The sequence below is a fragment of the Indicator indicator genome, chromosome 8 (assembly GCF_027791375.1).
Source record: "Indicator indicator isolate 239-I01 chromosome 8, UM_Iind_1.1, whole genome shotgun sequence".
NCBI lineage: Eukaryota > Metazoa > Chordata > Aves > Piciformes > Indicatoridae > Indicator > Indicator indicator.
This window is the reverse complement of record NC_072017.1, coordinates 31,187,896-31,306,556: the sequence shown is the minus strand read 5'-3', so window position 1 is coordinate 31,306,556 and position 118,661 is coordinate 31,187,896. Positions and strand designations below refer to the sequence as shown.

General features: G+C 48.0%; 1 protein-coding gene across 1 annotated transcript; it reads right to left on the bottom strand.

Moving 5' to 3' along the window:
- Nucleotides 1-5,180: 5,180 nt before the first annotated feature.
- On the bottom strand, nucleotides 5,181-66,782 carry SMARCAD1 (SWI/SNF-related, matrix-associated actin-dependent regulator of chromatin, subfamily a, containing DEAD/H box 1). Its single transcript, XM_054382784.1, has 21 exons — nucleotides 66,749-66,782; nucleotides 64,869-64,932; nucleotides 57,110-57,198; nucleotides 52,880-52,969; nucleotides 51,632-51,716; nucleotides 49,324-49,712; nucleotides 39,280-39,482; nucleotides 38,348-38,438; nucleotides 36,062-36,161; nucleotides 33,355-33,414; nucleotides 32,939-33,014; nucleotides 31,110-31,245; nucleotides 30,078-30,215; nucleotides 21,367-21,462; nucleotides 19,451-19,562; nucleotides 18,513-18,655; nucleotides 16,109-16,297; nucleotides 12,897-13,015; nucleotides 8,708-8,890; nucleotides 7,363-7,472; nucleotides 5,181-5,394 (listed from the first exon to the last, which is right to left on the bottom strand). Exons 2-21 carry the CDS (start codon nucleotides 64,909-64,911, stop codon nucleotides 5,333-5,335), a joined length of 2,514 nt encoding a protein of 837 aa, XP_054238759.1. The 5' UTR covers nucleotides 64,912-64,932; nucleotides 66,749-66,782; the 3' UTR covers nucleotides 5,181-5,332.
- Nucleotides 66,783-118,661: the final 51,879 nt, after the last annotated feature.

The following is a 118,661-nucleotide window of genomic DNA, read 5'->3' as shown; positions in this document are numbered from 1 at the left end:
CTGGGCTGCAGCAAGAGAAGTGTGGCCAGCAGGGCCAGGGAGGGGATTCTCCCCCTCTGCTCCACTCTGCTGAGACCACACCTGGAGCTCTGTGTCCAGTTCTGGAGCCTCTGTTACAAGAGGGATATGGAGGTGCTGGAAGGTGTCCAGAGAAGGGCCACGAGGATGAGCAGAGGGCTGGAGCTGCTCTGCTCTGGAGACAGACAGAGAGAGTTGGGGCTGTTCAGTCTGGAGAAGAGAAGGCTCTGAGGAGACCTTCTTGTGGCCTTCCAGGATCTGAAGGGGGCTGCAAGAAAGCTGGGGAGGGACTTTTGAGGGTGTCAGGGAGTGATAGGACTGGGGGGAATGGAGCAAAACTAGAAATGGGGAGATTGAGATTGGATGTTAGGAAGAAATTCTTCCCCATGAGAGTGGTGAGACACTGGCACAGGTTGCTCAGGGAGGTGGTGGAAGCCTCATCCCTGGAGGGTTTTGCAGCCAGGCTGGATGTGGCTGTGAGCAACCTGCTGTAGTGTGAGGTGTCCCTGCCCATGGCAGGGGGGGTTGGAACTGGCTGATCCTTGGGGTCCCTTCCAGCCCTGACAATTCTATGATTCTATGACTCTATGAAACCTTCCTGGAGATATGAATTCCCAGCAATGCCTTGTTGATTGTAGCCTCTCAACCTGGAGGAAAGCAAACTTGTTCACCGAGGGGATAAAGGTCTGAGAGGTTGAAAGACAGCAAGCAAAAAGCTAAAGGGGAAAAGAAAAGCAACCCAAACCACACTTAGGCAACAAGCTTCGAGCTTCCAAAGGACTTTCTTTAGCCTCTAAGTTTATGCTGTGCCACTGAACAAAACAAGCACACAACCACAGAAAGCCTCCAGTTGGAAGAGACCTCCAAGCTCACCCAGTGCAACCTTCCACCCAGCACTGCAGGGTCAGCACTAAACCATGTCCCTAAGCACCAGCTCCACACACTGCTGAAACACCTCCAGGGATGGGGACTCCAGCACTGCCCTGGGCAGACCATTCCAATGGCTGAGATCCCTCTCTGGGAACAAATATTTCCTAGCAGCCAGCCTCAACCTCCCCTGGCACAGCTTGGAACCATTTCCTCTGCTCCTGTCCCTTGTCCCCAAGGAGCAGAGGCTGTCCCCTCCTCACTCCAACCTCCCTTCAGGGAGCTGGAGAGAGCAAGGAGGTCTCCCTCAGCCTCCTCTTCTCCACACTGAACCACCACATACTCACAACCAACCCACCCCATACACACAGCCAAGCAAAACAAAACAAGCACCCCACCCCCCCCCAGCCCCCAAAACTCACAAACAAACCCAAACCAGTTCACACCAAAACAAGCAGCAGCTGCCCAGCCAGACTGGTGACCAACACAAGCTTTAGTCCTCCATAAGCTGCCCACCTACAAAACCCTTCAGCTGCTCAGTAGCTTTCTTAGTGAGTAGAAGACACAATTTGCAGAATGGGGAGATCAGGGGTGGCACTCAAAGGCTCACAGGATGTTAGGGATTGGAAGGGACCTCTGGAGATCATTGAGTCCAACCCCTCCCTGCCAGAGCAGGACCAGAGAATCCAGCACAGGGCACACAGGAACACATCCAGACAGGGCTGGAAAGTCTCCAGAGAAGGAGACTTCACAACCTCTCTGGGCAGCCTGTTCCAGTGCTCTGGGACCCTCACAGTGAAGAAGTTCCTCCTCATGGTGAGGTGGAACCTCCTGTGCTGGAGTTTATATCCATTGCCCTTTGTCCTATCCCAAGGTGCAACTGAGCAGAGCCTGATTAAACCCCCTCTCAGTATTCTCCAGAATAAAAATCCAGTGCTCTCAGCCTCTCCTCTCTCTTCAGTGTTTAAGAACAAATCTTTAACGTTTAAGAACAAAGGACCAAAGAAAGGAGGGAAACAGGAAAGTGGAAATTCTAGCAAGGAGGAGAGTTGTAGAGGTAAACAGTTGGCACAACCTCCAGGGAAGACAAAGGCTTGCAGGAGGACTCCACCCTGTGGTGTAAACTGATAAACCACAACAAACCTGAGGCTGAAAACTCTGAGCTGAAAGCCACTTGGGAAAATATTTCCCTTCACGCTTGATTTCCCCTCCCAAGGTAAGTATTATTCCTTTCAATCCTATGAGTGACAACAAGCAAAGCCTAAGGGTTCAGAGAGAAACTGACAGAACTGAAAGCAAGCTCCAACCTTTTTGCTCATTCCAAGAGGGTATCTCCACCTGCCTTGCAATTCCTTGCATGATTTGTTCCTAGTACTTCACAGATTTCTTTTTTTCCTTCTTCAGTTCCCACTCTATTCTATTCTTGACTCCCCTGGGTGATGCTGCTATGGCAGGGGGGTTGGACTGGATGATCTCTGGAGGTCCCTTCCAACCTCTAATGTTCTGTGATTCTTCAGCAATAGATCTTAACTAGTTGCTGGTTGGTTGAATTGGTTTTAGTTTTTCCCCCCTCCCTGTACATCTTTCCCAACGGGACAGAGGATCACAGAATGGTTTAGGCTAAAGGGGACTCTGGAGGTCACAGAGAATCACAGAATGTTACAGGTTGGAAGGGACCTCCAGAGATCATCCAGTCCAACGCCCCTGCCAGAGCAGCATCACCCAGGGGAGTCCACACAGGAATGCATCCAGGTGGGGTTGGAAAGTCTCCAGAGAAGGAGACTCCACAACCTCTCTGGGCAGCCTGCTCCAGGGCTCTGTCACCCTCACTGCAAAGAAGTTTCGCCTCAAACCTTCTGTGTTCAAATTTGTCTCCATTGTCCCTTGGCTTATTGCTGTGCACCACCCAAAAGAGCCTGGCCCCCTCCCCTTGACCCCCACCCCTCAGCTATTGAGAGACATTGATCAGATCCCCTCTCAGTCTTCTCTTCTCCAGACTAAACAGCCCCAGGGCTCTCAGGCTCTCTTCCCAGTGGAGATGCTCAAGTCCCCTAAGCATCCTCATGGCCATATAAAATGTATTTTCTATATTTAACCATTTCAATTCCTTCAAAAGATGCAACAACTGTCTTCTGACTGTGATAACCATAGAGAAAAGTGGCAACTGCCCAACCCACAGAGTGGATTTTAGGACACAGTTCTGTGAGAGATTCAGCCTGGTAGGGATTTGAGGTCTGCACAGTGCCCAGTTCCCAGCAGCTGGAGGCTTTAACAGCAGACAGATGCAAAAAGGACTCCTCCCAGCTTCTACAAAAGCAGTGCTCTGCATTTTAACTACTTCTGAGTTCAAAAGACAACATCCTTTTTTTATCTCTGCCCAGGAAAATTGACATGTTCAAATCTCCTCCTTCTTCACATCACATCTTTACCAGTAAATAAGGTTCAGGTGGAGGCACAGCTCAGTGCTGATACCACTGACCTCTTCATTTGACTAGGACAAATTCAGAATTCACTGAAACGTGAAGAGAAGAGCAAGACATGAGCTTTGTGTTTAAGACACCTCATTGACAGAGATCAGATGCAGTATCTACACCAAGAAGAAAAAAAAAAGCAAACAAAAAAGAAACAAAAAAATCAACTTGTAATCTGGGTGGAAAGTTCCATTTGTCAGGACATCTGTTCTTAGAATCAGTATCCTAACACAACTGTGATTAGAGCATAATGAAACATTAATAATTAAGAAATGTTGGATAAAGTCAGCTGAAATCACAGGCTCACAGAGAACATCCAGTTGGAAGAGACCTCCAAGCTCACCCAGTGCAACCTTCCACCCAGCACTGCAGGGTCAGCACTAAACCATGTCCCTAAGCACCAGCTCCACACACTGCTGAAACACCTCCAGGGATGGGGACTCCAGCACTGCCCTGGGCAGACCATTCCAATGGCTGAGATCCCTCTCTGGGAACAAATATTTCCTAGCAGCCAGCCTCAACCTCCCCTGCTGCAGCTTGGAACCATTTCCTCTGCTCCTGTCCCTTGCCCCCAAGGAGCAGAGGCTGTCCCCTCCTCACTCCAACCTCCCTTCAGGGAGCTGCAGAGAGCAAGGAGGTCTCCCTCAGCCTCCTCTTCTCCACACTCAACACTCCCAGCTCCCTCAGCCCCTCCTCACAGCCCAGGGGCTCCAGGCCCTTCTCCAGCCTCATTGCCCTTCTCTGGACACTCTCCAGCCCCTCACTGTCCCTCTGGTAGTGAGGGGCCCAGAACTGAAGCCAGCACTCGAGGTGTGGCCTCAGCAGTGCTGGGCACAGGGGGATGATCACCTCCTGTCCCTGCTGCCCACCCTGGCTCTGATCCCAGCCAGGATGCCATTGGCTTTCTTGGCCACCTGGGCACTGCTGCCTCATACTTAATCCACTGCCAACCAGAACCCCTCAGGTCCCTCTCTGAGTCTCAGCTTTCCAACCACACATCCCCAAGCCTGTAGCTCACCGTGGGGTTGTTGTGACCCAGGCTCAGGACCTGGCACTTGGCCTTGTTAAACTTCATACAATTAGCCTTGGCCCTTGGGTCTAACCTGTCCAGGTCCTGCTGCAAAGCCTCCCTACCCTCTAGCAGATGGACAAAGCCACCCAGCTTGGTGCCATCTGCAGATTTACTGAGGATGCACTCAATGCCCTCATCCAGATCATTGATAAAGACATTCAAGAGGACAGGCCCCAGTGCTGAACCCTGGGGGACACCACTGGTGACTGGGCACCAGCAAATGGATCATTTCAGCTAGTTTGAAAGCTGCCCATTTGATTTAGAACATGCCTGCTCCCCCCAATAACCACACACTGAATAAAATCAATTAAAAAAAAAAAAAGAGGTAATTTATGGAATTTTATTTGACTAAATTGATACAAAACCAGTACAGTACATCAAATGAACCAAACCAAGCAGAAACAGACTTGAGCATTGTCAAATAAGGCACACAGAAAACAAAACAAAACAAAACTCTCCTGGTTCTAATCCAGTGAAACAGACAGGTTTTTGCCATTTTTTTTAATATATATATATATATATATTTGGAGGTAGAAATAATTACAAAAATACTAACAAATCTTAAGCAGTAGCAGGTTTATTAAAACAATTTTACTACTCGGGTCCCTGTTTTGAGAAGTCAAACTGTAAAAGTAAAGGCTAAAAATTCAGCATTTCCTCCCCCCACCCCCCTTTCCTCCCCATTGTGGACACCTTTGGGCTGTTGGGGTTTTTGTTTTATTGAAGCATCAAAAGAATGCTACCTGGCCTTAGAAATATTTTTTTCCAATTCCATGAGGAATAAAAGAAAGGAATTAGAAAAAGGTTTTTAAAAAAACTGTTCATGAAACCCCCAGGGTGTCAGAGTCCTTGGGGTCCAACATCACAGCTCTTCCTCCAGTTCCACAGCCTACTTATTTACATTTTAGAGGCCTAAGGATGCTTTTAATAGCGTGGCTATATCTGCTGGAATATTTCCTCCTTCTCCTGAGGAATGAAAGCAAATGTTAGCACAGCTCAAATGTATTTCACATCAACAGGCAAACCAAATAAAACAAGCCTAGATTACCACACACACCCCCTCCCCAAACTCTACCTCATGCCTCTATTTGTAGGAGCCTGACATTGCTTTGGTTGGAAAAGATCACAGAATCATAGAAATCAGTCAGGGTTGAAAGGGACCTCAAGGATCAGCCAGGTCCAACCCCCCTGCCATGGGCAGGGACACCTCACACTACAGCAGGTTGCTCTCTCTCCAGCCTTCCTGTAGCCCCCTCAGGTCCTGGCAGGCTGCTCTTAGGTCTTCCTGCAGCCTCCTCTTCTCCAGGCTGATCACCCCCAGCTCCCTCAGCCTGTCCTCAGAGCAGAGCTGCTCCAAGCCGCTGATCATTTTCGTGTCCCTCCTCTGGACCTGCTCCATCAGCTCCATGTCCTTCCTATCAGTAGTTTTGCTTACACTTTCCCTTGGTGGAAGGCAGTTTATTAGGGTACTTTGTATACGTGATAAGAGAGAGCCTTTCATGTACATGGACAAGTTCCTCTTTCAAAACTAAGCTAAATCAATATCATAGTAGATGAATATTTACTCTGAGTTCTGGTTTTGTGTAGGTTGTCTGTTATAAACTGACTTCAGTGCTCTTATGTTAGTAAATGTAAATTGGTGCCTTAAATTGAGAAAAAAAGACTGAAAACCTCTACCTCATGGCTTGAGAGTTGCCAGGCTGGAGCCAAGCAGCCTGTCCTCTGGCACAGAGGGTACTCAGGTGGCAGGAGTACTTAACACAAGAAGCAAGCAGCTGCTAGTTGTGGATTCTGTAGGTGTGTGCTTTATGATGGATTGCATGAAGAAAGAGACACGCTGAGGAAGTGCACTTTGGAACAGGTATCATAGAAGCAGAGAATTGTCAGGGTTGGAAGGGACCTCAAGGATCAGCCACTTCCATCCCCCCTGCCATGGGCAGGGACACCTCACACTACAGCAGGTTGCTCACAGCCACATCCAGCCTGGCTGCAAAAACCTCCAGGGATGAGGCTTCCACCACCTCCCTGGGCAACCTGTGCCAGTGTCTCACCACCCTCATGGGGAAGAACTTCTTCCTCATCTCCAGTCTGAATCTCCCCACTTCCAGCTTTGCTCCATTCCCCCTAGTCCTGTCACTACCTGATATCCTAAAAAGTCCCTCGCCAGCTTTCTTTAAGACACTGGAAGGCCACAAGAGGAATTAAGATCATCAAGTCCAAGTGCCTGAAATAGTGGTGTCCAATCTCTGGCTCTTCACCTGGACTAACTGAAACATTTTGGTAATAATTACAGCTTGAATATTTGTGTTTGACCAACACTCCCCCTTAAAGAGAATCTTCCTTTTAAGGGGTTGGAGCAGCTCTGCTCTGAGGACAGGCTGAGGGAGCTGGGGGTGTTCAGCCTGCAGAAGAGAAGGCTCCAGGGAGACCTAAGAGCAGCCTGCCAGGACCTGAAGGGGGCTCCAGGAAGGCTGCAGAGAGACTGTTTGCAAAGGGCTGCAGTCATAGGATGAAGGGCAGTGGTTTGAAAGGAGAAGAGATTTAGGTTAGATGTTAGGAGGAAGTTCTTTACCATGAGGGTAGTGGAACACTGGAACAGGTTGCTCAGGGTTGAAGCTCCATTCTTAGACAGAGTAAAGATCAGGCTTGAGAGGGCTCTGGGCAACCTGCTCTGGTGGGGGATGTCTCTGCTGACTGCAGGGGGGTTGGACTGGATGACCTTTGGAGGTCCCTTCCAACCCAAACCATTCTATGACTCTAAAACGTTTGAGTCAGGCTCACAGGCTGATTACTGTCAAACTGCACAATAATCACCAAAAACACCTAAAAAAAATGCTTGCCTGCATCAAGAACTTTTTCTTTTCCCCCCCACAATCATATATTGCAGCAATTTTAACTCCCACAAGTGGACACAGCTCTGTGCAAGAGACTTACCTGAATCTGCAGCAGTCATGTCTTGTTCTAACTTCAGTTTCTGCTGGCTGATTTTGAGCATGGATTCTTCAATAGTGCCCTTACTGATTAGCTTTATGACTTTCACTTCTCTGAAGACCACAAAAGAGGAGAAATCAATATTTTATTTTATTTTTTGTAATATTTTCTTTGGATTAGTGCAAAAAAGGAAGCTGCTCAGCTGGTGGGGGGGGTTAACAGAAGGGGGAGGAAATGAACAACAACAGCAAAAAAAAGGCAATACAAAGAGCTTCTAAACTGCACTCCCAAGCCACTGCAAAGTCTGGACAGCTGCAAAAGCCTCTGTTAATAGAAACAACTCCACTTGCCCCTCACCCCATGCTACAGGTGAAAGACCAGTTATGAATCAGATTCTACTGCTCACATCAGCTTCTTCTGACAGGCCTCTAGAACAGCCCATGGTCTCACTCCTCATGACAGACTGACACTTTACAGTCTCCTGATTGTGGCAGTTTTAAGCTGATGCCCAGGAAGACTTTCCACAGATTGAGTAGAAAGTGGTAGAATGCAAATAAATTACCATGGGATGTAAAGGGAGAATAATGAGAAGGTCTAAACAATGCCATGGGTCTGGTAATTAACAGAGAGTTGGTTGTATCAACTATTTTCTCTCTCTTTCTCAGCCCTTGGCTCTAGCTGATACCAGCTGGTGGCTTTTGCTTGGCTTTTGACCTTAGTTGTGGTCTTTGCTGTGGCTAAGTACTAAGAAGCTATTCTCTGCTCTTCTCTTTTCCCTTGTGAAGGGGGTAGAGAAGGGGAAGCTGTTGGTAACCCCCTAGTTTTGTCCGGGGGGGGTCCTTGTGTTGTTCATAAATGGTAAATATATGTAAATGTTTTATGTTTTCTTCATACCCATGGCATTTCCTATTTCTAGATTGTAGCTTTGCTTGTAAATAGAGCTTCACTTGCTTCCAAGGCAATGGTCTGGCAATTTTATTTTGGGGTGGTGGGGGTAGTTTCTCCACATTTGTTGAGGGATAATTTCAACCCACCACACCTGAAGAGGACAAACAGTCCCAAAGACTTCAGATCTGCCCTGAAGGAGTTTCTAGCCCCAGAGAATTACAGAGAATTTGAGAGTTACAGAGAAGTGGAAGGAGGAGGAGGATGTAAAACAAGGTTTGTTCTAGCAGCAACATGTGCTAAGGCATTTAACAGTTTAACCTTGCTGCCAACACAACCCAGAGCTGGTCTGCTCAAGCCTCTGCTTCAAATGCAATTTTCACTCACACACCACCACCCTGCCAGCCTTCTTTGAGAGCTTGCCACCATGAAAACCCAAACATCACAATTCAAACCACCTTACCTTTTCTGACCTACTCTGTGGCATCGGTCTTCTGCTTGCTTGTCATTGTAGGGGTTGCAATCGATGTCATGAAGAATGACAACATTGGCTGAAGTCAGATTAATTCCCAAGCCACCAGCTTTGGTTGAAAGGAGGAAAACAAATATATCCATATCTGTGTTGAACTCATCTATTAGATGTATCCTGCAGAACAAAAGGAAACATGAAATCAGGCCTTGGAGAAACCATCAGGCTGGCTCCAGAGGTAGGATGATCGTCTTTTGAAAGGGAGGACAAGGGCGTTGTAAAAGCAGCTCCAAAAGACAGACATGAGAGACAAAAGGTTATCAGCCCTCAGCAGTAACCAGAGAAGCACACTCTGAGTGACAGGTTGGTAGCAAAGAATGAAAAAAGCCTTGGAAAGATTCTTCAAGACCTGGACAGACTGAGAGCTGGGCAGAGAGGAATCTAATGAGGTTCAACAAGGATGAGTGCAGAGTCCTGCACCTGGGAAGGAAGAATAAACTGCAGCAGGACAGGCTGGGAGGGGATCTGCTGGAGAGCAGCCCTGGGGAGAAGGACCTGGGAGTGCTGGGGGACAACAAATTCTGCATGGGACAGCAATGTGCCCTGGTGGCCAAGAAGGCCAATGGGGTCCTGGGGTGCATTCAGAGGAGTGTGTCCAGCAGATCCAGGGAGGTTCTCCTCCCCCTCTGCCCTGGTGAGGCCAAAAGCGGACTATTGCATCCAGTTCTGGGCTGCCCAGTTCAAGAGGGACAGGGATCTGCTGGAGAGAGTCCAAGGGAGAGCTACCAGGATGCTGAAGGGACTGGAGCAGTGCCTGGAGAGGAAAGGCTGAGAACCCTGGGGCTGGTTAGTGTGGAGAAGAGAAGACTGAGAGAGGATCTAATCAATGTCTATCAATATCTGAGGGCTGGGGGTCAGGAGGGAGGGGACAGGCTCTGCTCAGCTGCACCCTGTGGTAGGACAAGGGGCAATACATAGAAACTCCAGCACTGGAGGTTCCACCTCACCATGAGGAGGAACTTCTTCACTGTGAGGGTCCCAGAGCACTGGAACAGGCTGCCCAGAGAGGTTGTGGAGTCTCCTTCTCTGGAGACTTTCCAAGCCCCATCTGGATGTGTTCCTGTGTGACCTGTGCTGGATTCTCTGGTCCTGCTCTGGCAGGGGGGGTGGACTCAATGATCTCCAGAGGTCCCTTCCAACCCCTAACAGTCTGTGAAGCCTTGATGATCATAGAATTAAAAAAAGCAAGACAGAGGACAAGGAAAGACTGAGGTACATAAAGCAAAGGGAGGAAATTCAGTTGCCTGACTTGTTCTCAATATGAGCTGCTCAAGCAAGAGAAGTAACAGATTTTAGCTGTGAGGTAGGAAGTAATAGTTACAGTAAAAGTGGCAGTTTTTTGAAACAAAGAGCATCTAAAACGCCCAAATTTAGAAAATGCTGAAATAAGAAACAGCAGAAAATCAACACAGCACAAACACAAGAAAAGCACTGCAATACTTTCAGTTGGGAAGGGCACTGGAAAACTGTTTGTGTCCTAGAAAAATGAAAGCTGGAGCCAGGCTCTGCTGGGTGATGCCCAATGACAGCACAAGGGGCAGTGGGGGAAGTTGAGGCATAGGAAGTTCCATGGAAACAGGAGACAAATTTCTTCCCTGTGAGGGTGACAGAACATTGGAACAGGCTGCCCAGGGGGATTGTGGAGTCTCTTTCTCTGAAGATATTTAAAACCTGCCTGGCTGTGTTCCTGTGTGATCTGCTCTAGGTGCTCCTGCTCTGGCAGGGAGGGTGGACTGGATGAGCTCTTGAGATCCCTTCCACCCCCTAATATTCTGTGATTCCATACAGTAGAAAACAAAGGCAAGAGGTTCAATTCACCTCCACAGCTCCACACACACATCCATTCCTCAATTCACCTCCACAGCTCCACACACACATCCATTCCTCAATTCACCTCCACAGCTCCACACACACATCCATTCCTCAATTCACCTCCACAGCTCCACACACACATCCATTCCTCAATTCACCTCCACAGCTCCACACACACATCCATTCCTCAATTCACCTCCACAGCTCCACACACACATCCATTCCTCAATTCACCTCCACAGCTCCACACACACATCCATTCCTCAATTCACTTCCACAGCTCCACACACACATCCATTCCTCAATTCACTTCCACAGCTCCACACACACATCCATTCCTCAATTCACCTCCACAGCTCCACACACACATCCATTCCTCAACTCACCTCCACAGCTCCACACACACATCCATTCCTCAATTCACCTCCACAGCTCCACACACACATCCATTCCTCAATTCACTTCCACAGCTCCACACACACATCCATTCCTCAATTCACCTCCATAGCTCCACACACACATCCATTCCTCAATTCACCTCCACAGCTCCACACACACATCCATTCCTCAATTCACTTCCACAGCTCCACACACACATCCATTCCTCAACTCACCTCCACAGCTCCACACACACATCCATTCCTCAACTCACCTCCACAGCTCCACACACACATCCATTCCTCAACTCACCTCCACAGCTCCACACACACATCCATTCCTCAATTCACCTCCACAGCTCCACACACACATCCATTCCTCAACTCACCTCCACAGCTCCACACACACATCCATTCCTCAATTCACCTCCACAGCTCCACACACACATCCATTCCTCAATTCACCTCCACAGCTCCACACACACATCCATTCCTCAATTCACCTCCACAGCTCCACACACACATCCATTCCTCAACTCACCTCCACAGCTCCACACACACATCCATTCCTCAATTCACCTCCACAGCTCCACACACACATCCATTCCTCAACTCACCTCCACAGCTCCACACACACATCCATTCCTCAACTCACCTCCACAGCTCCACACACACATCCATTCCTCAACTCACCTCCACAGCTCCACACACACATCCATTCCTCAATTCACCTCCACAGCTCCACACACACATCCATTCCTCAATTCACCTCCACAGCTCCACACACACATCCATTCCTCAATTCACCTCCACAGCTCCACACACACATCCATTCCTCAATTCACCTCCACAGCTCCACACACACATCCATTCCTCAATTCACCTCCACAGCTCCACACACACATCCATTCCTCAATTCACCTCCACAGCTCCACACACACATCCATTCCTCAATTCACCTCCACAGCTCCACACACACATCCATTCCTCAATTCACCTCCACAGCTCCACACACACATCCATTCCTCAATTCACCTCCACAGCTCCACACACACATCCATTCCTCAACTCACCTCCACAGCTCCACACACACATCCATTCCTCAATTCACCTCCACAGCTCCACACACACATCCATTCCTCAACTCACCTCCACAGCTCCACACACACATCCATTCCTCAATTCACCTCCACAGCTCCACACACACATCCATTCCTCAATTCACCTCCACAGCTCCACACACACATCCATTCCTCAATTCACCTCCACAGCTCCACACACACATCCATTCCTCAATTCACCTCCACAGCTCCACACACACATCCATTCCTCAATTCACCTCCACAGCTCCACACACACATCCATTCCTCAATTCACCTCCACAGCTCCACACACACATCCATTCCTCAATTCACCTCCACAGCTCCACACACACATCCATTCCTCAATTCACCTCCACAGCTCCACACACACATCCATTCCTCAATTCACCTCCACAGCTCCACACACACATCCATTCCTCAATTCACCTCCACAGCTCCACACACACATCCATTCCTCAATTCACCTCCACAGCTCCACACACACATCCATTCCTCAATTCACCTCCACAGCTCCACACACACATCCATTCCTCAATTCACCTCCACAGCTCCACACACACATCCATTCCTCAACTCACCTCCACAGCTCCACACACACATCCATTCCTCAAACTCACCTCCACAGCTCCACACACACATCCATTCCTCAATTCACCTCCACAGCTCCACACACACATCCATTCCTCAATTCACCTCCACAGCTCCACACACACATCCATTCCTCAACTCACCTCCACAGCTCCACACACACATCCATTCCTCAACTCACCTCCACAGCTCCACACACACATCCATTTTTCCCCTCTCCCCTCTTCAGCTGAAGTCACATACCTATCAGAAATCTGTGTTTTTCCATCCAGCCTAAGGTATCTGTGCTGCCAGTGTTTTAGGAATACTTCCAAGACATCCAGCATCATAGTAAACTGACTAAACAAGACCACTCTGTCCCCCTGGAAATGACAAAGCAAAATAGGTTTGAACAATTCCATAAAACAAGCTGCACAAACACTTTGTCAGTGTGAATGTGTGAACTCACTTTGAGCAAATCTCTGTGTTCTCAACCAGAAGCTCTGTTTTTCTCACCTGAATTTCCCCAAGTCAGGATCAACTTTTAATGCAGCTACTGTATGCAGTATTTCTGAAGCATTATTAACCCAGTAGAGTGAATTTTTAGCTGCTTTGCACTGAGGTGGCTCAAGCAATCTACAAGTCACACAGCAAACTGCAGATCTACATCATCTATAAGTAGTAAGAATATCTTTTCATTAAAAGCTGAAATTTAAGCTATATTCCACCTAAGACAGAGCAATAGCTCCCCTTTGTGTGAAATGATCAAAGGGATGTACAGCACACTTGTGCAAACTCAAGACATTCCCAAGATCTCATGAGGTTCAACAAGACCAAGTGCAAGGTCCTGCAGCTGGGTCAGGGCAATCCCAAGCACAAATCCAGGCTGGGCAGGGACTGGCTGGAGAGCAGCCCTGAAGAAAAGGCCTTGGGGGTGCTGGGGGATGAGAAGCTCAACAGAAGCCAGCAGTGAGCACTTGCAGCCCAGAGAGCCAAGCAGAGGCTGGGCTGCAGCAAGAGAAGTGTGGCCAGCAGGGCCAGGGAGGGGATTCTCCCCCTCTGTTCCACTCTGCTGAGACCACACCTGGAGCTCTGTGTCCAGTTCTGGAGCCTCTGTTCCAAGAAGGATCTGGAGGTGCTGGAAGGTGTCCAGAGAAGGGCCATGAGGATGAGCAGAGGGCTGGAGCTGCTCTGCTCTGGAGACAGACTGAGAGAGTTGGGGCTGTTCAGTCTGGAGAAGAGAAGGCTCTGAGGAGACCTTCTTGTGGCCTTCCAGGATCTGAAGGGGGCTACAAGAAAGCTGGGGAGGGACTTTTGAGGGTGTCAGGGAGTGATAGGACTGGGGGGAATGGAGCAAAACTAGAAATGGGGAGATTCAGATTGGATGTTAGGAAGAAGTTCTTCCCCAGGAGGGTGGTGAGACACTGGCACAGGTTGCCCAGGGAGGTGGTGGAAGCCTCCTCCCTGGAGGTTTTTGCAGCCAGGCTGGATGTGGCTGTGAGCAACCTGCTGGAGTGTGAGGTGTCCCTGCCCATGGCAGGGGGGTTGGAACTGACTGAGCCTTGAGGTCCCTTCCAACCCTGATAATTCTATGATTACAGTACCTGCTTACTTGTACAATAAGCCAGTTTGAATCTATGACTTAAGGCTGTTGACTTCTTCTTACCTTAAAACTGGCTCATCACATACATGGTTATTCTAAAGCAATACAGTTCTTATTCAGTTGCCAAAAGAAGGTGAAAGTTCATGAGCTGTGAAAATGCTGCTAGTCCTCTACAGACTGAGAAAGCAGTGTTAGTTCAGGATGACTATTTTGAAACATGGAAAAATAGGAAAGTTTATTTCAGCTGCCCCTGAAGCCACCTCCACAGGCAGGACTGAACACTGAGCAGCTGCAAGGGTTGCTCACTACTACTGCACATGCACTGAACTGCATTGAAAAACTCCACAGCAAAGCAACTGTGCTGCACCTACAGCTAGCAGATATCAATTTAACCCAGTTATGTAGAGCATCCTTTAGATGGACAGCAAGGGAAATTCCAGCCATCCTGAAAAGCTGCTGGCAGAAAGGGACCTGGGGGTGCTGATGGCCAAGCAGCTGAAGAGGAGCCAGCAGTGTGCCCAGGTGGCCAAGAAAGCCAAAGGCATCCTGGCTGGGATCAGCAATGCTGTGTCCAGCAGGAGCAGGGAGGGGATTGTCCCCTGGGACTCAGCTCTGGGGAGGCCACACCTGGAGTGTTGTGTCCAGTTTTGGGCACCCGAATCCAAGAGAGATGTGGAGGTGCTGGAGCCAGGGCAGAGGAGGGCAAGGAAGCTGTGAAGGGCCTGGAGAATGAATCTGATGAAGAGAGACTGAAGGAGCTGGGGATGGTTAGTTTGGAAAAGAGGAGGCTGAGGGAGACCTCATTGCTCTCTACAACTCCCTGAAAGGAGCTTGTGGAGAGGTTGGTGCTGGTCTCTTCTCACAGGTAATTAGTGATAGAACAAGAGGGAAGGGCCTTAAGCTGCACCAGGACAGGTTTAGACTGGACAGTAGGAAGAATTTTTTCCCATCAAGAGTGGTCAGGCATTGGAATGTGCTATTTGATCAGTTTATTCTCTCAGCTCTAAAACTTTCAGGAGTTGGACAGAAGGGAGGATGCTTAGGGGAGTTGAGCATCTCCCCTGGGAAGAGAGACTGAGAGCCCTGGGGCTGTTTAGTGTGGAGAAGAGAAGGCTGAGAGGGGATCTGATCAATGTCTCTCAATAGCTGAGGGGTGGGGGTCAAGGGGAGGGGGCCAGGCTCTTTTGGGTGGTGCACAGCAATAAGCCAAGGAACAATGGAGACAAACTTGACCAGAGAAGGTTTCAGCTCAACATGAGGAGAAACTTCTTCACAGTGAGGGTGACAGAGCCCTGGAGCAGGCTGCCCAGGGGGGTTGTGGAGTCTCCTTCTCTGGAGACTTTCCAACCCCACCTGGATGCATTCCTGTGTGGACTCCCCTGGGTGATGCTGCTCTGGCAGGGGGTTTGGACTGGATGGTTCTGGATGTCCCTTCCAACCTGTAACATTCTGTGATTCTCTGTAACCTCCAGAGTCCCCTTTAGCCTAAACCATTCTGTGATCCTCTGTCTAGTTGGGAAAGATGTACAGGGAAGGAAAAGAAAACCAACCAAATACAAGCAGCCAGCAACTCTTTAACATCTGCTGCTGAAGAATCACAGAACATTAGGGCCTTAAGCTGTGCCAGGATAGGTTTAGAGTGGACATTAGGAAGAATTTTTCCCCATCAAGAGTATTCAGGCATTGGAAGTGCTGCCCAGGGAGGTGGTGGAGTCCCCAAGCCTGGCTGTGTTTGAAGGTGGTTTGGATGTGGTGCTTGGGGCTATGGTTTAGGGGTGAGCCTTGTAGAGTAGGGTTCTGGGTTGGACTTGGTGATGCTGAGGGTCTGTTCCAACCTGAATGTTTCTGTGATTCTGTGATCCCCAGTACCAACCTTGTCTTTGAGGTCAGAGAGGATGCGTTCCAGTGCTCTGAACTTCCCAGAATCCAAGATCTGGTCCACTTCTAACTTGAAGTCAGCGATGTGAGAATACTGCTTACAGAGTAAGTGCAGCTCAAAATCTGTCATGACTGACATGTCCTCAAAGATAAGGTCAGGGTTAGCATCAGTGTGTGTGGGCTCCTGGGAGAGGAAACAGAACGCAGTAATGGAACACATGAGCCTGCCAGGCAGACCAGAGGAAACAGAAGCTGCATGCAGTGAACACCCAACCTTGCTGGGAGAATAAAGCAGCAACACTCAGACAAGTCCTAGAGTGGGGCTCATGCAAGCTACAAAAGATGAACTCTGCAACCCTGTGTTTGTGGTCTGGGATCATTACTTTGCAATTTTACAAGTTACATGGCAAAGTACAAGCTTCTACTACCAGAAATTCAACCTCCAGAGAAATTACCCAGCTCCCATCAAGCCCTACGACCTTTTACCCCTGGATCTGACCTCTTCCCCTGAAGACATATCCCCCTACAAGGAAGATCCAATCCTTGGATAGATGGTAGAAGGCATGGGAAGATGTAGGGTGGATAGAGGGATGTTGTGGTAGTTTTAGGCTGATGCCTAGGAAAATTTTACACAGATTTGAGTAGAAAAGTGGTAAAATGTAAACAAATCACCATTGGATGTAAAAGGGAAAATAATGATAAGGTCTAAATAATCCCTTTGGTCTGATAACTGACATAAAGTTAGTTGTGTAAACTAACTCTTGCTCCTTCTGGGCTCTTTGCTCTAGCAGATACTAGATGGTAGCTTTTGCTTGGCTGTTGCTGACCTGGGCTGTGTTCTTGTTATGGCTAAGTACTAACAAGCTACCACCTGCTCTGCTGAGACCCCACCTGGAGCTCTGGGTCCAGTTCTGGAGCCCCTACTACAAGAAGGATCTGGAGGTACTGGAAGGTGTCCAGAGAAGGGCCATGAGGATGAGCAGAGGGCTGGAGCTGCTCTGCTATGAGGATAGACTGAAAGAGTTGGGGTTGTTCAGTGTGGAGAAGAGAAGGCTCTAAGGAGACCTTCTTGTGGCCTTCCAGGATCTGAAGGGGGCTCCAAGAAAGCTGGGGAGGGACTTTTGAGGGTGTCAGGGAGTGATAGGACTGGGGGGATGGAGCAAAACTAGAAATGGGGAGATTCAGATTGGATGTTAGGAAGAAGTTCTTCATTATGAGGGTGGTGAGACACTGGCACAGGTTGCCCAGGGAGGTGGTGGAAGCCTCATCCCTGGAGGTTTTGCAGCCAGGCTGGATGTGGCTGTGAGCAACCTGCTGTAGTGTGAGGTGTCCCTGCCCATGGCAGGGGGGTTGGAAGTGGCTGAGCCTTGAGGTCCCTTCCAACCCTGACAATTCTGTGATTCTCTTTCTCTTTTCCCATGTGCAGGAGGGAGGGAAGGGGGGAAGAGGAGGAAGCTGTTGGTAACCCCCTGGTTTTGTCTAGAGGGGTTCTTGGGGTGTTCATAAATTGTAAATCCATGTAAATATTGTCTATTTTGTACATATTCATTGCATTTACTATTTCTAGATTGCAGTTTTTCTTGTAAATAGAGCTTCATTCGCTTTCCAACTGAGCTGGTCTGGCAATTTTATTCTGGGGTAATTTCAACCCCCCACAGCTATCATGCCTGGAAGAAAGAGGAAAAGAAAAGCCCCATCTGGAGAGCATGATGGTAGGAGCAGGGGAAAAAAAGAGATCAAAATCCTTCATGAACCAATGGGTCACTTCTTCCCTTCCACCCAGCCTCAAGTGGCTTTGTTTCAAAGCAAAGCTGAAGAGATTCAAAGCCAGCTGCAACTTTCTTAGGGCACCTGCTACATACTGTTTTGTTTTGGTTGGTTTTTTAATGTGCTTCAGAAAGGAGCAGCAATTTTCCCCTAACTCCACAGGCATTAGCCCCAGTCAAATTGAAAAAAGAGCTAAAAAATAAAACCCCTCACCAGTTCAATCCTTAGGCCTTCCCCTGTTTTAAGTTCTTCCCTCTTTAGTTCAGTACAGCCCAGATTTCTTGCTACTCACAAAACACTCAAGTGCCAAGCCAAGATTCTTTTCACAAACACTTTAAATGTTGGAGTGGAGTGAAGAGAGGTTAAGGGGGAGCTAACGAAAAGGGGATGCCTGCAGTCCCACAACTCTTCTCTCCCTTCCAGTATCTGACACAAAAATCAGTGTTAAATATATACAGAGCTTGATTAAAGCACTGGACAGATGCAGAGAAATAAAAAGCAGCAACAGGGAATTAAGTTTTACAAAGCAGACCTCTGATCAACAAACCAAGAAGACAAAACCCCCCATCTTCTTCAGCTGCATTAGTAACTCAGAGAAATTAAGGACTGCTGCTGGATCTCATCACCCTTACCTTGAGCATCAGCTTGGACATTGTCCTAAGCTTCTCATCTGTGTAATACTGGCGATGCAAGAGAGGGTGATTGGCCATTTTCCTCAGCTGCATCATTACATTGCCCATGTCAGAATTTTTCTCTGCAAACAAAGCAACAAGATCTGTTCAGAAGCACTATGGAGAAGTGTGAAGTGTGGCCAGCAGGGCTAGGGAGGTTCTGCTCCCCCTCTGCTCTGCCCTGCTGAGACCACAGCTGCAATCCTGTGTCCAGTTTGGGGCTCCCCAGGTCAAGAGAGACAGAGACCTGCTGCAGAGAGTCCAAGGGAGAGGCAGGAGGATGCTTAGGGGACTTGAGCATCTCCCCTGGGAAGAGAGACTGAGAGCCCTGGGGCTGTTTAGTGTGGAGAAGAGAAGGCTGAGAGGGATCTGATCAATGTCTCTCAATAGCTGAGGGGTGGGGGTCAAGGGGAGGGGGCCAGGCTCTTTTGGGTGGTGCACAGCAATAAGCCAAGGAACAACAGGTTCAAACTTGACCATAGAAGGTTTCAGCTCAACATGAGGAGAAACTTCTTTACAGTGAGGATGACAGAGCCCTGGAGCAGGCTGCCCAGGGGGGTTGTGGAGTCTCCTTCTCTGGAGACTTTCCAACCCACCCTGGATGCATTCCTGTGTGGACTGCACTGGGTGATGCTGCTTTGGCAGGGGAGTTGGACTGGATGATTTCTGGTGGTCCCTTCCAACCTGTAATGTTCTGTGATTCTGTGAGATGCTGTTTAGTTCTCTGGGTAACTTTGTGAGAAGAGCATTTGACATCCACCTATTGAACTTGAGAAAATTCCTAGAAAGGATATAGCAAGTTTGTGACTATTAGACACAAAGTAAGGGCTCTGCAGTCATATTTTTCTGGGCATGAAAAGAGTCCAGCCAAAGGGGATGAGCTCCTCACGTACCATTACCATCAATAGTCTTCTTGAGCTTGTTTAAGAGGTCACAGTAGAGGTGCTCCTGTTTCTCTGACATGTCACAGACCTCAATGAGATCTTTTTTGGCAGGTAGCTGTTTAAGGACCTGACAAAATAAAACCATACCAGGTAAAAATTGTACTGTAGCCAATGGTAATTCTGCACTCTCTTACAACCACAACTTGATTTGGATCATACACCACTCCCTGCCCTCCCCTACAGACAGAGGCTAAAGACCCCAAACAATCATTCATCCAATACCTGCAACCTCCTGCCCTGCTAATCACAGAAAACTTCTTCAAACCCCTGACTCCTCAAGCATGCAAGTACACAGACACTATTCAGGCCACTGTTCATTTTCATTTTCTTCTATACATGCAATTCCAAACAGCAGAATTCAAATAGGTTTTGGATTTTAGAAGGAAAAAGAAACACTTTGATAGCAGCAAATTTTCTCATCACAGATACAGAGAAATTCCCACATCCATACACCCTGCCTTCATGAATTCATCTGAAATAAAACATCATTTCTATACAGTCACAAGGATTTTTGTAGTTAATGTGAAGAATTTCTCAAGCCTCCTTCCTTAGTGGTGCTGAGAATCATCTTTCAGTGCCCTCCATGCTGGATAAAAATCTGACTGATGGCTGTGCCCAAAGGGTGCTGGTGGATGGGGTTAGGTCTGGTTGGTGCCCAGTCACCAGTGGTGTCCTCCAGGGTTCAGCACTGGGGCCTGTCCTCTTGAATGTCTTTATCAATGATCTGGATGAGGGCATTGAGTGCATCCTCAGTAAATCTGCAGATGGCACCAAGCTGGGTGGCTTTGTCCATCTGCTAGAGGGTAGGGAGGCTTTGCAGCAGGACCTGGACAGGTTAGACCCAAGGGCCAAGGCTAATTGTATGAAGTTTAACAAGGCCAAGTGCCAGGTCCTGAGCCTGGGTCACAACAACCCCATGGTGAGCTACAGGCTTGGGGATGTGTGGTTGGAAAGCTGAGACTCAGAGAGGGACCTGAGGGGTTCTGATTGGCAGTGGATTAAATATGAGGCAGCAGTGCCCAGGTGGCCAAGAAAGCCAATGGCATCCTGGCTGGGATCAGAGCCAGGGTGGGCAGCAGGGACAGGAGGTGATCATCCCCCTGTGCCCAGCACTGCTGAGGCCACACCTCGAGTGCTGGCTTCAGTTCTGGGCCCCTCACTACCAGAGGGACAGTGAGGGGCTGGAGAGTGTCCAGAGAAGGGCAATGAGGCTGGAGAAGGGCCTGGAGCCCCTGGGCTGTGAGGAGGGGCTGAGGGAGCTGGGGGTGTTGAGTGTGGAGAAGAGGAGGCTGAGGGAGACCTCCTTGCTCTCTCCAGCTCCCTGAAGGGAGGTTGGAGTGAGGAGGGGACAGCCTCTGCTCCTTGGGGGCAAGGGACAGGAGCAGAGGAAATGGTTCCAAGCTGCCCCAGGGGAGGTTGAGGCTGGCTGCTAGGAAATATTTGTTCCCAGAGAGGGATCTCAGCCATTGGAATGGTCTGCCCAGGGCAGTGCTGGAGTCCCCATCCCTGGAGGTGTTTCAGCAGTGTGTGGAGCTGGTGCTTAGGGACATGGTTTAGTGCTGACCCTGCAGTGCTGGGTGGAAGGTTGCACTGGGTGAGCTTGGAGGTCTCTTCCAACTGAAAGCTGTGATTTCCTAAGTAAAATTCCCAACTGTAAACACCCAGACAGTAACAAACATCAAAGCCAAAAGCTGCAGCAAGTCCCATTTTCACTTGCAAAACTCCTGAAAGATGAAAGTTAGCTCAAGTTTTTTGCTCCTCTTTGTTACACTGGCACTGACAAAATTTGACCTTGAATTCTGTTAGCCTGAAAAAGATGATCAACCTTTGGGTTAACATGAAAACATTCATTTTAGAGAGAAAAGCATTACCTCATCCTTCACTCTTCTTAAGATGAATGGCTTGATTATCTGCTTTGCATGTGCAATCCTCTGCTTTTCATATATGCTCTGTTCTTCAGCGCTCTTCTAAGGAAATATTGCAAGGATTTGATCAGAGTGCAAAGTTTTCAGCTGCAACAACAACACCTTAGCTATTGCAACTCGATGAAAAACCCAGCCACGAGAGACAGACCTAACAGGACCATCAATATGCCCTCTCAACTCTGACTTTGCATGGTTTTGTACAAGGCTTTGATGCTGTCCCACATGATATAGAATCATAGAATCAGTCAGGGTTGGAAGGGACCACAAGGATCAGCCAGTTCCAACCCCCCTGCCATGGGCAGGGACACCTCACACTAGATCAGGCTGCCAGAGCCTCATCCAGCCTGGCTGCAAAAACCTCCAGGGATGGGGCCTCAACCACCTCCCTGGGCAACCCATTCCAGGCTCTCACCACTCTCATGGGGAAGAACTTCTTCCTCATGTCCAGCCTGAATCTCCTCACTTCCAGCTTTGTTCCATTCCCCCCAGTCCTGTCACTACCTGATAGCCTAAAAAGTCCCTCCCCAGCTTTCTTGCAGCCCCCTTCAGATACTGCAAGGCCACAAGAAGGTCTCCACAGAGCCTTCTCTTCTCCAGACTGCACAACCCCAACTCTCTCAGGCTGTCTCCAGAGCAGAGCAGCTCCAGCCCTCTGCTCATCCTCATGGCCCTTCTCTGGACACCTTCCAGCACCTCCAGATCCCTCTTGTAATAGAGGCTCCAGAACTGGACCCAGAGCTCCAGGTGTGGTCTCAGCAGAGTGGAGCAGAGGGGGAGAATCCCCTCCCTGGCCCTGCTGGCCACACTTCTCTTGCTGCAGCCCAGGCTCTGCTTGGCTCTCTGGGCTGCAAGTGCTCCCTGCTGGCTCCTGTTGAGCTTCTCATCCCCCAGCACCCCTTGTCTCTAAGAAGCAGAGGGTGGATGCATGGACCAGGTGGACAAGGAGCTGGCTAGAAGGTCCCACTGAAAGAGTTGTGGTTAAAGGTTCAATGTCCATATGGAGACCAGTGACAAGTGGAGCTCCTCAGGAGTCTGGTTCTGGGTCCAGCATTGTTCAAAGTCTTTGTCAGCAACATGGACAGTGGCATCAAGCACTTCCTCAGCAGGTTTGCCAACACCACCAAGCTGTGTGATGTGCTGGACTCACCTGAGGGCAGGGATCCACCCAAAGGAACCGTGATAGGATTGAGAGATGGGCCAGTGCCAACTGCATGAGGGCCAACAAGTCACAGTGCAAGGTCCTACACCTGGGTCAGGCCAATCCCAGGCATAAATATAAACAGGGTACAGAGTGGTTTGAGAGTAGCCCTGAAGAAAAGGACGCAGGGATGTTGGTAAACAAGAAGCTCTCCATGTGCTAGCAGTGCCCCTCATCCAGCCCAGAAAACAAAACATATCCTGGGATGCATCAGGAGTATGACCAGGAGGGCAGGGGAGGTGATTTTTCCCCCTTTACTCTGCTCTGCTGAGACCCCACCTCCAATCCTGCATCCAGTTTGCTGTCCCCACTGTAAGGGGGACACAGATCTGTTGGAACAAGTCCAGAGGAGGCCACAAAGATAATCCAGGGGCTGGAACACCTCTGCTATGAGGATAGGCTGAAGGAGCTGGGGTTGTTCAGCTTGGGAAAGAGAAGACTCTGGGGTGACCTTCTAACTGCCTTACAATACTCTGAAGGGAACCTACAGGAAGGCTGCAGAGGGATTTTTTACAAGAGTCTCCACTGACAAGACAAGGGGAAATGGATTAAATTGAAGGAGAAAACATTTAGACTGGATCTGAGGATGAAATTTTTCACTAGGAGGGTGGCAAGGCTCTGGAATGGATTCTCCAGAGAAGTTGTAGATGCCTCCTCCCTGGAGATGTTCATGGTCAGTGTGTCGGTGTGAGCTGAAATTCCCCCCCCACCGACAATAACCAGGCTAGCCCAGATTGGAAGCAAATGAAAAGCTGTATTTACAAGCAGAGTCTAAAATCTACAATGAAACGCAATGAATATATACAAATATACAAAATTCACAACATTCACAAATATATACAATCAACAGAAAAGCACAACCGATCTCCCTTTGCTTCCCCCCAAGGGGACCCTCCCAAAGGGGCCTCTCTCTCCCAGGAGCTTCCCCCCCAGACCTCCCTGGACAGAGAAGCAGAGTTAGTTAAGCAGAAAGTTGTTAACTTAGCTGCCAAGGTCAGTGTGTTATCTTCAGCCAGAAGAGAAGAAGAAACAGCAGCCAGACAGCCCAGCAACTGCCCCCACTGCAGAACGCAGAATGTGCAGAGTGCCTACTTTGTTTTGGGTAATAGTTCTTAAACATTTCTATCTATCCAATGGAAGTGTTTAGAACAATCGTTATTTTGCTTTCTTACACCCAATAGTGACTTATTTACATTCTTTCACTTTCTCTGTTCTGAACTTTGCAAGGAAAAATTAAAAAGACAGTTTCAAACCATCACAGTCCACCCCTTCTAAACAATTCCATTGGCTGCTACTATCATTTATCTAACCTAAAATAATATCTACAACAATAGGTGAATAAAGACCATAGTCCATTCCGGCTATCTCAGATGTAGATGATTCAAAAGAGTCAAATCACAGGAAAAACAGCAAACAGCTTGTTTCCTCGCAGATGGAGTGAAGGAAGGAACAGGGACTCTCAGGTGACTCAGGGCTCTCAGGGTTCGTGCACCGTAGATCTCATGAACTCTCCTCTTGGGCGCGATGCTGTGTCTGTGCAACACTCTGAATTTAACCTCTCTCAGCCAAAGTTAGATTTCTTTGTGGAATACACTGAATTTCACCATTTTCTTGCATCACCCAATAGGTGTGACCAGGACCTTCAGCAGAAACCACCCCTCGGACAGGTTTGGCCTCTCCTGAAGGAGAAAACACCCAAACAGTTTTGCCTAACAGATTCTTTTCTCTGATAACAGGAACTCTATCACCTTCCTCCTTTCACAACAAATCTGATTGGGCAGGTCCAGCTCGATTCACTGAACCTCTACTATTCACCAACCAGGTTGCTTGTGCTAAATGTTTCTCCCAGTTTTTCAAAGATCCACCCCCCATGGCTTTGAGAGTGGTTTTCAGCAAACCGTTGTAGCGTTCGATCTTCCCTGCAGCTGGTGCATAGTAGGGAATGTGGAATATCCACTCGATGCCGTGCTCTTTGGCCCAGTTTTTTACAAGATTGTTCTTGAAATGAGTTCCGTTGTCTGACTCAATCCTCTCTGGAGTTCCATGTCTCCACAGGATTTGTCTCTCCAGGCCAAAAATGGTGTTACGTGCAGTTGCATGAGGAACTGGATAAGTTTCCAGCCATCCAGTGCTTGCCTCTACCATAGTCAGCACATACTGCTTACCAGATGGAGAACGAGGTAGAGTGATGTAGTCAATCTGCCAGGCTTCACCATACTTGTACTTGGACCATCGGTCACCATACCATAAGGGCTTGATCCGCTTTGCCTGCTTAATAGCAGCACAAATGTCACAGTCATGGATGACTTGTGTGATAGCATCCATGGAAATGTCAATGGATCTGTCACGAGCCCATCGGTAGGTTGCATCTCTGCCTTGATGTCCTGACGAGTCATGGGCCCACCGAGCTAAGAACAGCTCACCTCGGTGTTTCCAGTCAAGATCAGGATCAGGATCAGAGTTTGTGTCCACCTGGGAAACTCTTGCAGCTAGATCTGCCTGATGGTTGTGTTGTTGTTCCTCAGTAGCTTTGCTCTTAGGAATGTGAGCATCGATGTGTCTCACTTTCACTGGGATTCTCTCAATGCGAGCAGCAATGTCTTGCCACAGATCTGCAGCCCAGATAGGCTTTCCTTTCCTCTGCCAGCCATTCTTCTTCCAGTCTTTCAGCCAACCCCACAAGGCATTGGCTACCATCCACGAGTCGGTGTAGAGATAAAGCTTTGGCCATCTCTCACGTTCAGCTATGTTAAGAGCTAGCTGGACAGCTTTTACCTCTGCAAATTGACTGGATTCTCCTTCTCCATCTCTCGCTTCTGCAACTCTGCGCGTTGGACTCCACACTGCAGATTTCCATCTCCGCTTGTTCCCAACAAGACGACAGGAACCGTCTGTGAACAAAGCATATCTCTTTTCATCATCAGACAGATCACTGTAAGGAGGAGCTTCCTCTGCACGAGTTACTCTCTCCTCTGGAGGTTTAGCACAGCTTGTGCCTTCTGGCCAGTTTGTGATCACCTCCACCAAACCAGGCCTTTCGAGATTTCCCATTCGAGCTCTCTGTGTTATCAGAGCCATCCACTTAGACCAGGTAGCATCTGTTGCATGATGTGGTGAAGAACCTTTGCCTTTGAACATCCAATTCAGAACTGGCAATCTAGGAGCTAGAAGAAGTTGTGACTCAGTTCCAATCACTTCAGAAGCAGCTTTCACTCCTTCATAAGCAGCTAAAATCTCTTTCTCTGTTGGAGTGTAGTTTGCCTCTGAGCCTCTGTAGCCACGACCCCAGAAACCAAGAGGACGTCCTCGTGTCTCCCCTGGAGCTCTTTGCCATGAGCACCAGGTTGGACCATTGTCACTCGCGGCCGTGTACAGAATGTTCTTAATGTCTGGACCAGTTCGGACAGGTCCCAGACCCATGGCTTGGACTACCTCTCGCTTGATCTGGTCAAAGGCTGCTTGTTGCTCAGGACCCCATTGGAAACTGTTTCTCTTTCGAGTCACATCATAGAGAGGTTTCACAATCTGACTGTATCCAGGAATGTGCAGTCTCCAAAATCCCACTATGCCTAAGAAACGCAGAGTTTCTTTCTTGTTGATGGGATTTGCCATGGTGGAGACTCTGTTTATCACATCCATTGGGATGTGACGGCGACCGTCTTGCCACCGCACTCCCAGAAACTGGATTTCTCTGGCAGGTCCTTTCACCTTGTCTCGCTTGATAGCCAAACCAGCTTGCAAGAGAATGTCAATGATTTTGTTACCTTTCTCGAAGACTTCTTCAGCAGTCTCACCCCAGACAATGATGTCATCGATGAACTGAATGTGTTCTGGAGCTCCACCTTTCTCCAAAGCATCATGGATCACTGCATGGCAGATGGTTGAACTGTGAATCCACCCCTGGGGCAAACGATTGAATGTGTACTGCATGCCTCTCCAGGTGAAAGCAAACTGAGGCCTGCATTCCTCTGCTATGGGAATAGAGAAGAAAGCATTAGCAATGTCTATGGTAGCATACCATTTGGCCTGCTTGGATTCCAGCTCATATTGGAGTTCCATCATGTCTGGTACAGCTGCACTCATGGGTGGAGTTACTTCATTCAAGGCATGGAAATCAACTGTCAGACGCCACTCTCCATTCTGCTTTCGCACAGGCCAGATTGGACTGTTGAAAGGTGAATGAGTTTTGCTGATGACCTTCTGACTCTCCAACTGACGAATCAAGTTTTGAATGGGCACCAAAGAGTCACGGTTGGTTCTGTATTGTCTGTGATGCACAGTTTGAGAAGCAACCGGCAGCTTTACATCCTCTATCTCATGTTGTCCCACAACTGCAGATTCATCTGAAAGCTCAGGTCTAATGGACAACTTCAATTTTCCTCCATCAATTTCTACAGTTGCTATTCCAAAAGCCCATTTGTAACCCTTAGGGTCTTTAAAACGCCCTTCTCTCAGAAAGTCAATTCCCAAAATACAAGGTGCATTAGGACCTGTTACAATAGTATGTTTCTTCCACTGCTTCCCAGTTAAACTTATATCAACCTCTATCTTAAACAACTCTTGAGATCCACCAGTGACTCCCTGAATAGTTATAGATTCTCCCCCTTGATAATTTGATGGTATTATGGTGCACTGAGCTCCTGTGTCAACCAAGGCCCTGTACTTCTGAAATTTTGAAGTGCCAGGCCACTGGATGTACACATCCCAATAGATTCTGTTATCTCCATTATCCCTTACCTCCCCCTGGCGGAAGGCAGGGCACCCCTAATGGTGGGGATTACCTCCACATGTACAGCTGGCACAACGTCCAGCACCAGAATTAGGATCACTGTTGGAGCTATCAGAGTTGTTCTGGGAAACTGAGGAAGCGACAGCTACCCTCCTGGTATTGCTACCTCGGGATCTGCCCCTCTGCAGCTCCCGTAACCTCTTGAAAAGATCAGAAGTTGGTTGACCATCCCATCTGTTCATGTTCTCACCAAACTGATCACGCAGAGTTATCCAGATACTGCCACGTGATTGCCTCTGCTGTCTGTTTTGGTTTGACCTATTCTGGAATGGCCTTCTTGGAGCACGTCTGTTCCTAACAGCTGAAACTTGTATCCATCTGGAGGAAGAGGAATCAGAATCATCCCCCTTCATCAAGTTGGATATGGAGGTTTTAAGTTCCTCCTTCAGCTCTTTCATGCAATTCTCCATCTTTCCAGACAGAGTTTCAATGGCTGAAACCAAAGAAGTACGTGCAAGACTATCCTCCAACTGCCTCATTTGGTCAGTGAAATGGCCAACAGTAGGAGGTGCTCCACCATAATTTCTTGCCACAATCCTGCTTGCCAGAATAGTAGCATAATTAGGAGGAGCAAGCTTAATGAGCGTTTTGGCAAGGCCTGTTCCAACAGGAATTTCATCAGGATTCAGAGTCTTATGATCTCCATACATTACTTCTCTCACAGCAAACTCTCTCAGACGCTTGATTCCCTCAGCTATTGTGGTCCAAGGCTTAGGGTTCCATGGTAAATCATCTCTGCTGGGGTACCTCAGCGAGACTGCCAGTAGGAGGCGTGCCCACAGAGAAACTTTACCAATGCACTTGCCTAGATGCCTGTCTATGCCTGTATCCTTTGAGAGCATCCCCAACTGAGAGGCCGACTTGTCGCCTACCACCAATGCTGGGGCTCCCATATCAAAACACCTGGCTAGCCAAGACAGGACTGGCTCATTATCTCCTCTGATGTAATCCTTCCTCACATGTCTAATTTCCTGTCTGGGTGCATTAGCTGACTGTATGTCATCCTCATCATCATCATCATCATCATCCTGAGGTCGCTGTCCCCATAATCCTATTTTAATCCTCCGTTGAATTTCTTTGAGTTCAGAGGCACTACCAGCAGTTGCTAATCTACTAGGGTCTACATCCTGACCTACATCTCCATCATCCATGTGGGGTCTCAAGAGGTCTACCAGAGTTTTAAGGCTAACCCTCTCTTCCTCATCAGAAGGATCTTTCTTAAGAGAGGGACCCTGAGTAGAAGGACCCTCATCTCCATCTGCACCATCTCCTGCAGCATCTGCATCTCCTCCTCTTACGCTTTCTGGTTACAGTGGCCACCAAATTTACTGGCTTGGTTTTCACATTCACAGCAGAGTTGGAAGAGCAAGTAGCCTTATGTCTTTCTTGACACAGTGCTATCAGTAGCCATATGATTATTCCAAGAAGCAACAAAATTAAGGCAAGCACAAGATATCTAGGGTACCACTGGTTCCAAAGACCCTCTGTAGTTGTAAGAGGAGTAACAAACTCATATGTGTGCTGCTAGCAGATCCATAGTTGAGTTACCATAGCTTCTTAGCCCAATAAGACCACAACAGAATTCACCAACATTCAGTAACTTGTTCTTAACCCAAAGAAATGACTTATATGCCACATATCTCACAATCTTGTCTATCATGCAAGAAAAGGCCCATCTGTAGACAATTGCACCGATAATAGATGAAATAGAATGACTCAGAATCCAAACCAGCTTCATTTTGCTTCCTAATCTGAGCAGAAATAAATCACAAGCAATCGAGCCCCACATTGGGCGCCAAAAATAAAAAGTGTGTCGGTGTGAGCTGAAATTCCCCCCCCCCACCGACAATAACCAGGCTAGCCCAGATTGGAAGCAAATGAAAAGCTGTATTTACAAGCAGAGTCTAAAATCTACAATGAAATGCAATGAATATGTACAAATATACAAAATTCACGACATTCACAAATATATACAATCAACAGAAAAGCACAATCGATCTCCCTTTGCTTCCCCCCAAGGGGACCCTCCCAAAGGGGCCTCTCTCTCTCCCAGGAGCTTCCCCCCAGACCTCCCTGGACAGAGAAGCAGAGTTAGTTAAGCAGAAAGTTGTTAACTTAGCTGCCAAGGTCAGTGTGTTATCTTCAGCCAGAAGAGAAGAAGAAACAGCAGCCAGACAGCCCAGCAACTGCCCCCACTGCCGAACGCAGAATGTGCAGAGTGCCTACTTTGTTTTGGGTAATAGTTCTTAAACATTTCTATCTATCCAATGGAAGTGTTTAGAACAATCGTTATTTTGCTTTCTTACACCCAATAGTGACTTATTTACATTCCTTCACTTTCTCTGTTCTGAACTTTGCAAGGAAAAATTAAAAAGACAGTTTCAAACCATCACAGTCAGGTTAGATGGATCCTGGAGTAAGCTGCTAGTGGCCATGGCAGGGAGGTCAGATCAGATTAGATGATCTCTAAGGTCTCTTCTAGCCTAGGCTGTTCTCTGATTCTGTGCTGATTTCCTTATTTCATTGTCTAGATTGCCATAATCCCACGACCCACTTCCACAAGACATCAGTAACAGAAGTTACGCAGCAACAACAGCGTTCAAGGCAAGAAAAAAACCCCAAAGAACACAAATGTCAGAAGCACTTCAGAAGAGAGTGTCTAATACTCACTGTCTTTGAGGAGAACATCCTTCGGATTTCACTGGTGCTGCTGCTGAACATGTGTGGCATGACAAAATTCAAGAGGGACATCAACTCCAGCAGGTTGTTCTGCACTGGAGTCCCCGTCAGCAGCAAGCGGTTCTTGGCCTGTGGGTCCAAAGGGGCAGAGAGCAGGGGGAAAAGGTGAGCTGAGCAGGTTGAAAAGTGACTGTTAACAGAAACAGCACAGCTAGAGAGAACTGAAAACAAAATTCATGGGGTTTAAGTTCCAGCTGTTTAAACTTCCTGTCGGTTTAGATCTCATGGAATAAGCTCCTGGCTAACGAAACAGATTTCAGCTCTTTGTGGAACTGAGCACAAACCAATGAAAGAGAGCCAATGGGATCCTGGGATGTACCAAGAAAAGTGTGGCCAGCAGGGCTGGGGAGGTTCTGCTCCCTCTCTGCTCTGCCCTGCTGAGACCACAGCTGCAATCCTGTGTCCAGTTTGGGGCTCCCCAGTTCAAGAGAGACAGAGACCTGCTGGAGAGAGTCCAAGGGAGAGGCAGGAGGATGCTTAGGGGACTTGAGCATCTCCCCTGGGAAGAGAGCCTGAGAGCCCTGGGGCTGTTTAGTCTGGGGAAGAGAAGGCTGAGAGGGGATCTGATCAATGTCTATCAAGAGCTGAGGGGTGGGGGTCAAGTGGAGGGGGCCAGGCTCTTTTTGGTGGTGCACAGTGATAAGCCAAGGAACAATGGAGACAAACTTGACCAGGGAAGGTTTCAGCTCAACATGAGGAGAAACTTCTTTCCAGTGAGGGTGACAGAGCCCTGGAGCAGGCTGCCCAGAGAGGTTGTGGAGTCTCCTTCTCTGAAGACTTTCCCAACCCCACCTGGATGCATTCCTGTGCAGACTCCCCTGGGTGATCCTGCTCTGGCAGGGGGTTGGACTGGATGATCTCTGGAGGTCCCTTCCCACCTCTGATATACTGTGATACTTTCTCCCAGCCCATAACCACGAAGCAGATAAAAGCAGGCAACCCAAGAGCACAGAAGGCTCTTACATTAATTGTCATGAGGTGCTGGTAGCGTACAGAGCTCATGTTCTTCAGCATGTGACCCTCATCAAAAATTGCATAGTCAAGCTTCAGCCTGCGAAACAGCCCCCGGTCCTCTGAGCTGCTAATGGCACTGTTGTACCTGTCAGGAAAAAAACAGGGAGCACACAAGGACACACTCAGTGTAAATTTAACATGAACACACTCTTACCACCAGCAGATTGAACCCTCTGAAGTGTGGAGGCTCATGGAGGGAACACAGGCAGGCAGCAAAACTGCCTTAGAAGTAGCCAACAATGTACTAGATGCTTTAGATATCCTCTGCTAATTACATAACATGTGCTAAGAGATGCACATTACTTTGGGATGTTGTAGTCCAGCTTACTACTGGCAAATAGCTTTCCTTGACAAGCCACTGCTCTCTGTAGTGGTCTGCAAAAGCTGTGCAGATCTCATCACAAAGAAATATGCAACTATTAGCATGTACTACAGAACTGATTGAGAATACGGATGTGATCTGTCTAGACCTCTGCAAGGCCTTTGACATGCTCCCCTACAACATCCTGCTCACCAAGTTGGAGAGACATGGATTTGCTGGGTGGACTTTTCAGTGGGTAAGGAAGGGGCTGGGTGGTTGCATCCAGAGGGTGGTGCTCAAAGGCTTGAAGATGGAGAACAGCGACAGTGGTGCCCCTCAGGGGTCCATATTGGGACCTGTGCTGGTTAATATTTTTATCAGTACTATAGACAGAAGGATTGAGGGAACCATCAGCAAGTGTGAGATGATACCAAGCTGAGTGGTGCTGTTGATACACCAGAGGGACAGGATGGCATCCAGAGGGACCTGGACAGGATGCAGAGGTGGTGCCCAGGTGAACCTCATGAGGTTCAACAAGAGCAAGTGCAGGGTTCTGCACCTGGGCCAGAGCAATCCTCACTGTCAATACAGGCTGGGAGAGGAGGGGAGAGAAAGCAGCCCTGAGGAAAAGGACGTGGGGGTGCTGCTGGATGAGAAGCTGGCCAGGAGCAGGCAGTGTGAGCTTGCAGCACAGAAGGCAAATCCCAGCCTGGGCTGCATCCAAAGCAGCATTGCCAGCAGAGCCAGAGAGGTGATTCTGCCACTTTGCTCTGCTCTGCTGAGACCTCACCTGCAGTGCTGTGTGCAGCTCTGGAGCCCTCAATACAGGAAGGACATGGACCTGATGGAGAGGGACCAGAGGAGGGCCAAGAGAATGCTCAGGGGGTTGGAGCAGCTCTGCTCTGAGGACAGGCTGAGGGAGCTGGGGGTGTTCAGCCTGCAGAAGAGAAGGCTCCAGGGAGACCTAAGGGCAGCCTGCCAGGACCTGAAGGGGGCTCCAGGAAGGCTGCAGAGAGACTGTTTGCAAAGGGCTGCAGGGACAGGATGAGGAACAATGGCTTCAAACTAGAGCAGAGCAGATTGAGATTGGATGTGAGGAACAAGTTCTGCACCATGAGGGTGGTGGAACACTGGCACAGGTTTCCCAGGGAGGCAGACAATATCCTTCCCTGGAGATATTCAAGGTGAGGCTGGACAGGGCTCTGGGCAACCTGATCTGGTTGGGGATGTCCCTGCTGACTGCGGCGAGGTTGGACTGGGTGAGCTTTGAAGGTCCCTTCTGGCCCAGACCATTCTATGATTCTATGAATATCTAAAGCATCTATTCCATCGTGTCTGTCACACAGCCTACAGAACTGTTCCCTGAAAACAAAAATCAGTCCCCTCCCCATCTCAGCCGACTCCCGGTAGTGGCTTTGTTCTACCACTAGAGGGCGGTAGGAGCTAATCAATCTCACGGCTCAATCACTGCACTTACGTCGTGATGATCACATTGAAATCAACAACCTTATTACTAATGTCCACTCGGAGATGTTTTCTCTCTTCTTGGGATCCTACAAAAGGGCAAAACATCAAGTGAGTACAATTATATGCAACTATCAGCTTCCTCACCATAGTAGAAAAGGGCATTCAGCACACAAAGACATTCAACAGGACAGCTCTCTTCAAGCTTCTCTAAGGAATCTCTCTTTTCCTAGGCTGACCATGCAAGTGACTGTGCTCTTGGATGCATTTCTACATCAGCTTCCTCACCATAGTAGAAAAGGGCATTCAGCACACAAAGACATTCCACAGGACAGCTCCCTTCAAGCTTCTCTAAGGAATCTCTCTTTTCCTAGGCTGACCATGCAAGTGACTATGTTCTTGGATGCATTTCTACATTAGCTTCCTCACCATAGTAAAAAAGGACATTCAGGTCAGGACACCACAAGTGAACTTCTCTTATCCAGTTATCTGTAAGACATCATTAAAAAAAAAAAAAATCAAACAAATTAGTAATTTAGACTTTATTACGTCTCAGCTAACTTGAGAGTTAAGCCAAACAGCTGATTTTAAAGCAAATCCCTTTAAACTCTACTGAAGGTTAATGAAACTTCTGTGTCTAAATGCTGGAAACCTGACAACATTTAGGGAAATTAAACAACCTACAACAGGGCTTTAAGTAACTCTTGCTTAACCAGCCTGCACTTTTTCAACTGCTACAGCAACAGATCTGTGTGTCCTGTAGCACCATGTGCAGTAGGAGCATGCTTAACTCTTCAGCTCGATTGCCTCCCTGGACAGTTAATTCCCCAGAGAGCAAATCACTTCATTTGGCAGAACTCACCTCCAGAAGTGCTTCATCAGGAGAGAAAGTGCTTCTGGGAGCAGGCAAAGCAGCCTGACAACTTGATCCAGCTCCAGGTGTGCAACCAGCAGAGAAGCCACTGGTGAGGTTGCCATGCCTAATGGGGAGCTGCTTGACAGGCAACACAAATGCTGACTTCCAAACCACAGGAGGAGGAGGAGGTCTCTGGTAAAAGCCACTTGACCCAGGCAAGGGCTGAGGAGATGCATGAAGGAGGTCCTGTCCAACTTCTAATGTACTGTGATGCAGCACTACAGGCTGGGGTCAGAGTGGCTGAGAGCAGCCAGGCAGAGAGGGACCTGGGGGTACTGCTTGACAGCAGGGTGAACATGAGCCAGCAGTGTGCCCAGGTGGCCAAGAAGGCCAATGGCATCCTGGCCTGCATCAGGCATAGTGTGGCCAGCAGGAGCAGGGAAGTCATCCTGCCCTGTGCTCAGCACTGCTTAGACCACACCTTGAGTGCTGTGTCCAGTTCTGGGCTCCTCAATTTAAGAAGGACATTGAGAGACTTGAATGTGTCCAGAGAAGGGCAAGAAGGCTGGGGAGGGGTCTGGAGCACAGCCCTGTGAGGAGAGGCTGAGGGAGCTGGGGGTGTTTAGCCTGGAGAAGAGGAGGCTCAGGGGAGACCTCATTGCTCTCTACAACTCCCTGAAGGGAGGCTGGAGCCAGGTGGGGGTTGGGCTCTTCTCCCAGGCAAGCAGTGACAGAAGGAGAAGCCAGTCTCAAGCTGTGCCAGGGGAGGTTAGGAAGAAATTCTTCCCAGAAAGAGTAATTTGCCTTTGGAACGTGCTGCCCAGGAGGTGGTGGAGTCACCGTCCTTGGAGGTGTTCAAAAAAAGCTTGGATGTGACACTTGGAGCCATGGGTTAGTTGTCAGGAGGTGTTAGGTATTAGGTTGGACTTGATGATCTCTGAGGTCTTTTCCAACCTGGTTCCTTCTGTGACACCGTGAAAAAAACTGCCAGGGAAAGCTGCAGGCTGCACAGGCATCCCAGTGCTGGATGATCTGAGCCCACCTGCTACTACCAATTCACAAGGGTCTGAGCTTCTCTTCACACAGGACCTTCTCCTGCACAGCTTTGTGTGCAGCTCAGCTTTTCAGTCACATCACATTTTGAAGAGTTGGGTTTGTATTTGATGGGTTCTGGTGCATTTTAAACACACACCTGAAAACGGCACTTTGAAACTGACTGTCAACAACGAGAAGCTTCCTGGATTAAAAGAAATTTTCCATACCCAAGTAAGAATTCTGCATCCAAAGCAGCAATTTTCTTTCTAAATTCAACTTCCTGCTTTTTCCTCCCTATAATCATGGAATAAATCCAAATGGAACTCCATGGAGAACCAAGTTTTGCTCAAACTCATCACCTTTGCTGCCATACTTCACCCCATCGTGTTCCTCCTGATTTTGATAGAGATCATTACACAATCAGAACACACAGCTAAAAGACACTCCCAGCCTCATCATCTTAGGATCTTGCTCTGCTTTCACAGATTCTAAGAAGCAAATTGGAAAAAAGACAGGAAATGCAACAAAACCACTCTGGTGAGACCCCACCTGGAGCACTGTGTCCAGTTTTGGAGCCCCTACTACAAGAAGGATCTGGAGGTGCTGGAAGGTGTCCAGAGAAGGGCCATGAGGATGAGCAGAGGGCTGGAGCTGCTCTGCTCTGGAGACAGACTGAGAGAGTTGGGGTTGTTCAGTCTGGAGAAGAGAAGGCTCCCAGGAGACCTTCTGGTGGCCTTGCAGGATCTGAAGGGTGCTCCAAGAAAGCTGGGGAGGGACTTTTGAGGGTGTCAGGGAGTGATAGGAGTGGGGGGAATGGAGCAAAACTAAAAGTGGGAAGATTCAGATTGGATATTAGGAAGAAGTTGTTCCCCATGAGGGTGGTGAGACACTGGCACAGGTTCCCAGGGAGGTGGTGGAAGCCTCATCCCTGGAGGTTTTTGCAGCCAGGCTGGATGTGGCTGTGAGCAACCTGCTGTAGTGTGAGGTGTCCCTGCCCATGGCAGGGGGGTTGGAACTGGCTGAGCCTTGAGGTCCCTTCCAACCCTGACAATTCTGTGATTCTGTGAAACAACACCAAAAGCAGCCTTGATTTTAGCCAACATTCAGTAAGTAAAATACTATTTGCTAAACAAGTTTGAACTGTAACTAGCAGCTTTATCTTTTGTAATGCATACAGAGCATATTAAAAAAAATAATAAAAATAAATCCATTCTAAACAAACATATTTTGAAGCTTGTCACTTACCTAATGTTGAAGCTGGCACAACTACCAAATGGGGACCTTTATTTCCCTCTTGGTAGAGATAAGATAAAAATGCAATAGCTTGAATTGTTTTTCCTAAGCCCTAAGGGAAAAATAGATCAATTCAAACAAAATGTACAACCTGCAAAACATAACAGTGTTCTGTACTCGTAATTAAGGATTACAAATCTGCACAGAAAAAAAAATAATCTTCTGTTGAACTGCATTGCTTTAGAGAAGAAAATTCTTTCTTAACTACACCTGCAATCAAATTCTATTGTCTTTTCAGCTAAACATTTGGGCATCCGAGATTCATCTCAGCCAGATTTAGCCAGGCTAGAGAGTTGGGCAGGGAGAAATTGAATGAAATTCAACAATGGCAATGGGAGAGTCTTGCACCTGGGAAAGAACAACCTCATGGAGCAGGAGAGGTTGGGGACTGACCTGCTGGAGAGCAGTGAAGGGGAAAAGGACCTGGGGCTCCTGGTGGATGGGAGGTTGACCATGAGCCAGCAATGTGCTCTGGTGGCCAAGAAGGCCAATGGCATCCTGGGGTGGATTAGAAGGGCTGTGGTGAGTAGGTGGAGAAGGTTCTCCTCCCCCTCTACTATGCCCTGGGAGGCTGCATCTGGAATATTGTGTCCAGTTCTGGGCCCCTCAGTTCAGGAAGGACCTCAGGGAACTGCTTGAAAGAGTCCAGCACAGAGCCAGAAAAATGCTGAAGGGAGTGGAACATCTTCCTTATGAGGAGAGCCTGAGGGAGCTGAGGGCTCTGGAGCTTGGAGAGGAGGAGCCTGAGAGGTGACCTCATTGCTGTTGCTAAAGATGTGCAGGGGGAGTGCCCAGAGGCTGGAGCCAGGCTCTGCTGGGTGATGCCCAATGCCAGCACAAGGGGCAGTGGTGGAAGCTGAGGCAGAGGAAGTTCCATGGAAACAGGAGGAGAATTTTTTTCCCTGTGAGGGTGACAGAAGACTGGAGGAGGCTGCCCAGGGGGGTTGTGGAGTCTCCCTTTCTGGAGATATTCAAAACCCCCCTGGATGTTTTCCTGTGTGATCTGCTCTAGGTGCTCCTGCTCTGGCAGGGGGGTTGGACTGGATGAGCTTTTGGGGTTGCTTCCAGCCTCTAACATTCTGTGATTATGTGATCTTTTCCACTCAAAAAGGTTTTCATTTTATTTCACCCAGCCCTCAGATATTTATAGACATTTATTAAATCCCCTCTCAGTCTTCTCCACACTACACAGCCCCAGGGCTCTCAGCCTCTCCTCACCAGGCAGTGCTCCAGTCCCTCCAGCATCCTTGTAGCCCTCCCTTGGACTCTCTCCAGCAGATCCCTGTCCCTCCTGAACTGGGCAGCCCAGAACTGGATGCAATATTCCAGGTGGGGCCTCAAGTAGGGCAGAGCAGAGGGGGAGAACCTCCCTGGCTCTGCTGGACACACTCCTCTGAATGCACCCCAGGACCCCACTGGCCACTCCACCAATGTGCATCTTCCACTGTCAGTACCAAACAAATCTCAAACCAACAAGCTCTTCTCTCTGATTTCAAGACTTACAGAAAGCAAGAGACTGTTGAAATGCCAGTGAAGCAGAAAAGTTTTCTACCCACTTCAGTTTCTTCTGTATTGTTAACTACCTGTTTAGAAACTGAGGGAGAAATGTCGAAGGTAGGGGCTTACTACATGCTGGGCATGTAAAAAATTCTATGTATAGGCAAGGGACTTTTGAGGGTGTCAGGGAAGGACAGGACTGGGGGGAATGGAACAAAACTAGAAATGGGTAAATTCAGGTTGGATGTCAGGAAGAAATTCTTCCCCATGAGGGTGGTGAGAGACTGGCACAGGTTGCCCAGGGAGGTGGTGGAAGCCTCATCCCTGGAGGTTTTTGCAGCCAGGCTGGATGTGGCTGTGAGCAACCTGCTGTAGTGTGAGGTGTCCCTGTCCATGGCAGGGGATTGGAACTGGCTGATCCTTGAGGTCCCTTCCAAGCCTGACAATTCTGTGATTCTATTAAAATGAATTGTTTACAGCCAACCTGCTTCCATTGCTTCAAGAGACACCGTGTGGCTTTTCATTTTCAGTGTCCATGAAGGCTTAGGCTACCTTTGACTTTCAAATTTGAAAGTAAGAGCTCAGCAGGTATTAAACATTTGGAGAACTCATTTCCACTTTCCATCAGCTAAAAAACAATTACTTACAATCTTCTTGAGGTTTCTAGGAAATGAAAGAATTTAACCAAGTTAGTGCTGGCAAAACTTTCAGCGATTCTTACCTAATGGGTTTCACACTTACCATTTCATCAGCCAATATGCCATTCAATCCATGTTTATGGAGGAGTGCCAACCAGTTCAAACCTATCTTCTGATATGGCTTGAGTTCCAAACTGTGAAGAAACCAAGAGCAACAGGCTACCATCTTTTCCTTCTTTCTCTGTGAAACACAACTGTATGCTTATGCCAACCACAGATGTTTAATGTTGCCCACATTTAAGTGCACTCTCAATCTGCCCCGTAGTGAAAAACACAGGGCAAAGGATCCAGGGCAAAGGACCCAGGGCAAAGGCCCCAGGGCAAAACCCTTCTGCTAAATCTTAAACAGCAGGAGAAATAATTAAGCAGCACTTAACAGCTGCATCACTATGTCTGCTCTGTTGCACAATTCCCATTGTCCATATGGACGTCCTTACCAATTTACCCCTCTGAAATAAATCTTTCCCCTAGCACATCCCTAGTGCCCCTTCCACTGGATTGAGAGTTTCAGATCGTTTTGTACATCAGAACTTCCTTCCTGAGACCTTCAGTCCAGATTTCTAAGTTTGCTCAGATTCATTTCCCATTTGGCATCTTTGAAATAGAAGGTTCCCCATTACAGGAGTAGTTTTGTTTGGGCTTTTATCTGAACTAAGTTGATAACTCATGGTCCAATCACTCAAGGTTGGCTGCTACATTCATCAAAAACTGGGACAATTAAAAGCAGATCCTGAGCACTGTTTACATCTTGGGTTTTTATGTTCTTCTCCTCCTCACCAGCTTTTCTGATCCACTTAAAACCACTCAGATTTCCCCCAGCGTTGCACATCACTATCCAGCTCACAGAGAGCAGCTTAAATGTCAAACCTGTGCAGCTCTTTACTTTCAGGGACTAGAGTTTTGAAAATCCTGGTCCTGAAGTAGACCTTATCCCCCCCACACACACCTGGGTAAGCACAGAAAAGGAAAACATACCTCTGATTCAGAATGGAGGGCTGCTCTATGTTCCATTCACATCCTCCATCTGCAGTAATCTTGGTGACTTGCTTTGTCAGTTTATTTGAAATTTCTTCACATTTATTCATCAGCTTTAGAACCACATCCCTCTCCTTCAGCAGTATCTTGCAGTTCCACACTATGTCTTCTGACAAACCAGTAGTCTTAGTCATTTTTGTAAACTGCAAAATCATAGAATCATAGAATTGTCAGGGTTGGAAGGGACCTCAAGGCTCAGCCAGTTCCAACCCCCCTGCCATGGGCAGGGACACCTCACACTACAGCAGGTTGCTCACAGCCACATCCAGCCTGGCTGCAAAAACCTCCAGGGATGAGGCTTCCACCACCTCCCTGGGCAACCTGTGCCAGTGTCTCACCACCCTCATGGGGAAGAACTTCCTCCTAATGTCTAATCTAAATCTCCCCTCATCTAGTTTTGTTCCATTCCCCTCAGTCCTATCACTCCCTGACACCTTCAAAAGTCCCTCCCCAGCTTTCTTGGAGCCCCCTTCAGATCCTGGAAGGCCACAAGAAGGTCTCCTCAGAGCCTTCTCTTCTCCAGACTGAACAGCCCCAACTCTCTCAGGCTGTCTCCAGAGCAGAGCAGCTCCAGCCCTCTGCTCATCCTCGTGGCCCTTCTCTGGACACCTTCCAGCACCTCCAGATCCTTCCTGGAACAGAGGCTCCAGAACTGGACCCAGAGCTCCAGGTGTGGTCTCAGCAGAGTGGAGCAGAGGGGGAGAATCCCCTCCCTGGCCCTGCTGGCCACACTTCTCTTGCTGCAGCCCAGGCTCTGCTTGGCTCTCTGGGCTGCAAGTGCTCACTGCTGGCTCCTGTCGAGCTTCTCATCCCCCAGCACCCCAAAGGCATTTTCTTCAAAATAACAATTAATAAATGCACCCAAGGTGCCATGGTGAAAATCCACAGCTACTGCAGGCAGCAAGTAATTCAAGCAGCAGAGAGCAAGAGCATCCTGATCTCGCCTCAGTACTTCAAATATTCCCGATATGCTTAGCCCACTGCAAAATCCTGTGAATCCACACTGAAGTTTGTTGCAGCCACTGCTCTGAGGCAGCTGCTGGCTGCATGCAGAGTGCAGGATTCCTTAGCTGACCAATTCCTTAGCAGGCTGCCTAGAGCAAAACCATCACATTCCATGGGTGCCAAGAACAACAGCCTCACCTTGGCACCCTGGCATTGGAGCATGCTGCAGAAGCCTCTTCCTTGACATGCTGGCACCTCTCCTTGGGAAAAGGTTTTAGCTTATAGATGTGGTTGGGTTTTACTGGGTGAGGGATTGATAACAGAGAGTATGGAAACAGCCACTCTGAGCAAGAGTTACCCTTGGGTGAGGGACTTAGGTTATGAATAGCTTGGGGGGTTAGGACTGCTAGGGACTTCTGCTCCTGTCAGTTAGCTACTTCTGGCCAGGGCTTTGGTGTAGGGATGCTGCTAGGGATATGCTCAGGACTTCTGTGAGCTGCTTCATCTGTTAAGGACTTCCAGGACTTCTGCTGTAAGTGGGACTCTGAGACTCTGTCATGCTGGGGATTCTACAATGCTACAATAAAGGACTTCTGGGAGGACTTCTGAGATTCTCTGCTCTCTGCATGTCTGGAATCTTGTTGCTATATGACAACAGGGTTGGTGCCTTCATTCATCACCCAGTGGCCCCCAGATCAAGAGAACAGCAACAGAGGTTCTAAAATCTATCTTATAATAGAAAATCTTCAGAGAAATTGTGTAAGTAAAATGTAGGAGCTTTAAACTCTTAAAAGTCCTCAAGAGGAGGCAACGTACAGCACAACACAAGCTCTGAAGGCCAGGGCCACTAACAGAACAAAACCACAAAAGGAAGAAAAAAAACCCAAGTACCAATTATCATTAGATCACCTTTTAAGCACTATCTATTAGATACTAAAGGTCTAAGATGTAAGCACAATGCAGGCATCAGGGTAAAACCAAGCCCTGAAGAAGGCTATTAAGATACTGCTATGAAACTGCCCAGAGCTCAGCATTACTCAGACCCAGGCCAGCTGTACCACAGATGGCACATTCAATCTGCACTTGGGCAGACTGGGGGAGAGTAAAATAAAAAAAAATTAAAGGATAAAAATTAAAAAGGATAAGAATTTCCCAAAACTAGAACAGTTTTTTTGTTCATTAAGTACTGACAGTGGCATCCTAGCTGGGATCAGCAATGCTGTGTCCAGCAGGAGCAGGAAGGGGATTGTCCCCTGGGACTCAGCTCTGGGGAGGCCACACCTGGAGTGTTGTGTCCAGTTTTGGGCACCTGAATCCAAGAGAGATGTGGAGGTGCTGGAGCCAGGGCAGAGGAGGGCAAGGAAGCTGTGAAGGGCCTGGAGAATAAATCTGATGAAGAGAGACTGAAGGAGCTGGGGATGGTTAGTTTAGAAAAGAGGATGCTGAGGAGAGACCTCATTGCTGTCTGCAACTCCCTGAAAGGAGCTTGTGGAGAGGTTGGTGCTGGTCTCTTCTCCCAGGTAATTAGTGATAGAACAAGAGGGAATGGCCTCAAGCTGCAGCAGGGCAGGTTTGGACTGGACATTAGGAAGAATTTTTCCCCATCAAGAGTGGTCACGCATTGGAATGTGCTGCCCAGGGAGGTGGTGGAGTCCCCAAGCCTGGATGGGTTTAAAGGTCATCTGGATCTGGTTTAGGGGTGACCCTTGTAGAGTAGGGTTCTGGGTTGGACCTGGTGATTCTGAGGGTCTGTTCCAACCTGCATGTTTCTGTGATTCTGTGACAGACCCAAAGACCTTGCAAGAACTCTCATTTCTTCACATTATGACACTGGAGGAGAATTCCTTCCCCAAGCTAATATTCACCTAAATTCTTGATTCTTGCAACGAACCCTAACATCTCCTGGGAAATCTATGGAACACAAACTTACCCCAGCTCAGAAGCACTTGCTAATAGATTTTTATGGGCAAAACCATCATCCTGACAAGGTTTTAGCACCATTCAAGTTTCTCCCTTTTTCTTGGAATGCACATGGTTAAAGTCATCATTGCCCTGATTTTGACAGGGGCACAAACAAGATAAAACACACAAAGACATGGTATAATGGTATTAAAAAAAAACTCCTGCTGGCAGATAAAACACACAAAGACATGGTATAATGGTATAAAAATAATTCCTGCTGGCAGATACCAGAGTCTTACAAAAGATCTCAAGGCCTGTCCACCCTTTCTGAGTGTGCCTGGTATACAAAGATGAAGCTCTTCAGTGTTTGAATCAAACACCCACAGCAGAGCCATCTACACAACCCATACTCAGCATCACTGTGGCTCCTATCCTGCAATAAACATTCTCACCCATCTTGGCTGACAAGAGATCTTTAAGTGCTCTAACTGCTCTGCCAGCATGTGCTCATCTTCTCAAAACACACATTCCCACCCTGACCAAGGCTAACTTCCTCCCCTGCTTTGTACTCCAAGTCTAATACTAAGAGTAGAGGCTTTTCCACTGATGCTTGCTGCAAGATGCATCTAATCTAGCATCAATTTATTATTGGCTTCATGCAATAACCCTTCCTATATCACAGGCTCACAGGATGCTAGGGGCTGGAAGGGACCTCTGCAGAACTTCAAGTCCAACTCCCCCTGCCAGAGCAGGACCAGAGAATCCAGCACAGGGCACACAGGAACACATCCAGATGGGTCTGGAAAGTCTCCAGAGAAGGAGACTCCACAACCTCTATGGGCAGCCTGTTCCAGTGCTCTGTGAACCTTACAGTAAAGATGTTCCCTTTCGTGCTGAGGTGGCACCTCCTGTGCTGGAGTTTATATCCACTGGCCTTTGTCCTACCACAGGGTGCAACTGAGCAGAGCCTGTCCCCTCCCTCTTGACCTCCAGCCCTCAGATATTGATAGACACTGATTAAATCCCCTCTCAATCTTCTCCTCTCCACACTCACCAGCCCCAGGGCTCTCAGCCTCTCCTCACCAGGCAGTGCTCCAGTCCCTTCAGCATCCTTGCAGCCCTCCCTTGGACTCTCTCCAGCAGATTCCTGTCCCTCCTGAACTGGGGAGCCCAGAACTGGATGCAATACTCCAGGTGAGGTGATATCAATCATCAGCAAATGTTTGCTCCTCATAAGTCTCACGCTCCCAACCTTATGTCAAGCCACAAACCATGTGACACTGTCTTTAATTAAACCTTCATTTCTCATCATTTTTCCCCTTTCAAACTATAAAGCAGTATTAGTCTTCACACAGAAGCCTTGCTTCAATCATTCTTCCTCAAGTCTGCACTAGTTACTTCAGATTTCCTTTCTCTGAACGTCACATCTACATTACAATGTGAATTTTCTTTGGTTTAGAGCCAAGAAGCTTGAAGGTGTGTCAAAAGAGGACCTTGAGGCCCATCAGCTTCTCCTGGATTGCATGCACAGCCACCTGCAAGAAGTGCAAAACCTCCATGGGACAGCAATGTGCCCTTGTGGTCAAGGCCAACGGGGTCCTGGGGTGCATTCAGAGGAGTGTGTCCAGCAGAGCCAGGGAGGTTCTCCTCCCCCTCTGCTCTGCCCTGCTGAGACCTCACCTGGAATATTGCATCCAGTTCTGGGCTGCCCAGTTCAGGAGGGACAGGGATCTGCTGGAGAAAGTCCAAGGGAGGGCTGCAAGGATGCTGAAGGGACTGGAGCACTGCCTGGTGAGGAGAGGCTGAGAGCCCTGGAGCTGTTTATAGTGTGGAGAGGAGAAGACTGAGAGGGGATTTAATAAATGTCTATAAATATCTGAGGGCTGGGGGTCAGGAAGGAAAGGAGAGGCTCTGCTTACTTGTAACCAGTAATAAGACAAGGTTTTACCTCACCATGAGGAGGAACTTTACTGTGAGGGTCCCAGAGCACTGGAGCAGGCTGCCCAGAGAGCTTGTGGAGTCTCCTTCTCTGGAGACATTCCAGCCCTGTCTGGATGTGTTCCTGTGTGACCTGTGCTGGATTCTCTGGTCCTGCTCTGGCAGGGGGGTTGGACTTGAAGATCTCTAGAGGTTCCTTCCAACCCTTAATATCCTGTGAGCCTACAATAAATTTTATCTCTTCAGTAGCTGAGGTTGTCTTTGTTATCACAGCATTTCCATGCACATATATGCATATAGTTATTTCACTGAAAGAGCAGATAGCTTCCTTCTCCATTTATGAATTTAAAAAATAAGAGTACAAGATGCTTTGGATTTGTCACTTTTGTTCTTAAAACAGAAGTGATTCCCATATAGATTAATCTGGATTTTAAAGCAGGCACCTGCTAAAACCTAGCACAGGCATTTAACCTTCTAGAATTCATCCATTAAATGAAGAAGGGTTTGTTTGGTCTGGAGAAGAAAAGGCTGAGGAGAAACCTCATTGCTCTCTACAAGTCCCTAAAAGAAGGTTGGAACCAGGTGGAGAAAATGGCCTGAAACTGCACCAGAGAAGGTTGAGGTTGGATATTAGAAAAAACTTCTTCACTGAAGGCACTGGAACAGGCTGCAGAAGGAGGTGATTGAATCCCCATCTCTGGAGGCAGGTAAAAGCAGCAGAGATGTGGTGCTGAGGGCAACAGTTTAGCACTGGAGTTGGTAGAGCTAGAGAACAGTTGGACTGGATGATCTGAAAGGTCTTTTCCAACCAAAACAATCAGAATCATAGAATTGTCAGGGCTGGAAGGGACCTTCAGGGATCAGCCAGTTCCAACCCCCCCTGCCATGGGCAGGGACACCTCACACTACAGCAGGTTGCTCACAGCCACATCCAGCCTGGCTGCAAAAACCTCCAGGGATGAGGCTTCCACCACCTCCCTGGGCAACCTGTGCCAGTGTCTCACCATCCTCACGGGGAAGAGCTTCTTTCCTAGCATCCAATCTGAATCTCCCATCTTCTAGCTTGGATCCATTCCCCCCAGTCCTATCACTCCCTGACACCTTCAAAAGTCCCTCCCCAGCTTTCTTGCAGCCCCCTTCAGATACTGGAAGGCCACAAGAAGGTCTCCTCAGAGCCTTCTCTTCTCCTTACTGAACAGTCCCATCTCTCTCAGTCTGTCTCCACAGGAGAGGTTCTAAAGGGCTGTATGATCCATCTATGATGTGTTAAAAACCAGTCAATCTTGTCACACTGCAGAGTAGAACCAAGCTCTGTCGAGCTGAAGTCTACGAAGCAGGCTGCATTTTGACTCCAATGCCCTGCCTGACAGCCTCTTCTTGCACTTTGGGGGACTTGGTTGACTCATTTGTGGGTTTGTTCCATGTTAAACAAAGCCCAGAAAGTTTACCAACACTCCTAGGCTACACCAGGCTAAGGCACACGTGTCAACACTCCCTAAGAAGCTTTCTGAACAGACACCTGCATTTAGAAATCAAAAAAAAAAAAAAAAAGAGAGACATAAAGAACATGATTTTTCTACAAGGCAATCAAAATGTTTCAACATTTGTTTTTGATGCCTAAAGCTTCAGCTGGCACGAACAGAAGCAATCTATAACTAAAGATGTGGAGAAGGAAGCCAGCTGTTATGAACAGAGATGCTATTGTTTTGTGTCTGCACATTAATATTCATCTCCCAGTCGTAACAAGAAGAGCCCTCCTCACTGGTTTACACCTGAAGTACCCCGGGGATCACCCTGCCCTGCAGAACCACAAAGCAGATGCTCAGCTGGCTTTCAGCTTATCCAGAAGCACAGAATTGACCAGGATGGAAAAGACTTTCAACATCATCCAGTCTAACCTATCACCCAGCACCATCTAATCAACTAACCCATGGCACTGAGTGCCTCATCCAGGCTGGTTTTAAACACCTCCAGGGACAGTGACTCCACCACCTCCCTGGGCAGCACATCCCAATGGCCAATCTCTCTTTCTGGGCAGAATTTCTTCCTCACATCCAGCCCAAACTTCCCCTGGTGCAGCTTGAGGCTGTGTCCTCTCCTTCTGTCACTGCTTGCCTGGGAGAAGAGACCAACCCCCACCTGGCTACTGCCTCCTCTCAGGCAGCTGTAGACAGCAATGAGGTCTCCCCTGAGCACCTCCGGGTGCTCCAGGCCCTTCTCCAGCCTTGTTGCCCTTCTCTGGACACACTTCTAATCATCAACGTCCTTCCTGTAGTGAGGGGCCCAGAACTGAATGCCTATCACTCTCCCTGTGCATACACACATTCTCACCCTGAGCAGCACCGTATCTCCAAATGAGGAGACAGACATCTAAAGCCTCAAGGACATTCCCAAGCACTCTGTGCAACTTTGTGCCCAAGGAGGAGGTGCTTGCAGCTGGTTATCTCTAGCACTTCAGATCTGATGAAACTACCATCCTGCAAAATGGAGCTACAGTGTCAGCATTTCAAAACTGCCAAAGGAATTAATCAGAGAATTGTTAGGCTTGGAAGGGACCTCAAGGATCAGCCAGTTCCAACCCCCCTGCCATGGGCAGGGACACCTCACACTACAGCAGGTTGCTCACAGCCACATCCAGCCTGGCTGCAAAAACCTCCAGGGAGGAGGCTTCCACCACCTCCCTGGGCAACCTGTGCCAGTGTCTCACCACCCTCATGGGGAAGAATTTCTTCCTAACATCCAATCTGAATCTCCCCATTTCTAGTTTTGCTCCATTCCCCCCAGTCCTATCACTCCCTGACACCTTCAAAAGTCCCTCCCCAGCTTTCTTGCAGCCCCCTTCAGATACTGCAAGGCCACAAGAAGGTCTCCACAGAGCCTTCTCTTCTCCAGACTGAACAGCCCCAACTCTCTCAGTCTGTCTCCACAGCAGAGCAGCTCCAGCCCTCTGCTCATCCTCATGACCCTTCTCTGGACACCTTCCAGCACCTCCAGATCCTTCTTGTAACAGAGGCTCCAGAACTGGACACAGAGCTCCAGGTGTGGTCTCAGCAGAGTGGAGCAGAGGGGGAGAATCCCCTCCCTGGCCCTGCTGGCCACACTTGATACAGCCCAGGACACAGCTGACAGGGACATGAGCAAGGATGTTTTCAGCTCTCTCCATCTAAGTTTTGAGAGCCATGTTTGCTATTTTTTTCCCCCTGTGTATTTTAAGTGTTACCAGATCAAGTTGAACACCCATCTTAAATACCTGCCCCAAGGCATATTCTTAGTAACTTTACAAGTTTGAAATGTGTTTAAATCCATTTGAAAAAAAAAATAATCTTAGTCCAACTAAAACTGTCTAGATTTAATTTTAATTTAATTTAATTTTCCTGGAACAAGACATTCAATTTTCAAATAAGTAGGCTTTAGTCCTAATGTCAAGCTGAAAGCTTTGAGATCTTCCTCAATTCTAACACAACAAACAAATGGTAACAACTTCTAAGGCTTAACACTGTTACAAAAGATATTGCCACAGTAAAAAGAGACCTTCAAACTAAGCCAATTTCCTTAATGCTAAACCTGAATCAGCTCTCTCCATTATTCCACCACTCTCATTAATTGCTAGGAAAAACACTGCATCACAAGCCTAGTGAAGCTTTAGAAACAACTAAACCCACACTTGATATGAAACATCTGCTGAAATATGCTGCAAACTCCTTTCACTCTGGGCAAGCAGTCACAACCCTACATAAACATGTGGCTGCTGACAGCAGCAATCTTTTCAGACAGACAAATTTTGGAGGCAAACAGGCCCATGCAGCATTTTTTCCCCTTTTTTCTTTTTTTTTTCTTTTCCTCCTGTTAAATATTTCAAACAGAAAAGGAGAACAGCCCTGTAGCAAATATTTTCTGCAAAGAATGAAGCTCAGGCAAAATCCAACAAGTTTAGAAAGGAACAGCGGGATGCCAGATGTTGTGTGAGGAGCCAAAGGCTTGGGGCAAAACAGATTTTCTCATGCAGCATACCTGCACCTTGGCTATTTTTTTTTTCCCAAGTATCATCCTCTTGTCTCCCCACCTTGCAACATGGACAGAGATTATTTTGTTCTCCATACAAATCTGCTTAATACCTCTTACTGGGGTTTTGGTAAAACACTTCACACACCAGATAATAATAAACATTATTGTTTTACACACACACACACACACACACAGAAGTAGTTCTGCTCTGCTCTGAAAAAACCCCACAAGCAGAGCTTGCACACAGCAGTGCAGGAGGCTTCAGAACACAATAATGATGAGAAAACGTCCCAATTACTCTGTAAGAGGGCCTACATGCAGTTACTGCTTTAAAGTCCAAAGAGCTAATCAATTAAACCCACACCATCTGCCCTAGGACATTGCTCTTAGCAGGTCTGATGTCTTGCAGTTAACTGAAACAGCATTCAAGTCAAAAAGGCAACAAACAACCCATGGGGAACGTCTGACACACATCCCAGTGAGGGCAGATAATCTACTCACCAAGAGAGAGCCTTTTCCCTTCTGCTGTGGGTTGTGGTGTAGCCTTCTGATGCATTACCTTGCACTAAGAAAAATGCAGCAGCTTGCTCCACTCAAAAATGGCTGCATTGCTTAGCTAGCAAAACCATGCTCAAGACTAAGCTGCAGCAAATTAAAGAGGAAAAAAAGGGGGGAGAAAAAAAAAGGCAAAAGAAAGAAAGGGAAAAAAAAGATGACGACTGAACAACTGTTGCTGGTAGGAAGCTGAAAATATCCATGCTGGCACCTTCAGGAATGGAGCTACCCTGGAAGGTGGTGCTGCTGCTGCTGCTGTTCAAGTGTCTGCAGTAAAGGTCCTGCCACGCTCTCTCCTCCTGCATGGGTTTTCAGCTCCAAGAGCTCAGAAAAGGCTAGCAAACAACTCCTTCCCAAGTGAAAGCTCTAATTTCTTCTTCTGCAGTGAAATCAACCAACTTTCTATGCTAGAGAGTGACTGACTGTAATGTCAGCCAATCAGCTGGAGTTTTGCAGGAAAATCACCCCTTAATTCATTCAAAATCAGGTCATATGACACTATTTGAAATGCTATTGGCTTAGGAGGAACACAGTATTTTAGCCTAATCAGGGTAAGGCCACCCATCTAAGCCTCCCTAGGCTGAAGCCACCTTGACTGGAGGCAGGCTGAGGATAGGGAAAAGAAGAATGCAGACCTACCAGAGCCTCCCAGCTGTTAAAGGGCCGGAGCGCTATTATCTTCTGAGCCTTTTTCTGAGAACACTGGGGAATCAAAGCCAGTTCACTCAGGGAAGCATCCTGCAGGAAGCTGAGGATTTTGGCTTTGTAACCATCCTCCATCACTTCATCGCCACTGCCGTAGTCCTCATCCAGGGAGCTACCACCTTCAGAGGCTGCCTCCTCCTCCGAGTCTTCTGCTTCTCTTTTAGTACTCCAAAAGCTCCTTTTGACTTTGTCCTTTTTCTGAAAGCCATTCTGCCCTTTCCTGGGAGATTGCTGCTTCGGATTCTCTTTCCCCTTGTCGATTCTGCTCTTGGTGGAAGCTTCAGTCCAGTCAGAAGCTTTACTTTTGGGAGGAAATTCCATGCCTATGCACGCAATATATAAAGGCAACACGTCAGCATAGGGCAGATTAATCCTCACTGTTCCCTCCAAATAAAACCTACACACCAACCACAACTCTAGTATCACACAACAGCTCATCAGCAAGGTCACCCAGCAAACACCATGCAAGTCTGTTGCAACCCTGTAGACAGTAGCCACTGTGGGTGTAAGAGGAGTCATGGTGATTTGTACACTGCTGCAACAGCAGGAGCTATCCCAAAGTACAGATGGTCACTGCTATACAATCTGTGACAGGCAGAAGCTCTGAGGTCAGGGCACATAGGTAAGAACTCTGATGTGTGGCTGGGATGAGATCCTGGTTCCACTCCAGCTGACTGCAGTGATAGGCATTCTGCTGCTTCCAGAACACAGGCCTCCTCTCACCACAGAAATGACATAGTCCTTTCCATTTTAATGCACCTAGTGCTGGGCAACCAAAGCATGCGTTTGTTAAAGGAACTGGAAGAAGGAGGTATTTATTTCCAAATAATCCCACTGCCTTAAAGTAAAACAGAGATTTAAGAGAATGAGAGCAAACAATGCTCAGAAATCAGTTTTGTGGGGTTGAATTCCTTCTTTGAAAGAAAAGCACCTGCAACACTTTTCTCTTCTGCCCAATCCCAGCTTGCTGCAGATAGGCAATGGCTGAAGTCAACTCTCAGAAGCAGCAGTGAAGGCCCAACCTCTTTAAAAGAATACTTAAGTAGCTGACACAGCAAAACACATACACACACATTTCAGTGTTACACAGCTGTCAGAGAAGTAATCAACTCATTAAACAGTATTTAAGTTAGAACTTGGGGATTTACCTGGAACCACAGTCCTTGCTCTCTACCACATTTAATGCACTGATTACATCATTTAAGACCTATTTCTAGTGTTTTTTCCTCCTCTCCTATATTTGGAAATGCAAAAATAGCATATGCCACTTGTCACTTGTTATTTACAACCACTGAGTTACCAATTACTCAAGTTAAAAAAACCCTAACATTTATTATTAAACAAACAGGAGGGGAGCTACATGTCAGCTCTAACACATTTCCAAAGGTCTTCTATGATCTACCCATAGACAACCACAACTTCATGCAGGAATCTGTATTAACAAGGCAAAGATATTTACCTGGAACCACAGTCCTTGCTCTCTATCACATTTAATGCACTGACTACATAATTTAAGGCCTATTTCTAGTACTTTTTCCTTTCCTATAATATATTTGGAAAGGCTAAAATGGCATATGTCACTTATGACCTATGCAGTTATTTACAATCAACTGAGTTACCAATTACTCAGTCAAAAAAACCCTAAAAATTATTATTAAACAAACAGGAGAGAAGCTACATGTCAGCTCTGACACATTTCCAAAGGTCTTCTATGATATAACCATAGACAACCACAACTTCATGCAGAAATCTGTATTAACAAGGCAAAGATATTTACCTGGAACCACAGTCCTTGCTCTCTACTACATTTAATGCACTGATTACATAATTTAAGGCCTATTTCTAGTACTTTTTTATTTTCCTATAACATATTTGGAAAGGCTAAGCTAGCATTTGTCACCTATGCAGTTATGTACAACTATTGAGTTACCAATTAGTTAAACAAACAAGAACAAAACTTATTATTAAACAAACAGAGGAGGAGCTGCATGTCAGCTCTGACACATTTCCAAAGGTCTTCTATGACATACCCATGAATAACCACGACTTCATGTCTTAATAAGGCACAGACATTTACCTCTGCTTACAGAGCAGAAGACAAAATAATCAGAACACTTGAAAACACAGCAAAAGGCCTCCTCCCCAGAACACTATTTTCAAGTGTCTAGGCACAGGGCAATACAAAATATTTGTTATCACAAGTCTGCTTGTTTTATCCTGGGATAAAATAAATCATAAACACCCTCACCATCTTCTGCAAATACTGTCAGGGCCTCCAGGGCTTCATGAAACACCCAGTTATGCTCCTGAAGTACATCTCTCAGTTCCTAGTAAGAGGAGAAATTTGGTATTGCAGTTAAGAGAAGCAAACCCAACATTTTCTGTGCAGAACAACGTGAAGGCACTAACACACAAGGCAAAGCAAACCCCTGTAAATCAGATGCTTCCAAATCGAAAGGGGAACACCCTTCAGCTTCTCCACATACATAAAAATTTAGGCAGAGCTGCACTCTACCTTCCACAGAGGTAAGAACATAAACAAGCTTTGCTTCCAACAGTTTAAAGCACAGCAGTTCTTCACTAGGAGGCTGGCAAGACTGTGGAATGGATTGTCCAGAGAGGCTGTGGATGACCCCTCCCTGGAGATCTTGAAGACCAGGTTGGACAGGGCATTGAGTAAGCTGGGCCTGGTGAGAGATGTCCCGGCCCATGGCAGGAAGGTCAGATTGGATCATAGTTTCATAGAACCAGAGAATTGTCAGGCTTGGAAGGGACCACAAGGATCAGCCAGTTCCAATCCCCTGCCATGGGCAGGGACACCTCACACTACAGCAGGTTGCTCACAGCCACATCCAGCCTGGATGCAAAAACCTCCAGGGATGAGGCTTCTACCACCTCCCTGGGCAGCCTGTGCCAGTGTCTCACCACCCTCATGGGGAAGAACTTCTTCCTAACATCCAATCTGAATCTACACAGTTCTAGTTTTTTTCCATTCCCCCCAGTCCTATCATTACCTGACACCCTCAAAAGTCCCTCCCCAGCTTTCTTGTAGTCCCCTTGTAGGATGATCTCTAAGGTCTCTTCCAGCCCAGGCCGTTCTACAATTCTGTGATTAAACTGTCCCACTTAGTTGCTGAGCACTGCCAGGTACTAAGTTAGTACAAAGCACACAATATATCTACTCACCCAAGGGGACAAGAGTGGGGGAGAGAGAGAGGGATAAATTCCTCATGCATTTTTATAAGAAGACATCAAATTTCACTATGTCAAGCTTGTCACAGGACCAAAAAAGTAACATTAGACATTCCACGTAGTCCTGATTGCAGCCAACTGCTTTCAGCTGGGGCAACTTACCTTCCAAAAGCAGCAACATTCTACCCTGAGCTCTTTACAAGAGTCCTGCTTGACTAAAGCCTTTCATTTAGACTAATCAACAGCTGCAATGCTCTGAAGTTAAAATCTGATGTGCCATCAGAAGACCTGAGCTCACCTCCTTATCCAATCCAGGGAATGTACTTTGAAGCTTCTTCACCAGCGTCTCTTGCCTCTCCCATTGTCTTTGGGGGTCTGATTCATCCAACTGTATTAAACCCAGGAAAAAATATAGGAAAAAAAATTAAAAACAAAATCAAAATCAATCTATTATGTTCCAATATAAAACACAAACATGGAAACAAACAAACAAAGCCCCACAGCTGGAATACAATCCAACCTAATCAATATTGCTTAGCCTTAAAGAGGCACTCTAAGTAACACGAGATTAAGACGAATCCAAGTTGTAGAAGTCATTTCTCATACATAGGCAATGATAAAAGAGGACCAAAATGTTCCCAAGCATAGAAAATGCCTTCACTCAGGAAAAAGTGGCATTCTTTACTTGACAGGCATTCACAGTGCCTAAGTTACATACCAAAACACAAACAATTTAGCACTAGCTAGCTTGAGTTTACTTAAAATAAAAAGTAGTGCTTCTGGGTGGTATTTAGAGCAGAAGATCACAGTCTCACAGTACATTAGAGGTTGGAAGGGACCTCCAGAGATCATCCAGTCCAACCCCCCTGCCAGAGGAGCATCACCCAGGAGAGTCTGCACAGGAATATATCCAGGGGGGTTTGGAAAGTCTCCAGAGAAGGAGACTCCACAACCCCCCTGGGCAGCCTGCTCCAGGGCTCTGTCACCCTCACTGGAAAGAACTTTCTCCTCACGTTGAGCTGAAACCTTCCCTGGTCAAGTTTGTCTCCATTGTTCCTTGGCTTATCACTGTGCACCACCCAAAAGAGCCTGGCTCCCTCCCCTTGACCCCCAGCCCTCAGCTATTGAGAGACATTGATCAGATCCCTCTCAGCCTTCTCTTCTCCACACTAAACAGCCCCAGGGCTCTCAGGCTCTCTTCCCAGGGGAGATGCTCAAGTCCCCTAAGCATCCTCCTGGCTCTCCCTTGGACTCTCTCCAGCAGGTCTCTGTCTCTCTTGAACTGGGGAGCCCCAAACTGGACACAGGATTGCAGCTGTGGTCTCAGCAGGGCAGAGCAGAGGGGGAGCAGAACCTCCCTAGCCCTGCTGGCCACACTTTTCTTGCTGCCCCCCAGGATGCCATTGGCTCTCTTGGCCACAAGGGCACATTGCTGTCCCATGCAGAACTTGCTGCCCACCAGCACTCCAAGGTCTTTCTCTGTGGAGCTGCTGTCCAGCAGGGCAGTCCCTAACCTGTCCTGGAGCCTGCTGTTATTATATAAGATGGCAGAGATATGTCAGTCATTCAGGTTAGATTACCAAGCCCACATCATTTAACCCAACAGATCTTACAAACATGTCCAACAATGTGTTTGAATGAAGATTTACAGGGGAAAAAAAAAAAAATCCACAAATACTGTGTCACAGCCCCATGGAGTCACGTGAAAAGCTGGCAAAAGCTTTCATCAACAATAGATCCACTAACAGCTACTACCAGCCTGCAAAATGCGAGGTCTCTTCTGAACAAGTGCCTCAACAGCTCCTCTGTTATGTAGAATCATAGAATCAACCAGGTTGGAAGAGACCTCCAAGCTCATCCAGTCCAACCTAGCACCCAGCCCTATCCAATCAACCAGACCATGGCACTAAGTGCCTCATCCAGGCTTCTCTTGAACATCTCCAGGGATGGTGACTCCACCACCTCCCTGGGCAGCACATTCCAATAGCCAGTCTCTCTCTCTGTGAAGAACTTCCTCCTAACACCCAGCCTAGACCTCCCCTGGTGCAGCTTGAGACTGTGTCCCCTCCTTCTGTCACTGCTTGCCTGGGAGAAGAGCCCAACCCCCACCTGGCTACAACCTCCCTTCAGGGAGTTGTAGACAGCAATGAGGTCTGCCCTGAGCCTCCTCTTCTCCAGGCTAAACACCCCCAGCTCCCTCAGCCTCTCCTCACAGGGCTGTGCTCCAGACCCCTCCCCAGCTTCATTGCCCTTCTCTGGACACCTTCCAGTCCCTCAACATTTCTCTTGAATTGAGGAGCCCAGAACTGGACACAGCACTCAAGGTGTGGCCTGACCAGTGCTGAGTACAGGGGAAGAATAACCTCCCTGCTCCTGCTGGCCACACTATTGCTGATGCAGGCCAGGATGCCATTGGCTCTCCTGGCCCCCTGGGCACACTGCTGGCTCATGTTCAGCTACTATCAACCAGCACCCCCAGGTCACTCTCTGCCTGGCTGCTCTCAGCCACTCTGTCCCCAGCCTGTAGTGCTGCTTGGGGTTGTTGTGGCCAAAGTGTAGAACCCTGCACTTAGCCTTGTTCAGTCTCATCCCATTGGCCTCTGCCCACTCATCAACAGGCAGAATTACACAAGGCTCTTTGCAGAGCTTTGTGTTCAAAGTGGTTACATATCTGTTTATCTGCAGCTGAGATGCCAAAGAGCTTGATCAAGATTTACTTTGCTGAATGATGCTATCTGCAGAAAGAGCACAAACAGATCATTCAGAAGCACTCTGAGGAACAGAGCACACTGTTCCTTTCCACAGTGAGTCTATGGTATCACTGAGAACATCAAAAATACATACTCCTGGGCTGCATCCAAAGCAGCATTGCCAGCAGAGCCAGAGAGGTGATTCTGCCACTTTGCTCTGCTCTGCTGAGACCTCACCTGCAGTGCTGTGTGCAGCTCTGGAGCCCTCAATACAGGAAGGACATGAAGCTAATGGAGAGGGTCCAGAGGAGGACTATGAAAATGCTCAGGGGGTTGGAGCAGCTCTGCTACCAGGACAGGCTGAGGGAGCTGGGGGTGTTCAGCCTGCAGAAGAGAAGGCTCCAGGGAGACCTAAGAGCAGCCTGCCAGGACCTGAAGGGGCTCCAGGAAGGCTGCAGAGAGACTGTTTGCAAAGGGCTGCAGGGACAGGAGGAGGGACAATGGCTTCAAACTAGAGCAGAGCAGATTGAGATTGGATGTGAGGAACAAGTTTTGCACCATGAGGGTGGTGGAACAGTGGAAGAGGTTTCCCAGGGAGGTGGTTGAGGCTCCTTCCCTGGAGATATTCAAGGTGAGGCTGGACGAGGCCCTGGGCAACCTGATCTAGTTGGGGATGTCCCTGCTGACTGCAGGGAGGTCAGACTGGATGAGCTTTGGAGGTCCCTTCTGGCCTGGACCATTCTATGATACACCAGTTGGCCAACTATGATTTAGTTTCAGGAACCAAATTAGGACCAGAAAAACAGTAAGAGTTAGGAAACAACCAATCAACAAAACAACCCTGAAGTTTTCTCACTACAATCTCTATTGCAAATTCTTTCCCCTTTTCACTGCAATGGAACTGTTAACCACAGAAATGAAACCAGTTCCAGTACAGCAGTTTGCTGGGCTGGCTGGGTAATAATTCAGTAAAGTCTCCTTTGTAACCTAACTCAGAGGTTACAAAGGACAAATCCAAAGCCCAGCAAATGTTGCATAATGAAATTCACAGCTCTCCTCCAAGCAGCAAGATTATTTTTGTTTTCCTAGAAATCTCTGTGTTTTCTTCATTTTGTTCTGGCTGAGGACACTATTTGGTTAAGTTTAACACAGTCACCATCCTCCATCCAAGCTCCAGTATTCACTGTAGAAGTCCTCTTCTCTACCATAAGTGGTTTTCAAAGATGTCCACTGGGATGCCTGGGAGCTGGCATCACCATAGCACTGTAGCACCTCGCATAAGATCTGCCAGACACCCACCTAAGTACCCCAGGAAGGGTACAGAGGTCAAAGTAACCTTTTCTTTAATTGTAGCCAACTCATTCCTTTAAAAGAAACTCCCCGAGTCATCATTTCAAATGTGTGCATCACAACATCACTTCTGCAAGACAGAAGAGCAGCAGTAACAGAGCTTCAGCAGGCTGAGGAACCACCAAGAGCGACCTGATGAAGCAAACTGATCCACAGCTCCCACTGATGTTCACAAGAACTGAGTGGCACTCAGGGCCTCACCTGCTACTTGCCACCAACCACCACCAGAGCAAAGCAGTGAGCAGACTGCTGGGACACACCAACAGTGAAGAACAAAGCAGGCAACTCCAGGCAGAACTGGCAAGGAGGACTAAGCAGAGAAACCTCATTCAGATGCCAAAATCTGCAATTGATTGGATTGTCTGATAAAACATACCAAGTGCACAACGCCACTGCCATTGACCAAGTCAGGTAATGCCACTTATTTTACAATGCACAGGAAAAAAAAAAAAGATAATAATAATAAAAATAAATAAATCTGTACTTACATAATTAGTCCTTGGCTTTTTTCCAACATGCTCGTTCTGGTCTTTGCCGTTTGGGGGAGAATCTGTTAGTTTCCTTTTACATGAGACAGCTTTAAAAAGAATCAAGGCAGGAAAGAATTACTTCTACCATGCTCCCCCCAAAACAGGAGGATCACTCAAACCAACATGATAGTAGCTACTGAAGAAGGCTCTGAGGAGACCTTCTTGTGGCCTTCCAGGATCTGAAGGGGGTACAAGAAAGCTGGGCAGGGACTTTTGAGGGTGCCAGGGAGTGATAGGACTGGGGGGAATGGAGCAAAACTAGAAATGGGGAGATTCAGATTGGATGTTAGGAAGAAGTTGTTCCCCATGAGGGTGGTGAGAGACTGGCACAGGTTGCCCAGGGAGGTGGTGGAAGCCTCATCCCTGGAGGTTTTTGCAGCCAGGCTGGATGTGGCTGTGAGCAACCTGCTGTAGTGTGAGGTGTCCCTGCCCATGGCAGGAGGGTTGGAAGTGGCTGATCCTTGCGGTCCCTTCCAACCCTGACAATTCCATGATTCTATGATTAACTGCACAGGACATTCAACAAGTCTCCATCATCGTTTCCTACTGTAGTCCAGCTACTTCAAACCAAGCAGCTGCTTGAAACCAGTCTGGCAATTAACCATACAATTACCTCTCATACAAAGCAACTGAAATAGCATTTTATTTTATCTCATTTCATTTTTTCTTTTACACACACAAGTTGCACAAAGGTTTATTTTCAGTGAAGCTGACTGCCTTTGTGCAACGTTGGTATTTCACCAAGGCTGAACTCCAGCCCTTAGTTGAAATCTGTACATCACTGCCAACCTGCAACTGCTGATGACTGATTTCTGGCTCAGAGCTTACCACCAAACAGTTTGCAACACTGAATCCAAATGTCTGCAAGAAAACTATGCATATTAAGTTGAGGATAACTAAGTATCAGTGATTATTACTTAAGAATAGTTCTTCTGAGCCAGAACTTGGAGTATCTGTGGACCCTGTTGATTATCAAGAGATTATCATCTTGGCATTGAGGCCTGCCCAGTCAGATGCATTTTCTGACTGCCACTGTGCACAGCTGATGAAGGCAAGAACACATTAGCACTACTTCTGCACATCAGCTTTGCTTGAAGCAGCATCTGTTATCAGACCAAAACACTGTAAAAATTGATAGGCCATGCAAGTTAAATCTTTTATGGAAGAATAACTGCCTGCAGGACTTGGATGTCTAATACCAGCATAAGGGTCCAGAGGAGGGCCATGAAATGATCAGGGGGTTGGAGCACCTTTGCTACCAGGACAAGCTGGGAGTGTTCAGCCTGGAGAAGAGGAGGCTCCAGGAGACCTAATAGCAGCCTGCCAGGACCTGAAGGAGACTACAGGAAGGATAGAGAGAGACTGTTTACAGTCCTACTCTGGACTCTGCTCAATGATCTCCAGAAGTCCCTTCCAAACCCTAACTCCCTGTGATCAAAACTGCATTCTGAATGGACCTCTTTGCCCTAAGAAAAATATATGGGATTGATACAAGAATCTGTTGAAGATCATCCTGCTTTGAAGAGATAGGCTGAGCACTCAGTCTTTGAAGAAGGCCTGACGGTGAATAATTTTAGACAAAATAGGGAGCAAAGGACCTGGATAACCATGGTCTCAGGAAGGAATCATGGTCTCAAGGTGTCCTCTCCTCACAGGACTGATGCAACCTGATCTAATTGAGGACATCCCTGCTTACTGCAGAGAGGGCTGGACCAAATGGCCTTTGGAAGACCCTTTCGAGCCAGACTGTGATTTTGTTAGATCAGCCTGTGGTCTTCTGAAAGCCACCACCTCTGCAAATGACCAAAAAAATCCCAACTCCTGAAGATTTTAATTTCACAGAATCAACCAGGTTGGAAGAGACTTCCAACATCATTAACTCCAACCCTAACTAATCAAGTAGACCATGGCAGTAAGTGCCTCATCCAGGCTCTTCTTAAACACCTCCAAGGACATCGACTCCGCCACCTCCCTGGGCAGCCCCATCCCAATGGACAATCTCCCTTTCTGGGAAGAACTTCTTTCTAAGATCAAACCTAAACTTCCCCCTGAACAGCTTGAGACTGTGTCCTCTCCTTCTGTCACTGGTTGCCTGGGAGAAGAGACCAACCCCCACCTGGCTACAACCACCTCTGAGGTAGTTGTAGACAGCAATGAGGTCTGCCCTGAGCCTCCTCTTCTCCAGGCTAAACACCCCCAGCTCCTTCAGCCTCTCCTCACAGGGCTGTGCTCCAGACCCCTCCCCAGCCTTGTTGCCCTTAGCTGGACATGTTCAAGCAACTCAACATCTTTCTTGAATTGAGCAAGGTACACTTTATTATTCCTTCCTGTGCCAAGGGAACATAAAGCTAAGGGGATGCTCTCTTCCTGATAGACAGGAACCACCCTCCATTGGAAGCAAGACACACTGTGCCTTCTAGAGGAATCCTTCTTCTCTTAGTAAATGTTATGATTCATGAGAAAAGAGAAAGGCAGATCCAGGGTTTCAACACTGGAGAGGAGAGATTGAGGAAGCTGAGTGTGTTTAGCCTGAAGAAGAGGAGGCTCAGGGGAGACTTCATTGCTGTCTACAACTCCCTGAAGGGAGGTTGTAGCCAGGTGGGGGTTGGGCTCTTCTCCCAGGCAACCAGCACCAGAACAAGAGGACACAGTCTCAAGCTGTGCCAGGGGAAGTTAAGGCTGGAGGTGAGGAGAAAGTTCTTCACAGAAAGAATAATTGGCCATTGGAATGTGCCACAGGGAGGTGGTGGAGTCACCATCCCTGGAGGTGTTCAAAAAAAGCTTGAATGTGGGACTTGGAGCCATTGGTTAGTTGTCAGGAGGTGTTAGGTATTAGGTAATAGGTTGGAGTTGATGATCTCTGAGGTCTTTTCCAACCTGGTTGATTCTCTGATTCTGTAACACTTAGAGAAGCATCTGTATTCTTTCACTGTTACATGCTGCTACCACTACAAAAAAAAAAAAATATTGCATTCCCATCCCTATTATAAAAGGAAAAATCATTCCTATCAGACAGGCTTACATGAGGCTTCACCTCAGAAGCAGCCTCACTGATTTCCTGGTTTTCAAGATGCACAGGAAACACCAGAAGCAAACCACAAGCAGCAGGTACTAGCAGAACGTCATATAGGACCCTCAATATAGGAAGGACATGGACCTGATGGAGAGGGTCTAGAGGAGGGTTGATGATCAAGGGGTTGGAGCAGCTCTGCTCTGAGGACAGGCTGAGGGAGCTGGGGGTGTTCAGCCTGCAGAAGAGAAGGCTCCAGGGAGACCTAAGAGCAGCCTGCCAGGACCTGAAGGGGGCTACAGGAAGACTGCACAGAGACTGTTTGCAAAGGGCTGCAGGGACAGGATGAGGGACAATGGCTTCAAACTAGAGCAGAGCAGATTGAGATTGGATGTGAGGAACAAGTTCTGCACCATGAGGGTGGTGGAACAGTGGAAGAGGTTGTCCAGGGAGGTGGTTGAGGCTCCTTCCCTGGAGATACTCAAGGTGAGGAGGCCCTGGGCAACCTGATCTAGTTGGGGATGTCCCTGCTGACTGCAGAGGGAGTTGGACTGGATGAGCTTTGGAGGTCCTTTCTAGCCTGGACCATTCTATGATTCTGTAACTTCCCATTTTTCATTCATACACATTTTCAGTGCATCATATCTCATCATCATACCTACAAAAGTCACCTAAAATGCTTCTTAACTACATGCAATACTGAAATCAAGCCATAAAAGAAAGGTTTTATCAGTTTGAAAGGACAGGGAAAAAATGGAGGATGCCTTAGCCACACTTTTTTAGCAAAGCCACGTTTCACAACATTGTATCTTGTCCCTTTGACTGTTGTCCCACTCAATGTGTCACCACAAGCAAAGCGTATCATAAATTCATACAGATAAGCAGCTGCTCAGTAATGTCTCCAATTTTCACACCAATGTGTCCAAAATCAGGTGATTTATTCCAGCACTTTCAGGCATGCTTGCTCCTAACTAAACACTTCAGATGACAGCTGTGTTAGGTAAGAACTTCGCTGCCAAGATTTTTCTGTGGGGTTCCTATCAAAACTATGTGAAACAGCACTCCTAGAGCAAGACACAAATGGCCAAAAGGCAGAGTCTACATACCAGGAAGTGGTTTCATCCAAACACTGAACTGCAGCAAAGTTAAAGATACATCTACACTAGCTCAAATTGATATAATACTAATCAAAACCCTGGAAAGGTAAAAGTAGCCTTTCAGGAAGGGATGTTTTCAAAAGCAATAGCACTCTAAAGTAGTGTGTCCCTCAAAAATATGTCAGCTTCCATTTTCTATTGCCAGCATCCAGGAATTCTCATTTATAGAACCTAACGAAGTTCAACAAGGATGAGTGCAGAGTCCTGCACCTGGGAAGGAAGAATAAACTGCAGCAGGACAGGTTGGGAGGGGATCTGCTGGAGAGCAGCCCTGGGGAGAAGGAGCTGGGAGTGCTGGGGGACAACAAGTTCTGCATGGGACAGCAATGTGCCCTGGGGGCCAAGAAGGCCAATGGGGTCCTGGGGTGCATTCAGAGGAGTGTGTCCAGCAGATCCAGGGAGGTTCTCCTCCCTCTACTCTGCCCTGGTGAGACCTCACTTGGAATATTGCATCCAGTTATGGGCTCCCCAGTTCAAGAGGGACAGGGATCTACTGGAGAGAGTCCAAGGGTGGCCTATAAGGATGCTGAAGGGATTGGAGCACTGCCTGGTGAGGAGAGGCTGAGAGCCCTGGGGCTGGTTAGTGTGGAGAAGAGAAGGCTGAGAGGGGATTTAATCAATGTCTATCAGTGGCAGAGGGCTGGGGGACAGGAAGGAAGAGACAGGGACAGGCTCTGCTCAGCTGCACCCTGTGATAGGACAAAGGGCAATGGATATAAACTCCAGCACAGGAGGTTCCACCTCAACATGAGGAGGAACTTCTTCACTGAGAGGGTCCCAGAGCACTGGAACAGGCTGCCCAGAGAGGTTGTGGAGTCTCCTTCTCTGGAGACTTTCCAGCCCTGTCTGGATGTGTTCCTGTGTGACCTGTGCTGGATTCTCTGGTCCTGCTCTGGCAGGGAGGTTGGATTCAATGATCTCCAGAGGTCCTTTCTGACCCGTAACATCCTGTGAGACTGTGATCATGCATTCTAGGATAACCTCAAAATGTTGGTTGGGCTGGGAAAACCCCAAACAACAGAAAAAAAAAAAAAAAAAAAGTCCCTTCATTATAAGCAGACTAATGTTTAAAAGCTTTGCAGTAACTGTTAAAAAGCTTTGACATTGTAAATAAAAACAAAATAAACAAAACCAGAAGATGAAAGTATGACAGCTGCAACAGGAGGAACTAGTGTGAATTGTCCCTGCCCATGGCAGAGGGGTTGGAACTAGATGATCCTTGAGGTCCCTTCCAAGTCTGACAATTCTATGATTCTATACTTCAAAACATCTTCCTTAGGAAGGGAGTAAAACTGTTTCTCTCAGCATGTGCTTCCTAGACATATTGCTTCCAAATTCATCAATTAACTGCATGAAAAGACAGATGAACCACTTACAATAACTAAATGAAGAGTGATCATAAAGAGCTTTTCTCATTTTATCCAAGCCATGAAGATCTATCATGGAAGTCACAGACAGAATCACAGAATTGTCAAGGTTGGAAGGGACCACAAGGGTCATCCAGTTCCAACCCCCCTGCCATGGGCAGGGACACCTCACACTACAGCAGGTTGCTCACAGCCACATCCAGCCTGGCTGCAAAAACCTCCAGGGATGAGGCTTCCACCACCTCCCTGGGCAACCTGTGCCAGTGTCTCACCACCCTCATGGGGAAGAACTTCCTCCTAATGTCTAATCTAAATCTCCCCTCATCTAGTTTTGCTCCATTCCCCTCAGTCCTATCACTCCCTGACACCCTCAAAAGTCCCTCCCCAGCTTTCTTGGAGCCCCCTTCAGATCCTGCAAGGCCACAAGAAGGTCTCCTCAGAGCCTTCTCTTCTCCAGACTGAACAACCCCAACTCTCTCAGTCTGTCTCCAGAGCAGAGCAGCTCCAGCCCTCTGCTCATCCTCATGGCCCTTCTCTGGACAGGCTGCAGATCACTGAACTGCAAACAGGTGGAAACTGCTGGAGCAGATCAGCTTTTTTATAATGACACTTATCTGCATACCAACCATCCACTCCTCCCTCATTAAGCTCAGTAAATCAATCACAAAAATCAATATAAGGCAACAGATTTAACCCTGGGCTCAGGTGATACCAAAAACAAAGATCAAGAATGACTCTTTCATATGCTTATTACTTTCTACACACTCTCATATCATGTCTTGGGGTTTTTGTTTGCCTTTTTTGTGTCTGTTTGGGGATCCTCCTGTCTGCCTTGACTTTTGGTAACAGCATGAAATTGTACATCCAGACACAAGACCTAACCAAACTGGAGGGCTCAAAGGTATGGTCAGTGGAATGTTTTGCTACAACTGTGGGGATCTGACTAATATTTAAGACTATTAATTCTTATTCACAATTAAAAGCAACTCTTCAGCCTGAAAACTGTGATGGGCTTTAACAACAACCAGCATCAAGTTATGAGTACATACTCCAGTATAATTTTTCCATTTCACCACATCTCTCATCTACAACATTCAGAATTATTATTGCTAACCCATGGATTTGCCTCAACAACTTGTGGGCAAGGAAGGAAGAAAAAAAAAATAAAAATAATCACTTCACAACTGAGGTGTAAAGCAGTCCTAAGATTAACAGAACAAACTCTCATTTTTTGTTTTAATTTTGGATTTTGGTCCATATGCTTTTTTCACCTTTCCCCTTGCACAAGCTGCAAGTTCAGTTTTGTGTTATCACAATAAACAAAGTTTTTGAATACCTCGAAACCAATTTTATTTCACTTAATCACAGAATCACAGAAAACATCCAGTTGGAAGAGACCTCCAAGCTCACCCAGTGCAACCTTCCACCCAGCACTGCAGGGTCAGCACTAAACCATGTCCCTAAGCACCAGCTCCACACACTGCTGAAACACCTCCAGGGATGGGGACTCCAGCACTGCCCTGGGCAGACCATTCCAATGGCTGAGATCCCTCTCTGGGAACAAATATTTCCTAGCAGCCAGCCTCAACCTCCCCTGCTGCAGCTTGGAACCATTGCCTCTGCTCCTGTCCCTTGCCCCCAAGGAGCAGAGGCTGTCCCCTCCTCACTCCAACCTCCCTTCAGGGAGCTGGAGAGAGCAAGGAGGTCTCCCTCAGCCTCCTCTTCTCCACACTCAACACCCCCAGCTCCCTCAGCCCCTCCTCACAGCCCAGGGGCTCCAGGCCCTTCTCCAGCCTCATTGCCCTTCTCTGGACACTCTCCAGCCCCTCAATGTCCCTCTGGTAGTGAGGGGCCCAGAACTGAAGCCAGCACTCGAGGTGTGGCCTCAGCAGTGCTGGGCACAGGGGGATGATCACCTCCTGTCCCTGCTGCCCACCCTGGCTCTGATCCCAGCCAGGATGCCATTGGCTTTCTTGGTCACCTGGGCACTGTTGACTGACATTTAATCCACTGTCAACCAGCATCCCCAGGTCCCTCTCAGAGGGACCCCACACATCCCCAAGTCTGTAGCTTGCCACGGGGTTGTTGTGAGCCAGGTCACACAAACCACAGCTACAGCTTCTGAAGTTTGCTTTGGTTTTGTTTTGTTGGGAGAGGCTTTTGTAGATTGCTGTTCTACATACCTTCGTTACCAATCTTCAAACAAGCTGCTATGGCTTCATCCATTGTCCGTGAGGATTCCACCAGCTGCAACGAAGAAGAGAGGTCAGCTGCTAAGTGGTGAGATTTACTCCAGTTGAACAGACAATGATAGAACAGCATGACTGAAAAACTCCAAAAACTCCCCCAAAAGTGCATGTATTATAAAATCCAAGAACAAAATTAGCAGGTACCAAATTAGAATAAGATGGAGAAGGTGGCAAAGATTTCACTCATTCTGCATCCAGTCAGTCAGCTGCACTCCAACAGCAGCACTCAGCAATAGTCATCAAGCAAGGCAGCTCTAACTAACAATAAGCATCACAACAGAAAGAACAGAAATCTTTCCACTATACTGGAATTCACACTATATACATGGAATGTGTGTATTCATACAGTGTGCATATAGATAGATAGGGATCACAGGATGTTAGGGGTTGGAAGGGACCCAAAGAGATCAACCAGTCCAACCCACCTGGCAGAGCAGGACCAGAGAACCCAGCACAGGTCACACAGGAACACATCCAGATGGGTCTGGAAAGTCACCAGAGAAGGAGACTCCACAACCTCTCTGGGCAGCCTCTTCCAGTGCTCTGGGACTCTTACAGCAAAGAAGGTCCTCCTCATGTTGAGGTGGAACCTCCTGGGCTGGAGTTTATATCCATTGCTCCTTGTCCTATCACAGGGTGTAGGTGAGCAGAGCCTGTCCCCTCCCTCTTGACCCCCAGCCCTCAGATATTGATAGACCCTCTTGAACTGGGGAGTCCAGAACTGGATGCAGTATTCCAGGTGGGGTCTCACCAGAGCACAGTAGAAGGGGAAGAGAACCTCCCTGGATCTGCTGGACACACTCCTCTGAATGCACCCCAGGACCCCATTGGCCTTCTTGGCCCCCAGGGCACATTGCTGTCCCATGCAGAACTTGTTGTCCCCCAGCACTCCCAGGTCCTTCTCCCCAGGGCTGCTCTCCAGCAGATCCCCTCCCAACCTGTCCTGCTGCAGTTTATTCTTCCTTCCCAGGTGCAGGACTCTGCACTCATCCTTGTTGAACCTCATTAGGTTCCTCTCTGCCCAGCTCTCAGTCTGTCCAAGTCTCTCAATGGCCTCACAGCCTTCAGGTGTTTCAGCCAAGCCTCCCAGTTTGGTGCCATCAGCAAACTTGCTGAGCAGACTCTGTCTGTCTGTCTGTCTCCTCATCAGTGTCATTGGTGAAGATGTTGACCAGGACTGGACCCAGCACTGATCCCTGGGGGACTCCACTGCTCACAGCTCTCCAGCTGGACTTGGCACCACTGACCACCACTCTTTGGACTCTATTGTGTCACCAGTTCCTAATCCATCTCCGTGTCTGTTCTGCTATCCCACACCTCCTGAGCTTGCTCACAAGGATGCTATGGGAGGCAGTGTCAAAAGCCTTGGTAAGGTCAAGGTAGACTACACCCACTGCTCTCCCTGCATCTACCCCTTCAGCTAGGGCATCACAGAATGCTAACAGATTAGTCAAGCATGATTTTGCCTTGGTAAATCCATGCTGACCACTCCTGACAATCTTCTTCTCTTCTAAGTGCCTAGACATGACCTCCGGAATGAGATGCTCCATTGTGCTTCCAGATATATCTTCATTTTGATATATACAGAAATGTCTGTCTATGTGTGCAAGTGTATATGGCAATGCTACATGGCTGCAGATTGCCTAAATACATGACACTGAGGTAACATTTTGCTAATTAGAATTCTTCCTTCTAATGAAGCCAGAGGCTTAGCAATACTGTAAAGAAAACTAAAAAAAAGACCACACCCAACCAACAGGGCCACACCCAACCAACAGGGCCACACCCAACCAACAAGCTCAGAGCATTATTACTTGTAGTAAATCTTTGTCACTTCTTTGGGGAAAAAGCTCCTTCAGTGTTTGCAGCTTTGCATCTCTGATGTCATCTTCTACATCCCTCTTCCCTTCTGGCCGCTGATCCTCACCATTTTCATATGCCAGGTCGGACAGCTCATCTTCAGAGTCTGAGGATGATGAAGATTGTTCAGACCTACAACGTGTGGGGGAGGAGAACAACTACTGTAATTCATTTTTGCTTATGAATGTTTTACTCCACCAGAACGTTGCTGTAAACCAAAATCAACAGAGCCACATGAGAAAAAGTAGCTTAAAGCATACATTACAACTGCATTTCTCCTTGGGGTCCTCTTTCCTTTGGCAGCAGGGAGGTTTCTTGCAGGTTCATCTTCGCTGTCTGAAGACACACCCAGGAACCGTACCCTTTTCCGAGGCTTGAAGTAACATTCTTTCTTTGTCCTCTTGGCTTCAGGGGTTTCTGGGATGGCTGAGTGCCCTGTGGAAGCCATTTCAAGAGGAGAAAAGACAGCAGGCAATGACTTAAACTGGACAACTTGAAGTATTTATCTGTAGTTAGAGCGTCACATAGCTATGACACCTTCCTTGTAGCAGCAACCATTCAAACAGAACTCCTGCTCTTATGCATGGGAAATCCCTGCAAATTACAGGCTCACAGGATGTTAGGGGTTGGAAGGGACCTCTGGAGATCTTCAAATCCAACCCCTCTGCCAGAGCAGGACCAGAGAATCCACTGCAGGTCACAAAGGAACACATCCAGACAGGGCTGCAAAGTCTTCAGAGAAGGAGACTCCACAATCTCTCTGGACAGCCTGTTCCAGTGCTCTGGGACCCTCACAGTGAAGAAGTTCCTCCTCATCCATTGCCACTTGTCCTATCACAGGGCACAAGTGAGCACAGACTGTCCCTGTCCCTTCCTTTCTGACACCCAGCCCTCAGATATTTACAGATCTGGACCACTGTGTCCATGTTCTGGAGCTTCTATTACAAGGATCTGAAGGTGCTGGAAGGTGTCCAGAGAAGGGCCATGAGGATGAGCAGAGGGCTGGAGCTGCTCTGCTATGAGGACAGACTGAGAGAGTTGGGGTTGTTCAGTCTGGAGAAGAGAATTCTCCGAGGAGACCTTCTTGTGGCCTTCCAGGATCTGAAGATGGCTCCAAGAAAGCTGGGCAGGGACATTTGAGGGTGTCAGGGAGTGATAGGACTTGGGGGAATGGAGCAAAACTAGAAGTGGGTAGATTCAGATTGGATGTTAGGAAGAAATTCCTCCCCCTAAGGGTGGTGAGACACTGGAAGAGGTTACCCAGGAAGGTGGTGGAAGCCTCATCCCTGGAGGTTTTTGCAGCCAGGCTGGATGTGGCTGTGAGCAACCTGCTGTAGTGTGAGGTGTCCCTGCCCATGGCAGGGGGGTTGGAACTGGCTGAGCCTTGAGGTCCCTTCCAAACCTGATAATTCTGTGATTCTAAGCAGATCCCTGTCCCTCTTGAACTGGGGAGCCCAGAACCGGAGGCAATACTCCAGGTGGGGCCCCACTAGGGCAGAGCAGAGGGGGAGGAGAACCTCCCAAATGATATTACTTAAAGTGGTAACCTACCTAGCAAAAAAACCTCAGCCCTCAGACATCAAACAATTTTTATACCACAAAGTTTAGAGATCATGTATTTTAGATTAATAACTACTTATAAATACTTTCTTATTTTGGGAAAAATAATTAATCAGTAAAATTCTCTGAACTACTTCTATGCCAAACGAGACATGGGTAGAAACACAATGGTGTGTCTGAGGGCTGATTGATGACCTGCTGGTCTTGATAGCTTTGCAGAAAGGCAACACCAGTGTTACACTGCAGAAAATTATAAAATTAAGCCAAGGAACACAACAGGTAAGTGGCAACTCTTATATACTCTTGTAACTCTTATAAACTCTTATTTCACATTATGCCCCAGATAATTCTTAACAAAGAAACTCAGAACATGGAAAAATGCTCTGTGTTATCAGAATATATAGAATCTATACATAATCAGGATATGTCACTGAAAATATCTCATAAATCATACAGTAGCTTCAGGGACACCTGCAAAAGTGACCTACTATGTGCATTGCCATGCAGTAAGTTTGCAGTTCTGAATATGCTTGTAAGGCATATTGTAAAGCATAGGCAGTCACAATATTCATGCAATACCTGAACTAGTCATGAATCACAGACAACACAGACCACAGACTGGGTTGGAAGAGACCTCCAAGCTCATCCTGTCCAACCAGAACTGCAGGGTCAACGCCAAACCATGTCCCTAAGCACCAGCTCCACACACTGCTGAAACACCTCCAGGGATGGGGACTCCAGCACTGCCCTGGGCAGACCATTCCAATGGCTGAGATCCCTCTCTGGGAACAAATATTTCCTAGCAGCCAGCCTCAGCCTCCCCTGGGGCAGCTTGGAACCATTGCCTCTGCTCCTGTCCCTTGCCCCCAAGGAGCAGAGGCTGTCCCCTCCTCACTCCAACCTCCCTTCAGGGAGCTGCAGAGAGCAAGGAGGTCTCCCTCAGCCTCCTCTTCTCCACACTCAACACCCCCAGCTCCCTCAGCCCCTCCTCACAGCCCAGGGGCTCCAGGCCCTTCTCCAGCCTCATTGCCCTTCTCTGGACACTCTCCAGCCCCTCAATGTCCCTCTGGTAGTGAGGGGCCCAGAACTGAAGCCAGCACTCGAGGTGTGGCCTCAGCAGTGCTGGGCACAGGGGGATGATCACCTCCTGTCCCTGCTGCCCACCCTGGCTCTGATCCCAGCCAGGATGCCATTGGCTTTCTTGGCCACCTGGGCACTGCTGCCTCATAGTTCATCCACTGTCAGCCAGAACTCCCAGGTTACTTAACAGCCTCTCCCGGGAGCAGCCAATTCCCTCTCTAGCAGCCGATTCTCCCTCCCCGCCATACTGTGGCGCCGTTCACAGCTTCACACCGTTGCTATAGACAGCCACAACGCCTCCCACTGCCCGGCGCTAGGCAGTCCCCGCGGCGCTAGAGTCCCTCAGCCGACGCCGGCACAAGGGAGTCTCCATGGTCCTAGAGTCCCTCGGTCAACCCCAGGGACAGAATGCCAAGCTCCTCTCGTGGCTCAAATGGTTCTCCCAGCAATGTTGAGCCACTATCAATAGAGACTGGGGGATGAAGTGTTAGAAAGAAGCCCTGAGGAAAAGGATTTGGGGATGCTGATGGACGAGAAGCTGGCCAGGAGCAGGCAGTGTGAGCTTGCAGCACAGAAGGCAAACCACAGCCTGGGCTGCATCCAAAGCAGCATTGCCAGCAGAGCCAGAGAGGTGATTCTGCCACTTTGCTCTGCTCTGCTGAGACCTCACCTGCAGTGCTGTGTGCAGGTCTGGAGCCCTCAGCACAGGAAGGACATGGAGCTGATGAAGAGGGTCCAGAGGAGGGACACAAAAATGCTCAGGGGGTTGGAGCAGCTCTGCTCTGAGGACAGGCTGAGGGAGCTGGGGGTATTCAGCCTGCAGAAGAGAAGGCTCCAGGGAGACCAAAGAGCAACCTGCCAGGACCTGAAGGGGGCTCCAGGAAGGCTGCAGAGAGACTGTTTGCAAAGGGCTGCAGGGACAGGATGAGGAACAATGGCTTCAAACTAGAGCAGAGCAGATTGAGATTGGATGTCAGGAAGAAGTTCTTCACTGTCAGGGTGGTGGAACACTGGAACAGGTTTTCCCAGGGAGGTGGTTGAGGCCCCATCCCTGGAGATATTCAAGGTGAGGTTCGACAAGACCCTGGGGCACCTGATCTGGTTGGGGATGTCCTGCTGACTGCAGGGAGGTCGGACTGGATGAGCTTTGGAGATCCCTTCTGGCCTGGACTATTCTATGATCTATGTATGATTTCCAGTCCCTTACAGATGGCAGCCAGGTATTGAATGCACATCAGCAGATTCAATGCAACCCATGACAGCCACACATTCAAGACTTCATTCCTTTCTACCACTTCACCACTGCAAAGACAGAAAAGTTGGTAAGCTGAGGGATTTTGTTTAAGACCAGGCAAATTATGAACCCTGGAGGCTGAAAAGGGGAAGAACAGCACGTGGAGCAGAGAGCATGGCAACCGTGCAGAAATCTTGCAGAAAATAAATAGAACATAACTCACTGTGGTAGCATTTGATGGAAGCAAAATAAAAACCTCAAAGTACAAGCAATTTCCTAACAGGAGGCTACCTGGTGACACTGGTTTTGAAAGATACCAAATAAACTGGAAAAAATAGGTTACCCAATGTTACATAGCAGACTACTCAAAAGGAAGAGCTTGAAAATGGAGACTAACACTGGTTTAAAGGCATGAGAGTCAGCATAACTCAAACCTCTTGTAAATGAGGATTCAGTGACAGTTCAAAAACTCAATCGCTGAAGCCTGAATTCTTCAGATGACCTTAGCTACACATAAGAAATATAAGAAACAGGAAACACATTTCTAACCAGGCCTTGGTCAATCAGTTTGGAAATGGAGAGAGAAGAGCACATATTTATCATTCTATTAGCTTTTAGTTCACAAAACACCAGTACCTGCCAGAGAAGTAGTCAGCACAAGTAAGAATTGTCTTGCTTCAGCATCCTGTCTTAGCAGAGAAACACACATTTCAATTTCCATCTAAAAACTTCTGTTATCTGGCATGTCTATACTTCTTACTGACGAGGTATAATAAGGAGTTTGTCTTTCTTTCATGCCAAGAAAGAATCTACTTCTGAGGTGACTAGAAAAATGTACCTCCTATCTGTTCCTTTTGCCACCACTCAGCCCACACCAATTCTCTGATTCAAAACCAGGGACATACAGAATCACGGAATTGTTAAGGTTGGAAGGAACCCCAAGGCTCAGCCAGTTCCAACCCCCTGCCATCGGCATGGGCAGGGACACCTCACACTACAGCAGGTTGCTCACAGCCACATCCAGCCTGGCCTGAAAATCCTCCAGGGATGAGGCTTCCACCACCTCCCTGGGCAACCTCCTCCAGTTCCCTCATGGTGTAGAAATTTCTTCCTAACATCCAATCTGAATCTCCCCATTTCTAGTTTTGCTCCATTCCCCTCAGTCCTATCACTCCCTGACACCCTCAAAAGTCCCTCCCCAGCTTTCTTGGAGCTCCCTTCAGATCCTGCAAGGCCACAAGAAGGTCTCCTCAGAGCCTTCTCTTCTCCAGACTGAACAACCCCAACTCTCTCAGGCTGTCTCCAGAGCAGAGCAGCTCCAGCCCTCTGCTCATCCTCATGGCCCTTCTCTGGACACCTTCCAGCACCTCCAGATCCTTCTTATAATAGGAGCTCCAGAACTGGAGCATGAACATAAACATCTCCTTCCCCTTAAACACAACAAAATTTTCTGCAAACCTAGAAAGCTCTCACTTGCATCTCACAGTAAGTCACACATCCCCAAAGGCATCAACCCCTCTCCTCAGCCCAAACAGTGGTCTCAACAGCCTTGCTGTCAACCTATGGCAATGGGCATCACTCTCAACTCCCAGGAGTGACAGCCCTCCTGTGATAATAACTGGGCTATTTGGATGCCCCCAGCCACCACTGTGCCTCCAAACACCAGGGGTACTCTCTCAGCTGCTAACTCTGGCACCATAATTGCCTGCTGAGTTCTCATTTTATTTTCACTTTAAATAGTAAACACTGCCCAGTCTTCATGACAGCTCCTAACTTCTATACCTATGAAGCGTTGACTAAAAAAAAAAAAAAAAAAGCATTCTCCCTCTCAAGAAGCATTTCCTTTTCCTCATCTTCCATTTGTTCCACTGAACAGAAACCCTTACTAATAGAGGGGGGGAAGAGAAGAGAAATCTATGTAATAAGGAGACTGCATCTTTAGAGCAAATTACAACCTTGCAGAGTAGTAAGAGATTAAACAGTTATTACACAGAATCACACAATCAAAGAGACCTCCAAGATCACCAAGTCCAACTGATCACCCAACCCTAACTAATCAAGTAGACCATGGCACTGAGTGCCTCATCCATGCCCTTCTTAAACACCTCAAGGGACATCAACCCCACCACCTCCCTGGGCAGCACATTCCAATGGCCAATATCTCCTCTTGGGAAAAATCTCTTTCTCAGATCAAGCCTAAACTTCCCTCTGCACAGCTTGAGACTGTGTCCTCCCCTTCTGCCACTGGCTGCCTGGGAGAAGAGCCCAACCCCCACCTGGCTACAACCTCCCTTCAGGGAGTTGTAGACAGCAATGAGGTCTCCCCTGAGCCTCCTCTTCTCCAGGCTAAACACCCCCAGCTCCCTCAGCCTCTCCTCACAGGGCTGTGCTCCAGACCCCTCCCCAGCCTTGCTGCCCTTCTCTGGACACATTTAAGTCTCTCAATGTCCTTCTTAAATTGAGGAGCCCAGAACTGGACACAGCACTCAAGGTGTGGTCTAACCAGTGCTGAGCACAGGGCAGAATGACTTCCCTGCTCCTGCTGGCCACACTCTTCCTGATGCAGGCCAGGATGCCATTGGCCTTCTTGGCCACCTGGGCACACTGCTGGCTCATATACGTAATAAGGAGACCTCATGTTTAGAGCAAATTATAACCTTTTAGAGTAGTAAGAGGTTAGATAGTTATTGCCACAGCATGTAATTATTGGAACTAGAATTCCATTACAGGCAATTAAAAAGGACTATTAGGAAATGCTTGCAAGTCCTAAGACCAGTATGGAGTAAGAAAAGACAGAAATATCCTTAACTGGAGAGACAAACAACAAAAAGTCCAACAACAACTGATTTTTGCTATGAGACCCCATGAGAATCAAGCCATTTATGATTACATGGAGGCAGTGTTAAGTTATGGATGAAGATACTCAAAGAGGGTTTATAACATTAAACACTTTGTCTGGTTTACACAGTAAAGGTACACCTTCAACTGCTCCTGAAATCAGTTCACCTTGAACATCAACAGTTTTTCTACATCATACTCACTAGAGTCTTTTGGAAAGCATGTACCTGGAGCACATGCCCTAAGAGGAGAGGCTCAGAGCCCTGGGGCTTTCTAGTCTGGAGAAGAGAACACTGAGAGGGGATTTAATCAATGTCTATCAATATCTGAGGGCTGGGGGTCAGAGGGAGGGGACAGGCTCTGCTCAGTTGCACCCTGAGATAGGACAAGGGGCAATGGATATAAACTCCAGCACAGGAGGTTCCATCTCACCATGAGGAGGAACCTCTTCACTGTGAGGGTCCCAGAGCACTGGAAGAGGCTGCCCAGAGAGGTTGTGGAGTCTCCTTCTCTGGAGACTTTCCAGCCCTGTCTGGATGTGTTCCTGTGTGACCTGTGCTGGATTCTATGTCCTGCTCTGGCAGGGGGGTTGGACTCGATCTATGGAGATCCTTTCCAACCCCTAACATCCTGTGAGCCTGTGAATGCAGAGCCATAATGCATTGCCCTACAATTATAAATGTAGCCTCCTACACAAACCATAGGTCACACGCAGGGAGCATCAGCATATTTAGAGGCTGACCACACTGACTAATACTGTGCAACAAACACAGGGAAACAGAAAGTAATTTCCACCTAGATTTGGAAAGTAGTATCACAGAATCACAGAGAACATCCAGTTGGAAGAGACCTCCAAGCTCATCCTGTCCAACCTTCCACCCAGCACTGCAGGGTCAGCACTAAACCATGTCCCTAAGCACCAGCTCCACACACTGCTGAAACACCTCCAGGGATGGGGACTCCAGCACTGCCCTGGGCAGACCATTCCAATGGCTGAGATCCCTCTCTGGGAACAAATATTTCCTAGCAGCCAGCCTCAACCTCCCCTGCTGCAGCTTGGAACCATTGCCTCTGCTCCTGTCCCTTGCCCCCAAGGAGCAGAGGCTGTCCCCTCCTCACTCCAACCTCCCTTCAGGGAGCTGGAGAGAGCAAGGAGGTCTCCCTCAGCCTCCTCTTCTCCACACTCAACACCCCCAGCTCCCTCAGCCCCTCCTCACAGCCCAGGGGCTCCAGGCCCTTCTCCAGCCTCATTGCCCTTCTCTGGACACTCTCCAGCCCCTCACTGTCCCTCTGGTAGTGAGGGGCCCAGAACTGAAGCCAGCACTCGAGGTGTGGCCTCAGCAGTGCTGGGCACAGGGGGATGATCACCTCCTGTCCCTGCTGCCCACCCTGGCTCTGATCCCAGCCAGGATGCCATTGGCTTTCTTGGCCACCTGGGCACTGCTGCCTCATACTTAATCCACTGCCAACCAGAACCCCTCAGGTCCCTCTCTGAGTCTCAGCTTTCCAACCACACATCCCCAAGCCTGTAGCTCACCATGGGGTTGTTGTGACCCAGGCTCAGGACCTGGCACTTGGCCTTGTTAAACTTCATACAATTAGCCTTGGCCCTTGGGTCTAACCTGCCCAGGTCCTGCTGCAAAGCCTCCCTACCCTCTAGCAGATGGACAAAGCCACCCAGCTTGGTGCCATCTGCAGATTTACTGAGGGTGCACTCAATGCCCTCGTGCACAGGGGGATGATCACCTCCCTGAAATGCAAGCTGTTCAAGCACAGGAGCTAATTAATATTCCATTTTCAAAGGGATGTCTTTTTCATTTGCCCAAAGAATCCCAATTCACAGTGTACACTCCAAGGTGCTTCTTAAAAAGCTCATTTAAAAATGACCATCACTTCAATGTGGCCTCCCATGAATCATCAGAAAAGTTCACCAGGGATGGCTGTCACCACTTTTTTCCAGAAATGCTTTAAGGAAAATTATACTCTGGGACATGAAAAAAAAAAAAAGTCATGGCTTCCTCAGACCATAAAGAAAATGCCAACAGATGAGAACAAGAAAAGCAGTGACACTCTCAACTTTGTAGCCTGAAAGTGCAGTCATTTGCATTTTATACCTGAAGAGCATGAACAAAACCAGCCATCAATAACAGGATTACAGACAGCCATTTAATTTCATCTACCACCTTTCCTTCAGATCCTCGGTCAGGCTTTGCAAGCATGCTTTTTGAATACAAATCTCACTTGGGATTTCATCATGGCAATTACTCTAATTTGTGTAGTTCTAATACAGCTCTGCTCCAGTTCTACAGTTGCAATCATCCAGGCTCTTTACAGAATTAAAAACACCTAACTGAAAATTAACAAGGCAGCCTCACTGTTTTCTTAACAGACTAATAGAAACCAAATCTGTGCATGACTGATTTTTACCCAAAGTTGCAGTAATCCACTGTGATGCGTTTTTGTCACTCTCCAGCCTGAACCTTCCCTGCTGCAACTTGGAACTATTTCCTCAGGCTGGATGTGGCTTTGAGCAACCTGATGGGAGGTGTCCCAGCCCATGGCAGGGGGGGTTGGAACTGGATGATCATTGAGGTCCTTTCCAACCCTGACAATTCTATGATTCAGAGAGGTATCTCTCAGATATAATTCGGTTTCTCCCCCTCAGTAAAGTGCTGTTCAGAATCACTACCTACAACTTGGAGTCCAAGTCACTGTGCAATTTTGAATGTGAACAAGTGTCTCAAGATGACCTGGCCCACGAACTGCTTGGCCTACCTCAAACTGCTTATTAAAGGACAGGTATGGGTTCAATACAAAGCAACCAGCATTATATGTGCAGAACAAACTACCAAATTTAGTTTGTTCTGGGAAAACAAACCAACCAACCAACCAGTCTCAAAGGATAACGGTGTTTCATGACACAACAGACATCACCTGACCATTTTTCTCCCCCAGGATGAATTAAATTAAAACAATCAAATCTTTTCACTACACGTACTTCAGGACACATGACAAAAGAGAAGTCTAAAGAAATCCCTAGGAAATGATTCACAGGCTCACAGGATGTTAGGGGTTGGAAGGGACCTCTGGAGATCATTGAGTCCAACCCCCCTGCCAGAGCAGGACCAGAGAATCCAGCACAGGGCACACAGGAATGCATCCACACAGGAATGTATCCACACAGGGCTGGAAAGTCTCCAGAGAAGGAGACTCCACAACCTCTCTGGGCAGCCTCTTCCAGTGCTCTGGAACCCTCACAGTGAAGAAGTTCCTCCTCATGGTGAGGTGGAACCTCCTGTGCTGGAGTTTATATCCATTGCCCCTTGTCCTGTCACAGGATGCAGCTGAGCAGAGCCTGTCCCCTCCCTCTTGACACCCAGACATCAGATATTTATAAACATTGATCAGGTCCCCTCTCAGTCTTATCTTCTCCAGACTGAACAGCCCCAGGGCTCTCAGCCTCTCCTCACCAGGCAGTGCTCCAGTCCCTTCAGCATCCTTGTAGCCCTCCCTTGGACCCTCTCCAGCAGATCCCTGTCTCCCCTGAACTGGGGAGCCCAGAACTGGATGCAATATTCCAGGTGAGGTCTCAGCAGGGCAGAGCAGAGGGGGAGGAGAACCTCCCTGGATCTGCTGGACACACTCCTCTGAATGCACCCCAGGACCCCATTGGCCTTCTTGGCCACCAGGGCACATTGCTGTCCCATGCAGAACTTGTTGTCCCCCAGCACTCCCAGCTCCTTCTCCCCAGGGCTGCTCTCCAGCAGATCCCCTCCCAACCTGTCCTGCTGCAGTTTATTCTTCCTTCCCAGGTGCAGCTTATCCTTGTTGCACCTCATTAGCTTCTATCAGTTTTTTTTCAGTACACATATTTCAGGACAAATGACAACACAGAAGTCTAAAGAAACCTCTAGGAAATGATACTGAACAATCTGTGCTTCTGAAGTCTGACTTGAAAATTCTTTTCACATACACAACATGACTGCATGATACTGCAAATGAAATAGGCCAAAAGAAGCCATCAGCTCTTTCATCATCTTTTTTGTTGCTGTACACATACAGAACACTCCCCTTTGGTTTCCTGTTTCATGGACCACTATTTTGCATATCAGCTATGCTTCTCTTCAGAAGAAATGTAAGTAATTGTTGTCCTCACATGATTTACAGGGCATTAGGGAAAGTTATTCTTAGTCAACTCGGTGCAAACTGTTTCTTGTACAAAAGCACTCAGTACTGTGACTGAAAAAGTTAGCAGTAGAAAGAGCACACAGTAACACAAGCTGCTCATCTTTCTACCTTGTCCATCACAATACAAAAAAATAACTAGCTGACTGGTTTATTTGACTGAACATTTCTATCTTCCTGTCACTAATTAGGAGGACAGGTGTCTGGCAATCAAATCTCACTTCCTCTCTCTTCCCCATTTGCAGCCCAGAGAGCCAAGCAGAGCCTGGGCTGCAGCAAGAGAAGTGTGGCCAGCAGGGCCAGGGAGGGGATTCTCCCCCTCTGCTCCACTCTGCTGAGACCACACCTGGAGCTCTGTGTCCAGTGCTGGAGCATCTGTTATAAGAAGGATCTGGAGGTGCTGGAAGGTGTCCAGAGAAGGGCCATGAGGATGAGCAGAGGGCTGGAGCTGCTCTGCTCTGGAGACAGACTGAGAGAGTTGGGGCTGTTCAGTCTGGAGAAGAGAAGGCTCTGAGGTGACCTCACGAAAATGCTCAGGGGGTTGGAGCAGCTCTGCTCTGAGGACAGGCTGAAGGAGCTGGGGGTGTTCAGCCTGCAGAAGAGAAGGCTCCAGGGAGACCTAAGAGCAGCCTGCCAGGACCTGAAGGGGGCTACAGGAAGGCTGCACAGAGACTGTTTGCAAAGGCTGCAGGGACAGGACGAGGGACAATGGCTTCAAACTAGAGCAGAGCAGATTGAGATTGGATGTGAGGAACAAGTTCTTTCCTATGAGGGTGGTGGAGGAGTTGAAGAGGTTTCCCAGGGAGGTGGCTGGTGCTTCTTCCCTGGAGATATTCAAGGAGAGGCTGAATGAGGCCCTGGGCAACCTGATCTAGTTGGGGATGTCCCTGCTGACTGGATGACCTTTGGAGTTCCCTTCCAGCCCAAACCATTCCATGATTCTCTATTATTGCTCCTTTACTGACTAAATGCATAAAGTCTGTCTGACCTCTCCAGCAGCAGTATATCTGTATCAGAAGTTACATGGAGCATCCAGAACATATAAAGTAATCAGCAACAAATAATTTCTGTCCTTCCACTCCATGAGTAACAGAAAAGCAACTGGTGAATGTCTCAGCTCTCTACCATGCCCACCTGAAAAGAAATGGTTTTCCTTCTTCTTAGTTCTAGCTGTGATATTCCACATTGCATCAGCCTAAGAGTTTGTCACTAAAGCCTACATAGTGTTGAACTTATAAGTCAATAAAAGATTGTGGGGCTTTTTTTCTCCCTTTTAAGAACACTGACATACTTTATCAGTGAGAAATAAGCCTGAGTACAGGTAATGAATAAATAGGAAAGCATAATGTACTTCCAACGTTTAAACTACTGCTTCTTTACTCAATTGGGAAAAGAAATACTTTCTGCTTTTGTTATCAGGAGGTTTCCCACTTGATTATAAATGCACAGGGTCACTTAAAGCAAGCACCAAAAGATACTTTAGTGGAAATTACTGTAAAATGCATGGATAGAAAAGCACATTTGTAAAGCAGAGGAAACACGACAACAATTATTTACTCACTAGAATTACACTGCTCTTAAGCTACATGCAAAACGCTTGACTCACCTGTTATCTCTGACACATCTGAAGCTGGCCCGTTGCTGTCATCTGCAGCTTCATCGTCATCCCCTCCAGCAGCACCCTCCGCTGCAGCACAAGTAGCTGCCTGCACCTGGGCCTCCGACGGAGGCATGGGCTCCTGCTCCGAGCTTTTTCTTTTCCTCTCGAAGCGAAAGCGGTCCAGGTTGTACAGACTCATATCGCTAAACTGTCCCTACTGTCTGCCGGCGAGAAGACGGGCTCGACTGCGCAGGTTCTGTGGGAAAGGCGAGGAAGAGAGGCGCCAGGGCTCATCAAACACGGCTCGGGAAAACGCCTGCGGCGCGGCCGCAAGGCCCCACCGCCCGGCTGCTCCCCAGCGCGCACCTCCGTTCCCACAGATACGGGAGAGTAGGGACGCTGTCAGGAGGCGGGAAGGCACCTGCCCACCGCCTCCCTCTTCACCCCCATGACGGCCGGCACCCCCCGCACCCCGGTGACGGGCCCCGCAGACACCTGCCGCACACTGGGGCCGGCACCGGCGGGGAGCCGGGATCCGCGGGCGCGACTGGCGGCGGGAGCAGCAATGAGGCTGGATGGGCCGGGCCGGCCTCTGAAGTACCTGACGACCACTGCGACGGGAAAGGACGGCAGAAGCTGTCGGGCAGCGGGGAGCAGAACGCTTCCCCGATGGCGGAGGCGGCGGCGGCACCAACCCGACCCTCTCCAGAGGCGACGCGCGGCCGCGGCGGCGCTCCGTTATGACGTCACCGCATCCGCCATCGTCACCTCGCCGCGACGCGGCGCGCGAGCGCGTGCGCCCTCGTGCCGTTCCCCTCGCGAGCGGCGGGATCTGGTTCGGTGTCCGCGCGCGGTCGCCCGTGGGGAGGGAAGGGGAGGGAGCAGGGCGCAGGGCGGCGAAAGGGCGGGCGGCAGGCGGGTGCCGTGCCGTGGCCGTGCCTGTGCCTGTGCCTCTCCTTCAGTCCCCGGCTTCACGGAGGGCTCAGACGCCCCTGTGAGCCCTCCTGCCGAGCTTCAGCGAGCAGGGCGGTGGCGCTGGGGCTTGGCTACTCAGGCAGCTGGGCCTGGCCCAGTGGCGGCTAAGCCTCGCTCAGGCCTTGGCTTCCTTTGCGGCCTCCCGCGGTTTCCATTCTCTCGTACTGTATGGCGGCCGGTGTGATACCAAGCCGTTTGATTCCTCTCCTGCCACCCCCACCCCGTGGTTCTTTACCATCTCACCCACGTCCGGGTCCCTTAACCTGTTGTGCAGAAGCAAATCAACGCATGAAGTCCGAGGTACTTGTCTCAGTCCCGTTGGCACAGGGAAGTGCTGGGGGATTATGGGCCAGACTAGCACACACCTTCAGAAGGGCTGGGGGTGTTCCACAGCTTGCAATAAAGGGAAGATGCAAAATGCTTGCTTCTTGGTCACGTTTTGGTCATGTAAGTAGCGCCCTTTTTTGCATGCTCTGATCCGTGGCTAGTCCATGACACAGCAGTGGGCTGACATGGCAGGTCAGGGCTGTGATTTTAACCATGCTTATTACTCTTAGGTTTACTCCTGGGCTCTCTCACTTCCCCCTCCCCCCCACCATGTTCCTACTCCTCTGGCCAGGAGGTGATTTTTCTAATCAGAACTTAGCCTATTCCTGTGCTTCCTTGCTTTTGCTTACCGTGATTCTTTACTTTGAGGACCACAAACTTCATGTTGCAATTCATTACTTAGAGGACAAGAAACCCACCCTTGCCCCACAAACTTAAAATGGGAGTAGGGAATCTGTGAAAGGACCATTGTAAAACTCCGGAGCTGTAAAACACAGGATTTTGACAGTTTTCACCTGTTCCTCATCATCCTTCCAAGGTTGTGTTTCTTTGGCAGGAGAGTCCGGAAAAAATGCTGCCTTTTGAAGTCCTGGGTCAAGATACACTGCCCAAATCTAGGGTTTGGCTAATGCTGTGCAATGGTAGTGCTCAGGCAGCTTGATCTGCACAGGCAAACACATGTGGGGTTAGCCTGTGTTGCACTGAGAATGTTGCCAGGGCTGAAGAGATGTCCTTGAATACTCTAAGCAGCAGAGAGACACAGAAATCACCTTTACACATCTGTCTGTAAAATGCTACCTACCTGTGAAGTAATAGTCCTGGCAGAAATGAGAGCCAGGTGCAACAGGTATAAAAAATGCTTTGGAGAGGTTGTGCTAGCTAACAGAAAAATGGGGGGAAAAAAGCCATTTCCTCCTCCCTTGTGCTTGCCTTCTAGCACCAGACCTGCAGAGAGCCTCTTTGCCACCGATGCTATTTGCCATTCAAATTGCAGTAGCCCAAACAGCCAAGGATCATAGCTTTCCTGTTCTAGATTATGTGCCACTGTCAGCATTGCTTACTAGTAGACTGCACAGAGGCACAGCTGTCTTGCCTGACAGGCAGTAGCCTGAAAGCTGGAGGCAATCCAGGTAATCTCCAGAAATGCCACCCACGCATACATTACCTCTAGCTGCAAATTGCTTTCTATCAATGTTAGCTTCTATCACCAGGAGTCAGCAAATCTGTCTTGGCTACCTCAGCGAATCATCATCATCATGATGATTATAATAAAGATTACTTTTTCTGAAGGGGACTTTCATGGAAGTCTACAGAATCACAGAAAGCCTCCAGTTGGAAGAGACCTCCAAGCTCACCCAGTGCAACCTTCCACCCAGCACTGCAGGGTCAGCACTAAACCATGTCCCTAAGCACCAGCTCCACACACTGCTGAAACACCTCCAGGGATGGGGACTCCAGCACTGCCCTGGGCAGACCATTCCAATGGCTGAGATCCCTCTCTGGGAACAAATATTTCCTAGCAGCCAGCCTCAACCTCCCCTGGCACAGCTTGGAACCATTTCCTCTGCTCCTGTCCCTTGTCCCCAAGGAGCAGAGGCTGTCCCCTCCTCACTCCAACCTCCCTTCAGGGAGCTGGAGAGAGCAAGGAGGTTTCCCCTCAGCCTGCTCCACACTGAACACCCCCAGCTCCCTCAGCCCCTCCTCGCAGGTCAAGTTTGGTGCTCCCATTACCATTGTGTCTTTTACAACTCATCAATGCTTGACAGCCACATTCACCCAGCATGAGCAGCTGGTTCGACTCATCTGCCCCTGATTTCAGTTCTCCTGCCCTTTCCATCAGGCAGATGGCGAGGAGAAGTGGTAGAGGCTTTAAAAGCCTTTTCCATCTTGCACATCTTAAGGTACAAACCCATCTCTTATATTTATCAGTGGTGTCTCTTCTTACTCAAGCCTCAGAGCTGCAGCATAACAGTTTGTCAGTTTGGTTTGTGGTACAGCACGAAAATAAACAGTACTGAACAAGCAGATAAGCTTTGAGGGAAAAAAGGATTTGGAGGAACCCCTTTCTAAATCAAGCTTCAATGTGTCTTCCTTCCAAATCAAATGTTAATCTAATGTTTTAATCACAGTATAGATTGGAAGCTGCATCATGTGAGTCCTCAATTCAAACAATAATGTGTATATTGAGCAGAAGATGGATTCTCCCCACAGAGGTGGATACCAAGGCACAGGTGGATTTGCAGACATGGCTTGGTGGTGGGCCAGTATCACAGAATCACAAATGTTAGGGGCTGGAAGAGACCTCGAAATATCATCCAGTCCAACCCTCCTGCCAAACGAGGATCACCTAGAGCAGATCACACAGGAACACATCCAGGGGGGTTTGGAATATCTCCAGAGAGGGAGACTCCACAACCCCCCTGGGCAGCCTCCTCCAGTCTTCTGTCACCCTCACAGGGAAAAAAATTCTCCTCCTGTTTCCATGGAACTTCCTCTGCCTCAGCTTCCCCCACTGCCCCTTGTGCTGGCATTGGGCATCACCCAGCAGAGCCTGGCTCCAGCCTCTGGGCACTCCCCCTGCACATCTTGATCAACAGCAATGAGGTCACCTCTCAGGCTCCTCCTCTCCAAGCTCCAGAGCCCTCAGCTCCCTCAGGCTCTCCTCATAAGGAAGATGTTCCACTTTGATCATTCTTGTGGCTCTGTGCTGAACTCTTTCTAGGATATCCCTGTCTTTCTTGAACTGAGGGGCCCGGAAATGGACACAATATTCCAGATGTGGCCTCAGCATGCCAGAGTAGAGGGGGAGGAGAACCTCTCTCCACCTACTCACCACAGCCCTTCTAATCCCCCCCAGGATGCCATTGGCCTTCTTGGCCACCAGAGCACATTGCTGGCTCATGGTCAACCTCCCATCCACTAGGACCCCCAGGTCCTTTTCCCCTTCACTGCTCTCCAACAGGTCAGTCCCCAACCTCTCCTGCTCCATGAGGTTGTTCTGTCCCAGGTGCAAGACTCTCTCCTTGCCCTTGTTGAACTCCATTCCATTTCTCCCTGCCCAGCTCTCAGCCTATGTAAATCTGGCTGAATGGCAGCACAACCCTGGCTGATGGTGCAGAGGTCATCTGAGGTTATGAACAGTAGGTGATGCAGAGGTCATCTGAGGTTATCCCCAGGGGAAGGCTAAATTTTGCTAGGGAAGGGAGAGTGCCTGGGCTAGAGACAGTGGTGACACACAAAAAGACAACTGGTTTAGGGCTCTCCTAAGGAGAATTCCACTTTGTGTCTGCTAGATAAGATCCATAATGCAAACTGCAGGTCAGTCTGAAGAAAGGAGAGAGATCTGCCAGTCTGCACAGAGTTGGACTACTACCAACCTGAAATTCCACCCACATGAAAGGCAAGTTAACCCTCAAAAAGTGGAATAAACCAGTTCATAGGTACATCAGAAACTTAAACTTGGGTGAGAGTTTTTAGAGCAAAAAAGGATGGACCATAAAGACACCCTCACTTGGCTGTGTGGGTTTGGCTTCTCCCTGTGGCCTGATAACCATCTCAAAGCTCAGCAGCTTCTTTGCAAGGTGTTAGCATCTCTAACATGATTGCCTCACACAACCTTACAGCAACACATACAAACAGTTATAATTTTAGAATCCTGATCAGATTTACAGCACTCTTTCCCTGAGGAGAGGACCACAAAAAACTTCTTAGGGTGTCCAGTTCTGAAGCCTCTACTACAAGAAGGATCTGGAGGTGCTGGAAGGTGTCCAGAGAAGGGCCATGAGGATGAGCAGAGGGCTGGAGCTGCTCTGCTCTGGAGACAGACTGAAAGAGTTGGGGCTGTTCAGTCTGGAGAAGAGAAGGCTCTGAGGAGACCTTCTTGTGGCCTTGCAGGATCTGAAGGGAGCTCCAAGAAAGCTGGGGAAGGACTTTTGAGGGTGTCAGGGAGTGATAGGACTGGGGGGAATGGATTCTAGAAGGGGGTGGATTCAGATTGGATGTTAGGAAGAAGTTCTTCCCCAGGAGGGTGGTGAGACACTGGCAGAGGTTGCCCAGGGAGGTGGTGGAAGCCTCATCCCTGGAGGTTTTTGCAGCCAGGCTGGATGTGGCTGTGAGCAACCTGCTGTAGTGTGAGGTGTCCCTGCCCATGGCAGGGGGGTTGGAGCTGGATGATCCTTGAGGTCCCTTCCAACCCTGACAATTCTATGATTCTATGAAAACCATGTGATAGATGTTTAGCCACACTGCTTGACAAGGCTTCTAAATATACAGAGAAATAGGCTGGAAGGATGGAAAGCTGAAAGAATAAAAATGGAAGTCTCGAGGAAAGAAAGATGAAACTGCAGAAAGCAAGCATAAAGGCAGGTATACTTTCAGATCAGCCTTCATGTGTGACCCAAGAAAGCAGTCTTTATGGGGGGGGGGGGGGAAGAGAGAGAGATGAATTCCAGAATTTGAGAGAGCATGCAAGTGCCAACTAAGAAAACAATGAAAATGGAAGGGATTAAATTCAGCACTCCATAACACATCGGATTTTAAAAACATTGTGTTAACAGGAATTAGCATGAATCTAGATACTCCTGCAGCAGATTATTGCAGTTTTTCACAGGGCTTTGAACTTGAAAGGAGTAGGTAATTGGTCTCATTAACAAACTGTCCTGAATTCCTGGCAAGCAAGTCATGCAAAGCCTCTTGATCTTTGAGGTACTATTGACAAGAGTTAACTTGTGCTTACTGAAGAGCTGACAGATTGCTGTCTGCTATTGTTATGTGGGCTGACTTGTGATATGTTTTTGGCTGGAAGGGAACAGAAATTTGAAAGTACAGAGTTGCTTGCCATGCAACACTACAGAATCAACATTCAATCTCTGAAGGGGGCCAAAAATAAAGCTGGGGAGGGACTTTTTAGGATGTCAAGTAGTGATAGGACTGGGGGGAATGGATCCAAGCTGGAGGAGGGGAGAGTTAGATTAGACATCAGGAAAAAGTTCACCATAGAATTTTCGGGTTTGGAAGGGACCTCAAGGGTCCTCCAGTTCCAACCCCCCTGCCATGGGCAGGGACACCTCACACCTCCCTGGCCAACCTGTGCCAGTGTCTCACCACTATCATGGGGAAGAATTTCTTCCTAATATCCAATCTGAATCTACCCATTTCTAGTTTTGCTTCATTCTCCCCAGTCCTATCACTCCCTGACACCATAAAACGTCCCTCCCCAGACATCAGTTTATTCTCATTTCTCTAGATCATGGTCTTTAAAGAAAGATTAAACAGGACATGCTGAGTATAAAGCAGAGAATACAGAGGAGAAAGAGAATGAGAGAGTTGGAGCTGTTCAGTTTGGAGAAGAGAAGGCTCTGAGGAGACCTTATTGTGACCTTCCAGTATTTGAAGTGGGCTACAAGAAAGCTGGGGAGGGACTTTTGAGGGTGTCAGGGAGTGATAGGGCTGGGGGAGGGTGGTTCCAATCTAGAGGAGGAGAGACTTAGATGTGAGGAAGAAGTTTTTCCCCATGAGGATGGTGAGAGACTGGCAGAGGTTGCCTAGGGAGGTGGTGGAAGCCTCATCCCTGGAGGTTTTTGCAGCCAGGCTGGATGTGGCTGTGAGTAACTTGCTGTAGTGTGAGGTGTCCCTGCCCATGGCAGGGGGGTTGGAAGTGGCTGATCCTTGAGATCCCTTCCAGCCCTGACAATTCTGTGATCTGCAAGTACATAGAAAGGAACTGCAAGAGGTAGAGAGATATTTGTCCCAAATTTTCACCAAAAACAGAACAAGTGGTGATTGCATTAGGCTTAAGAAATGCTTTCAAACCAAGGAGATAATTCAACACTGAAGTATAGCATCTGCTGAAGTTGTGAATTCGTCATCATTAGAAACTTCCAAGTGGCAGCCAGGCAAACAGCTGTTAGAGCTGACACAGCTCTAGCTGATCCTGCCTTTAGGCAGAGAAAGGGCTGGATGATCTCCCACAGCCCCTTCCACCTACATTTTAAAAATTAGTCTTTCTCTTTTCTTCTGTTTCATTAATGTGCTCAACCCAGCACCTTAATCTGCCTTCTCCTACCTGGTTTTAAGAAGAACAATAGATGGCAATTCAGAAAGCCATGCAGACACCAGGGGGGCTTTCCTGAGATCAGCTTTTAGTTAGTTTTTACCAGGCAAGGCAATGATATCACACAAACATTCCCCATGCAGCTGATTTTAATACATTGCAATTTCCCTTAGTCAATAAGTATTTGTACTTCAAATGAGAAAAAGCCTTTGAGTCTATTTACAGTGGGGGTTGTCCTTACAGGCTCACAGGATGTGAGGGTTAGGAAGGGACATCCAGAAATCATCGAATCCAGCCCCCTGCCAAAGCAGGACCAGAGAATCCAGCACAGGTCACACAGGAACACATCCAGACAGGGCTGGAAAGTCTCCAGAGAAGGAGACTCCACAACCTCTCTGGGCAGCCTCTTCCAGTGCTCTGGGACCCTCTCAGTGAAGAAGTTCCTCCTCATGTTGAGGTGGAACCTCCTGTGCTGGAGTTTCCATCCATCGCCCCTTGTCCTATCCCAGGGCACAACTGAGGAGAGCCTGTCCCTTCCTTCCTGACCCCCAGCCCTCAGATATTTAGAAACATTTATTAAATCCCCTCTCAGTCTTCTCTCCACACTAACCAGCCCCAGGGCTCTCAGCCTCTCCTCACCAGGCAGTGCTCCAGTCCTTTCAGCATCCTTGTAGCCCTCCCTTGGACTCTCTTGAACTGGGGAGCCCACAGCTGGATGCAATATTCCATGTGTGACCTCACCAGGGCAGAGGAGAGGGGGAGGAGAACCTCCCTGGATCTGCTGGACACACTCCTCTGAATGCACCCCAGGACCCCATTGGCCTTCTTGGCCCCCAGGGCACATTGCTGTCCCATGCAGAACTTGTTGTCCCCCAGCACTCCCAGCTCCTTCTCCCCAGGGCTGCTCTCCAGCAGATCCCCTCCCAACCTGTCCTGCTGCAGTTTATTCTTCCTTCCCAGGTGCAGGACTCTGCACTCATCCTTGTTGCACCTCATTAGGTTCCTCTCTGCCCAGCTCTCAGTCTGTCCAAGTCTCTCAATGGCCTCACAGCCTTCAGGTGTCTCAGCCAAGCCTCCCAGTTTGGTGCCATCAGCAAACTTGCTGAGCAGACTCTGTCTGTCTGTCTGTCTCCTCATCAGTGTCATTGGTGAAGATGTTGACCAGGACTGGACCCAGCACTGATCCCTGGGGGACTCCACTGGTCACAGCTCTCCAGCTGGACTTGGCACCACTGACCACCACTCTTTGGACTCTATTGTGTCACCAGTTCCTAATCCATCTCAGTGTCTGCTCTGCTATCCCACACCTCATGAGCTTGCTCACAAGGATGCTATGGGAGGCAGTGTCAAAAGCCTTGGTAAGGTCAAGGTAGACTACACCCACTGCTCTCCCTGCATCTACCCCTTCAGTTAGGGCATCACAGAATGAACTTGGTACTCAAAGAGAATAATGCATGTCCACATCACACTCAGATTGTAAGGAAAGAAGAAATTTTGGGGGGTTTGCATAGTGTTGGAACATCTAGGAGAAATATATTTGACATGAAATGACAATGTTGAGTTCTTCCTGTTTCTCCCCTTCTGTGGATATTTTATCTTACATCTCTAATTCTTAGCAGGTGTTGAGAATGAATCCTTCATACATCTCCTGACATTTTTTTTCCCCCACATGCTTACATTCACTGTGGGGAAAAAAATAACCCCAAACCACTCCAAAGAATAGGATATATGGCTCAAAAGCAAAGTTCCGTGGAGGTACTATTTAGAATACAGCTCAAGTGCACCTTTTTAAGTGGGAACTTATAAACTTAAAGCAGACATTTTTGAGTAGTTAACATTTCAAGTTAAGCCACAGGTAATTTAAGTGTTGTCATATCCAACTTGCCAGAGGCCCTTACTCAAACTATTTTTTTTTTCTCCTCTCCTGTAAGCACTGCTTTGAAATTAAGATGTCCATTCACGGCAGACAGCTACTGAGCTGAACTAAAACTGAGGGACTTAGACCACCACATTTAAGAGTCAGCATGAATTTTTAACCATAGTTAGGACTAAAGCTCACTGCAGCTTGCAGTTAGGCTCACGAACTTGGGGTCAGGGCTAGTTTTGGGATGGTGTGTATCATAGAATCAGAGAATCACAGAATCATACAATCACATAATCATAGAATCACATAGAGTCACAGAATCATAGAATCAGAGAATCACATTATCACAGAACCACAAAGTCATACAATCATAGAATCACATATAGTCACAGAATCATAGAATCACAGAATCATAGCATCATAGAACAGTCCGGGACAGAAGAGACCTCCAAAGCTCATCCAGTCCAACCTCCCCACAGTCAGCAGGGACATCCCCAACTAGATCAGGTTGCCCAGGGCCTCATCCAGCCTCACCTTCAATATCTCCAGGGAAAGGAGCCTCAACTACCTCCCTGGGCATCCTGTTCCAGTGTTCCACCACCCTCATGGTGCAGAACTTGTTCCTCACATCCAATCTCAATCTGCTCTGCTCTAGTTTGAAGCCATTGTCCCTCATCCTGTCCCTGCAGCCCTTTGCAAACAGTCTCTCTGCAGCCTTCCTGGAGCCCCCTTCAGGTCCTGGCAGGCTGCTCTTAGGTCTCCCTGGAGCCTTCTCTTCTCCAGGCTGAACTCCCCCAGCTCCCTTAGACTGTCCTCGTAGCAGAGCTGCTCCAACCCCCTGAGCATTTTCACGGCCCTCTTCTGGACCCTCTCCATGTCCTTCCTATATCGAGGGCTGCAGACCTGTACAGAGTATGCTTGAGCTGTACTGAATAAAAAGGTAGAAGTGATGCAAGAGCTAAATGACCACTAGATGCCAGGCTTCCTTTGCGCAGCAGAGCAGCCGTGCCGGCTTCCCACAGCCTCATGTAGATGGCCTCTGTGTTCAGGCTCTGGCTGATGGAGTGGCCCCAGCCTTTCGTGTTCAGCACGAAATACTGATCTCATTCAGGTTCACTGCCAAGCCCTCCGGATCTGTTTCTGGCATCTCCCGGAAATTTCAGAGAGAGAGGCAAAAACACTTTTCAGGAGGATTTAAAGCTAGGAGTTATCAGTCAGAAGAGCTGAGGGGTTTCCCTGCCTCTCTTTTCTGGAGCAGCAGAAAGCTGGCAGTGAAGAGAAGGGGATGGGGTTTATGACTGGCACACTCACACAGCAAACACAACTGCTTCAACGGTGGCAAAGAAGATTGCTGACTGCCTCCTGTGCTCCTGGGGCTGTCATCAGCAGGTAGGTGACCTCCAACCTCTGGTTGTCATTGAATAGGCCAGGCAGCAGCTCAAAATAGTGACTTTAAACTACATTGGGGTAACCTTTGCTTTCTGAGTCTCTCACTTATGTAAGTCGAGAGAGGCTTCCAGAGTGCAAGCACCACTCTGTGTGGCAGGGGGGAAGCCAAGGGTGACAGCTCAGTAGCTCTCCCATCAGCAGTACCACTCTGTGTGGCAAGGGAGAAGCCAAGGGTGACAGCTCAGTAGCTCTCCCATCAGCAGTACCACTCTGTGTGGCAGGGGGGAAGCCAAGGGTGACAGCTCAGTAGCTCTCCCATCAGCAGTACCACTCTGTGTGGCAGGGGGGAAGCCAAGGGTGACAGCTCAGTAGCTCTCCCATCAGCAGTACCACTCTGTGTGGCAGGGGAGAAGCCAAGGGTGACAGCTCAGTAGCTCTCCCATCAGCAGTACCACTCTGTGTGGCAGGGGGGAAGCCAAGGGTGACAGCTCAGTAGCTCTCCCATCAGCAGTACCACTCTGTGTGGCAGGGGGGAAGCCAAGGGTGACAGCTCAGTAGCTCTCCCATCAGCAGTACCACTCTGTGTGGCAAGGGAGAAGCCAAGGATGACAGCTCAGTAGCTCTCCCATCAGCAGTACCACTCTGTGTGGCAAGGGAGAAGCCAAGGATGACAGCTCAGTAGCTCTCCCATCAGCAGTACCACTCTGTGTGGCAGGGGGGAAGCCAAGGGTGACAGCTCAGTAGCTCTCCCATCAGCAGTACCACTCTGTGTGGCAAGGGAGAAGCCAAGGATGACAGCTCAGTAGCTCTCCCATCAGCAGTACCACTCTGTGTGGCAAGGGAGAAGCCAAGGGTGACAGCTCAGTAGCTCTCCCATCAGCAGTACCACTCTGTGTGGCAGGGGGGAAGCCAAGGATGACAGCTCAGTAGCTCTCCCATCAGCAGTACCACTCTGTGTGGCAAGGGAGAAGCCAAGGATGACAGCTCAGTAGCTCTCCCATCAGCAGTACCACTCTGTGTGGCAAGGGAGAAGCCAAGGATGACAGCTCAGTAGCTCTCCCATCAGCAGTACCACTCTGTGTGGCAAGGGAGAAGCCAAGGATGACAGCTCAGTAGCTCTCCCATCAGCAGTACCACTCTGTGTGGCAAGGGAGAAGCCAAGGGTGACAGCTCAGTAGCTCTCCCATCAGCAGTACCACTCTGTGTGGCAAGGGAGAAGCCAAGGGTGACAGCTCAGTAGCTCTCCCATCAGCAGTACCACTCTGTGTGGCAAGGGAGAAGCCAAGGATGACAGCTCAGTAGCTCTCCCATCAGCAGTACCACTCTGTGTGGCAAGGGAGAAGCCAAGGATGACAGCTCAGTAGCTCTCCCATCAGCAGTACCACTCTGTGTGGCAAGGGAGAAGCCAAGGGTGACAGCTCAGTAGCTCTCCCATCAGCAGTACCACTCTGTGTGGCAGGGGAGAAGCCAAGGGTGACAGCTCAGTAGCTCTCCCATCAGCAGCAGTGCACATTCCATCTCACAGGATGGACCAGGCAGAGCACCGGTGTGGAGCATGCCATGCTCCAGCAGGACCGGGCACCTCCAGGAGGTCATAGCTCTTTTTGGGTACTACTCCTTCATGCTGGCACCAGTCCAGGCTTTTCTGTTGTGATTTAAAGGTCTCTGGTTTAGCCTGGAGAAGAGGAGGCTCAGGGGAGACCTTATTGCTCTCTACATGTACCTGAAAGGAGGTTGTAGCCAGGTGGGGGTTGGTCTCTTCTCCCAGGCAATCAGTGACAGAAGGAGAAGACACTGTCTCAAGCTGCACCAGGGGGAAGTTTAGGCTTGAGGTGAGGAGAAAGTTCTTCCCAGAAAGAGTAATTGGCCATTGGGATGTGCTGCCCAGGGAGGTGATGGAGTCACCATCCCTGGAGGTGTTCAAAAAAAGCTTGGATGTGGTACTTGGAGCCACGGTTTAGTTGTCAGGAGGTGTTGGGTATTAGGGGATAGGTTGGACTTGATGATCTCTGAGGTTTTTTCCAACCTGGTTGATTCTGTGATTCTGTGGTTTGGGTTAGCTCTAAGGAAATGGCATGGCCATGGGAAGCCACACTGGCTCCAGAGCTGTGTCATGTTTGTTTCCTTATTAAACAGAGGATCTGGTGGTCTAACTCCCTCATCCTTCACCTCAGTAGCTGTCTGCTGTGAATGGACACCTTCATTTCTAAGCACTGCTTACAGGAGGAAAACAAACAAACAAACAAAGCCTAGTTTGAGTAAGGGCCTCTGGCAAGTTGGAAACTACAATAGTTAAATTACCTATGGCTTAACTTAAAACATTAACTACTCAAAAAAATGTCTGCTTATGTTGTACAGAAAACCCTTTCTTGGATTCAGAATAGGGTAAGAGATTAAAAAAAATCTTTCTTGGAAAAAAAATCAATAACAGAGTAATCTGAGAAGAGTCATAACTAGAAAATAAAAACAAATGCTTACTTCTGTCTAGGGAACCATAATTACACCTCTGCAACTAACACATTTGCTTTAGTTTCATTAAATAGAGATAGAGATAGAGATAGAGATAGAGATAGAGATAGAGATAGAGATAGAGATAGAGATAGAGATAGAGATAGAGATAGAGATAGATAGATGGAGATAGAGAGAGAGAAAGGGAGAGAGAGACAGAGAAAGAAATAGAGAGACAGAGACAGAGGTAGAAGCAGGGGCAGAGGTAGAAGAAGAAAGAGAGAGAGATTGAGATATAGAGAGACAAAGAGAAAGAGAGAGAGAGAGATAGAGATAGAGATAGAGATAGATAGAGATAGAGATAGAGATAGAGATAGAGATAGAGATAGAGATAGAGATAGAGATAGAGATAGAGATAGAGATAGAGAGACAGAGAGAGAGAGGTAGAGATAATGTATGTTGTGGTCATTCATTAAAATGGACTTTGGTGAGCAAACTGGTTTACAAGGAGTAGTATTTGTATCCATAGTTCTCCTCTCAGCTCCCAGATTTTGCCTCTGGCTCTGCAGGCCCTGTGTAGCTCCACACCTGGACTTGCAGAGAGCTTCCTGCACAGCTCCCACAGACCCTGAGCAGAGATCCAGAGGGTTTTGAGAAAATCCCTGGGAGCAGAGCAGTTCCCTCGGAGCTCACCTTCCAGCTCTTCCCAATAACCCTACCATACAGTACACACTGGAAACAATTAGGGGGGGTGGGGGGTGGCTCTCTGCCACTTTGCCTGTCGTCAGCTTCCCTGTTGAGATCAAGTTGCACGAATGTCCATGCTCTGGCCGTCCCAGGCTTGTCACTGTCCTATCCCTTAACCCTGCAAAACCCTCCTCCAGTGCTGAGCCAGAGCAATCAACACACATGAGAAGGATTGCTGCGCTGTTAAACTTTATCAGCACCATGAGCTGGAGGTAGATTTTTTTTTTTTTTTTAGAACTCAATTTTCCTTGTTGAGTAAAAAGGAAGAACAACCCAAATTGGCTCCCTGTGTGGCACAGAGGAGGGGAAAAAAAAAAAAGAGGAAAAAAACCCAAACAGAAAAGTTCTTCTCTAGTGATGTTGGAGGAAGCAGCCCTTTTACACCGGGCAGGTCCTCCTAGATAGAGACATTTCTTTATTCATGTATCTCAGTGAGTGGTAAATGAGGCATGTTCACAGACGTTATTTGGGATGGAAATGAGTCTAATTAGTCTATCTAGCTTAGGAATAGCCCTGTGAGGCAAGTCTGAGGAAGAGAAGAGCTCGCAAGGGAAACAGCAGTGGGGAAAGGGAGTGATGTGCTTCCCTGAGTTAAACAGAGTATTTAGTTAAGGCTTCGTTTGTCAGAATAAACAATGGATAAGGGCACAGCTCAAGCAGGCAAACGTTTCTAGTTTTAAAACCCTCTTATTTTAATTGCAGGGCCCTTAAGTACCTTCCTACATATCCCTACCTTAGTTTCCAACTCCCCAATTTGCTGTACATTAAACAGTACCTCCCCAAAAAAAAACCCCAAAACAAAACAAAATGGAAGCTGCTCAGATACTTCAGAGTTTTCTGACTAGGGCAGAGACAGATGTGAAATATACTGATAAAAATGAGTGCCTTTTAAGGTTAAGTGAGGTCAGAGCAGTGATTTTAAAGCAAGCCAGGAGAATGTGTACGTGTATTTTATATACTGACAAATCTTTTGCTCCGCCAGAATCACATCTAGTAATGAATCACATTCTTGGGAGTGAATAATTCAGCCCTAGACGCCAACCTCTGAGGGAGAATCTTGTGGTCATGGTGTCTGAACAGTGTGGTAGCTATGGCTACCTATATAATTCTTAGCAATGGAAAAAAAAGTGACAATGACATTAAATTTAATCAGGTTCCCCTTTTCTGTGGTTCCCACTGGGATGAGCCACTAGTGTCTTGCCTTAAATATTCAAAGCCTTCAAAGTTTGCATGTGTTCATATACTGGGACAATATCCTGCTAATAGAGAACAATGGATCTGTCATGTATTTCTCCTGTGGGTAGCCATAAGTCTGAATTGAGTTAGTATAGGGTATTATGATTGCTGCTCCTTTCGTGATTGTCTTTACATTAGTCTTCACTTAGAAGGAAGAAGGAGCAGTGATGAAATGTAGGGAAAAGTACAATGAACGGGGCTGCTTTGGTTTGGAAATATGGAGCAAAGGACTGTCTCTCCTTAAAAAAAAAAAAGAAAAAAAACTAAAACCAAACAAACAAAAAAAAGGATCCAGCTTTATTTCCAGTCACACTTCAGCTGATGTGAATGAGCTGGTACCACATATCACATGGCTGAATACATTTGGGAAACATGACCTAACATATACTTAGGAAAGGCAGCTCAGGCTCCAACCAGAGGAGCTAAATGCACAAATTCTTTGAATTTTAGTTTGGTTAAATTTATAAATACTTCTTTTGCTTTGCTTTGTTTTGCTTTCTTTTGATTTGCTTTGTTTTGCTTTGCTTTATTTTGTTTTGCTTTGCTTTATTTTGTTTTGCTTTTTGTTTTGCTTTGTTTCATTTTGGTTTGCTTTGCTTTGTTTCATTTTGTTTTGCTTTGCTTTCTTTTATTTTCTTTTGTTTCATTTTGTTTTACTTTGTTTTATTTTGTTTTGCTTTGTTTGGTCTTGTTGTACAGAGCCACAGAACTGTGACTGTTATTAACAGCTACCACTGCAGGAATTTTCTTTGGGATTTCCTTGCCATAAAAATCAGTGGTGAAAAGGCTGAGAAACCTATGATTAAAAACACAGTCCTTAAAAACCTTTTGTTTTGTTTAAGTGGGAAAGGGTAATTCTTGTTATTAATTTGGTGGTAAAACTTTCACAACAGGTAAATCCGGGTCAGGCCAATCCCAGGCACTGATGTAGGCTGGGCAGGCACTGGCTGGAGAGCAGCTCTGAAGAAAAGGCCTTGGGGGTGCTGGGGAATGAGAAGCTCAAAAGGAGCAACCAGTGTGTGCTTGCAGCCCAGAAGCAGAGCCTGGGCTGCAGCAAGAGAAGTGTGGCCAGCAGGGCCAGGGAGGGGATTCTCCCCCTCTGCTCCACTCTGCTGAGACTACACCTGGAGCTCTGTGTCCAGTTCTGGAGCCTCTGTTATAAGAAGGATCTGGAGGTGCTGGAAGGTGTCCAGAGAAGGGCCATGAGGATGAGCAGAAGGCTGGAGCATCTCTCCTATAAGGACAGACAGAGAGTTGGGGCTGTTCAGTCTAGAGAGAAGTCTCCAAGGAGACCTTCTTGTGGCCTTCCAGGATCTGAAGAGGGCTCCAAGAAAGCTGGGGAGGGACTTTTGAGGGTGTCAGGGAGTGATAGGACTGGGGGGAATGGAGCAAAACTAGAAATGGGGAGATTCAGATTGGATGTTAGGAAGAAATTCTTCCCCATGAGGGTGGTGAGACACTGGCACAGGTTGCCCAGGGAGGTGGTGGAAGCCTCATCCCTGGAGGTTTTTGCAGCCAGGCTGGATGTGGCTGTGAGCAACCTGCTGTAGTGTGAGGTGTCCCTGCCCATGGCAGGGGCGTTGGAAGTGGCTGATCCTTGAGGTCCCTTCCAACCCTGACAATTCTATGAAATGCACCACAGTGCAAAACTGGTTCCCATAACCCTTGCAGTTAAGCACATTTGACTGACAATCATTCCCTCAGTTTCTCTTTCTTTGGAGTGTCCCTGTGATTAGAAACTTGTCCGACCTTACAATGATTGTGTGTTTTTTCTCTGAGTTCTTGGTTAGCTTGAAGGCCCTTATCTCTGTTTGTCCAGCTTAGCAAGCCCAAGCCTGTTCCCAGAGCTTTCTGAGAGAATCAGAGCCACAGTGCTGAAAGCATCCTTAGTCACAGCAACCTTCTCTCAGGTGTGTGCTCACAATTGAATGCTTAGGAAGTGACCATGCAGGCACCTGCCACTATTTCCACCTGCAAACCAAAACACTTGAGAAGAGGCAACTGCCTCTTTCAAACATCTCTAGCACTAGGAATTCAGTTTTATTTTAACTTGGAATTTTCCTTCAAATCCCACTTCACCCAAACCAACCCACTCCTCCTACTGCCACACCAAAAGCTCTTCTGCTTTGCAGGTTGTATCCCTCCTACAATAAGGCCATAAGAAATGCTTAGGGGAATGACCACCCCAGAGCTCTGTGACAACACAAAATGATGTTTAGTTGGAATAAGACCTGATGATGAGCTACATCCTTTAAGTATGCGCACCAGGCAGTGCTCCAGGCCCTTCAGCATCCTTCTAACCCTCCCTTGGACTCTCTCCAGCAGATCCCTGTCCCTCTTGAACTGCGGAGCCCAAAACTGAATACAGTACTCAAGATGAGGTCTCACTAGGGCAGAGTAGAGGGGGAGGAGAACCTCCCTGGATCTGCTGGACACACTCCTCTGAATGCACCCCAGGACCCCATTGGCCTTCTTGGCCACCAGGGCACATTGCTGTCCCATGCAGAACTTGTTATCCACCAGGACTCCCAGGTCCCTCTCCATAGGGCTGCTCTCCAGCAGATCCCCTCCCAACCTGTCCTGGTGCATTATCATAGAATCATAGAATCATATACATTATAATGTATAATGTAAGGGTAGAAGCAGATGTGTAAGTTTAATTTAGAAATAACAGCATCTTTTGGGCACAGCCTGTCCCTAACTGGTCACAGAAAGTCTGGTCCAAAGAGGAGCCAGAGCAGGGCTGCCTGTAAGTCCCAGACACACATGCTTTATCTGCCTGGTGATGTCCTCCAGGTGGGATACAAAGACTCTGGCCTTTTGTCTAGGGTTTTACAGGCTGCCCCACTTAGCACAAGCCTCTTGTTCTGAATGCAAATTTCACACCAGTGGCTTTTACACATGCCCAGGCTGATGACACAGCATGCCTGCACTAGTTACAGTTCCTCCCCCATTTAACACACACATGAAGGTCGGATGTCTCGGGCTCCCCGTGGATGTGTGCTGGATAGCACACAGGCTGCCAGCCAGGATGTGCCAGATGGAAACAGCAAATGTGCTCAAGACTTTTGGTTGCTTTTAAGGATGAAGAGAAGGAGGAATTCAGCCTACTCCTCTGTTCCTCCTTGCTCATTACCCAGATGTTCTTGGTGGTGATTGCCCAGCCCTGCTGCATGTAATACAGTTTGTGGCTTAAGAATCATCTACAGTTTACAGAATCACAGAATGTTAGGGGCTGGAAGAGACCTCAAAGGATCATTCAGTCCAGCCCCACTCTGGCAGAGCAGGATCACCTATGCCAGATCACACAGGAACACATCCAGGAGGGTTTTGAATATCTCCAGATAGCGAGACTCCACAACTCCCCTGGGTATCCTGTTTGGTCCTGTTGCATGGACATCAATTCAGATTTTCAACAGGAGTAGATCAATTCATGTTGTGTCCAGCAGGGCTAGGGAAGTTCTTCTATCTCTCTGCTCTGCCCTGCTGAGACCACAGCTGCAATCCTGTGTCCAGTTTGGGGCTCCCCAGTTCAAGAGAGACAGAGACCTGCTGGAGAGAGTCCAAGGGAGAGGCAGGAGGATGCTTAGGGGACTTGAGCATCTCCCTGTGAAGAGAGACTGAGAGCCCTGGGGCTGTTTAGTCTGGAGAAGAGAAGGCTGAGAGGGGATCTGATCAATGTCTCTCAATAGCTGAGGGGTGGGTGTCAAGTGGAGGGGGCCAGGCTCTTTTGGGTGGTGCACAGTGATAAGCCAAGGAACAACAGGTTCAAACTAGAACATAGAAGATTTCAGCTCAACATGAGGAGAAACTTCTTTCCAGTGAGGGTGACAGAGCCCTGGAGCAAGCTGCCCAGGGGGGTTGTGGAGACTTTCCAACCCCACCTGGATGCATTCCTGTGCAGACTTCCCTGGGTGATGCTGCTCTGGCAGGGGCGTTGGACCTGATGATCTCTGCAGGTCCCTTCCAAACTCTAATGTACTGTGACACTCTGAAAACTACTAACCAAAAGCGGCGCTGTTACAAGCCGAGGCCGTGCAGTCTGGCCGAAGGTGTGGGAGTTTATTGCTCGATTCCCTCCGACAGCTCTCCCAGGGGGAGCGACGCAATAAAAAGGGTAAGACGATACGGCCCTTTAGAATAACAATCTCCTTAATTGCTTTATGCATCTCTTCCCGGGCCTCGCCTCGGGGGAGCACACCCTGTTGGCAAACAGCAGGGTCTATTATACAGGTATCAAACGGCGATTCCAAAGGGCACCAACTCGCGTGTGTGTAGGAGAGTCTGGCTAATCCCCTACCCACACAGCACAGGGGTGAGAAGGTTATTTGTATTCCCGCGGCACAGAGAGCTCTGTGCTAGCTAATTCCAAAGCATGTCCCTGCAAAGCAGTAGAAGAAGGACGTGGGAAAGGCTGTGGATGTAGTCTACCTGGACTTCAGCAAGGCCTTTGACACTGTCCCCCACAGCAAACTCCTGGCCAAGCTGTCAGCCTGTGGCTTGGACAGCAGCACTCTGTGCTGGGTTAGGAACTGGCTGGAGGGCCGAGCCCAGAGAGTGGTGGTGAATGGTGCCACATCCAGCTGGCAGCCTGTCACTAGTGGTGTCCCCCAGGGATCAGTGCTGGGCCCCATCCTGTTCAATATCTTTATTGATGGTCTGGATGAGGGGATTGAGTCCATCATCAGTAAATTTGCAGATGACACCAAGCTGGGAGCAGGTGTTGATCTGTTAGAAGGTAGAAGGGCTCTGCAGAGGGACCTTGACAGGCTGGACAGATGGGCAGAGTCCAACAGGATGGCATTCAACAAGTCCAAGTGCCAGGTGCTGCACTTTGGCCACAACAACCCCATGCAGAGCTACAGGCTGGGGTCAGAGTGGCTGGAGAGCAGCCAGGTGGAAAGGGACCTGGGGGTACTGGTTGACAGCAGCTGAACATGAGCCAGCAGTGTGCCCAGGTGGCCAAGAGAGCCAATGGCATCCTGGCCTGCATCAGGAATAGTGTGGCCAGCAGGAGCAGGGAGGTCATTGTACCCCTGTACACAGCACTGGTTAGGCCACACCTTGAGTCCTGTGTCCAGTTCTGGGCCCCTCAGTTTAGGAAAGATGTTGAATTGCTGGAGCATGTCCAGAGAAGGGCAACGAGGCTGGGGAGAGGCCTTGAGCACAAGCCCTATGAGGAGAGGCTGAGGGAGCTGGGACTGTTTAGCCTGGAGAAGAGGAGGCTCAGGGGAGACCTCATTGCTGTCTACAACTACCTGAAGGGAGGTTGTAGCCAGGAGGGGTTTGGTCTTTTCTCCCAGGCAATCAGCACCAGAACAAGAGGACACAGTCTCAAGCTGTGCCAGGGGAGGTTTAGGCTGGAGGTGAGGAGAAAGTTCTTCCCAGAGAGAGTGGTTGGCCATTGGAATGTGCTGCCCAGGGAGGTGGTGGAGTCACCATCCCTGGAGGTGTTCAAGAGGGGATTGGAGGTGGCACTTGGTGCCATGGTTTAGATAGTCATGAGGTGTAGGGTGACAGGTTGGACTCGATGATCTTTGAGGTCTCTTCCAGCCTTCTTGATTCTATGATTCTATGATTGAGTGATGAGACCATGTAAAGCTTGGGGTAGGAGCTACACACTTCACAGGCTTGCAGGACGTTAGGGGTTGGAAGGTACATCTGGAGATCATCGAGTTCAACCCCCCTGCCAGAGCAGGACCATAGAATCCAGCACAGGTCACACAGGAACACATCCAGATGGGGCTGGAAAGTCTCCAGAGAAGGAGACTCCACAAACTCTCTGGGCAGCCTCTTCCAGTGCTCTGGGACCCTCACAGTGAAGAAGTTCCTCCTCATGTGAGGTGGAACCTCCTGTGCTGGAGTTTATATCCATTGCCCCTTGTCCTGTCATAGGGCAGAGATAAGCAGAGCCTGTCCCCTCCCTTTTGACCCCCAGCCCTCAGATATTGATAGACATTGAGCAGATCCCCTCTCAGTCTTCTCCTCTCCACACTAAACACCCCCAGGGCTCTCAGCCTCTCCTCATCAGGCAGTGCTCCAATCTCTTCAGCATCCTCATAGCCCTCCCTTGGACTCTCTCCAGCAGATCCCTGTCCCTCTTGAACTGGGGAGCCCAGAACTGGATGCAATATTCCAGGTGAGGTCTCAGCAGGGCAGAGCAGAGGGGGAGGAGAACCTCCCTGGATCTGCTGGACACACTCCTCTGAATGCACCCCAGGACCCCATTGGCCTTCTTGGCCACCAGGGCACATTGCTGTCCCATGCAGAACTTGTTGTCCCCCAGCACTCCCAGGTCCTTCTGCCAGGGCTGCTCTCCAGCAGATCTCCTCCCAACCTGTCCTGCTGCAGTGTATTATTCAGGATGAGGGACAATGGCTTCAAACTAGAGCAGAGCAGATTTAGATTAGATGCTAGGAACATGTTCTTTACTCTGAGGGTGGTGGAACACTGGAACATGTTGCCCAGGGAGGTGGTTGAGGCTCCTTCCCTGGAGATATTCAAGGTGAGGCTGGATGAGGCCCTGGGCAACCTGATCTGGTTGGGGATGTCCCTCCTGACTGTGGGGGGGTTGGACTGGATGAGCTTTGGAGGTCCCTTCTGTCCTATACCATTTTATGACTCTTAGAAGCTCGAAAAAACCCAATAGACATTTTCACATTCCAATGAAGTAAAAGGGCAGGGCTGTGACTAAGTAATGGAATAACTCATCCTTAATTCTTGCAGACAGACACTCTGTGCCCCAGTGTGTAGGTCACTCAAATTCTGAAAGATTTTTATAGCTTTCATAATTTGCTTCCATGCACCACAGGTCAGTATCAAATGTTGTATGTGCTCTTTGCTCCTAAAAACAGTCTCCCCTCTTTTCTCCTTAATGTACTTGCACAAGCAAATTTAGTTGAGGATCAGGGAAAAAACTCTCAGGAAGGAAAGATACTTAAAAAATAGCTTAGTAACAGAGGTAGGCCACTGAAAACTCAGCATAGAATCATAGAATCAACCAGGTTGGAAGAGACCTCCAAGCTCATCCAGTCCAACCTAGCACCCAGCCCTATCCAATCAACCAGACCATGGCACTAAGTGCCTCATCCAGGCTTCTCTTGAGCATCTCCAGGGATGGTGACTCCACCACCTCCCTGGGCAGCACATTCCAATGGCCAATCTCTCTCTCTGTGAAGAACTTCACCAAACAACACAAGGACATCCTGAAAAGTCTTTTTTAAAAGCTTGCTGCTTTGCAAGTGCATTCATCTTCGTTCCTTTATCTCACTACACATTACTTTATATATATATATATATGTGTGTGTATGTGTGTAATTCCTATGGTCAGACTTAAAATTAGCTAATCTGCATTGGTCCCAATAGGAATCTTTGATATGGAGCAGCTACCCTGTGGGAGTTTTAGGCTGATGCCTAGGAAAATCCAACAGAAAATAGGATCATAGGACCATAGAACTGCCAGGGTGGGAAGGGACCTCAAGGATCATCCAGTTCCAATCCCCCTGCCATGGGCAGGGGCACATTGAATCATACAATCAGTCAGGGTTGGAAAGGACCACAAGGATCATCCAGTTCCAACCCCCCTGCCATGGGCAGGGACACCTCACACTACAGCAGGTTGCTCACAGCCTGGCCTTAAGAACTTCCAGGCGTGGAAGTTCAAGGGAAGGATCATCCTCAGCATTATCCTAGCTGCAGACAAAATAGAGAACCTGCAGTTATAATGCCCAGCACTCTCTGTGAGGATAAAGGAAGCTTTAAAGCAGTGGCTTGGCTCAATCTCCTTCCAAATTGTGTAATAAAATGCACTGGAGCCAAACAACCTCCAGCAGAGGTGCTGCCTGCCCTTACTATAGAGCATCCCAAGGCTTTTGCTCACTGAAAAGCTCAAGTTTTTTTTTTTTCTAGAGATGTCCAGGGAAACCTGGTATCAACTTAAGAGTAAAACCCAGCAGCAAGCAGCAGATAGCAGCACTGCCACCACACTTCAATGGACAGGAAGGGTCCAGGCCTTGGTAAGAAGCAGCATCTAGTGCCTAACCTCTCAAAAGCACATCCATTTCTGTGTCAAACCACCTGTCATCCCCCAGGATAAGGAAAACCTTGGTCATCCAGGACAGTGTTTGCTGTATTTAAAACTAAGTGATCAGGAGCAGCAGAGGAACCTAATTCTCAACGTCCCCACCTCCTTCTGCCCTCAGCTCAGACCCTGTCATGCTCCACAGCTTAGAAAGCCCCAGACCAGGCTCCTGCCTAAGGGGATTACTTTGTAGAGATGTAAATAAATTGCCATTGGATGTGAAAGAAAAATAATGATTTTTTCTTTCTATGTCTAAATAACCCTGTTGTCCTGGCATAAAGTGAGTTGTACAAACTATTCAGTCTCTTTTCTCACCTCTAGCTCTAGCTGACACTAGCTGGTGGCTTTGGCTTGGCTGTGCTGACCTTGGCTGTGTCCTTTGGGGTGGCTAAGTACTAACAGCTACACTCTCTGTTTCCTCCTTTTGCTCTCTTTCTGTTGTACAGGGGCAGGGGTGGAGAGGGGGGAGCTATTGGCACCACCCTGGATCCATCCGGGGGGGCTGAGGAGTTTCTGTGTTGTTTAGAAATGGTAAGTATCTATTGTACATCTATTGTATGCTTTGTACATATTCATTGCATTCCATATTTCTAGGTTGTAGTTTGCTTGTAAACAGAGCTTCATTTGCTTCCAAAAACCTTCTGAGCTACTCTGGTGATTTATTTTGCGGGTAATTCCCCAAATTCATGTTGGGTGGGGGAGGATTTCCTCAACCCACCACACACCCCTAGACAAACACTTCTCACACTGTGCCTAGGACAGCCTCTGAACCTGCACCTTTGAAACAGAGAGGCATGGGGCAAAGTGGGAGACCCCTGAGTCTGCATCAGCCAGACAAAATTACTAACCCAAAGGGCTCTGCTCTGTGTTAAAATGCACTGGTTCTCTCCAACCCATCCCAGTGCTGTTTGCTTTGGTGGCAGGGAAATTCTTCCTGGTAAATAATAAATATTTAGTGAGCCTCTCATAATCTAAATATGTCAGCTTCTGGGTGCTGAAACACTTCGAAATGCAATAGGAAAGAAAGGACTCAGCTTCTCCCTTAATCACAGAATTACTGGGGCTGGAAAAGACCTCTGAGATCATCAAGCCTATGACCTAAGACCACCACATCAGCTAAACCATGCCACCAAGTGCCACAGCCAAGCTTTTCTTAAACACCTCCAGGGATGGTGACTCCACCACCTCCCTGGGCAGTCCATCCCAGTGCTGAAATAAAGAAATCAAATGATCACAGAATCAAGCAGGTTGGAAGAAACCTCCAAGATCATCAAGTCCAACTGATCACCCAACCCTAACTAATCAATTAGACCATGGCACTAAGTGCCTCATTCAGTCTCTTCTAAAAGACTTCCAGGGATGGTGACTCCACCACATCCCTGGGCAGCCCATTCCAATTGCCAATCTCTCTTTCTGGGAAGAACTTCTTTCTAAGATCAAGCCTAAACTTGATCTTAGCACAGCTTGAGATTGTCAGCTCAGAAGAAGTCCATTTATTTCTGAGTAAGTCACCCAAGAATGATGTGTTTCAGAAGACAGCTTAGATCACCAAAAATGGCCACACAGAGCCTGCAGATTTCTTGCTGATTCCTCTGGTGGCTTACAGCATTTTTAGAATCATAAAATTGTTAGGGTTGGAAGGGACCTCAAGGATCATCCAGTTCCAACCCCCCTGCCATGGCCAGGGACACCTCACACTACAGCAGGTTGCTCACAGCCACATCCAGCCTGGCTGCAAAAACCTCCAGGGATGAGGCTTCCACCACCTCCCTGGGCAACCTCTTCCAGTGTCTCACCACTCTGATGGTGAAAATCTTCTTCCTAACATCCAATCTGAATCCACCCATTTCTAATTTTGCTCCATTCCCCCCAGTCCTATCACTCCCTGACACCCTCAAAAGTCCCTCCCCAGCTTTCTTGTAGGCCCCTTCAGATCCTGGAAGGCCACAAGAAGGTCTCCTCAGAGCCTTCTCTTCTCCAGACTGAACAGCCCCAACTCTCTCAGTCTGTCCTCATAACAGAGGTGCTCCAGCCCTCTGCTCATCCTCATGACCCTTCTCCTAGAGAGCCTCCTGGAATGCACAGATGGCTCCTGCAGTGGAGTTGCAGCCAAGCAGGGGCACCTGACTCCTGGCTGCTGCAGGCACTGATGGATGTCCCTGAGCAGCACTGGGTTCAAGCACTGGGACCCCTGGCACACAGCCCCTGCGCCGCTCTGCTCTGGGGTGCTGCCTGCGAGCTGATGTGGCGACCAGGCACACCGGTCCCTAGGGCTCTGCCTCTGGGAGCCAGGCTCATTACAATTAGTCAACTTGATATACTGTTTACAATTTACACCAAACAAGCTTGAGGCTAATTATGACTTAGCTAGTTTGTCTCTTGGATGTCAAGATCCTCCACAGGAGGCCCTGCTAGCAAAGCAGCGATTACGTTTGGCATCAGGCTCAGGTACAGAGAACCAGCCTGGCCTTCAGATCTGATTGTTGTTCCCCCAAGTCCTCAGCTGCTAAGAATGATGTGCAAACAGCTGATACATTTGCTGCAAATAGTTGTATTTCTCCATTCTCCTAAAACACCTGCTGCTATCCAGAAAAGCAGCGACTGAGAAACCTCCCACCCACCCTCTTCCCCCCTCAGCCGTGAATGTCGACCATCACTTAGTGCATTCAAACACGGCAAGACTCCACCCACACAAAATGCAAGGAGAGAGTCCCAAATATTGCTTCATGGCACTAAAATGTGTGGCTTGCTTTTTTGTTTGTTTGTTTCCTTGCACTAAAATGTGTGGCTTGCTTTTTTGTTTGTTTGTTTCCTTGCACTAAAATGTGTGGCTTGCTTTTTTGTTTGTTTGTTTCCTTGCACTAAAATGTGTGGCTTGCTTTTTTGTTTGTTTGTTTCCTTGCACTAAAATGTGTGGCTTGCTTTTTTGTTTGTTTGTTTCCTTGCACTAAAATGTGTGGCTTGCTTTTTTGTTTGTTTGTTTCCTTGCACTAAAATGTGTGGCTTGCTTTTTTGTTTGTTTGTTTCCTTGCACTAAAATGTGTGGCTTGCTTTTTTGTTTGTTTGTTTCCTTGCACTAAAATGTGTGGCTTGCTTTTTTGTTTGTTTGTTTCCTTGCACTAAAATGTGTGGCTTGCTTTTTTGTTTGTTTGTTTCCTTGCACTAAAATGTGTGGCTTGCTTTTTTGTTTGTTTGTTTCCTTGCACTAAAATGTGTGGCTTGCTTTTTTGTTTGTTTGTTTCCTTGCACTAAAATGTGTGGCTTGCTTTTTTGTTTGTTTGTTTCCTTGCACTAAAATGTGTGGCTTGCTTTTTTGTTTGTTTGTTTCCTTGCACTAAAATGTGTGGCTTGCTTTTTTGTTTGTTTGTTTCCTTGCACTAAAATGTATGGATTGCTTTTCTATTTTTCCCCCCCTTTCAGGTTAAAGTTGCATTATCCTGAAAGCTATAGCATGAGAGAGAGATGGTTTGAGCCTTTTGCTCTAAGATGCTAAGATAATACTGTCAAAGGAGAGCCCTGTGATCAGACCTGCCCACCTGTATCTATTCTGAACTTTCAAATCACAAAAATGAATCAGTAAAGTTTTTAAGGAAGACAGTAGATCTAGTCAGAAGTGAAGTAAGAAAGTGTTTCCAACAGGACAGAGTGCTCCTTCCCTTGGTGAGAAGAGGGAGCCACAAAAATCCCCTTTGCTGTGGACACCGCTGCCAGATCACTGACCTTGACTCTCACTCTCACCTTTGGCACTGGGGGCATAACTCATGCTAGACTCAATTATCCCATCAACAGGCCCACAGTGGCAAGAAATGTCCTGATAAGGAAAGTCTGGCATCATATAAGCTTCTCCTAACGACTCCTGGATCAAATGTGTGTGCATTTTGTGGCTACAAGGTTGGGGGTTGACCCTGGGTTTGTGCAACACGGTTCGTGCTTCTTCTGACCTGCTAGCTGTAACAAAGAACCTGAGTCTAGATTTTAGCTGACAACTGTGGTGGTGAATCACAAGACAAAATTCCCTTTGTTCTTGCAGGCTCAGATGGAATCTGCCCTGCCTCTTTCAGCAGTCCAAATGCACATCTATTCCCACAGCAAGGCGACACAGGGGTGAGTTCATTTGTTAAGCTCTGCTTTCCAGGTCTAACTGCACTGGGATTATAGAAAGCATTTTACAACTATAATCAGCATCTTGAGTTCCACACTACCTAACCTGACAGAAGCAGTTTTGACCCCAGTCTTGGCCTTCAAGGTTTGGTACATTTGGGTGGCAACCTTTACCAGTTGTGGGGGTGGAGGGAGAGAATTCAGTGGAATAAAAAAGTCTCATTTCTCTTCCCTGAAAAGTGAAGTAAAACCCAAGAATAACAACTCACAATTTCCCAGTGAGCTTTACCCTGTTCCTGAACAATAATGTGATCAATTAGTACATAAATATCATTTCTAACTGCAAGATATATGGAAACAGGTGTGAAAAACCAAGTCTGAATAACTGGAGTTTTACACTAAATTCCCAGCTGCTTCTTATTCTTTTACTTTTTTCTGTATTTTTCTGTAATTAGAGCAAAATTTGTTTAACGTCCTCAAAAAAAAACAAACAACAAAAACCAAAACAAACAACCCAAACCAACATGAGAACATTAAAATAATAGCGGCTAGTCACAGGCTCACAGGATGTTAGGGGTTGGAAGAGACCTCTAGAGATCATTGAGTCCAACCCCCCTGCCAGAGCAGGACCAGAGAATCCAGCACAGGGCACACAGGAACACATCCAGATGGGTCTTGAAAGTCTCCAGAAAAGGAGACTCCACAACCTCCCTGGGGAGCCTCTTCCAGTACTCTGTGACCCTTACAGTAAAGAACTTCCCCCTTGTGTTGAGGTGGAACCTCCTCTGTGTTGCAGCTTACGTTCATTGCTCTTTGTCCTATCACAGGGTTCAAGTGAGCAGAGCCTGTCCCCTCCCTCTTGACCCCCAGCCCTCAGATAGTTATAAACATATAAACATCAAATCCCCTCTAAGTCTTCTCTTTTCCAGACTAAAAAGCCCCAGGGCTCTCAGCCTCTCCTCATCAGGCAGTGCTCCAGTCCCCGAATCATCCTCACAGCCCTCTGCTAGACCTTCTCCAGCAGGTCCCTGTCCCTCCTAAACTGGGGAGCCCAGAACTGAACACAGTACTCAAGATGAAGTCTCAACAGGGCAGAGTCGAGGGGGAAGAGAACCTCCCTGGATCTGCTAGTCAGACAAAATGATGCTTGCAAATGCAATTTCACCTGCCTGCCTCCAAAAAAACCCCAACACTTACGAGGAACACTGAAAACCAGCCCCTGTTACAGCAGGGGGAACTTTAGCCTAGTCCCTGACTGCAGAGACTGAAAGCAAAATTATTACCATCGGATACAAAAGAAAAATAGTGTAAGGTTTAAATTGTTCTTTGGGTTGCTAATGGGGATATAGAATAGAGGCACAAACAGTTCTTGCTCTCTTTTCTTCTTCTGTCACTTCTGCTTGCAACTTCTCTTTCTCTTCTGTGCCCTTGCCAGGGGATCTCTGTTTTGACTTCTGTGTGAGGTAACAGGAAGGAGGGAGGATGTGGGGGAGGAGGTGAACAGTCCCCCTGGATCCATCCAGGGGGGTCTGAGGAGTTTCTGTGTTGTTTGTAAATTGTCAATATCTATCTATGGTACATCTATTGGATAGTTTGTACCTATTCATTGCATTTCCTATTTCTAGATTGTAGTTTGCTTGTCAACAGAGCTTCATTTGCTTCCATCCCAAACTGAGCTAAGTCTGGCTATTTTATTTTGGGGTAGTCTCTCCACATTAGTGGCTGGGGGGGGGGAGCAAATTTCAACCCACCACAGTCCCTAAAAAATTTACCACTCCTAAAGTGCAACCAGCCCACTTTTACAGACCTTCTTTTTTAAAAGCTGTTTCAGTTGCAGATCTCTCCCTTCAAGGGGCAAGTCCGAGGCCCTGAACATGCAGGGTGAAACTGGATGCAAACTTTCTCCACCATTTTCAGGAGCCAATCTGCTTATTCCCAGGAACAGGCATGACCCCTGAGCCATGGTTTGCATTTACCCCCATCAATTTGCAGAGAAACCTGCAAATTGAACCCCTGAGATCTGAGCAAGTCTTAACCAGCCTTCCCCATGAGACTTCAGCATAAAACACTGTGTTGAAGTTTTCATCACGGGGTTCAAACTGAAGTCTTCCTGAAACCTCTCTGAGCAGATAACTGCAGTCACAGCAGGGTTGTTTTTTTATTTTCTCAGTATTGGATGAGATGGGATGTAAAGTTAGAGATGGGATTTTCTGCTTCTTTTGAAGCTGAGGGACCATTGTTTTGCAGGTATGGCTGCTGTTATCTGCTGTTTATTCTCTGACCTCTGCATTCCCTGAGTCACAGAAAGAACAAAGGAGTGAAAACTTGATTGGTAAAAGTCTTCATCTCTACCAGCAAAGCAACTTTTGAGTTGAAGAGTATATCCTCTGAGACCAGACACCTCTTCCTTCTGCTCTTCTGACTAGGAAGGTTCCCACAGGAACCTGCTCCTCTCTCCCTCTGCTGAATAAATTCACCTGGCCAGCAAAAATCCTGCCCCCAGTCCTCCCGCAATAGAAAGATAAAGCCAAGGGAACGCTCTAAATGCTTTTATAAATGAAAACCAGTGGTGAGCCTGAACCACCTGAGTTCTGTCTCTGCAGGACAATGATAAATGTCCACTTGAAATACAAAGATCAAGTGCTGGGAGAGCAAGGTCAGAGGCTTTACATGGCTTCTAATGCGGGTGTCATTTCTCAGGCGCAGTGGCTGATGGAAGCGTGGTGACAGGGTGAACCAATCCCTAAAACATCATGCCTAGCATTTAAACAGAGCACAGTCATCCCAGAAGTGCCAAATCATTAGAGATCTAATTGCCATGGTCTAATGAATTCCTCTGTAGCATGGCCTTGGGGAAAAAAAAAAAAGTGTTAATCTAGGTCTGGTGAAGTATTCTCGCTAAAAGTGGATTTTGAAGAAGATTCAATTCTGCTTTTCCACTCCTAAATAGTCTCATGAATTAATAAAAGGCTCCCTACAGGCTTCTCTATAAATAATGAATGACTGATTTGCTGGTTTATTGGGAATTACCTTCCTATGCAATACAACATTTGGCTCTAGGGAAATACTGTAGATTAAAAGAGTAGAAAACAGAGATTAAAAAAAGAGTAGAAAAAGTAGACGATTCTCAAGCCACAAGGTGTATTGCATGCAGCAGGGTTGGGATATCACCATCAAGAACATGTGGGTAATGAGCAAGGAGGAACAGAAGAGTAGGCTGAATTCCTCCTTCTCTTCATCTTTCAAAGGATAAATTAAAAGAGTAGAAGATATGGATTAAGAAGAGTGGAAAACGCAGATGATTCTCAAGCCACAAGCTGTATGAGCAGAGGGCTGGAGCTCCTCTGCTATGGAGACATACAGAGTTGGTGCTATTCAGTTTGGAGAAGAGAAGGTTCCAAGGAGACCTTCTTGTGGCCTTGCAGTATCTGAAGGGGGCTCCAATAAAGCTGGGGAGGGACTTTTGAGGGTGTCAGGGACTGATAGGACTGGATTTCTGTTTCAAATGTCTCTTGTGGTGCAGCTGTCTCACTCCAAGCATGCTGACCTGAAAAACCCTGCCCAGTGAGGGCAAAAGGCTGCTCGGGATTTGGTGATGGCAACTGCATCTATACAGAAATGAGTTTGAGCAAGGGGAAGCACCACAAGACCTAGAGCCTCTAGGAAACATTCTGAAAAGCTTAATGAGTGCCCTTCCTGACAGGCTTTGGCTGGCTTGGTCTGGTTTCCTCCAGCACTTTGAACTATCCCTACCTGCAGCATCTGCCAGGTCTGTCTGATTTGGGAGGAGGAATGATACAGTGCCTTGTTTGTTCCAGTTTTAATGTGATGAGCAGCACCTCCACTTCCAAATGCCACGAAATCTAATGGAACAAACCTAGAAATGGGTAGCTTCAGATTGGATGTTAGGAAGAAATTCTTCCCCAGGAGGGTGGTGAGACACTGGCACAGGTTGCCCAGGGAGGTGGTGGAAGCCTCATCCCTGGAGGTTTTTGCAGCCAGGCTGGATGTGGCTGTGAGCAACCTGCTGTAGTGTGAGGTGTCCCTGCCCACAGCAGGGGGGTTGGAAGTGGCTGATCCTTGAGGTCCCTTCCAACCCTGACAATTCTGTGATTCTATGATTCAGATTTTTGACGCTTGCCTATGCCACCTTCCCTTACAAGAGAAAAACAAACACCACCACCACCAAGCACTTTTCCCCTTAGAATCCTGATTTTGCTTCATCCCCATTCCTGAAAACTTTACCAATCATGCAGCTAACTAAAAGCATCATCAACTGAGCATCTTGCTGACTTGGGGGGGGGCAGGGGTTATCTGCCATTGAAGCCTGCCTTGGTCATAAGTGGGGGAGAATCCTCTAAATGCCTCTCCATGTCACTTTCTGAGCTCCTCCTAAAGGTCAGATCAAAGTGAACAAATGGAAGCAGGATAAAGTTGAATGCAAAATGCTCCGAGCTTCTTTTTTTTTCCCTCTCCAACCCCTGTGATTGACAGCTAAGGTCTTGCTCAGTGACAGTGTCACTTGAGAGACCCTACACTTTTTTTCCCAGGTTTTGTGCAGTCTCTGGTGTCAGGAGGGGACAGCCCCCCGTGGTAATGCCAGGCTCCTCGCTGTCAGGGGGCTAAGACCTGGACTAATTCATTGCGGTGCAGTTTAATTAAACTGCACCGGAGTTGTTTCCCTGGTAAAATAAGTGTGGGAAGAGAATGTGTGTCAAAAGAGACATGCCTCTTACTGTGTGTGCTTTATTGTTACACCACAGCTAATATATTGTGGGAATTCCCATGGAGTCCATGATAAACTATATTATCAAGCTCCATAAAATAGGCATTCTGCTAGGGAGAGTTACTGTAGCCCACAATTCCATTAATCCTCCTAATTTATTGTATTAGAGCTGTATGTGAGGTCTCATAAATTTATTTACAGCCCTTTCATCCTGATAAAAATGCTTGTTTCTCCTCTCAAATGAAAACCCTTATTATTTGTTCTGGCTGCCTCCACCAAATAAACGGAGCAGCCACTTGGAGGAAAATGTGATTATTGGCTGAGAAATGTAAACTGCACTTGACACGTCTTCAGCCATGGAATTCAAGAATTTTATTAAACTCTCCTTGCTGGCTACAAAAAAAAACAAAACCCCAAAACAAAACCAAAAAAAAAAAGCCCAAACAAACAAACCCACAAAAAAATCCCAAAGCCAAAACAAACAAACAAAAAAAAACAGTATATTGTGTTTGCAGTGCTCTAAACCAAAAGCACTCTCTTTTATTTATATATTTATATCTCTAGCTGTCTATCCCCCTCTCCATTTATCCTCTCTCTATATTCTCTCTATCCCCTCTCCCTCCTCTCTTTCTCCCTCCCTCCTCTTCCCCCTCCCTCTCTTCCCCCCTCTCTCTTCTCTTTCTTCCACCTCTCTCTCTTCCCTCTCTCTCCCCCCTCACTTCCCTCTCTCCCCCTTGCTTCTCTCTCTCCCTCTCTCCTTTCTCTTCCCTCTCTCCCTTCCCTCCCTCTCTTCTCTTTCTTTCCCCTCTCTCCTCCCTCCCCTCTCACTTCCCTCTCTCTCCTCCCTCTCCCCTCCTCCTCTCCCCTCCTCCCTCTCCCCTCTCCTCTCCCCCTCTCTCTTCCTTCCCCCCTCTCCTTTCTCTTCCCCCTCTCCCCTCTCGCTTCCCTCTCTCTCCTCCCTCTCTCCCCCCTATCCCTACCCTCCCTATTCCTACCTATCTTCGCAAGGTTTTTTTGAACTTAAACCCACAAAACCTGCACCTGCCAGCTTTGCCTTTTGTTGAAGAAGACAATCTTTGAGACTAAAATATTACAAGATTCTTGGGTGGCACATAAAATAGTTCCCTCTTTTGGGGGCACTTCACACAAGTCAAGTATTTGCTGATAGGTTATGTGGCAGCAATCCATGCTGAAACATTTGAGGGATGCTAATAGATGTGCTCTGTTGGGTGAGTCTGTGTGATCACAGAATCACAGAAACACTCAGGTTGGAACAGACCCTCAGCATCACCAAGTCCAATCCAGAACCCTCCTCTAAAAGGGTCACCCCTAAACCAGAGCCCCAAGCACCACATCCAAACCACCTTCAAACACAGCCAGGCTTGGGGACTCCACCACCTCCCTGGGCAGCACATTCCAATGCCTGACCACTCTGGACGGAGAAAAATTCTTCCTAATGTCCAGTCTAAATCTACCCAGTCACAGCTTGAGGCCATTCCCTCTTGTTCTATCACTAATTACCTGTGAGAAGAGACCAGCACCAACCTCTCCACAAGCTCCTTTCAGGGAGTTGCAGATTGCTCTTCAGATTCATTCTCCAGACCCTTCACAGCTTCCTTGCCCTCCTCTGCAGTGGCTCCAGCACCTCCACATCTCTCTTGTATTGAGGTGCCCAAAATTGTACACAATACTCGAGGGTGCGGCCTCACCAGAGCTGAGTACAAGAGGAAGATAGGTTGAAAACAGGAAACTTTTCCCCTAGATCTCAAATACAGGGGATGCAAAGTGCTGAAACGTTTGAGGAATGCTATTAGATGTGCTCTGTTAGGTGAGGCTGTGCAGTGCAAATAGGAAACTTTCCCCCTAGATCTCATGTCTCTGGAGGGGATGCAAAGTGCCTCTGCCTTTCACTGGGACTGAATGGGTTGGTTAAGAAAGCTTGCTTCAGGCAGAGTCTAAAGAGAAGTCCTCTGTCATGCACATTCAAAGCAAAACCTGAAGCTGTTCTACATTGAGTGCTCATATCAGGTTGGTTGGGAAAGGCTGTGGTGATTTAGCCCAAGGGCTCTTCATGCCAGTGTCCCCCATGGTGGCCAGAAGCAGGTGCTAATAAAAGCACAAAAAGTCTATGAAATTCCCCAGCTATTATCTCAGACTGCTTTCAGCTAAGAAGACTGCTCAAGAGCAAACCAGTTTGTCTTACTTACTCATTATTTACTCCTCCATGCATCTCTGTGTCAAACAATTCCCTATTCCTCCTGTTGGATCCATGTAAGCTGTTTTTAAACCCTTTAAACCCATCTTTTGGTGAGGAGTTCCACGTAGCTACTTCACACTGGTGATGAAGAAACCATCTCACAGTCTCACAGGATATCAGAGGTTAGAAGGGACTTTAAGAGACCATCAGGTCCAACCCCCCTGCCAGAGCAGGAGCACTCAGGGGAGTCTGCACAGGAATGCATCCAGGTGGGTTGGGAAAGTCTCCATAGAAGGAGACTCCACAACCCCCCTGGGCAGCCTGCTCCAGGGCTCTGTCACCCTCACTGGAAAGAAGTTTCTCCTCATGTTGAGCTGAAGCCTTCTCTGGTCAAGTTTGTCTCCATTGTTCCTTGGCTTATTGCTGTGCACCACCCAAAAGAGCCTGGCCCCCTCCGCTTGACCCTCACCCCTCAGCTATTGATAGACATTGATCAGATCCCCTCTCAGCCTTCTCTTCTCCACACTAAACAGCCCCAGGGCTCTCAGGCTCTCTTCCCAGGGGAGATGCTCAAGTCCCCTAAGCATCCTCCCCTAATCATCATCTTGTATTCATTTTGAGCCTGTTTTTTTCCTCACATCATCTGACTGCACTAGATTTTGTACCAGATGAACAGGCTCATAGGATGTCAGGGGTTGGAAGGAACCTCTGGAGATCATTGAGTCCAACCCCCCTGCCAAAGCAGGATCATAGAATCCAGCACAGGTCACATCCTGTGCATACAAAAGGGTCTTGAGAGTCTCCAGAGAAGGAGACTCCACAGCCTCTCTGAGGAGACTGTTCCAGTGCTCCATGACCCTCACAGTGAAAAAGTTCCTTCTCATGTTGTGGTGGAACCTCCTGTGCTGGAGTTTCCATCCATTGCCGTTGTCCTATCACAGGGAGCAAGTGAGCAGAGCCTGTTCCCTCCCTCTTGACCCCCAGCCCTCAGATATTTATAAGTATTTATTAAACCCCCTCTCAATCCCTGTCCATCCTGGACACCCCTGGAACATCCCTGTCCATCTCTTCCATGCCACTCCTCATTTTGTGTTTCTCTGCTATCCTCCACTAAGTCCTCTTTGTTCCCCAGTTGGTCCTCGTCCAGAATCTTCTACTTGGCTCTGTGCACTTCAAGAAGAGGATTCTCTATCTTTGTTCCTTTTTGGATTCCACTCCCAGTTACCAAGGCATGTTACAGGCTTTGTTATGTGACCATCTGCAACTAATCCTTGTGGAGAGAGTGCATGAAAAGTGTTTATCCAGAGCAGCCAAAAGTCTGTCAGCTTTATCAGGGCACAATCTCCTCTTACTCTTTGCAAGAAAGAAGGCTCCAAGGCTGGTCAGTATTTGTGCTCTCCTTGCAGAACTTCATATAGGAACTTCAATGTAGGAAGGACATGGATCTGATGGAGAAGGTCCAGAGGAGGGTTGATGATCAGGAGGTTGGAGCAGCTCTGCTCTGAGGACAGGCTGAAGGAGCTGGGGGTGTTCAGCCTGGAGAAGAGAAGGCTCCAGGGAGACCTAAAAGCATCCTGCCAGGACCTGAAGGGGGCTCCAGGAAGGCTGCAGAGAGACTGTTTGCAAAGGGCTGCAGGGACAGGATGAGGGACAATGGCTTCAAACTAGAGCAGAGCAGATTGAGATTGGATGTGAGGAACAAGTTCTTTCCTATGAGGGTGGTGGAACACTGGCACAGGTTTCCCAGGGAGGTGGTTGAGGCCCCATCCCTGGAAATATCCTAAGTGAGGCTTGACAGGGCTCTGGGCAACCTGATCTAGCTGGGGATGTCCCTGCTGACTGCAGGGGGATCAGACTGTATGACCTTTGGAGGTCCCTTCTGGCCCAGACCATTATAATTTTATGATTCCATGAAATCTGCCTTTCCCTTCACAGCAGCCTCTTACCTGTACCAGGAAGGACTAATGGACTCTTAGATACCTTTAAGTAACACTGCATTGCAGAAGGAAGGAGCTGCCACTCACCTTGCCGCTTGGTGCAGCCACTTTTTAGACTGTTTGTCACCTCTGTTGTTAAAATGTCAAGAGAATTGCAAGGCTAAGCAAGGCTGAGGTCTGGGTTTCAATGATGTGAAATGTAGTCTAGACTTTTGCTTGCCAAAATGGAGTGTTTGAGACAGAAAGACCCTGGAGCCGTATATGATATGTTATCCCATTTGTCTTTCTAGCATGATCACAAAATGGCAGGGGTCAGAAAGGACCTCTGGGGATCATCTACTCCAACCCCCCTGCTGAAGCAGGTTTGCCTAGATCAGGTTGCACAGGTACATGTCCAGGTGGGTTTTGAAAGTCACTAAAGGAGGAGACTCCACAACCTCTCCAGTGCTCTGTCACTCTCAAAGGAAAGAAGTTTCTCCTTAGGTTTAGAGAAATCTTCCTGTGTTACAGTTTGTGCCTGTTGCCCCTTGACCTGTCACTGGGCCTCATCCTCCTGACATCAGCCCTTTAAATATTGATATGCATTGATAAGATTCCCATCCCAATCTTCTGCAGACTGAAGAGGCCAGACAGCAATATAGGCTGGGCAGGGACTGGTTTGAGAGCAGCCCTGAAGAAAAGGCCTTGGGGGTGCTGGGGAATGAGAAGCTCAACAGGAGCCAGCAGTGAGCACTTGCAGCCCAGAGAGCCAAGCAGAGCCTGGGCTGCAGCAAGAGAAGTGTGGCCAGCAGGGCCAGGGAGGGGATTCTCCCCCTCTGCTCCACTCTGGACCACACCTGGAGCTCTGGGTCCAGTTCTGGAGCCTCTGTTCCAGGAAGGATCTGGAAGTGCTGGAAGGTGTCCAGAGAAGGGCCATGAGGATGAGCAGAGGGCTGGAGCTGCTCTGCTCTGGAGACTTTCTCTGCATGAGAATCTGGAGAAGAGAAGGCTCTGAGGAGACCTTCTTGTGGCCTTCCAGTATCTGAAGGGGGCTACAAAAAAGCTGGGGAGGGACTTTTGAGGGTGTCAGGGAGTGATAGGACTGGGGGGAATGAAGGAAAACTTGGACTGGGTAGATTCAGATTGGATGTTAGGAAGAAATTCTTCCCCATGAGGGTGGTGAGACCTTGGCACAGGTTGCCCAGGGAGGTGGTGGAAGCCTCATCCCTGGAGGTTTTTGCAGCCAGGCTGGATGTGGCTGTGAGCAACCTGCTGTGGTGTGAGGTGTCCCTGCCCATGGCAGGGGAGTTGGGTCTGGCTGATCCTTGAGATCCCTTCCAATCCTGACAATTCTGTAATTCTCTAAGTTTAAATAGCCTCCAATGACAGCCCTTGAAGAGGCTGTTCAACCTTGAAATCAAAGAAAAATCATTACAATCTTTGTCTGTAGGAAGGTGCAAGGGGGAAAAAAGTGGATGAGACATCTGTACAGTTCGTCAAAGCTAGACCTAATAGAAATCCATGACACAAGTTCTGCTTTTCACTGTACTTCTGTGGGGATGTAGTTGTGCTGTGGGTTTGTATGCAGTACTGCTATGACTTCCAAGTGCTTTTTGTCTTGACTAATGCCTAGTAAATAAGATAAGTGAATATGCTTTCACCCCTGCCTTCAAAAATGCGTTTCCCTCTGGTGGGTTGACCCTGGATAGCTGACAGACATCGACCCAGCTGCTCTCTAATTCCCCCTCCTCAACAAGACATGGGGCACAAATAAGATGGGAAAAATCTGTGGGTTGAGATAAAGACAGGGAGGATGCTTCCTGCTTACCATCGTGGGCAAAACGTTGTAGATGACTTAAAACAGGTGCTGTGGGGGTTTTTATTGAAAATAAAAAAGAAAGACCCTTGAACGGCTTAGTTTGAGGAGTCTGCTAAAAGGGGCTGGCCTAACTGAACTGGTCAGAAAACAACTCTCCACTATTTCTGCAGGAATTCAGCCATGGAGCCCTGGGACCTGGGGAGAGTTAATCTATTTTATTGCCTATTTAAATGGAGTTAGGTGGTGAGAAACAAAGATTAAATTAAAACAACCATTTCCCACCTCCCCTTTCCCCTGGCTCAACCTCATTTCTTCATTCCTCTCTACTACCCCAGCCCTACCTGTGCAGCAGAGGCAGGTGAAGCTGGAGGACTGTGAGCAGTTGATAACCACTTTCCTGCTGCTCCTTCTTCTTCATGCTTTTGTCCTGCTCCAGCATGGGTTCTCCACAGGCTGCAGTCCTACACACAAACCTGCTCCACCATGGGCCCTCCATGGGCTGCAAGGCACCTCTTCTGGAGTGTTTGAAGCACCACCTCCTCCTCCTTCTTCTTCCTTTCTTCTTTTTCTCTCCCTCTCCCAGTACTCTCTTCCTCCTTAGTACTAACAGAACCTCACACTTGCTTTCCCTCACTGCTGAGCAGCATTTTAGCCTCTCTTAAATAAATTTTCCCAGAAGCACAGCTGTGCCCTGCAGTAAGTCCATTGGAGCTGACTGGCACCACCTGTGTTTACCACTGGGTCAGCCCCTGGCCTCTTTCCACAGAGGCCATCCCTGCAGCCCCCACCTGCCAGCAGCTGTGCCCAACATTATGACTCATGAAATGGTAGTGATAAGGCCATAAGTTGGCCTGTTAAAAACTCAAACCAAACTGAATCACACCAAACCCACACCATCAGCTGAAGAGAGCAAGGGTGAGCAGACACCAAGGGACAGAATCCTAACTCTACACCTAAAAGCACCTCCTGCTTTTCCCACACTTGACTCCTAAGCTTTAAAACTCCTCTTAAAAAAGGGCTATGCTAATGCTTTTGCTATTCATAACCAATCAAGCAGTTTGAAATTATGCTGCAGGTGACTATTCTGCCTCCCTAGACTGAAAAAAACTACTCCCATAGCCTTGTCAAACATTTGGTGACCTGCAGCCTCAGTGGGAGGAGGAAGGACTCTCCTCAACAGTTTCTATGCTTGCCCTCAGGCAGGCAGTTTAAAATTATGCTGCAGGTGACCATCCTGCCTCCTTGGACTGAAGAAAACTTCTCCCATAGCCTTGTAAAACATCCCTTGGTGATCTGCAGCCTCACTGGGAGGAGGAAGGACTCTCCTCAGCAGCCTCTGTGCTTGCCCTCAGGGCAGGCTGAGTTCCCAGACTCCGTGCAGGCACAGCCTGTCTTGCAGTTGAGCTGAAATTTGAACGTGCCTGATGCAACCCTGAGTCCCACTAGACATAAATTTTACTCTCACATCTCCAGCCTGCCGCCGGGGCTGGTAG

Excerpts from the sequence above, each read along its gene's own strand:
- SMARCAD1 (XM_054382784.1), bottom strand. The coding sequence starts at position 64,911 with ATGGATGAAGCCATAGCAGCTTGTTTGAAGATTGGTAACGAAG. Across the intron at positions 18,656-19,450 it reads GCTCAAGAAGACTATTGATG|ATCTTGTTGCTTTGTTTGCA; the intron begins GTAATGGTACGT and ends GCTTCTGAACAG. Across the intron at positions 13,016-16,108 it reads TCTCTGACCTCAAAGACAAG|GGGGACAGAGTGGTCTTGTT; the intron begins GTTGGTACTGGG and ends TGTCATTTCCAG.